Below are 130783 nucleotides of genomic sequence, written 5' to 3'. Positions count from 1 at the left end.
CCCTTTGCGGGTTCAGCTCAAAATGCAAAGTCCTGCATTGCTACGCCAAAATCCATAGAGTGTGTTCACACTAGAGCTGACACAAGGCTTCCGGACGCGAACAGATAAGAAGGATCGACTAGTGGTCAGGGTCTGAAATCAGCCTGCAGATTCAGCAGGCTAATTTCTGCTCTGTCTGGCCCTAGTCTAACGGCAATGACACAGAGCTACTAGTAATCAGCTACTTGTTGTGGCTACAAAATAGACAATAGCTATAATTGTCTCTTCTAAGACATTACAGGGCAGATTTATTAAGGGTCAAATTAAAAATTTAATTTTTTTTATAGTCAAAACTCTCGAATTGTGAATTATCCAAACTCGATTCGAGACTTAATTTGAATTTGAGATTTCTCATACTCCAGTTCGACCATTTGCCACCTAAAACCTGCCGAGTTTATGTATAAGTCAATGGTCCAGGGACCAATTTGGACATGTTAATAGCCTTCCCGACATTCAAGTTTTTCTTTTTTTGGAGAAAAAAAAACGAATAGAGTTTAGTCGAATTCAGTTGGGAGTTTTCAGTTTGAGCTTTAGATATCTTTTTTTTTTAATTTTATTAAAAAAAAAAACCCCCCAATGTGTTCATGTTTAAAGAACTTAAAAAAAACTTGCATGAATTTGAAATTCGACTGTTGATAAATGTGCCTCTACGTCTACAGTTCAGTATTGCCTAGGGCAGGATATTTTCTGGCGTTTTGTAATCACAATAAGTAGCCGCTACTAGTAGCTTCTTGTGTCATTGCCCTAAGGGTGACGGCACACGAGGAGGTCTAATCATTTTATGGATGGAGATTTATCCGCAAAGTCTGTGTGTGGGTAGCTAGGCAGCTAGCTTCAAATAGAATATTGCTTGAAATGGGCTTTTTGGTTGATGGACAAATCATACATTTAAACGATCATTTCAAGATCATCTTGCTCTTAAGATTTTGTAAAAATCTTTTTGTTATCGTAACTTTACGTCTGTGGCCACCTTAACTGTAAAATTGCTGCAATAACAACTTATTAGGGTTGGGCAGATTCGGGAAGATTGTCGCCTGGCGACTAATCGTCTCTTCTGTGGGTCGACAACCTCCCCGAACTGCCTTCCCCCTGCTTGAGTGATGAATTGCCTACACTAATGCACTCGCGGCACTTCGATTTTCCGAAGTTGCCTCATGAGGAAACTTCGGGCGACTTCAGAAATCGAAGCGACGCGAGTGGATTAGCGCAGGCGATTCTTCATTTAAGCAGACAGAAGGCAGTTCGGGGAGATTGTTGCTCCGCAGAAGAGGCGATTAGTCTCCAGGCGACTTAATCTCCCAGAATCTGCCCCTCTGCCCCAACCCTTACTCATGGTCATGTGGCTTAAACCACAGGAAAATGCCTCCCTTCAGTTTCTCTCACAGTTAAACCAGATCGATGTGAGAAATCTGTTTTACTTTCAGCAATCTTAGTTACTCAGTGGAAAGTCTTTTTTTGGACGATCAGTCGCCTGCAGTACCAAAGATTAACTGCGGGTGACAAATCTCCTTGTGTGCCATCACACTAAAGCTAGTTGTACCATCATCCATTAACACATTCAGCACCTACCTAATCCATTTGCCCAGTCAACCCTTAGTGCAGTTGAAAGTTGACGGTCAAAAAGCAAAAACTGTCTGACCGATGATGCACGGTTGGTACATGTATATTGTCATATGAACTCCTTGTAATTCACAAAAGCCACTTTCTTTGAGTTAAATGCCCTGTACCAATTGGTTGATTTGATGCTTTCTGGCTATCTATAAACCAGCATTAGGGATAGCAAAATAATGTTTTGAGTGCATAACAAAGAACCTATATAACTCAAACAGGCAGACGGCACTTCTGGAATATGGTTTATTGGAGTTGCTGCTGTTACCTTTAGGTGTCTAACAACAGCAACTCCAATAAACCATATTCCAGAAGTGCCGTCTGCCTGTTTGAGTTATATATGTTTACAGTTGGACACTGTTGACTGAGCACCTGGAGGAGGTTCGGTTCGGTGAGCTGAAGCGGTCTTTACTTTCATAACAAAGAACCCACAGATCACTAGCAGGACGTTAGGTCCAGCATTCCATGTGACAATAAGGAAATGATTTTACATCAGGAGACAAAGCTGTTATCACATACAGCTATTTTATTTAAAGGAGAAGACCAGTATTATCATATATAACATATTCATGTGGAAGCCATTTTGTAGGACATTAGCATGACTGCCTACCAGCATGGGTCCTAGATTCTTTTCCAACCAGAACAGTGGAGGGAATTTGTATATTCCACTAGGATGGGGCTGAGGTGAATGATGCATAAGCTCTGCTTTGTGGAATTATCCAAACATTCAAGTGCTTATACAGGTATGGGACCTGAGGCTTGCAGGATAAATGCTCATTCCGTAATTTGGATGTTCATACCTTACGTCTACTGGAAAATCATGTAAACATGAAATAAACCCAATAGGCTGATTTTGCTTCCAACCCCAATAAAAAAAAAATTATATCTTTGTTTGGCTCATGTACAAGGGTACTGTTTTATTACTTCTACAGAGAAAAATTAAATCTTTAAAAAAATTTTTTAAAAAATTTGGATTTTCTTTATTATAATGATGGCTATGAAAGACGGCCTTTCTGTAATTTAGAGCCTACTGAATAACAGGATAATGGATACCATACCTGTAGTACAGTATATTTGGAAGCATGTATATATTCTAGCCTTTTCAACATATATCGATCACTTATTCTGTCCATAGTCGGGTGGCTTACATTTTATTTTTTTCTCCCTGCTTCATGGAATCAACCCAAATGCCCAGTTTTGGTGATTGGCTGTTTCATGTCCCATAATAACTTATGTGTGGCGCCATGCAAGTGCACAATGGGTAGGGCTGCCCCTCCTGGTATTTTAAAATACCTTAAGCTTTGAATCAAGTGATTGCTTTAGAGCTGTTTAAGATTCAACATGTTTGCACATGGGACTGCTGTGTCTTGAACATGTGGAAAAAAGTAAGGCCTATTTAAAGAAGGCTAACCCCCAATTGTAATAAAAGGCACTACATTTGCCCAGGAGTACTAACCCATAGCAACCAATAAGATGTTTAAATAGGTGACCAGTAAATGCTACCTGCTGATTGGTTGTTATGGGTTACTGCTCCTGGGCAAACTTGGTGCCTTTTATTAGATAACCGCCTAAGGATCTTTTAGCCCAACACCAATTCTGTACTTGTATCTGGCACGCTACCATCTTGAATAACGACCGGAACGGCATTCTCACGCGTTTGATGCATTTATCCCATTCCAGTCACTGGCTTGTTGATGCAGCAGCCATCTCCAGTTCCATATTCTGTGAGAGACAGTTATATTTGTCGTAGTAAAATTTCTTCTCATTGGCCCTATCCACATCCATATAATCCTATCTATATGCACTTTTTATCCCATGAATATTTGACCCATTTTAAACAACATTTAAAGACCTACAAGACGAAATTTGCTCAGTTATAGTGACGTCCTTTGCATATTGCAACATGTTTGCAGTAAGCTTGGCAGTGTAGAGTCACCTGTTCTCTTAAAGCCCAATCTGTGGGAGAGTATCACTTGATATATTGCAGATTCATTACCGTGCAAAAAAAAAACGTAAACTATCATGCCTTTTAAATGAATGTAGAATTTTGACATGTGAAGATAGTTTGTAAATGTATATAGGGTATGTGCATCATGGTGTTAATGAAAGATTTATCCATTATCTATGCAAATCTGGAGTGTATCTCAAATAATGCACATTAGTGTAGAGAGTACCCCCCATGAGCCTACAGAACCCTAATATGGCATCCTCGGCTGCAACAAAGCAACTTATTTACATACACGAATGTCAAGCAAAAACACAATTTTTTAAAGTATAAATGAGATGAAAATAATTTAAATGTATGTCAGCAGATTGCTTCTGCCTGATTTTGATGTTTCACAGCTGATGAATATCTTGACTTTATAAAATGACATCAGGGCTTTTCAAGGTCCAAGTAAGCCTATATCATCCTATATCCCTCTTCTTTTCTATATTTATGTTTTTATGCTTGTTTGTTAAATGCCTGGCAGTTTTCTATTTCTAAAGAAATCTAGTTAAAATTAAATTATGTATTTTCAAACTACAATGGAATGGTTTCCTCTGTTCATTTATTCTGATAGTGACATCCGGAAGGGGAAAGCACCATTTTTTTAGAAGAAAGAAAAGAGTATTTTTCGAGATTTATTAAACCCCCAAGGCTGCTAAAAGGGTGAAAGTTCATCCTTTGCTAAATATGCCTTTCAAAATCCTATAGAAATGAATAGAGTGGCAGAATTTCACTCTAGAGGACTGTGGCGATCTTGAACTTCACTCTTTGATAAATCTACCCCATTGACTTTCATAAATATACCCCAATGGCAGATGTCCAGTTTAAAATTGGAAGATATCATGATCTGCGCTGGGCTTTGCACAATAATCCGAAGAATTTTTGGTTTTCGGGCATTAATCTGAAAATATCTTCAGTTTTTGGGCGACAAATCCAAAAACAATTCGAACTTTTTTCACAATTTTATCGAGTCTTTTCCCCGCACAAGATTTTTTCGAGTAAATGGTTTGGAAAACTTTCTATCTATGTCAATGGAAGGACCTTTTCTGCCAATAGCGTATGTCCTTGTAGGCAGCTCGGTCTTTTTCATTCTGCTTCCTTTTTAAATGTTTGAGCCCTCACAAATTCATTTGGTCTGCCAAAAATCCGGTTTCATGGCCACATCTCCTTGGGTACATTTTGTTGTGGATGGCTTTCCTTGGAGCTGTTCAACAGTTTGGTTCCTTGGGACTTGCCTCTGTACTGACCACATGCTCGGTGATGTCAAAACTGAAGACCAGCAGATGATGAGCCCAAGGGCAAACCAATTTGTTATAGAGGGGATGCAAATAAGTAAAAAAAAAATTGGTTTAATTTTGATACTGATTGGCGTTGGGTTTCTGAACTGTTTAGGTTTAAGGTTAATCCAATCGCTTTATATACAGAAGACTGTTACTAAGTAACACGTTTTTATCTGTTTCATGGGTATACTGACCATGAGGGCATATTTTCTTTTCTTCAAATACCTGGAAAAAATCATATTACTAGTGTCAACAGTAGTAGCTCTTAAAAGTCTCCGCAAATGATAGCGACAGAAGCACATTTTTGTGCTAAGTCTGCATGTGCGAACAGAGAGACAATGACTCATTCCTAAGTCTTTATTTCAGTTTTGCTGCAAATACTAACAGAAAAACACAGCAATGGATAATTCTATCCATGGTGACATGATTGCAGTGATGGGTGGAATGTGTCCATGTAGCAATCTGTGCAGAGGCAATGCTCTTTATCTTCTAGTTTAATGCCTGTTTAGGAGTCACTGAGGAAGTGTGTCTGCACGAAATGAGCCTGATTCAAAATGCTTTTTGTGAATAAAGATTTTAAGCTGTTTTAATCTTGGCTGAAGTATATATATATATATATAAAAATTAAGAGATGTTTATTAGAACATGCATAGCCTAACATGTTTTGTAATGAAAAGCTCTTCTCGCACTCCCTGGCCTTCGTGTTGATTGCACGGTGACGGGGGGTTGGCACCCTCCAACTTCAAATAGGTAAAAAATCACTGGCACTCAAAAGGGCAGGGACAAGCCCTTGCGTTTATTCACAGAAAAAGCATTTTCTGTGAATAAACGCAAGGGCTTGTCCCTGCTTGCACCTTTTGAGTGCCAGTGATTTTTTACCTAACATGTTTTGTGCCAAATGGCACTCATAGAGCCTCACTAACTTTGTGAACTTTTCCCATTATTGGTAACACCCTTGGACTGGGGTTTTTATAGTTAGACTTCACTACACTGAATTTTGTATTATTGTGTTTATTTATATGTTTCAAGTGGATATACACACCTCCCTCTCTCCCTCCCTGTTTTCCTTAAAATGGGTAATTCCAGACATTGTTCAGAAGAACAACGTACTTTGATTAAAAACATATTAAGAAGTGCAGAAAAGAATAGGCCGCTCAGGTGAAATGAACTCAAATGCTTTAAAATGGCAACCAACACCTGAAAGACGTGGACGAAATGGATAGAAAATTAAGCAAAATGGTAAAGACCACTGAATAGCTCCAGGAAGATCAAAATAGGTCTAAAGTTACTTTTGTGAAGTCATGCTATCAGCAAGAAGTCCCTGCAAAGTCCCATTGTTGGGAAAAAAAGACATGCTGAAGAGGTTACAATTTGCCACACAAGAACACATTGACTGGCCTGAAGAGACAACATTTTGTGGACTGATGAAAGCAAGATTGTTCTTTTTGGGTCTAGGGGCCGCGGTTTGTCTGATGACCCCCAAAAACTGAATTCAAGCCACAGTACACTGTGAAGCATGGTGATATGGGGATGTTTCTCATACTATGGTGTTGGGCCTATTTATCACATACCAGGGATCATGGATCTGTTTCAATACAAAATACTTGAAGAGGTCATGTTGCCTTATGCCAAAGAGGAAATGTCCTTGAAATGGGTGTTTCAACAACCACCCCAAACACACCAGTAAATGATAAGGATTTATTCACTTTTTTAAACACACGGCTATTATTCTGAACACAACTGTATTTATCTGACCAAGATCGTTCAGGCTAAGTGATTACAGGTGTATAATGCCTGTCTAGGGAAAAATACATTGGAAATAAATAAAGAGGGAATAGTTACTCCTTAAAAATCTGAGCTCACACACCTCCTGGTTTGGAAAGTACCTAACAGCACATAACTGGTTGCAATGTTCTTGGGTGCTTTCCAGTGCTTCATTTATTTAGCTCTGTACTATTTGCTTTTTCTGCATGTTTGTCAGAGTCTGTTTATAAGTACAGGCAAATATTGGGTCCAGGATTCAAACACAGCTTTCTTTTTTTCCTTTTGCTACCCATTGGTATTGCTATTTAGTTGACTGTGTTGACTTAAAATGATCAAGTTAATGTCAGTGTTCATAACCACAATCAAGCCAATAGAGTGGAAGGTTTGGTAGGAGTCCCATGATTTTATTCTTTACCTCCTTGCTTATAAGACAAATATTCAAATGAATGGATGTTGGGGCTAAAGTTCTGGAGAACCTTCCACGTGTATTCTTTTTTAGCAAAAGTGCTTGCATTTCTTCAGCAGTGGTGGGGCCCAAAACAAATACATTTTGTGAGGTTACATGTTTTTATATAAAGTAGGAGTTCTCTCCATCAGCTTTCATTGAACTACTCTAGGGCTGCAGGTTGGGCAGCACTCATATAAGGTGCTATTTTTGCCATTTTGCCCCTAGCTATTCTCAACTGAATGACAGCACTGGTAGACCTATTCAATGAGTGGTACCCTGGGTGGTCACCCTATTCAGACCCCCTAAAGTCTGTACTGCATGGTAGAGTCCTGCAGCGGGTTGGGTATCGGTGGGTTACACGCAAAAACCTGCGGTTTGCAGGTAGAAGTTTTGGGAGCAGGTATAGACGGGGTTCTCCAGGTTTGCGGGTCACGGGTTGGGTTTTGGGTCTTCTCAATAGCGGGTTTTACTCCTTTTTTTCTGATCACACCTACTTCCAATGATGTCACTTCCAGTTTACAATGACAGCACTTCCTGTTTCTTGATGGTCAGCGGATCGGGTTGCGGATAAGGTACTTGCGTGTCGGATCGGGTAGTGGGTCCGGGTTGGGTTCGGGTTTAACAAATTGGATAGAATGATAGTAACTTGATTGTTCTATTGAGGTCCTGTTTTCTCCTACCCCAGACCTGGTAGAGCAGTATCAAAGTTTAAAACACTTTTGGTGGACAGATTTTATTAGGATTATATACTGAATTTATTGCAGAAGAAATTGTCACAGGGGGTCACCGTTTTGGAAAGTGTCTGTGACACTCACATGCTCAGTGGGCTCTGAGCAGCTGTTGAGAAGCTAAGCTTAGGGGTTTTCGCAAAGTACCAAGCAGAAAATGAGGTTGGCCTGTAATATAAGTTGATGCTACAAGGTTAATTATTATATTTCGATGCTTGATGTATTGGTTTCTGTGCTGCCATGTAGTACTTATCTGTATTAATTACTAATCAGCCTTATATTGTGACATTTATATTCTATGTGTACTGTATATGTTGAGTGGGTCCCTAAGCTCAGTAAGTGACAGAAGCACAGAGCATGTGCAGTGAATCAGCAGAAAAGAAGATTGGGAGCTACTGTGGGCATCTTTGGAGGCACAGATCATCACTGCTAAAAGGCTGTAGTTGCTTTGGTACAGAAGCCCAAATATAATGTACAACATTTCTACCCTACTTCTTTAGTTAAGCTTTAGTTCTCCTTTAATTATCATACAAAGTTAACATTGTTTTATCAGTCTGAGCCACCAGGGCAGAGATTAGAAAGGAACAGGCAAACACTGCTTTCTATAGCAATACAAATACAAACCATAGAAAATTTGTAATAAACATATAATACAAAGTTGCTTAGAATTATGTTTTCTTTTATTAGGCAAACACTTATTTTTGGGGTTGACATGTTGGCATTGACAAGTACCTAAAATATTACTTTGCTGAAACCCACAAAAACTTATTCTCAATACTTCAATATATTAAGGTAGCAAATCAAGGAAAAACAGCAAAAAGCAGAATAACTGCTATTCAATCTTTATTGTGCCTTTCACACAACATGTTTCGGGCAGCAAGTACCCTTTATCAAGTGTGTACGAAACAAAGTGAAAAAGTGCTTTATAGTGCCATGCAGGAAGTCCCACCCCTTCATCAAAAAACTTTTTTCCACAGTTAACCCTTACCACTGGGAGGTACAATAATCAATTGCATAAGAACACAATTCGTGTATAATATAATATAATATGATATAAAGATAAAATGGAAGTAGGAAATTTAAAATACTTAAAAGTCCAGGGTGTCATAAAAGTATTGTGTAGCTGTGCAGGTTCACGATTCAATCCGTTGTATCATAACTCCATAACCATTAAAATGAGGTCGTCTGTAGCGATTTCCTCGTGTAATAGTAGAGACAAACTACACATAGATATAAAAACAATAACCAAATTACTTGAAGGAACTGCTCATAAAAAGAGCCTACCAAAAGGTACTTTGTTTCAACTGAATATACATTAATAACTATTGATACAAAAGGTCTTACCCTTTGCTGAAACTTGCAACAAAGTATTCTAATCACAAGCTGTACTCAATATCTGTGAAGAAAGAGATACATGAACAGTTTAACTATAAGAAAGGAGATAAGCTCCAATGATCATTCAAACCTGCAGGGGCCATTGTATTCATTCTTTTTATCCAATACGCTTCCCGTTGTCCAAGGGATTTTCGTATGTCACCTCCCCTTTTAGGCTGTATTATTTTTTCTAAGACCAGCCATCTTAGCTGGCTAACATTATGGCCCTGATTATGAAAATGTCTCGAGACAGGTGTATCAGTTGCTGTACTAATTTTATAATTCCTTATGTTGTTCCTGTGTTCTTTAATTCGCTCCTTGACCATTCTAATGGTCTGTCCTATATATGCCATGCCACAAGGACATTTCAGCATATATACTACAACTTTTGTCTCGCAGGTAAAAAAGTTTTTTATCCTTATGGAAGTACCCTTCGTTGGGTGGTTAACCGTACTGTTTTTTATAACTGAAGAGCAGCAAACACAACTGAGGCATGGAAAGGTACCTTTTCTTGAGGTTTTAGCAAAATTAGTATCCTTTTTGTAAACGTCAGAAGGGCACAGCATATCTCTCAAAGATTTGCCCCTTTTATAACAAAATAACGGTGGTTTTTTAAAAAGACCTCCATACTGTTTATCTTGTCCCAAAATAGGCCAATATTGTTTTATAATTTTCTCAATGCAGTTACTCTGTTTACCATATTTTGTGACAAAAGGTACTCTCTCCACATCCTTATCCACTTTTCTTTTTGTTCGTAATAGCTCCTCCCGATCTAATTGGTTCACCTCTTCCACAAGGGGTGCCAATTTTTTCTTTTTGTAACCTCTATTAAGAAATTTATTGGTGATATTCCGCATTGAGGACTGGAATTGTTCAGGATTAGACGATATACGCCTTGCTCTTATATATTGTCCCTTCGGAATAGCATCAATAATACGTGGGTTATGAAAACTACCACAGGAGAGGAGAGTGTTTCGATCTGTCGGTTTAGAAAACATTTGTGTCAGAATTTGTTGATCACATAATTTTATATTAACATCCAAAAAATTAATGGAAGAAGCAGAGATCTCACAGGTGAATTTAATAGTAGAATGCTTTTTGTTTGCTTCCTCAATCATCTGATGGAACAACCTTTCCGGTCCGTTCCATAAGATAAGAACGTCGTCCACATATCTCCAATATTTAATAATATGACTGCTGTATGGGCCTTTCGTGAACAGTTTCTGTTCCAAGCAGTGAACAAAAATATTTGCAAACGAGGGGGCAACCGCTGCCCCCATCGACGTCCCCTGGCGTTGCCAGAAGTATTGCTCATTAAATCTAAAATAGTTTTTTTGTAAGACCAAATACAGACAGTCAATTAAGAAATATATCAGGTGATGTGAGAGATTGGTTTCTAACAAAGCTTCTTCAATACAATCAATCCCCTCTTTCTGTGGTATTGACGTATAAAGGCTCTGGATATCAATACTACATAAATAAATGTCACCTTGTGGTAATACGGTATCCTTGAGCCTTCTCAATAGATCCGTTGTGTCCCTCAAACAAGTGGGGATACTTGACACAATTTTTTGTAAGTGTTGATCAACAAATTTTGATAACGGTTCAAGTATTGAGCCAATGCCAGATATTATTGGGCGTCCTGGGGGGTTCCTAAGTGATTTGTGTACCTTTGGGAGAAGATATAGGACTGGGGTACGTGGGTGTTCCGTACTTAAAAATTCATGTTCTTGCTTAGTTATTATCCCATTTTGTCTAGCCTCATTTATTAGTAAATCTATCTCCTTTTTGATTTCAAATACTGGGTCATATCCTATTTGTTCATAGTGTTCCATTACATTTAATTGTCTATAGGCTTCCTCCATATATTCATTTTTATTCATAATCACAATTGCCCCACCTTTGTCTGCTTGTTTTATAATAATCTTATCATTATTTTGAAGAGAATGTAAGGCTTGTTTTTCAGATATTGAAAGGTTGTATTTACCTAGTCTGTGATGGGTATCCCAGTTTCGTGACACTTCATTATTCTCAATACTGTCACCCTCCAAAGAGTATTTCCAAAAGTCTCTCCTATTAATATCTGTCAGGGATTAAAAAAAAAATTGACAGTAAATTCCATGGAAGTGGGTGTGCCCAAACATCAGCCCATTCTAGGAAGAGCTCTTATCACTTATTTACATATCAGCCTAGTTATTCTCCACATCTCCCAACAGTGCTGCTCTTAAAATAGTTAGTAAGAAAAGAAAAGGTATTTTTAATCCTATCAACATACATTTAGGGGTTATTTATCAAGCTACAAACCTGGAATAATTTGTAATTTTCAGGAAAAAAAAAACAAACTAAGAATTATTTGAGTTAAAGTACTATGGTCTAAAAACTCCAAAACCGAAACCCCGGAATCTAAAAGCTCTCGAGGTCCTGTATAAGTCAATGTGGAAGGTCCCAGCATCTTCTCTGATGTCCGTTCCGATATCCGATGATTTCGGGGATTCGGAGCCAAAAACTCCGAAAAAAAATCGTAGTTTTTGTGGAAAATTCCGAACAATTCGGGGAAAGCTCCGAAGTTTTCTGAGTTTTGTCCAACCCTATTTTTTCTGACTTTTTTCTTCATAAATAAGGTCCATTTGGGAATTCTGAGTTGCTCAGAGTTGGATATTAGTGTCACGGCCGGCACCCGATACCAGAACAAATGCCAAGCACCCTGGGCTCGGCTTCACCAGTAGTGTGACCACCGTTGGGCTTCGGGAGGAGCCCTCAGCTTACTTAGGTGCCACCTGGACTTAAAGAGGGGTGCAAGGCGAGATGTTCTGGCTGGCGAAGGGGCACGGCTGTTAGCAGAGTCTTTAGGCCGAAGGTCACGGTACAAAGGTCAAGGCAAGCGGATGGTCAGACAGGCTGGATCGAGGCAGGTGGATATCAGAACGTTAGGCAGGCAAGGGTCAAAACCGGGTATCAATCAGACAGATGGGATCAGGCAAGAGAGTGGTCAAAGTTCAGAGTTCAGAAAAGTCAGTATACAAGCAGGGTCAAACACGGGTAATCAAACAAGGTCAGGATCAGCAAGCACAAGCAAAGGAAGTACCACGATATCAATCCTATCACGGGCAGTAAAAAAAAGCAGGAAGGTCCCTTTTAAATTTTCAAATTTCGCACCATTGCGCGCTGACGTCATCACGCCAGTGCGCATGCGCCTACTAGACCCGGAAGTGCGCGCCACGTGCTCACTAGACAGAACCCGGCTCATGAGAAGAGGAGCGGCGTGGCGGGCGTCCCTGCAGATGGCGGGGCGGGCGTCCCCGCCGCACCACTAGACCATTAGGGTTAGTAATATTCCTTACAATTAGAAATACTGACATAATTTAGGACCTGGATAAATAACCCCCTATGGGGTTGTTTATCAAGCTCCAAATATCCGAACCTCGAATAATTTGTCGTTTTGGAAAAAAATAAACTGTGAATTATTCGAGATTTATTAAAGTAAGATGGTCTAAAAACTCCAAATCCGAAATAAGGTCCATTTGGGAATTCGGAGTTGCTCAGAGTTGGATATTAGAAATACTGAGGTAAATTCGGACCTTGATAAATAACCCCCACTTTTGGTAATGTATAGAAAATATGTTAATACTAATAATGTAGAACTATCTCGAGTTCTTTTTGTACTCTTAGTCAGTTTTTGTCCATTTACTAGGAACAGATTGGGCATGTAGGCCTTACTTAGGCAGTACTAGATTTATCCCATTGGTTTAATTGTTCTCAATTATTTGTTTCTTAAAAATCTTTTCCAGTACAGCGTGACACCAGTATTCCATTTCCACAGAGCGAAAGAACCACAGACTCGTATTTTACGTGTTTGAAAAACGAACTTTATTGGAGTTAAACTGGACTCCCTCTGCAAAATGATTGCTGTGTTATTCATGTTTAAAACATTTTTTTGCCTTCTTTTGGGTTGGAGGGGTGTGTACTTATCTTCATGAGGTAATTTCCTGTCTGTGACTAATTTATATGGCTTTCCTACACATTGTTGTACACTTGACAAAGAGTCACACTGGACTCGAAACATGTTTTGTTAAAACAATAAACACTGAAGTTTGAGCAATTAAGCTTGTGTCCTTGTGAATCATAACCTTTTGAACCCCATAAATGTTTATTTAGACTCCCACATTTACTGAGGTAGAAACACAGTATGAATTCCAATAGTCTTTATAAGGGTTTGATGCTCAGCAGGCATAGAATTACAATAGTATGTGGCAGGTTTTTAATTTAATTTTAATGGCTGAAACTTCAGCTGTATCATTTATAGGCAAATTATTGCCATTGTTTTCATTTTGAAGATAATTTCAGCAGGAGACCAACATAATTTAGGCTCCTATTTGGTGAGAGCACTAATGGGTTTTTTTGTGAGAAACCTTTATAAATCATCTGTAAAATCCAAGGAAATGCTAAACAGCATCAAGGCCCATAGAAGTCGTTCATCCAGGATTGCTGCGACTGTATTCATTTGGAAGCCTGAAAAGGCCGAGCTACAGCCGGGGGGCTGCAAAAGTCCCACGCATTCTAAACACCGTAAATGACACCATGACTGGTCCGATCGACCAAACGACCGATCTCCGACGGACGAAAAATGTCGGGACTCTCCACACATGGTCCGAAAATCGTACGTATCCACGATTCGTACGATCGGATCTTTGCGTCTATGGCCAGCTTTACAGTCAGGCACACACATACACTAACATCTATTTATATTGCTAGAACATAACCACTTCCTGTATAAACAATGGTTCATAAAATTTAGTTATCACGACAGCGAATAATTCATCTATGCAAAGTCCAAAGTGTAAAGTTCTTTCAACCAGTATTTGAATTATTTAATACTCCAACTGCCTGCCAGTTGCAATTGGTACTATTTAAAATGGTGAAAATATTTATTTGGAAAAACAGATTGTCCACCAGGGAATATTTGGGCATAATTAAAGGAAAAGGTCATCTTACAATTAACTTTTAGCAAAAGGTAGGCCAGTTTTGTAAACTTGCAGAGGGCACATTAAGTTAAAAAAATATTTGGAGCAAAATGGCCATGAAAAAATGCTGTGCCTTAACAAGTGGGCTGCTGTACTACTACAGATAGATATAGCAGCCTATAAAAATGTAGAGTTCTTCCCCATATTTAGTAAACATACTGTAGTTCAATAAACTCTGGCATTTTTGGGGGGCCCCGTCTTGTTCAATGGTCACTTGCGAACATGCACAATGTAGCCTAAGCGGTAGCACCTTTACGTTAACCTTTAGGGGCAAATTTACTAACCCCCGAGAATTCGCCAGCGACGGCTTCGCTCACATCGCAACACTTCACCAGTCGTAGATTCGCCAGGACAACACTAATTTACTAAAATCCGAAGTTGCATCCAGGGCACCAAAAACTGGCGAAGTTGCGCTAGCATTACTGCGGCAAGCAAAGCGAAGTTGCGCTAGCATTGCCTCATTTGCATACAAGTTAAAGTTGTATGGAGGTATATGTTGCAGCCAATACATTACATTACACAAGCCCAGGGAACCTAAGTAAAATAAAATAAAGTTGTTATAATGCCCTACACATGAGCCCAGTGTATAGTTTATGTACCATATGTTAGAAAGAAATTTACGATCTTTTGCAGCCTATTACCCTGAAAAATTAAAAGTCGCCAGCGTTTTTTTGAGAAAAATGTTCAAGTATTTTTTGAGGAATCCCTATCAACTCTATTGCACTTCTCTTGGTCTAAGGTGGTGAAGGCAAGTCTGGCGCAAGAGGTAACGTTCAGTAAAATCGGCATCTTAGTGAATTTGCGGAGTTATGTCCATACGCCAGAGCATAAATTCCCCAGGCATTAGTGAGTGAAGTACCGTTAGAGTCTATTTCCTTTGCTAGCGAAGTTACGCCAGCGACCGTAAATCAGCGAAGTACCAAAATGACATCACGCTGGCCTTTTCTTATGACTCTTTCCAGCTTTCAAATGGGGAGTCACTGACCCCATCCGAAGAACAAATGCTCTGTAAGGCTACAAATGTATTGTCCTTGCTAATTTTTGTTATTTATCTTCGTATTCAGGCCTCTCCTATTTATACTCCAGTCTCTTATTCAAATAAGTGCATGGTTGCTAGGGTAATCTGGACTCTAGCAATCCAGTTGCTAGAGTCCAGATTACCCTAGCAACCATGCACTTATTTGAAAATGCAAACTAGAAAGCTGCAAATGAAAACCAATTGCAAATTGTCTCAGAATATCACTCTCTGCATCATACTAAAAGTTAATGAAAAGGCAAACAACCCCTTTACGGTATGACAATCCAAATTATGGAAAGGTCCATTATCTGGAAAACCCCAGGTCCAGAGCATTCTGGATAACAGGTACCATACCTGTGCAAAATCTGTAAAAATGCTGCGTGACTTTTATTAGTGCTATATATGTGTTTCCAGCTGGATAGCACTGATATACACAATATAATATTAGCACAGTTTGTATCAGTTTTTTTATATTATTATTCATTTTATTTTTTAAGTATTGTGAATACAATTTCTGCAGCTCTCCAGCTAGTGACTGCATTCTAGTTTGGCATTTAGAATGCCATGGGTTCAATAGACAGAGGGCTGCTGTTGCATGGATAATGATCTGCCAGGTTTTTAAATTTGCATTTGATACAGATAGTTAAGTAAACAGGCAAAGCGTCTTTTTGTGTTTTCATCTGTTTCCTGCCTGGAAGAGTAGAAAGATTTCTTGTTTTATTAGCTAAGGAAACTTTGGGCGACTTCTGAAAACGCAGCGCCACGTGTACTATAGGTCTCTATAAAAATATATTGCATAAACGGCTCATATGTGAAACCCTGCTTCATGTAAATAAACTATTTTCATAATAATACACTTTTTTAGTAGTATGTGCCATTGGGTAATCATAAATAGAAAATTGCCATTTTAAAAAACAAGGGCACAGAAACAAACCATACATGTTAGGTCACATGAGCCAATTAACAGACAGAGTTCTGTCTTTTGCTTCCGCACTTCTTCCTGTTACAGTAGCACACAGACTATCACAAAATGGTTGTTCAAGGCAAGAGATGTAAAAAGGGCAATATTTACTTAAGTATATATTCCAGTTTGGAAAGATTCTTTAATATGCAACTTAATATGATATAAACTATCTGTTGCTTAAATATTCGTTTTGGGGTATAGTTTTCCTTTTATGTCTACTAGAAAATAATTTAAACATTAAATAAACCCAATAGGCTGGGTTTGCTTCCAATAAGGATTAATTATATCTTAGTTGGGATCAAGTACAACTTACTGTTTTAATATTACAGAGAAAAAAGCTAATAATTTTTTTAAATTTGGATTACTTGAATAAAATGTAGTCTGTAGGAGTCCATCACGTAATTCGGAGCTTTCTGGGTAATGCATTTCTGGATAACATCCAATACTTGTACCTTCATGAAAGCAAAGAATATCTGATATGCAGGGGCGATCCTGGCACCTCCGCCGCCCGAGGCAGCATCAGTTGCTGCCGCCCCCCTCCCCCGTGCACTTACCTTTCTGCACCTGAGGGGGTCCAGGGGGGGGTCGACGAGGGAGGCAGAGAGAGGCCAGTGAACTAGCGCAGAGAGCCTAACTGCTCTCTCTGCGCTAGAAGAGCCGAATTTCCTATTAAAAAGTGGAAATTCAGCTCTTAAAGTACCAGGAGCAGCATTTTTGCCGCCCCTGGTACCTAGTGTGGCACTGCCGCCTGAGGCGACAGCCTCAAGTTGCCTCATTAGTGAAGCGCCCCTGCTGATATGGGTTAGTTTGAATGTAAGCATGACTATTTGCAGTTTGTTTTATTCAGTATGTCACATTCCTCTGTATGGCAGAGTTGTCTTCGCATAACTCCAAACATTCTTTATTTATTTTAAAAATGTGGAACAATTTAGATGATACCCTTGAACCACCCTGACTATACTTGTGTCCCCAATAGACACAACCCCCATATTTGAGTGTGCTTTGCCCTCTTTCGTGTCAGATTGGACAGTCCTGCTTCATTTTAGATCATTAGGAGGAAAATGGATTTTATGGTTTTTGAATATTGCTTGGTAAAACACAGTGGAAAATAACAGATCATTTATGTACTGGTTAACGCACCAGATAAAGTGTCCCTCAGATTACAGTGATGATGTTCTACATTTCTATAGTTAATTATCTAATTTACTTTATTCTGGTGTGATATGCTTATACCTTTCCCTCAACCCCCAACATCTTTTATTGCTTTGTTTGAAGGCAGCAGGGCAGCACTGAAATATAAACTGAAGGGTTACATGTAAGAGGCTGTAGTCCAGCTCCTTGTTTCTCAATGGCCTACAAGTTATATGACACCAGTGTGTGCACTATACAAACAGGAAGGCTTCTATAAGGTGTGGCAATCAAGCATAATTCAGTGTTTTTATTATCTATGGTAAGACTAGTTTTCTGTGAAGTTGATATATTACTTTCCTTTGATATACAGAGATACAAGTGTACAGGCCCAGCTATGATTATTGTAAAATAAAAATTAATATACAATATTTCAAGCGTCTGCAGGGAAAGTTTGAAGCTACTGGAATCTATCAAATCTATTAGGGAATACATAACTGTTTGATTTGCATGTCTCCATCCATAATGCCTCAATTGAGAGTTAACCTCTTGTTTGTGCTATAAAAGCAGTGCTATGTATAAGGCAAGTAAATATCTTCTGTTTTCAGAGGCTTTACACTGCATGTCTTGCATGTCATGGGCTTTTTGGCTCCTTTTAGCCTGTCTCACCCTAACCAGTCTCCATAATTTTTTCATGCTACACATGAAACACATTATTATTTAATACTGTTGAGGCACAGATAACCAGTGTCGGACTGGCCCACCGGGATATCAGGAAAACTCCTGGTGGGCCCAAGTGTCAGTGGGCCCTATTGATTCATTCCCTATTTCTTAAGGGGCTTAATAATGGAAGAATAGAGTATAGTATGTAGAGAAAAGAGACTAGGAGAATAAAGAGGTTGAGTGAGGAGAAAAGGATTAATAGTTTGGAAAGTGGGCCCATGGTCATAGCGTTTTCAGGTGGGCCCCTGGCATCCCAGTCCGACACTGGGTGTGGGGGGCCCCCTGGGGCCCCGATGAGCCCTGCACACACCAGTCCGACCCTGCAGATAACCCCCAAACCAGACTTGAATCAGACTACAGGTAGGTCATCAGATGAGATTTAATTTGATGTACATGTATCTATAGTCAGATGAGCCAAACATATAGTTAGTAGTGTAATGCCAACTCTATATTTTGTTGCTGTTATCAGACCCCTTGGTGTATATCACATACTGCAGTTATTTACCCTCCTGCTTAGTTTAGCCAGTCTTAAAGGGGTGGTTCACCTTTGAGATAACTTTTAGTATGGTGTAGAGTGTGATATTACTGAGACATTTTGCAATTGGTTTTAATTTTTATTATTTGTGGTTTTTGAGTTATTTAGCTTTGTATTCAGCAGCTCTTCAATTTGCATTTTAAGCAATCTGGTTGCTAGGGTGCAAATTCCCCTAGCAACCATGCACTGATTTGAATAAGAGACTCTGAATATGAATAGGAGAGGAGCTGAATATAAAGATCAGCTGAATATAAAGTAGCAATAGCAAAACATTTGTAGCCTTACAGAGCATTTGCTTTTTAGAAGGGAGTCAGCAACGTCCATTTGAAAGCTGCAGTCAGAAGAAAAAGACTATAAAACTATAAAAAATAAATAATGAACACCAATTGAAAAGTTGCTTAGCATTTGGTAATTCTATAACATACTAAAAGTTGCCTTAAAGGTGAACCACCCCTTTAAATAGAATTTTATAATATATGACCTCCCCTATTAGAAAAAACCCTGTATAAAAACAATACAGTTAATTCATTCACCTGCTATAAGAATAAATTAATTAATAGACTAATGAATGAATTATTATAATAATGTATCACAATGTAAGAGAAAAATCCCATTGTGTTCCATAGACTGGTTAAAATAAACATTTTTACTTCATTATTTGCCTTTGTGATAATATAAATCAATTTCCTCCAAGGTTACATTACACTGCATCTACTCCAGTCTTTTTTTCCTTGTTTCTGTTTCCTTCTTCATTTGAATCTTACTATTGGTTTCACTTTCCACTGAACAATTTGCACTGTCCTTTGACGGAGACTTATGGCAGGCTTGGGAGACATTTGCTTTCATTTCTAGAATTTCGACTCATTTTGTTTACGCAGACCTTGCTAAGGAAAGCTTTTTATTTATTTTTTTAGTTGGTTGTATGTAGTTACTCATATGATATGGGAAGATAGGCTGACATTTGGGCAGCAGTTCCTTAATGATCTTTAGGAAAGAGATTTTATACTTTCTCTAGCTGTAGCTGGACTTTATTTTAGGCTTTGCCAAGACAGTTAAGAATTTGTTTGGATATGTCGGGAAATGGAAACACTCAATCATCCTATGGGAATGAGGTAAGTCCCTGTTTATGTTCTATGCTTGTTGGAGCACTTGTCCTCTGTTAAAATTTGCTGGTAAAGTTTCAGTTTCTCCTATGACATGACATTTTTAAATGTACATTGTTAGTTTATACTGTACAGTGTTTGAAGTGCCTCCAAGTGTATGCTGAGCCTCTCTGCAATTAATATATTATACAGGAGTGTGCTTGTGCAGGTATGCAAGAATCTACTGCTGAGTTTAGATTTCACGGTGGACTTGATAGCGAAATGATGCAGTACTGATAAAAGCATTACATAAGTGAACAAACAGAAGCATGCAAATAATATTTTAAATGACACAGGGGCACATTTACTTAGGGTTAATTAATACTCGATATTCGACTGTCGAAGTTAAATCCTTCGACTTCAAACATCGAAGTCGAAGGATTTACCGCAATTCGTTCTATCGAACGAAAAATTAAGATTCAAAGGATTTTAATCCATCGATCAAACGATTTTTCTTCGACCAGAAAATTGTTAGAAAGCCTAGGCTAACATTGCACCTCGGTAGGTTTTACTTGCCGAAGTAGGGGGTCGAAGTTTTTTTTAAAGAGACAGTACTTCGACTATCGAATGGTCGAATAGTCAAACAATTTTTAGTTTGAATTGTTCGATTCAAAGTCGTAGTCGAAGGTCGAAGTAGCCAACTCGATGGTCGAAGTAGACAAAAAAATCACACGAAATTCGAAGTTTTTTTTTATTCTATTCCTTCACTCGAGCTAAGTAAATGTGCCTCGCAGTGTTGGAGGAATCATCTAACGATTAGTTTCACAGGGGGGTTTTGTAGATAAAAAAAATGTACAACATTCTGCATCACTAGTCAGTGGCTGGGAAAGCAAGCATTGTATTCCAGGAATAAAAAAAAAACATTGACTCAATAGACAAAACAGTGACTGCTTCTTTAGAAATCATTATTAAGATGACGCATTAAGGGGGGTATTTATTAAAACTCAAATTTTTCTCATTATTTTAAAATAAAAATGTGTGCTAACACCCATCTACGATTTGGCTTAATTTACTAGAAAAACAGAAAGAAAATTGTACCTGTGGGAAAAGTATTGACAAAATTATGCAACAATTCAAAGCGTGTAACTTTTTTCTAATTGTCAAACAACTGTTTATTCAATATATATATAGTCACATTCCTCTCTATAGCAGAGTTGTCTTGGAATACCTCCAAACATTCTTTATTAAATTTAAAGATGTGGAACAATTTAGATGATGCCCTCGAACCACCCTAGCTATACCCACTTGTGTCCCCAATAGACACAAACCCACATTTGAGTGTGCTTTGCCCCTTTTCCTGTCTTCAGATTGGACAGTCCTGCTTCATATTAGATCATTAGGAGGAAAATGGATTTTATGATCCTTGAATATTGCTTGGTAAGTCACAGTGGATCATATCGGATTATTTATTTACTGGTTAACGCACCAGATAAAGTGGCCCGCAGATTACAGTGATGATGTTGTACATTTCCATAGTTAATTATCTAATTTACTTTATACTGGTGTGATATGCTTATACCTTTCCCTCAACCCCCAACATCTTTTATTGCTTTGTTTGAAGGCAGCAGGGCAGCACTGGAATATAAACTGAAGGTTTACAGTGAACATGTAAGAGGGTACAATCCACTGTGAAATTTTTTAAAACCACTTAAAGGGATACTGTCATGGGAAAAATTTTTTTTCCCAAAACGCATCAGTTAATAATGCTACTCCAGAAGACTTCTGCACTGAAATCCAATTCTCAAAAGAGCAAGATTTTTTTATTTATTTTTTTTAAATTCAATTTTGAAATCTGACATGGGGCTAGACATTTTGTCCATTTCCCAGGTGCCCCAGACATGTGACTTGAGCCTGCACTTTAGGATGGAACTACTTTCTGGCAGGCTGTTATTTCTCCTACTTAATGTAACTGAATCAGTCTCAGTGGGACTTGGCTTTTACTATTGAGTGTTGTTTTTAGATCCACCAGAGAGCTGTTATCTTGTGTTAGGGAGCTGCTATCTGGTTACCTTCCCATTGTTCTGTTGTTAGGCAGCTGGGGGGGGGGAGGGGTTGATATCACTCCAACTTGCAGTACAGCAGAGTGACTGAAGTTTATCAGAGCAAAAGTCACATGACTGGGGGCAGCTGGGAAACTGACAATATGTCTAGCCCCATGTCAGATTTAAAAATTGAATATAAAAAAATCTGTTTGCTCTTTTGAAAAATGGATTTCAGTGCAGAAGTCTGCTGGAGCAGCACTATTAACTGATGCGTTTTGAAAAAAACATATTTTCCCATGACAGTATCCCTTTAAAAAATCTTATCTACCATATATTGTTGGGTTATATAACTTAGAAAACATATACAACTATGGGACTTGCTATCCAGAATGCTCAGACCTGGGCTTTTTTCTTCATACTTTTAGGGGCATATTTATCAAGTGTCGAATTTAGTGTTTATTTGAGTTTCTAAAAACTCCCATCAACTCCCATCAACTCCCATCAACTCCCATAAACTATATATTCGTGTGAATAGGATCAACCTGCAAACTCTAATCTAATTCAAATTGAATTTCCAAAAAAAATTTAGATTTTTAAAAGTTCACCAAATGACTCCAGGTTGTAGGAGGTCCCCCATAGGCTAAAACATCAATTCAGCAGGTTTCAGATGGTGAATAATCGAATTTGAATTCTTAAAGGGACAGTTAATTCGAATTTAGAATTTTTTTTTAACTGGAATTGAATTCCCTAGTCGAATTACATTAAAATAAACTCTAAATTTGAATTTTAAAATTCAAATTTTCAATTTGATCCATGATAAATCTGCCCCTTAGTCTAATAGAAAATAATTTAAACATTAAATAAACCCAATAGGCTGGTTTTGCTTCCAATTAGGATACATTATATCTCTGTTTGGATCAAGTACAATATACTGTTTTATTATTACAGACAAAAAGTAAATCATTTTTAAATATTTGGATGAAATGAAGTCTATGGGAGATGGCCATTCCATAATTTGGAGCTTTCTGGATAACAGATTTCAGGATAATGGATCCCATACCTGTGTGTATTATATAATATTCCCACCTAGCTCTTACATCTGACCAACCAACCCTCTAACAATATAATTGAATCTGATAAAGGGTAAAAGGATAAAGATTTTGCCTCCATTTTGCCCTCACGGGCACTTAACTCTGCAAATGAATTTTTCTAAAATCAGCGAATGGAGATTAGATACCGCGAGGAGTTTGTTGAGAGGTGGTGAAGATAACAAAAGTAGAAATAATATTCTGAAGTTACATGGTGAGCGCACAGCGGCTAGTGAATTTAATTGATGGTAATGATGATGTGTTCAATCCGCTTTAATCCTACTATTATTCAGTACATTGGTGGGGTCAAATTAATTAAACCCTGATATACTGTAGAACACAGTGATAGGGATTATGCCACAATCATTTTATGTGCCCCTGAGAGGACAAAGTTTCATGGAAAGATTTAGGCACATCACAACAAGCCTGTTAGATGCCTTTTAGGGTAAGGCCACACGAGGAGATTCGGGGAGATTTCGTCGACTTTTGAGCGCCAGGCGACAAAATCTCCCCGAATCTCCTCGTGTGGACTAGCCCTTGCAGTGATCCCCAACCAGTAGCTCGTGAGCAACATGTTGCTCTCCAACCCCTTGGATGTTGCTCTCAGTGTCCTCAAAGCAGGTGCTTATTTTTGAATTCCAGGCTTGGAAGCAAGTTTTAATTGCATAAAAACGAAGTATAGTGCCAAGTAAAGTCTCTGGTAGGCTGCCAGTCCACATAGGGCCTACCAAATAGCCAATCACAGCCCTTATTTGGCACCCTAAGGGACCTTTTCCTGCTTGTGTTGCTCCCCAACTATTTTTACATTTGAATGTGGCTCACGGGTAAAAAAAAGGTTGGGGATCCCTGCCTTAGAGGCATACCTGTGGTCAATAGAACAATGACACCATACAAAAGAGACTATAATTAGGTATTGGCGGAATACAACAATCATCACCACCTATACATGAATGTCTACTCCAATCACTGGGCTACTTCAATTAAAACTCTACCACCTATTTCTCTTCCTTTTTTCTTTTGCCTCCTTTATCAGATACAATTATATTGTTGGTCAGATGTAAGATCTAGGTGGGAATACTATACATTAGATCAACAAAGCACATATATGTGATCTAAGTAATATATCCCAACAATATATCACCAGATGATGGTGCATCAGTTTTTAAAGTGGTTTTAAAATAATCTTTTTCTTTCCCTCTATTGAGCTATTAGTGGGGGTTTTTATGGATTTGTTTTTTTTTTTACAAATCAGAGCTACCGTAATAAATGTTAGGCTTTAAAGGGTAAATCAAAATGTTCACGTGGACTAAGAATGACTTAATTGTTGGTCAATATAGCATTTTATTCCCTATATACAATTTAATGATCTATGCAGACTCACATATAAATTAGCAATTAATTATAATTAGTTATGGGCAAATCTGGCCTGTTTCGCTTCACTGAAAATTCGCCAAAATGCATGGAAGTTTATGGGCAACAAAAATGTTTTTGCTTTTGGCGTACAACAAATTTTTTCACCCATCAGAGTCTATGGGCATCATTGTCATGGCGAAATTTAGCGAAAAAAACGTCGCTCATCACTAAACAAGATTAATTAATTGTGTGTTTTGGTCACTACTGATTGGTTAAAAATTTTACTTTTGAATGAAATTCCCTTTTTGTATACATTATTCTCACATAATGCGTTGTACTCACTCTTTCATCCTTTTCACACAAACTATTTTCTATGTGGATTGTGTGACACTAATAACTCTTCTTGGGGTTCTTCTCTTAAAGACAAATCATTTTCTAACTTAAAAGTGGCCCATCCCTTTAAAGACCAGCAACATAATTAACTAGAATGGAACAAATTAATGGAATGGACTGTTCTGCATAATCACATAAACTGTGATAATCATGTATCTGCTGGTTCATGTTATATGGCAAAGGGCAGCAAAATAAAACAAACAAATAAATAGACAAATAAAGGATCTTCAGCATCAGCCAGGACCATCACTCTCCCTAACAATTTAAATTTTGAAGGTTGCCAGATTTTTATTTTTACTTCTTGGTCCCCTTTTACAAAAAAAAAAATTCAGATTTACTACTTCAAAATTATGTCAATACTACTGTCAAAATTATATCAATACTAAGCAGTTGGCAATGTGACAAGAACAACAATTCCTATCTCTTGGTAAGAAGATAACCAACTTGAACTATCAATTAAAACTAAAAATGTTTAATACCCTTGGTAAGCCTCCCTCCACCTAAATTGCACCATTGTGCATTCCCAATACTGTCCCATTAGCTCTATCTGTTGTAAGGACTTAGGTAGCTGAGATCAGCTTTCTTGGGGTAAAGCAGCACACGGCACAATCAGAATTCATAAGGGAGTTGTTTCTTTCTGGCAGTTTATTTTCTCTTGCAGCAAAACCACATAAACAATTCAAAATAAAATCCTTGCCACTTAATGGGCTTCTAACTAATACAGGTCAGTTTTCCTAACTACCAGGAGAAGGCCTACCGCCTGTCTCCCCAAAACAAAGAACATACAGGAATATACAAAATCCCAAACCTTTTGGTGATTTCAATCCCTCTCACACAGGCAGCTTTCCTGTGTATTTTTCCCAGCCAGGAGCTCTCCACTCTGGCTTGAGCTACCTCTTTAATTAAACCACGTGAAATACCTCAGTACAACTCAAAACACCCGAGCTGGACTAGCAGTCCCGGAACCACTCTGTTAGGAACCTGGGGCATAAATAAGATCCGTCCTGGACTTTCCCAGGTATCCTAGTAGTGACCTCACCACAATGTACATATAAAAAAGATGAGTGCAAAAGATGAGCAATGTTTATATACTCTACTCACAGACTGATGACTACTAGCATGTGCAGGTGAAGTCAGGTCCAGATCATTTTCAACTGCACATGCTCCTGGCGCAAGATTGCTTTGAAGAGGACATCAAGATGGTACTCACCAACTTTGCTGTTACACTCCTTATTTTATTTACATATATTTGTTTCTTGGTTTCTATCCCATACTGTACTTATCTGAGTTGGTTTAAGTTGGCACATTCCATGGCTCTGGGTGTGATTAGCAAACAAGTTGTAACGGCTACAAAACCATTTATCTACTGGGTACAACCCATTCATACAGGTTTTATGTTTCAGAGTTTCATAAAGCATAGATTTATGTGTCACAAAGTAGATCATAAATCACTTATGCAAATAAGTAATCAGTTGTTAGGGCCAGTGTGCCTGTAAAATCCCTTAAACCCAAAAAAATGTTTCTCTGGTCACCATACCTGATTGCCATCTGAGTCAGCAGATCATTTCATAGTTGATCATTGCTAGCATCAGACATTGTGCTCCTGGGTGATTTGACCAATCTGAGTCAGAGGACAACAAAGTTCTATTGTATCATCTACTTTACAAAAGAGGAGAAGCTAGTCCTCGATCTAATGAAGGGTTGCCTTTTTTCCTTCGATTTATAGCTTAAAAAATAGTCCATTAAAGAGCTAAAAAGTGCCATTAGTTATCATAAAGATTCAGATTGCCCTTGTATGTGTCACCGGGGCAACTAATCTCCCCGAATCTGCCCGTGTGCCCTTACCCTTATGCTGTGGTAAGCATTATGGCTTCTTCCACATGTATAACTGCAGATAATATAATAGACAGACTTTCTGTGCTATGCCCCAGGAAAGTAAATATATAATAAACATATCAGTAGTGATGGGCGAATCTGTGGTGTTTCGCCAGGAAAATTTGTAAAACTGTGAAAAATTCGCAAAGCACATTGAAGTCAATGGGTGTCAAAACAAGTTTGATGTGCAACAATTTTGATACGAGCAACAATTTTTATATTTCCGTGGTTTTACAAATTTATTTGCTGGTGGCGAAATGAGGAAATTCGCAGAGAATCCATAGCTGCCGAATTTATTCACCCATCACTATATATCACTGCAAGCTGTCCCAGGAATGATTTATTTTTGAATGTCTAGATTTATACTGTATGTACAGTTTTGTATATAGGATATAGACCTACTGTATTCAAACGTGTTCACTGTCATGGTGAAAATGTTTAGAGACCGTTCTTATAAAGGCAGCAGGCAACTGTGTATAGTGAAAGAAGACAAGGCTTGTGAATGAAGAAATTGAACTACCAGGTGCAATAAAACAAGAGGCTCCAAGGAAAGGAAAAAACATGTTTATTTTATTACAATATATCTCTATATATAAAGTTTTTAAGCAATGATGGCAATTCTAAGTAAAAACATGCAACAATGAATACATCATATGGCTATATTTCCAATGATTATTGTTATTCTATATTGAGCATTCTCTTGTTGCTATTCACAGGCAAGACTGGAAGCCAGTTTGTCAGGTAATGTCCCTCTACTAGAAGGGTCGACTTACAGCTTGACAGAGGCAGAGCTTTCTTTAATTGAAGACGTGGTTTCTAGGGTGCCGGGAAGTCTCAGTAAGTAATAAGTATGTAAAATAAATCGGGAATCTCTATCAACTTGACCACATCATAATATGTGCAGATTAGATTCAATAATACATACCGTGAAAAAACAAATTACATGTAACCTAGAATAAGAAACAAGCCACTTTCTATATTAAATTTGCTCTAAAAGAAATTTCAGCACAAGAAATATTTATTAGAAGCTTAACAGCAAAGGTTTACATGGATGAGCAGTAACAGAAGCCTTGGCACTGCACAATGCACAATGCCAAGATGCATCTGAAGCGCCACTGTCATTGGACTCTAGAGCAGCAGAAATATGTCCCTTGGAATTATGAACCAAACTTTACCATCTGGCAGTCTGATATAGTATGGGCTTTTCAAATACCATGAAAACACTACCTGCCTGAATGTGTAATGTCACATTTGGTGGAGGAAAATTCATGGTCTGGTAGTCTTTGGCATGGCTTGGGGCAAGTGCCCCTGGGTTTAGTCAAAGCAAATAACATTCTGTTCACATCACTGCTTCCTATGAGAAAAGACCCTTCCTATTCACAATAGTACCACCATGCACAAAGCAAAGTAGAACCAGTGAGGGTAGAAGAACTTGACTGCCTAAACTGAGCCTCAACCTTGTCGTTTAGCCAAAGAAATAAACATTAGTGATTTTGGGCACTGATGTTGGACATAGGACTCTAATAGTTTGTGTATTTTGTCTTACAGGTACTCAGTTGTCAGTCAGTACTTTTTACAACAAAATAGTAAACCACCTAATTGAATCCCATGTCCAACATCACCAATGTTATTTTGGCTAAATGACAGAAAAATGAAAACAACAAATTATAACATTTCATGGGAAGTCTTCCCAAGAATATGTGAGGACCAACATACTAGTAATGTTCTTTGTATATTTGTATATTTTGTATATATGTATATTTTGGCATGTCACCTTAAAGTTTTGGCCATAGAGTGTTTTTAAACAGGATTAGTGGTAATGAATTCATTAGAAAATTTAAGCAGGATGTATACCTTCCCTAAAAGTGAATCTTGTTAAAGTATGTATCCTAAGCTTAATTACAGCTACAAGAGATTTATCCAATAAGAATCACCCTTATCACACATTCTGGCATCATTTAGCAAAGCCTGCTAGCCAATACTAAAAGGGCAAATATAGTTCTGTTTAGGTGTTTAGAGCTAAGACATTTTTATATAATGCTCTTTTTAATCATCACATAGAGAAAAAAATGCAGGGTCAATTGTAAAGCGAAAAGAGAGGATTCTCATAGGTGCATACTATGCATACTCTTATTTTTTAAAATGGCAATTTTCTATTTATGATTACCCAATGGCACATACTACTAGAAAAGTATATTATTATGAAAATTGTTTATTTACATGAAGCAGGATTTTACATATGAGCTGTTTTATGCAATATCTTTTTATAGAGACCTACATTGTTTGGGGGGTATAGTTTTCCTTTAATAATATGCTGGAAAATACTGGGAGCTGTAGGCCAACAATATTTTAGAAGAACAATACTATTATGAATCGTGTATGTTCCCTTAATGAGGATAAAAATAGTTGAATGTATGGTTTATCTTCATTGTTGCCATATAATAGTGTTTCTTTAAAGGGATACTGTCATGGGCAAAAACATATTTTCAAAATGAATCAGTTAATAGTGCTGCTCCAGCAGAATTCTGCACTGAAATCCATTTCTCAAAAGAGCAAACAGATTTTTTATATTAAATTTTGAAATATGACATGGGGCTAGACATATTGTCAATTTCCCAGCTGCCCCAAGTCATGTGACTTGTGCTCTGATAAACTTCGGTCACTCTTTACTGCTGTACTGCAAGTTGGAGTGAAATCACCCCCTCCCTTTTCCCCCCCAGCAGCCAAACAACAGAACAATGGGAAGGTAACCAGATAACAGCTCCCTAACACAAGATAACAGCTCCCTGGTAGATCTAAGAACAACACTCCATGTCTCTCCATGTAAAAACCCATGTCTCACTGAGACACATTCAGTTACATTGAGAAGGAAAAACAGCAGCCTGCCAGAAAGCATTTCTCTCCTAAAGTGCAGGCACAGGTCACATGACAAGGGGCAGCTGGGAAATTGACAAAATGTCTAGCCCCATGTCAGATTTCAAAATTGAATATAAAAAAAACTGTTTGCTCTTTTGAGAAATGGATTTCAGTGCAGAAAATGTGAAAATGTGTTTTGAAAAAAAACATGTTTTCCGATCCCTTTAACTGTTTTTCCCCAAACACATCAGTTACTGTTTGGTACACCAAATTTATGGTGAATAGAGCTTATATTGATTGTGGTATCTAAAAAGCCCTCAAGTGAAGGAAGGTGAGGCAGAGCATGCTTGATAAAGGGTTCGCCATGAAACGTTGCACGCTCGCACCTAATAAACCAGCAAGGGGTAACCCTGCATTGAAGTTGCCTTGAGTGCCAGTGTATTTCTTTTCTAAGCTAAAAAGCCCTTCCATTTTGCTTTATTTTGTTTACTGTGTGGATTTCAGGAATACACCCATCCCTGTGGAGCAAAGATGATGTTATTGAGTGGCTTAGATGGGCAGAGAAGGAATGCTCACTGAGGAGGACTGATGATAACAAGTTTATAATGAATGGAAAAGCTTTATGCATTCTTACTAAGGAGGATTTTAAGAAGCGCTCTCCTAGTTCAGGTCAAACATCAATTTATTATTCATTATTTATTAGGGATGCACCGAATCCTCTATTTAAGGATTTGGGCGAATGCTGAATCCTTTGTGAAAGATCTGGCCAAATACTAAACCGAATCCGATTCCTAATTTGCATTAACAGATCTTTCATTGGCTCTTCATACCTTAAATCTACTAGAAGATCATGTAACATTATCTAAACAAAATAGGCTGGTTCTGCTCCCAATAAGGATTAATTAAATCTAAGTTTGGATCAAGTACAAGCTACTGTTTTATTATTACAGAGAAAAAGGAAATTATTTTTACAAATCTGGATTATTTTATCATAGTTGCATCTATGGGAGACGGCCATTCTGTAATTTGGCACTTTTTTGGATAATTGGTTTCCAGGTAATGGATCTCATTCCTGTATGTTGAAAAATCACAATTTTTTTTTTCATTTGGATTCGGTTTGCCAAGGAACTTGGATTCGGCTGAATCCTTTTTTTAAGAAGGTAGAATACCAAACTGAATCCTGGATTCTGTGCATCCCTGTTATGTATTATTATTATTATTATTCAAGTTTGGGCTGATTTACAAATCATCAGATTTTTGTTCCACGCTGTATTGATAAGTGAGAGTGTGAGTATAGTTAAAAACAAAACAAAAAAACCCCACCAGTTGTTTCATATTTATTTGCTTTGCTAAATGTGTCAATTTAGTTAAGAGACCTGTCACACAAATAATTGCAAAACCTTTGCTGTCATTTAGTCCAGCAAAATACATTTTACTTATATATTTATTTACTAAAATATTTATCAATTTTATTTTATACATTTTTGAAATTTCTTTAACCTTATTTTTTGAATAATTTTCTCATTTTAATTAATACAGAAAAGCTTCCATCATACTTATCACATAGTATATTGGGGAAGGGCGGGGGCAAGGGCGTAACTACAGAAGATGCAGGCCCTGTGGCTGCAGGGGGACCCAGAAGGTATAGTGGGCCCCATGAAGCCCTAATTAATAAGCCATTTCAATATATATATATTGGTAAAACAGGACCCCTGAATACCCCTGAATATTTGGGGGACCCAAAAATTTATTTACTGTGGGGCCCAATAACATCTAGTTATGACATTGGGTGGGGGTACAAAACTAAGGCAAAGGATTGTGTTTTCTTCCTTCAATCTTCACAGCAAGCAAGCAGGTGCCATTTTGTAAAGGCTGTTGTCCACCTTTAAATTTAATATATCAGTGATATTTTGAAACTTTGCAAAAAGAGAATGTAATATGAATAGAAAGATGAGTAATAAAGCAATAACAATACATTTGTAGCTTTACAGATCATATGTATTTAGATGAGGTCAGTGGCCCCAATCTGAAAGCTGAAAGATTTAGAAGTCAAATAATTCAAAACCTATAAAAAAATCAACTTAACCCCTTTAAGGCAAGCTTTGCGTGATCCTAAAGTCAGCCTAACACTAACCTTTATAACAGGAATAAATGTTTTAATAAAAAAAACCTTTTATTATAGAGCTTTTTATGTCTGGGTGCCAGGTCCCCTTTAAATTTCTGTCAGCACTATGGAAACCCTAGTCTTTTGTATAGTGCTGAAAATTGGTGCAGGATCCCTCTAACTTAACTTAACCTTATCTTTTTTTTAGGTGATGTTCTATATGAATTATTAAGACACATTAAGACTCATAGAAAAGCACTAATGAATCATCCTTTCGTTAGCAAATCATTAATAAAAATGGATTATCTACAATTACATAACTGCGCCAAAAGAGGTGAGTTGATGCCTTCTGTATGTTGAGAAGCTAGAGGCAAACACATATTGAAGATCTCTCTTAGGTTGTCTTTATGCACCACCAATGTTCTAATTTTTGCACTGATCTATGGAATACAAGCATTAGAACCCCAGTGTGTCACAAATATCCTAAGCATTGAACTGTCTATAACTATCTAATAATATAAACTATAACTTGCAGTGCCATTTTCTATAGTGTAATTAGTCTGTTCAATAACGCTATAATATGTTTCCATTAGTAAAGTAACAGAATTAAATATACTTTTTGGTGCAAACGTCATAATTATAATAACTTTCAAATGAAAAAAGAATGAAATTAGTTCCGCTAACATGAAGATAAAATGTACAAACAGAAGTGTCACAGGAACAAAGTTCAGTAGTCCCTGCTACTAAAAAATCATTTTAAACTGCTTTTACAGTTTAGAAATGTTGCTCAATATCAGGGTAAGGATACCTGGGATACCTGTCTTCTTCCGGTTCCTGTATTTGACTTGCGCATCAAAATGTGTTTGAGCATCCTTTTGTTTTCGACTTGACATGTGACATCATTGCGCTTGACCCGAATTTCAAAAATTTAAAGGCACAGTGTCCTAATTCCCATCACCCAATGTAGATGTACTGTGAGATAGTTCCTGGGTGTGCTTATAGTCTGGCTTCTTGTTCAAGACTCTTGCTTGTCCCTGACCTTACTGATTTGCCGCCTGTACCAATCGTTGCCTGTTACTGACTATTCTGGCTCATTACTATCCTCCGTCTGGGAAGTAAATATACTTAATTCATCTGGAGTCCAAGCTTAATCAAACAGGAGGAACCTCTACTTGCAGCTGAAGGCTTCCAACTCGTGTATTTAGAAGTAAATACCACATGTCAAGTTAAAGTCCTTGTTAATAGTTACTCATGCATGTTCCTTTATCCCTAATGCAAACAAGCAATAGACATCTGAGCAAATACTCTGAGAAGCAATTAACATTATTTAAAATTCAGTGTTTCCTACTTTGTAAGTATTGGGCGGATGTCTATGAACGTGCTATGGCAGAAGCCTTTTAACACAAAATTATCCTCTCTTACTAAATCTATATCCATTTAATACAAAACAATATTGGCATGCCTTTGCTGCTGCTAACAGGGCCAGAACTAGGTTTAGGAAGAAGAGACACTTGCCTAGGGTGCAAAGATTGGGGTGCTAGGTACATACCTCATCTGCCTACCCCTAGCAGAACCTCCAAATTTCCCCCTGTAAAATCAGAACATCAGAGGTTTCAGGGAACCCTATCACAATTATAGAACAATATAGTAAATACTGTAAATCCCTCTTCTCTTCTGACTGATCCCTGTCTAAAGAAAAGTCAGACAAATTTTTGCAACCAGCAGACCTCCCCCCACTTAATTCCCAAGTGTATTTACTAGAAGATTCAATTACTCAAGAAGATGTCCATGAAGTTGTTTTTTTCAAACAGCTAAAAACATCGAAAACATATACAGGGTATATGCCAATATCAGTTAAACGTAGATATTAATATCTCTGCAAACATATTGGCTGAATGACAATGCATTTTTACCAGCCATAATAAATATGGACCAAGTCGGCTTCATTCCCAAATTCCAGGCATCAGATAACGTTAGGAGAGCTTTAAACTTTATACATATAATCTAGAGCCACCCCCAGACTACTGTTGCAAATAAACTTGACCAAAGCCTTAGATTATGTGTCCAGGACATACCTACAATATATATTGGGAAAATGGGGCTTCAAACAAAAGTTTTGCCACTTAATTTAATTATACATCAGCCCTCGAGCATATGTAAGATGGCCTGTTCTGTTAAGATCCCTTCCCTCTGTCAGGAGGTATGAGACAAGAATGCCCATTGTCCCCTTTACTGTTTATTCATGCCCTTGAGCCTTTGGCAGCATAATCCAGTGAAATGCCAATATTATGATTTTAAAGGAAGGGCCGGAACACCATAAATTATGCCAGTTTGCAGACAATATTTTGTTGTTAATAGCACAGCACTACTCTGCTTAATCTAAACCATACATTCCACTTTGCAGACCTATCAGTTCTTTCGATCTCCAACAGTTGTTTAAATTAAATTGGATGTTCAGTGGCAACCCATCCATCTTAAACACTTGGGAGTTAGAATAACTCTACAACTATAAGACCTTTATAAAACTACCCTCCTCTCTGGAAAGTAATCTCAGAAACATTAGAAACATGGTCAAAATATGAAATTTCATGGATAGGCCACATCCATGTGGTTAGAATGACAATATTGCCCAAAGTCTTACACTATTTTAAAACCCTGCCTATTCCCAACTTTAAACCCCCTAGAGCAGTGATCCCCAACCAGTAGCTCGTGAGCACTGGTTGGGGATCACTGCTCTAGGGGGTTTAACTGCTTGGATGTTGCTCCCAGTGTCCTCAAAGCAGGTGCTTATTTTTGAATTCCAGGCTTGGAAGCAGGTTTTAGTTGCATAAAAACTAAGTATACTGCCAAGCAGAGCCTCCTGTAGGCTGCCAATCCACATAGGGCTACCAAATAGCCAATCACAGCCCTTATTTGGCACCTGAGGGACTTTTTCATGCTTGTGTTGCTCCCCAACTCTTTTTACATTTGAATGTGGCTTAGGGCCGGACTCCACAGACAATTCTGACACGATCCGACGCGCTGGGCAAAAACGCAGGTGTAACGTCGGATGGGACGGAAATAAGGTAAGTAATTATATTGTCTGATCGTGTCGGATGCAAACTGCATCCGGCAGTCATGTCGCGTCGCATCAAAGCTGCGACACGATCCGACAATAGAATTACTTACCTTATTTCCGACCCATCCGACGTGACGTGCCTGCCCTAACGGATAAAAAAGGTTCAGTTCTTAGCTCAGATCGACAATTTTTATACTTGAGACTATTTTGTCCAAATGCATTAAAGTCAATGGGCGTCAATGTGGACGATCGACAAATTTTTTTGTTGCAGCGGACTTTTCTGTTATGTTACACATCCAGTCACTCCACCCTTTATACATTACATTTTTGCCTAACTAACTATATTAGAAACATTTTTTTATTTTGCACAGCCTATTTATCCAGTTTTTATTTTTACACTAAACTGTTCCTTTAAAAAAAGCGACCCATTGGAGGCAATCAAAATAATGATAATGTATTGGAAATTATTATAGACCCTGAGACTCAGAGAGTAACTCCAGGAGACACCACCCTGATCTTGACCCTTTAGTTAATACAGATTATTGAGATTGTTTGGACTTTTCAGTTTTGTTTTATAAAAACGTACTCTTATTTTGAAATTTTTGGACCTCTTTTACTCTACAGTTACTGGGCCTTACTATATTCTCATATCCTTAAATACCTTGTTTAAAAATGGACCATATAAATGAAGTTAGAAACATGTAAAAACAGATCCTGACCCACACCTCCTATCCCTTTATTCCATTCCCCCTCTAATCCTCCCCCAGGATTAAGAATTAAGTACTCTGTTGGACAAAAGTGCTATTTTCTTTATGAATAAAGAAAGCAGGTGTTATTCTGCTACTGGTGAGTTTGGGCAACATGTTTGTGCTTCCCTCTAATGTCAAATCATTAGTGTGTATAACATTTGACCTGAACCCTTTAGTAAGAGCAGTAAGGGCCCTATGGCACCATGTCCAGTAGACGGTTAGTGCTATGAATTGCTCTCTTTTCTTATTCAAAATTCAGCATGGATGAAGCCCCCCTTTGCCTTGCAGACTTAATATTAAAGCAGACCTGCATAGCCTCCTTTATTTATACCATAGGGCATGGTCTGCACTGAACCGGTTATCATCTAATATGGAAAGTGGCACAGTCACAAATTGCCTGGGTTCAAATATGGGGAGGTCTATGTGAATGTTTAAAATTAAATATTTGAAATATTCCTGAGTTTACTGACCAATCTATTAAAGCTTTTTCAGTTAATTGAATAAGCCATCCTATAGGGGAAATGCCATTCTACAATCCATAAACTAAAATGTCACTAACTGTAATACTATGTCCAAAAAGGAGAAAATAATGTGCATTAAAATGATACAAAAATGTTCAGCCAGCTGCTAACCAGCTCTGTTTAAATTGTTTACATTCTGCTCTGTTACTGTATATTTTAATATTAATTCTAGTGTGAGCCTTAGTAATACTGTTCTTAATATTTGTTTGTTGATTTTTTATACCAATGACATAAAGAAGTAATTATTTTTGTGTGTGCAGCTACAAACTTTATAAGTCAAACAAGTGAATCCCCAGCCTTTTCTGTAGAGAAGACTTACACTCAGGAGGGACCACTGAACCTGTCTCATAGATTGCAGAGACTCCCTGATTCAGAGAAAATAACTGATTACTCTGCAGCACATGTGAAGAAACCGAGAACAGGTAAATGTTAATAACACACACTCTACTATCCTATATGTTTATCAGGTTATTACATTTCTTAGTAAAACTCATAATGTTCAGGCCCTCTCCAATACTTAGTCCATTCTGACTTCATGCTGTGTGTGATTGCTAGGGTAAATGTCTGGACTAGATAATTATTATTAAGGTACTTTATATGTTTTTATTTTGTATCATGAAATAAGGCATATTTAGATTAGGATCATCTCCCCTTCAGCTGAATGGCAAAATTGTTCCAGCATACTAGTAATAAAAAAGGGCATAAACTCAAGAGATGAAAACATAATTATGCCTCTTTATAGGTCCCTGGTAAGGCCTCACCTTGAGTATGCAGTGCAGTTTTGGACTCCAGTCCTTAAGAGGGATATAAATGAGCTGGAAAGAGTGCAGAGACGTGCAACTAAACTGGTTAGAGGGTTGGAAGACTTAAATGATGAGGGTAGACTGTCAAGGTTGGGGTTGTTTTCTCTGGAAAAAAGACCATTGTGAGGGGACATGATTACACTTACAAGTACATTAGAGGACATTATAGACAAATAGCAGGGAACCTTTTTACCCATAAAGAGAATTACTGCAGCAGAGGTCTTCATACTAGAAGAAAATAACTTTCATTTGCAGCAACGTGGGTGGTTATTCAGTTTAACAGTGAGGTTGTGGAATGCACTGCCGGGTGATGTTGTGATGGCTGATTCTGTTAATGCTTTTAAGAGGGGTTTGGAAGATTTCTTGGACAAGTATAATATCCAAGGCTATTGTGATACTAAATCTACAATGAATTCAGATATTGGTATATATATATATATATATAATTTGTGAGTGTATGGAGGGGTGTGTGTATGTATGGATGCTGGGTTTCATTTAGAGGGGTTGAACTTGATGGACTTTCAACCCAATTTAACTCTGTAACTATATATATTAATACAAATTCAAGGCAAACCTCAATGCTTTGGGGGTAAAGCCCTACTTCAGACGAAGAGACTGTAGCCCTGTTTTCATTTGCCTATACTTGTTATTGTGTAGCTTTGGTAACATGGTGCACCAATGAGTAGCGTGAAGGCCTGCACTAAACAAGTGCTAGTTCCAGTACCAACCAATCAGGACTATGCTTTTACTTTGCACGCTGTAGTAGAATATTCAAAAATTTTTTGTTATAGTTGTCATTGGAAACAATACATCCCATGATGGGGATAAATGATGTCAGCAATGTACCGTATATACTCGTGTATAAGCCGACCCGTGTATAAGCCGAGGTACCTAATTTACCTAAGAAAACTGGAAAAATTTATTGACTCGTGTATAAGCCTAGGGGCTGATTGAAAATCAATCTGTACTTTGTACAGGAACGCTCCTCTAGTCATATAGACAGCCCTGCTGAGAATAAGGATTGCACTTCCCCAAGCAAACCAAAGGCGTCCATTGTATATGCTCTGAAAAGTGTAAGGCTAGATTATTACACCTTTAAAATAAATGAGAATGCCAGTCTGAAGCAATTTAATAAAGAAACAGATAATAAAAGATACTGCCCAGTATGAACTTCAAATATGATGCAGATCCATTTCTGATGAGACCCATAAAATATTAATGCAGGATTCTCCAGTACACCCAAGAAGCACACTGTGAGTTTGACAGTGATTAAATGTACTACATATATATTGAGAGTTTGAAATGCTTTGAGATTAATAACATGGTGAATCCAAACAGTTTGTCTCCTATGTGGAAGCAGCAGCTCACATCAATCGCGTAATATCGGATCCCTCACCTCCCTCTCCCATAGCGCCGGCGCCGCTACCCACGTGGCGGCCATGGGCGCCGCCATTTTGGAAGGACGCCGGCAGGGAAGGACGCGCCGCCCGGAGCTCCTGGACCTGCTCCGGGCGGCGATCGTCAGTCACAGAGTCCTGATGCGCTATGGGAGAGGGAGGTGAGGGATCCGGTGAGGGATTGGCGTATGACCCGCGTATAAGCCGAGGTCGAGTTTTTCAGCACATTTTGGGTGCTGAAAAACTCGGCTTATACGCGAGTATATACGGTATCTATGTTGCCAGTGGCGTAACTTCAGATGCCAGGGCCCCCCTGCAAAAAAATCTTCAGGGCCCCCTCTGCACAAAATAGTGGGTGAATTTCATGTATAATATCCCCAGAACTCATAGAAGTATGTTACATACATTAGTTTTGGGCAGGTATAATGAGGCTTCTTTCAGTGACCCCCCCTGCTAATATGCGGTGCCACGGGTCACAGTCCAGCCCAGACACAATGTATAAATGTATAAACCAATTGAGGTTTGTCTGCGGAGCTGCCCGGCCGCCACAGAGACCTTTTTACAGCTGTGTCTTCATTTGCTCCTGAATAAAGCTCGAGGTCCCCACTTAGCGCTGGGAAGAACTGTGTCCTGCTACCCACCTGACCTGTATGTGACTATCTCTGTACTACCCACCTGCCCTGTGTGTATATGTATATATATATATATATATATATATATATACAGTATATACAGTATATACAGTATATACACACACACACACACACACACAGTGGGAGATGTCCGAACCTGTACTTACCTTTCCTTCCTCCTCTTGTCCTCGCGCCGTGTAGCTCCACCCCTTTTATGACGCGACTCCGCCCCTTTTACGGCGCGGCCCGCCCCCCGCTGGCCGGTAAAAAAAAAATTCAAAGGTGGCAACCCTATTGGACAAAATTAGCCGAAGGCCGGCACTGTTTGCAGAGGTCTGGATTGGCCGCACAATGCTCTAAAATGCTCCCTGACGGTTGTGCATACTACTGAGGAAGCAGGCCCCGCCGGGCCCCCTGAACCTCGGGCCCCCCGCGACTGCGGGGTCTGCTTCCTCGGTAGTTACGCCACTGTATGTTGCCCTTCCTTCAGTAACATATTCTGATTTCTGATCTTTACTTTCTGGTGGCTGGCACACTAATTCTGAAAACCCCATTAAGGGAAGATCAATCATATATGTGTCCCAACGATTAACACCTACACTGTGCTTATTTTTTCAGGGAATTGAAGATTTCACACACTGTATAGCTCTCATGGATCAGTGCTCCTGGTGTGGCAGAAGTCTTTTCTAATGAACTGTTGGAAACACATGCAATTCATGCAGCCTGAACTTTCCAGAAAGCAGCAGTTTCTAGCAAATCCTAGAACACACTGGAAAAATAATTTTTTGTTACTGGCAATTTAAAACTGCAGAACTCTAAGCATAACAATGGATCTCTAAGCTACAATAAGCACTATCTACTTGTTTAATGCAGAGCTTTCAGATATGGTCTCTTTACATGCTTATGGACAATCAAGGATTGGAAATATTTCCTGAGGAATTTGTGAGTTAGTGTTTTTTAAAGGATAAGTAAACCTTTAAATGAAGCGAATGTAAAATTGATGAGAGTGCTATTCTAAGCACTTTTGTAATTTACACTCTTTATTTCTAGTGATTGTAAAAATTGTAAAAACTGCCGTGAAAATTTGCAGCCAAATTTTTGCTGGCGTCAATTCAGACGCATGTGACACTTAAAGATGCCCATTGACTAATGAGCATCAGCATTGTCGCCGGCGTCAAAAAAGTTTTAGAACTTTTTCGCTGTTTCGCAAATTTCGCAGGAAATTCACAAATTTTAAATGTATTTCCAAGATATTAAAGGATACATGTACTGTACCTGCTGATGAGCTTCTGACACATTCTGACCACCAAGTGAAAGGAGAAAGGAAGGGGGCTGGTCCATGGGTGTCCGCAGAAAATTTTCCAGGGGGGGCAAGGAAACGAATATCACATAGGGTAGCATTCCACTGAAGATGAACCTATTAATGACCATGCAGAAGATAACCTTATTAAGGCTTTCCTTGGGGTGGGAAGTATAAAAATATTTTGTATTGTTGGAAATAAAATTACAATCAATTTCTTGGAACAAGCTGGAGAAGTCAACTGCCACTTTTGCCTCCTTGTGCTTAGGTCAGAATTAATACAAAATGTATTTTCACACATAATTTTGTTTGTTCACAACAATTTGTGCGCTGCCCTCAAAATTTGTGTGTGCACGTGTAAGCGCACACCTTAGAGGAAAGATTACTGTTCTAATGTTCTTCTAGTTGGGAAAGATGTAAGGACGGTTTCTAATTTTTCTTATAACCGGAAGAACAGACCAGCCATTTTTCTTTCTCCTGACAACTTCCTTGACTACCTGGTGGCCAAAATGGTCAGAAACTGACCAGCAAGTGGTGCTGTTGTAACAAAATTCATATATATATATATATATATATATATATATATATATATATATATATATATATATATATATATATATATATATATATATATATATATATATATATATATATATATATATATATATATAGTTAAAAAATAATGACTGTAACTTACAAAAGTGCTTAGAACAGCACTCGTATTGATATTTTCCTTAAAGCATGAGAACCCGTTTACCATTACATGGCATGAGAGTTAACTATATGAATTTCTAATGCAATGTGAATATATATGATAAAATATTAGCATACATAAATATACAGTATATTAAAAGCTCAGTACGGTAATACATCAGTTTTCCTTAATTTGTGACAGATTTACTTTTGACTGTAATAATGAAACAGTACCTTGAAATTGTTGGTAACTAAGCTGCATAAACTCATTTTGGTGGCAAAACAATTCTATTTATTTAATGTTTAAATATTTTTTATAAAACCCAAATTACCCCTAATTTGCAAAATCTCAAATGCCTGTATAATAAAAATATAAAAATTGCAGATGTTTCAATAAAGTTTATACTGAAGAGATGTGTAACTATGCAATAGATATTAAAAATAATGTTACAACTAAAATATTAGCACTTATATAAAGCTGTAACATATACTGCAATGCTGTACAATAAACGGGGTGTATACACTGACATGCAAGATTACATACAAATACAAATAATAACTGATACAAAAACCTGAAAACAATTAAGATGAAAAAGTGTTTGGAAGGTAAACAACCTGTTTTGGGCATTGTCATTTCTGGTACCTGACGACTGCTTCTGGTTATTTATGCACACGTTTGCAGCTTTAGTTGACACAGACCACTGTAGGCACCTTGGGCTTCAACCACCTTTGAAGGGTGGCAGTAGCTTTAGGGTTCCCATGCATCAATAGGTAACTTGCATATGATTCATACAGATTGGCTGCAAGTATTTTTTTTATATGGCTTTACCATACTTTCTTTGTCCACAAGATGACAGTAGTGTTATGTGATTTTTTTTCAACTGCAACAGCAGAAAAAGTAAAAGAAAAAGTCGGGCTCAAAGATACATTCAGTGAACATGTGTAAATTATACAGGGCAGGGAGTGATATGAATGAGAGTGAGTCGCTGCACAGTGCAGTGGAATATATTGAAATATATTGGTGCTTATGTAAACAATAACAGCGCAGAAAAAAAGTTTGGTCTTTGCAGCTCCTGAGCAGTTGAAGTATATCTCCATGAATACCCTGACAACTAAAGTTTGCAACAGTAAACTGCAGCTGCAACTACTGTCTAAGACAGGGCTGTTCCCCTTCTTTGGCCCCCCAGATGCTGTTTCTGCTTACCATATGTAAGATTTAAAAGGTATCACTGTAGAGATAAACTGCACCCTGCATTGTTTAAACCTCAAATTCAGACTCGAATCCCCTGTATCACACCTGTGATCCCCCTGTATTGTTCACACTTGTGACACCTATACTGTTTATATCCTAAAGGCCTGTACTGTTCACACCTGAGACCCAGACTGAAACTGCCCACATTGTTCACCTGTTCACACCATATTCAAAATACTAATGGGGCACCAGCACTGTGTCACTGTATGTAGTACATTTTAGGATGATATCTTAAACTTGTCTCCTGCTCTGTTCTGCCTTCCCTCCCTGCAGGGCTGGAACTAGGGGCAGGCAGAGTAGGCGCCCACCTAGGGCGCAATCATGAGCGGGGCACACTTTTAAGGGGAATTTCCTTTCATTCTTTTTTAAACCCTGATTTGCTTGGCCTTTAATAGTTTTTCAACTGTATAAACCCCCTGTTCCAGACAGAATCACTCCCCAGCTCCCTTTTGGCAGCTGCTGGCACAGGTATATATTTGTGGGCAATATCTTGGCTGCTACTTGCACAGGTAAACAGATGATATGATGGATATTTGGCTGCTGCTGGCACAAGTACATATATGGCAATAGTGTGTATTTTCTGGCTGATGCTGGCACAGGTACAGATTGGGGGCAATATAAGGGATTGGCTGCTGCTGGCTCAGGTACATGGGGCAATATGGTGGCTGCTGGCACAGGTACACAGATGTTTGAGGGCAATATGATGGATTTGTGGCTACTGCTGGAACAGATGCAAATTGGGGCAATATGATGGATTCTTTTGGTTGCCGCTGGCATAGGTACAGATTGGGGGTAAAAATATGATGGATGTTTTGGCTTATGCTGGCACAGGTACAGATTGGGGCCTGGGGGCAATCTGAGGGATTGACTGCCATTGGTATATGTACAAATGGAGGCAATATGATAGGTGCTGGCACAGGTACAGGGGGCTATATGACTGGTAAGGTGGGAAATTGTAATGCAGGAATGGGTAGGGGGGCACTGATTGAAGCCTTTGCCTAGGGTGCAAAAATACCTTGCCTCCCTGTGTGTCCCATTCTCTGCTTGCCTAGTGCTGCTTGTCCTACCCTACCTGTGGGATGTAAGCCTCTTTAGGGGTTTGTTAGCTTTTGGAAATTGTTGTTAAGGGCCCCTAAGGTGTTTAATCATGTGTTGAGGGGTTGTTGTATTATCCACAGGGGAGGATGAGGCATATGGATTTAAGGGTATGTTTTTAACATGACTTCAATTTTTCACATATGAGTGATGAGGGATTTCCTTGCAGTGAGCACCAACCATTTGGTTTTTTGGTGTGCTACCACCGCTAATGTGGATAAGATCTTAAAAGTTCTTGTGGTAATATGGGTGTGGTTTACAGTGGGTGTGGTTTAAAAGGGGGAGTGGCCAACACTGACTTCCATTATCGGCCCTCCTCCACATAGGCCAGTAAAATTTTGGCCCTCGGTAACACAGAACTTGGACAGCACTGGTCTAAGCAGATAGAGGACAGATTAAAAAGGAACATCTGCCCAGAATGCAGAATTCATCATAACATTACATGCCTGCAAGAAACAAATGGAACCAAAACCCCCTAACTCAAGTATTCACAGAACGATTTACCTAAATTTTTACTCCCAAAAAGAAACACAGAAGGTGCAGCTATACTGCTGAATAGTAAAAACAATGATTACAAGTTTTAAATTAAGGAGAAATACAAATCTAACCATCTAACAATAAAGTAGCTGCCTTATGTAATTCCAGTCTTTCCCTATTGTGCCTAAATATAGAGTCTATTCACCTCTCTGCAGCCCATTTCTTAATACACCATCACAGGCATTCAACAACACAGAGTATGGAACACACAGGCAGAGTATGACACACCCAAGGACCATAGGACAGACAGAGTATGGCACACCCAGGGAGCACAGGGCAGGCAGAGGGTGACACATGTAGCATAGAGCAGGCAGAGTATGGCACACACAGACAGCATATAGGGCAGGCAGAGTATGGCACACACAGGCAGCATAAAGCGGGTAGAGTATGGCACACACAGGTAGCATAGGGCAGGCAGAGTATGGTACACACAGGAAACAGAGGGCAGGCAGAGTATGGCCCACACAGGTAGCATAGGGCAGGCAGAGTATGGCACACACAGGCAGGCAGAGTATGGCACACACAGGTAGCATGGGACAGACAGATTGTGGCAAACAGGCAGATTAGGACATGCAAAGTTTATGGCCTACACGGGGAGCATATGGAAGGCAGAACAGAGCAGGAGACAGGGAGACCTATCAGGACCACTCTAAAATGTTTTACATACAGTGACACAGTGCTGGTGCCCCATCAGCAGTTTGTATGAGTGTGAACAGGAGAACAATGTGGGCAGTTTCAGTCTGGGTCTCAAGTGTGAACAGTACAGGGCTGTAGGGTGTGAACAATAGAGGTGTTACAAATGTGAACACTGTAGGGGGCATTACATGTGTGAACAATACAGGAGATTACAGTGGGAATTTGATTAAACAATGCAAGGGCCAGTTAATCTCTGTAGTGATATCTTTTAAAGGTTACACATGGTAAGAAGACAAAGTAGGCAGACATTTTAATGTGGTTGGCCAGTTGGACAGCCCTGATGTAAATAGTTTAACTATTCTGTGGTGCAGCCAGCAGGTGGGACTAAATACACATGTGAGCATATATAAGACAGTGACTTGCTGAGGCAATTCCTCTTTTTGGCCTGTGCAAGAGCATACTGCTGCATAGGCCTTATACTGATAAACAATACAGGCAGCAGATGTGCTGGGGGGGGGGTTTAAAGTTAATATAGAGGAAGCTTCCTCTATAGCATACCTCCCATCTGTCACTTTTTCGGAGTGACAGTCCCTCTTTTGACAGCTCAACCTACAGTCCATCATTTGTACTGGAAAGTCCCTATTTTCTCTGCACTGAACAGCCAGAAAAAGAAACAATGTTCCTCACTTAATTGGCTTTTAGCAGAGAGCACAGAACAGCTAACAGGTGCAAATAAGGTACTTTGTAACAATTTTCAGACACAAAAAAAACAGTTTAGATGAGGAGAAATATTTTCAAACTTTCATAACCTGCCAAATTTTGTAAAATGAACATGGTAATTAGGGGGTGTGGTGACAGAAAGGGGCGTGGTCCAAAAAAATTAGATGTGCAAAAAAATTGTCCCTCTTTTTACTTCCAAAATGTTGGGAGGTATGCTATAGTTACACCACCGCTCAGACGAGGGACCCATACAATGGTCAATAAGCTGCTGGTTTGTGTATGGCCACCTTAGGATTGTGGCATAGTAGGTGCTTATCAGTGTTTACCCAGAGCAAAATTTGGCTGAAAATGCAAGACTGCTGTTTCAGGTTGGCAGCTACCCCAGGTGAGCACTAACATGCAGATGCCATAGCTGCCAGCATTTTCTGGGTGTTGATTGTTGTTTTCACCACCACTGTTTTTTACGCCAACAGAAAAAACACCATGTGTGACAATGGACATATGCTAGTGTGCTTGTTTTTCCGAAAAACACTTAGGGGGAAAAATGTAAAAACAAAACAATTGAACATTGCCCATAACCTTTTATGGAATTCAGCATTTGAGTGCTCATTGTTTTTTACAGTTTAACTCTGCTCGTGTTTCAGTGTTGCACCTTACAAGAATAACAGGATTTACCAGAAATAATAATATGGTTAACAGTCGATGTTGCCTTTCAGTTGCCCAAGATATCGCTGTACACAGGAAGTTATTTATTTCAACAACTGCCACATAACAAGGAAGTGCACTTGTATTATGTCGCTACGCAAGGTGGAATCCTGCTCTCGGTGTTTGTGTGAGGAGGAGGCAGTGCGTAAAGATCAGAATGGGAGTCAATTGGCAGACTAATAATAGGCCATGAGCTCATCACCTGCACTCTGATACTTAACCTGTTGTACTTCCCACAATATAGTAAAGTTGATGTTCCAGCAGCCGAGCAACTCTGCAATGGAAGAAACATTAAGGTAACTATACAACAAGTGCCATTGCATTAACCGCTGAACTAACTATTGTTTCTCAGGTTATAAAGATGCACAAATCTGGCACCCTAAACCTTAATTCCTGTATCTAATATTACATAAAAACCTTGAAAACAAATCAATGGGATCTCTGGAACTTCCTGATGAATTTGTGGTTCTTTAACGGATCCCATACTTGTATCTATTTATTCTACATAGCAATGTTTGTTGGTCTTTTCACATATTTTACAAATTTAAAGGCGTTGTTCACCTTATTGTTAAAGTGATACTGACACTAAAAAATGAATTTTAGCATATGAATGTACATTAAATGTTACCTATAGGTCATGTTGATCATTTTTTGCTGAGAGGTTTGTTTTTGTATATAATTGTTAGTTGAAGTTCCTAAGCCTGACTCTCTGACACTCTGACTTTGCCAACCTGACTGTCCCATCTCAGCCTGTTAGTTACAGTTTCTAATGCTAACGGACTCCTGCTGCTCAAATATGGCAGCCCCCTCATACAGGAACATGGGGGATCAGACAGGTAATGTAAAAGCATCATGCAAATACTTTATGGCAAAGTTAGAAGTAGCTTGCAAAGCCAATATTATAATAGATGTAAAAAAAAGTTTAATTTCAGGTGTCAGTATCTCTTTAACTTAGTATGATATAGACAACTGTTTTTTATTTTTGTGTGTGGGCAGCTGCAATTTTAGCAGTTATCTGGTTGCTAGGACTTAATTTCCCCAGCAACCAGGCAGCAGCAAAAATCACAAGGAAAGATGAATAGTAGAGGAACTTGTTACAACAATAAAATGACTTCCTCACAATCATTGTTTTTTGTTTTGTTTTTTTTTGTTTTTATAAGGTCAGGAAAATAAGTAATTTTGCAAATATTTAAAAAAATATATATTTTTTAAAATGTCAAAATGCTTGTTTTGTTTTCTTCTCCAATATAGATCACCATAAGTGTCAGTCAGTGTCAGTTACACTCCCCTGTGTAGCAAGATATTATTTTTGCTATTGTTACTAAATTGCAGATTGTGATATCATATATATGTGTGTTTAAGTGCCATACACAGGACAACATGTAAATTGGATGGCCATGCCATCAAATTCCATGTGATCACATCACACATAGGGTGATTTAGGGTCAGATTCAGTTAGATGAGAAAAGTTTACCTCCTAATTCAATTCCAGATTTTCCCATAGAACCAGATGCAATTCAACAAGAAAGAAGTCTCACTGTTTATCAGAAAAATTCTATTGAAGTCTATTGTTAAAACTGGAAATGAGTTTAGAGAATTAAATCTCGTCCATAAGATTACATGTGATAAACCATAAACAAATGTTTCTCATTGATTTGAATCTGTTCCATAATGTAGCTCAAAACAGAAAACCTACATAGCATACATATATATATATATATATATATATATATATATATGTGTATATATATATATATATATATATATATATATATATATATATATATATATATATATATATATATACATATACATATACATAGATGAAAGTGCATAGCCAAGGCACTTCTGCTTTTACCTGAAAGTTTGGCCTGGATGTTTAACATGACTTCCAATTGTGTATGTGCCTCTATTTGTTGCCTGTGAGTAGATAATACCCACTTGAAAGTGTACAGTTTGCAAGCCTATTTGTAATCAGACTAACCGGAAGTGAGGCACCAGGCAGGTTCTGGTTGGCCTATGTTTCCATTCACAAACTGACAGAGGTGGTTCACTGCCCTGCTTTGCTGATAGCTCTAGAGCAAACCTGCTAGTGAGTAGATTGGATGACTGCATGTCATGCAGGAATGCATTGTCTTTGGACATGTGCTCTGCATATGCATTGCCCCTAATGCGCTGCACCCACTATATATCAGACAATCAAGGACTGGACTTAATCTCCAGGCATGGAGAATTCTCTTCTCCATTGCAATTTCCCTGTATGGCATAGCAATAAATAAGTGACTAGCACAAACTAAGAGTTATACAACATGGAAATTTGGCATACAAACTATGGACCGATTTGGTATACAAAACATGGGGTGTATGGAACATATTTTATTCATTTACATAACTATGCAAAAATGAATGATAAATACTCTGGGTAACAAAAGGCTAGTGTTAAAACCTGATAACTGTTCATGGGAAAAGCAAAACAGCAGGAGGAGGCATAAGATATGATTGAGAGGAACATGTAGGAAACTGCGCTGTGCACACAAAACCTGATATGGGCAACAGAAACTGCATTTTGCACACATAGGTTATGAAGTAAGGGTGAGACTGTTTGTCCTGGTCCAGTTTTCTATGGCAACAATGATCAGTTAGCTTTACTAGCATAGTGCAATTATAGTAATGATTAAACATCTGACTTTGGTTAGGTAAAAATATATACAGGTATGGGACCTGTAAATACATAGGGGCACATTTACTAAGCTCAAGTGAAGGATTAGAATGAAAAATACTTCGAATTTCGAAGGTTTTTTTTGGCTACTTCGACCATCGAATTGGCTACTTCGACCATCGACTACGACTTCGAATCGAACGATTCGAACTAAAAATCGTTCGACTATTCGACCATTCGATAGTCGAAGTACTGTCTCTTTAAGAAAAACTTTGACTACCTACTTCGCCACCTAAAACCTACCGAGCACCAATGTTAGCCTATGGGGAAGGTCCTCAGAAGCTTTCTAAGCTTTTTTGGATCGAAGGAAAATCCTTCGATTGATGGATTAAAATCGATTCTAAGGATTTAACTATTTTTCCTTCGATCATTCGATCGAAGTATTTGCGGTAAATCCTTAGTAGAAGGATTTTACTTCGAGGGTCGAATATCGAGGGTTAATTAACCCTCGATATTCAACCAATAGTAAATGTGCCCCATAATGTTTGGGGCCTGGGGTTTTCCGGATAACGTCTCTCTCTCTGTAATTTTGTTCTTCATACCTTAAGTCTACTAGAGAATCATGTAAACATTAAATAAACCAGATAGGCTGGTTTTGCTTCCAGTAAGGATTAATTATATCTTAGTTGGGAGTAAGTACAAGGTACTGTTTTTTTAGGAGTTACTGGAGTGCGTGCCCAAGGCGGATTTGCAAAGTGAAGTGTTCTCCCCAGGCTACTGGTTCGGGGCACAGCGCCCGGACCTCCAACGAAGAGCGTTGAGTGCACCTGAATTTTAAAACCGTGTTTAAGTTAGTGTTGGGTTTGGGCCAGTGGCACCCGAATCACAATCATTACTTGGTGAGCGCGTGTAAAAATCAAAATGTGTAAAAATATACGCGACTAAGCATTTAACTAATCAATTCAGCTAGCAGCACCTGTATGAATTTGGTACTGTTTTATTATTACAGAGAAAAAGGAAATCCTTTTTAAAAATTTGGATTATTTCATTATAACTGAGTCTATAGGAGGCAGTCATTCCGTAATTCGGATGGTTTCTGGATAACGGGTTTATGGATAACACATCCCATACCTGTAGTAGGTAATTTTAGTACATTTTTTTTACCCAAGGGGGGACCAATAATACTGGGATACAGTCAAATGTAATCTTCCCTAATATGGACCCTGTATTTATATATCCCGTAACATGAGGGAATGCTGGCCACACATACACCTCAATTTTACCTGCAGTAACATCAAAACTATTTGGGCCAAACAGAAAACCAACAGAATAATCAGCAGTATAACCATCTACTCTGCCTATTTGTAAAACCAACTATACACATTGAAACTTAAATTTTACATCCCCTGATTCTAAGTTTTCCTGCACTGATTTTCTGTATTCCCACCAATTCCCACCAGTTAACCATTACATCTTCCTTGATTTTACACAATTTTTTTCTGACCCACTGAAAAATCTTTAATTAAATGAATCGTGTCCAATTAAATCTTAAAATAAATGAATCGTGTCCAATTAAATGTGCCAACTGATTTCAGATGTAAATAGTCAATGAGACCACTGAAAGATCTATTGTGACATATGGGAAAAAGTTCGAAATCCACATTATGTTATGCAGGAGATACTGATTGCATGGGTTACACAAGAAACCTTGTCGTTTATGGGAAATCCAGAGAGAGTGTCAGGCTGCAAATAGATGAATGCAGGGAAATAACACACCAGTCTGTTATATTGATGAGAGCTATTATCTGAAAGTGAGTCCACCTGGCAGGCTAATAAACACTAATATAAGTATCAGGTTACAGTTCGGTGCAGAGAGTTCAAATACCAACAAACAGGTTTCCAGTAATTCACAGGTCAGGAACTAAATTAAACAAACGTCATTGGAAGAAACCAGCCAGGTCACTTCCAGACCTTCAGTATCGTCTCATCTTCTAATCTTAAATGATAGAACTATGTTTTTATAACTAGGAAATTAGAGAAACAGGCATATGGGCGCATGCAAGAGTCGAAAGAAGAGTTTGTTTTTTTGTTGATATTTTTAAACTGTAAAAGGTAATTTATTTCATGGAAGCAAAGGATTTGGTTGTCTGTAACACTGAATGATCAGCAGGGATAATTATACAACAAGAAACTCTCAAAACATACTAAAGTTGTCATATTTTTAGTCAAATTCTGTCAATGTAGTTAAGAAGAATAGCTTTACTTTGTCCCAAATATATAAATATCTTACAATGTTCTTTGTCTATGTTGGGAAACTGGGCAGCAATTTGAAAAATGAGATTAAATTTTGATAAATGGAAGGTTATAAAATATAATATAAATGCAAATTATACACTAAATGGCAGTGTGTTGAGCGTTTCCTTAAATGAGAAGGATCTTGGGTTTTTTTGTAGAAAACAAGTTGTTTAATTCTGGGCAGTGTCATTCTGTGGCTACTAAAGCAAATAAAGTTCTGTCTTGCATAAAAAAGGCCAGTAACTGGCCAGTGAAAACATAATTATGCCTCTTTATAGGTCCCTGGTGAGGCCTCATCTGGAGTATGCAGTGCAGTTTTGGACTCCAGTCCTTAAGAGGGATATAAATGAGCTGGAGAGAGAGTGCAGAGACGTGCAAATAAACTGGTTAGAGATGTGGAAGACTTAAATTATGAGGGTAGACTGTCAAGGTTGGGGTTGTTTTCTCTGGAAAAAAAGGCACTTGCGAGGGGACATAATTACACTTTACAAGTACATTAGAGGACATTATAGACAAATAGCAGGAGACCTTTTTACCCATAAAGAGGATCAGAGTACCAGAGGCCACCCCTTTAGACTAGAAGAAAAGAAATTTCATTTGAAGCAACGTAGGTGCTCACAGTGAGGACAGTGAAGTTGTGGAATGCACTGCCGGGTGATGTTGTAATGGCTGATTCAGTTAATGCCTTTAAGAGTGGCTTGGATGATTTCTTGGACAGACATAATATCGAAGACTATTGTGATACTAAACTCTATAGTTAGTATAGATATGGACATATATAATTTATGTGAAAGTATGGAGGGGTGTGTGTATGGATGCTGGGTTTTCATTTGGAGGGGTTTAACTTGATGGACTTTGTCTTTTTTCAACCCAATTTAACTATGTAACTATATAATAACTACCATTGCTAATGGACATGGCTGCTACTGTTATGATAATGACATTATTCTAATTAGTGACCAGAGCTCACTAATGGCTAATCTTGTGGGATTTTGGTGAAACTCCCCACCCAGGTAAGGCCCTTTTAAATAAACAGCACATTTAGGCAGCACATTTACCATATACAGGAATGGGGAGCAGCTGTCAGAAAGATATTTTGACAAATATGCCAAGCCAATACTGGCTGCTCAGTCAACCACTCGTGAATAAATTGACAGTCCATTGTCAATCACTTTTCCAGTTGCTAGCTGCCAAACAAATCAGGACAATGCCCCGCTCTTGATTTTTAGTAGCTCAGTGGGGGCAGTGGCCTGAAAGTGGTAATGCAATTGCAGCAGTCTCCATTTCTCCAGTCTCCACTTCCAAGAATCATATGATAAGCATTTGACCAAGCATTTATAGCTTTTGGGAAGGCTTTTTTTTTTACTAACAATTGCTGCCAAACAGTCTTAAACTTTATTGTGTGTTCTTTCCTATAAGATAATGCACATTTTTGGTTGTTTGCAGGCTGGAGGGTAAATTTATACCTAATCCATGCTATATTTAGATTTTTATTAGAATTAGCAGGGTATATTTTCATATAGACATGCTAAGCAGTTACAAAGGAAACTTTTTGAAGGCTGTTGTTGGTAACCCTAATTGCATAGCAAACACTGAGGGAGGGACAGTTAGATTAGTACTCACTTGAAATTATATCCTTTGGTTAACATTCCTTGCTGTGACTGGATAGGAATTAGGAGAAGGAGTGTCTTACTGCTGTCTCCAACACATGATCAGACTTGTCTTGCTAGTGTCTTACTGGAAAAGCTATTCATCAGGGCAGGAACCTTAGTACATTCTGAATTTTTGTAGGCTGTTCACTTTACTTGTTAGAGCTTCCACTCTAGAAAAGTAAGTCTGTTTTTCTTACTTCTGTTGACTCTATTTTCTTTAAATCTAAAGCAAAGTTGCATTAGTCTTTTTCACACCCACAATGTTTCTTCTAGCAGCAGGTCTGGTCTAGCTAGGATAAGCCCTAGTTACTAAAGCACGAGAGCACTTGTCACTCTGGCTGCTCAGATAATGCTGCATTTCAACTCAGTGGTTTGGTTTCTGCAAACAGATATTCAGCCGTGGATGGAGACATAGCTGTATTTAACTCAGCCTTTTGTGTTTGTGAGGGTGTATCTAGAGTTTACCTTTTCAAACAAAATATTTTTGGGCTTTAAAACATTTTTATTTATTTTTTGACACTGTTGAATTTTTTTTGATTTTGTATGACTTATTATGAAGAAAAGCTGTGGCCGTACACTCATTTTTTCCTGTGCCTAATAGTGGCCATCTGTGAGTATAAAGGCATTATGATGAAATTATTACAAGTTACACAGGGCAGCGGGTGCTAGACGGGCCCCTGGACGTTAAAAGTCAACGTCACTTTATAAATCTTTTCTGTAGTAGTATTTTTGCAGTATTAATGTGTATACCCTTCTCTCTGTTCTTCATCCTGGTCAGACGTGGAGTCATAAGTTGTAACAGGGAAAATTGTTGAATAATCACAACAAACAAAACATTAATACCTTAGAACCAAAAGCAAAGACTGAAAAACAGCAAAGGTAATAAAAAGGGCAATGTTTGCTACTGCTTTAGGAACCCATAGTAACAATTAGCAGGTAGGATTTATTTCACAGCTGTTTAAACAACAAGCATGTGCCTATGTGTCCTATTTAGGTTTTGTGTAAGCCTTAAAGGAACAGTAAGTAATAAAAATATAATGCAGTGTTGCCCTTTACTGGTAAAACTGTTGTGTTTGCTTTAGAAACACTACTTTTGTTTATAAAAATAAGCTGCTGTTTACCAATGGGGGCAGCCATTCATAGGATAAAAGGCTTCGATAGCAGATAAGCTCTGTAGAACATAATGATGTTATCTGTTATCCACTATTTAACCTGTGCCATATAGCCTTTTTCAATTTGTGCCATTTAAAACACTTTCATTTTTTGTTGTTACTGTTCCTTTAACATTCACTTGTGTGTGTTCTTTTGGGAGTTTCAGTTTGAATACTACAACTTGAATATAATTTTTAAAACAAGATCATTAAATGCTCTCAAAATCTCTAGAAAGATTCGATTATATTGTCCAATGAGCCAACCAGAATACAGTCCGTTTACTGGATACGGTTTGCATCATCTCTGTTACTAATTAAACACAGATTGCTTTTTGTGTGCCTAAGTGTTAAGACAAGTTTGTTTTCACTAGTAGTGTTTGGGGGAAGGCTGGAATGAGTGAACAGAAGTCATATATAGTCATATATAGTTATACAACTAGGATTATAATTCTCTCTGCCTTGCTTAATTAACCCTTGCTTTATTCGTTAATATTTAAAAAGGAAATATCCTCCCAAATTAGAATTAAGTATCAGGTCACATTTTTTAGAAATCAGTGGGTGAGTTTGGACCTCAAATCAATTTTTTACAACTACATGTAATTTCCCCTCTAGCTGCCTATGTATTATTTTCAATTTCAAGGATTATTATTAATTATTATTTGAATTATATATTTTTTTGTGTGCTACACTGACCCTAGGAATGATTCTGGCACACATATAATATAAACTCCATGTTTTTGAACCAATGCATAATTATTCAAATCTCTTACAGATAGAGATTAATAAAAACAAAATGTGCTTGTTATTACTTGACAAAGCTATAAATTGCAGTTCCCCGTTGGGTTGCAAAGCCAATGGGGTCGTAATTATCAAGTTAAACTATTATATATGTTGGACAAAATTTACTATTCATTTTCTTTTTAGTTAAAGGTTGATCATATAAAACTAAAGAACGGTTGTTTAAAGCCTATGTAATATATTTACTTGAGAGTTGCTGATGTCAGACCTTGACCATTTATAATGCTGGTCCACTGTCTGGGTGTGAGTCAAGGAAAGGTTCATTGACAAGACTTTTATTAAACACGCAGATTTATGCTTTTACATCTGTTTAGTAGTTAAGAAATAAATAAATGTGAAGCAAAACCCTAGCCCTAAAACCACTTGTAGGTGTTTTGGTCTGTGTTCTTTGTATGGGATAAAGGAAATATATATTTCTTATTATTTAAGACTGACTTGGTTATTAATAAATATTTTGTCTTCTTCATATAGGCACCAACATATGAAAAGAACAAACGGCGTTAAGATGGAGACCAAACAAAGAGGAAAGTTCTCCTCTTTAGACAAACGAGAAGCCAAGAAGGTGCTTGAGAGGTACGTGAAACGAAGCTTAAGCAACTCTTCTGAAAAGACTGGATACAAAGGAACTGTAAAAAGGCAGAAAGAAGTTCAGAGATCTGCTAGTGATTTATCCAGACCTGGCACACTGAGTGTCATAATGAAGGAAAGCAAACTTGCACAACGAATGCCTGAACGTAAAGAAGCACAGACTGAAGAAAGTTTAAAAATAATAAGCACGACTGATGAAGAAGTAAATCCAGACCTGGTCAAAAGCACAGACAATGCAGACGCTTCACAAAATGTCAAAAAGCAGTCTTGGTTTAAGAACTTTTTTGGTTCATTATTTAAAAAGAAAGACGATAAAAAAGAAGAGAGGACTACGAGCTGTGTGCCTGAAGATAATGCAACTATTTCCTCTGAGCCTGTCCATCCTCAGCCACCCAAAAAAACCATTGGAAGGAAAAATAGCATCAGAAAAGCATTTTCTTTTAAAAAGAAAGCTGCTGAAGAAGTTAATGTAAGCCAGGCAGAAGCAGATTGTGAGTCCAACAGTAAACCAAAGAAACCCACAGTCCTTCAATTGCAGCACATCTGCAGGCCATCTTCTTTCAGAGGAAGTAGGTATTAATTTACTATTAAGTAACTGTGTCGGATTTTTCTTACAATATAACAAAATACACTTTAATTATGAATAATTTACCAAACAATGCAAGATTCTTCAATATAAATGGCCCTTTAGAAGCAGAACTGGCCCAGCCCATGTCTCACCAAACCATGGAATCTTTCCAGTATAATACTACTTACATGTGATATGAAATAGAGAATCAACACCACTACTTCAGTCTAGTTACTCACATGATGCCGCAGCCATATTTGAAACTGGGCAAAGTGGCCCCCTTGCAAACAGAAAATAGGTAGTATTGAGATCATGATGGGGTGTTTGCCTGAAATCAAATGAATGCAACAAGTTATGTTGTGGACTCACAAATATTCATGTGGTACTAAAAAAAATAAAATAAAAAAATTGTAGTTTTGGATAAATAAAACAGTGGAATAAATGTGAAACCTCGTAATGGCCAACTATATAGAAATATTACAAAACATGTTTTCAGTACTCTACAGATATTTTACCAAATGAAATAGAAAATAATTGATATATACACCCACATCAGATATATACACACACAGCCAAAGAACTCAACACTCACAGGACTCACTATGAATTAAAGGTGTATTTATTGAAGAGGGACTAACATTTTAACTGGGCCTGAACTATTAACTGCTGTTGATGTACATATGATATCACTGTAGTGAGAAATATCACCAACCACAGCAAAACTATATGTAGAAGCAGTGATGGAGTGCATAACACCACAGGTACAAAACACTTACAGTATAAATCACCCCAGCCAATGTGTTCACTAATATGATAATCATATGATAGAAATGCATTTTTTTTATATACCACAACAAACACCCCCCCCCCCCCAACACACACACATAATTCTGTAATGGTTCAACTAAATTGCAATATACAGATATCACATGGATGTTGATAATGTACTTCTGTAAGCTCATTCTGCAATGGTATCACTAATATGATCAGACATTAGTATCATTACAAGCTTGTAAGGGATTAAGTACAAATGTAACATGCATATGTGCATCCTTAGAGCTCAGATACAAGGTATACAATGCAGAGCTGCATATGCAGTGAAGAGCTGAATTTAACACCTACCATACATCATGTGGTAAGCATAAGGCCCCTTCTGATGGCATTCCCTAGTTTGCATGCCAGAATGATGCACGAACTAGGGGTTACACTCATGTACTGCAGCCAGTCTGTACCTCATAAATCAGCACTGTTCAAAGTAGGCATTACTGTATTTACGTTATTGATATATGTATTTTCACTTCATTCTGAAGGGCAAATATCTTTGTGTATGGACGTTGGGGCAGAGTACAATGTGAGAAATCATGATGGTGTGTACCTGTTTCTTGCACTTTGCACCCTGGCCCATGCTACCAAAATGAGCCCAAGTTTGTCACCAATAAATACTTTTGACTCACTTTAAGCCCTGCTAGTGTAAAGTCTTTCAACTCTGTGGATGTTCTTGATGTATATAGACTGCGCTGAAGTTATGATGAGCTCATGGAGTCATAAATTCTTAACTAGCTCCAAGTATAAGACAAAAGTGTTCTAAATTGGGTAACTTCTGTTTACATCACAGTTTCCTGTCATATAGTTTTCTAAAGGAAAATTCTCTGGAACTGGACAGTTTTTCGTGCTATAGGGGATTACAAAACTATAAACCATTTCTGTAAGTGTAAATTAACATAGTTTTTAGAAAGCACATTAAACGGTTTAGGGCCATGTGCTTATTCCAAGGATATTGTTGTAAAACAATTAAAGCACAATATTCTCAAAGAAAGCAAATGTGTCGTGTAATATAGTATAATACCAAAGTCATATTTTTCCTATAAAACCCTAATTATTTGTGTTTTGTTTGTTAAGGTAAAAAGAAGAAAGATCACTTTTATGATAAAGTGACGAATGAGATTGAACAAATTGTTAAAGAAAGCGACAACCTGGCTGCACATACAAGAAAGGAGAGTTTGGGGGATGAATTAACTAGCGAGGAAGCAGAGGATCCTGGTGAGTCAAAAGACCAGGAAGGTTTCTGACTATTATGATTTAAGCCCACAGTTTGTAGAGCAACCTTGGCCCACCCTAGACAAAATTACAGATACATGAATTTATATGGTCACTGGCTATATGATGGGCAACTGGTATAGGCTATTGAAATGGATTTAGGAGTAAATTAAACAGCAATAAACCACACACAATTTGTGACTAAGGATTTTAACATGTAACAAGAAAGTTTGGGTTATATTACTTCTCACAGTTCAGTGATGTCATTTATGGTAAATTGTGTGGGTGTTGGCTGAAATCTGACTAAAGATATGCAAATAACTTCTTCTTTTAGAGGGTAATTTCCAGTACATATAGCTCCAAGCAATTCTGTTTACAAAGGACTGAGCATTTGAACTTTAACACACCCCTCCTTCACGGGTGCTTTGGTACCTAGGGGTATATCAGTTAAAAATCCTTTGTAGTTTATACTTTATAAGCCTTATTAGTCAAGAAGTTTTTTTTTCTGTACAAGTAAATGAGTACTGTTATTGTGTGTGTTTTACAGATGTCCTAATTAAAAAGATAGTCTCCATTTTAAGGAAAGAAGGAGATAAACTGAATAAGAAGGTAAGGAATGCAATGATTAATTTCGGATGTTTAAAAATGCCAGTGATGACAATAATAGTATAGGTATTTTAAAATAAAGGTATGGGATCTGTTATCCGGAAATAGGAAGGCCATCTCCCATAGACTCTATTTTAGTTCACATTTTTTAATTCATTATAACTAAACATAACTAAAATCTAATTAATCCTTATTGGAGACAAGAACATCCTGTTGGGTTAATTTAATGTTTAAATGAGTTTCTAGTAGACTTAAGGTAGATCTAAATAAAAAGATCTAATAAAAATAAGACCCTTTATCCGGAAAAACTCAGGTCCCAAGCATTCCAGATAACAGGTCCCTTACCTGTATTAGGGAATCAAAGCAAACTTACTAAATGCAGGTTTCATCTCATTTTGAGCACACAGATTTAACTTGCCACTTCAACTGGCCACAGACTAATTTAAATGTTAGTGGTTAGTGGTCATTATGCAGTTCAGTTAGAACAAAATGTATCTTCAAATTTCCCCATTGACTACAATGGAGTTTTCAGGAGCAAAGCAAACTAGGAGAAGATACAGTAGGGCTGCATCTGAACAGTCAAATAAAGCATCTACATTAATAACTGTACTTCATATCCCCAAATTCTGAATTCTTAAGAATTAAATTAAGGTTTTAAGATTTCAGTCCTTTTTTTTTTACTTAGATCAAACAAAAATCTACTGAAATAGCAAGGAATTGTCTTAAATTTATTACCATTATAGACAATCAGAATTAAGATGCCTATGGCTCACATGATTGATAACATCCTAGAGTTTTGCAACAATGCCAGAGAAAACAAAGGTCATAGCAAAGACCCTTCTCTCTCTAGAGTCTCTAGACCATTCTAATTGTACATTGATTGCTATGTGTTTGCCATTAATACAGCAAACTTTTCTATGGTCCACTGGTGCTTTTGGATAGGATGATTCTAGAACTTTGCCTCAGGTGGCAAATTAACAGAGGAGGCAAACATCTACCCCTGGCAACTTTAATTTTTCCCAGAAATGTGGACCTTTTAGTGTAGACAGAGCAATTGCACTCTCTTCACTAATGATCCTGCAGCCCCCCCCCACCTCAATGTTAGGGCAGAGGTCTTAAGCACAGGAGAAAGCATGGTGTTTGCTGCCCCAGACTGCAGGGCAGAAGTACCCCTGAACCAAAGCGAAAGGATGACCATATTCTATCACCCCACAGCTCCAGGAAATTATAGAAGGTGTTCATTCACAGCTGGAAATGCGACTAACTGTTTTCTAATCCAGACAATACAATGTATAGTAATTCTGGTGTACAAAGCTCAGTTTAACTGATCTAAATCTTTAAACAAACAGGTTAAAGAAGATCCCACGCTCTCTTCCTTCTTTAGAGAAATTTCCTATAACTCTTTCAAGAACCTCGCAGACGTTTACGTTGACAAGGAAGTGAAAAACAAAGTCTCCGATGTGATGCCAGAAGACATACAATTTGCATATTCTGTTGACTTCACAGCTAAGGTGGCCTGTATTTCCAGTCATCCTGTAAATCGAATCATGGGCTTTGGGAGCCGGTATCTTCAAGATACGTTTCCATGTCCTTCATACAAAAGAAGACCATGGGTAAGGATAATACAACTGGGGCAAAATGTACTGTGCCTTTAAAGGAACAGTTCAGTGTGAAAATAAAAACTGTGTAAATAGATAGGCTGTGCAAAATAAAAAATGTTTCTAATATAGTTAGTTAGCCAAAAATGTAATATATAAAGGCTGGAGTGAACAGATAGGCTGTGCAAAATAAAAAATGTTTCTAATATAGTTAGTTAGCCAAAAATGTAATATATAAAGGCTGGAGTGAACAGATGTCTAGTAAATCCAACTTCCTGCTTTTCTGCTATAACTCTGAGTTAGTCAGAGACTTGAAGGGGGGCCACATAGTACATTTCTGTTCAGTGTGTTTGTAATTGATCCTCAGCATTCAGCTCAGATTCAAAAGCAACAGATATGACCCATGTGGCCCCCCTTCAAGTCTCTGATTGGTTACTGCCTGGTAGCCAGGGTAACCAGTCAGTGTAAACCAAGCGAGCTGAAAAGCAGGAAGTAGTGTTCTGACTGACTTGTTATACATCAAATCACTCCAGCATTTATACATTACATTTTTGGCTAACTAACTATATTAGAAACATTTTTTATTTTGCACAGCCTATCTATTTACCCAGTTTTTATTTTTACACTGAACAATTCCTTTAACATATCTGATAATATACATTAAAGGGATGGTTCACCTTTAAGTTAACTTTTAGTAAGTTATGGAATGGTCAATTTTAAGCAACTTTGCAATTGTTTATTTATTTATTTATTTTTAATTATTTGCCTTCTTCTTCTGACTTTCTCCAGCTTTCAAATGGGGGTCATTGACCCCACCTACAAAACAAATGCTCTGTTAGGCTACAAACGTATGGTTATTGGTAGTTTTTATTACTTATTGTTCTATTCATGTCCTCTGCTATTCATATTCCAGTCTCTCATTCAAGTCAATGCAACCAAATTGCTGAAATCACATACTGGAGAGCTGCTGCGGGAAAAAAAGCCAACTAACTCAAAACCACTAATAATAAAAAATGAAAATCCATTGCAAATTGTCTGGGAATATCACTCTCTACATGATATACCTGTATTTAGAACCTAGCTGCTTTTATTAGAAAGACAAAGAGATAGAGGGCCACATAAGATCTCCAGCTACACAGTATCATTAATGGCATCATGACTTACCTATTACTGATACTGTATAAAAATGCACCAAGATTTTAAACATTTTTTTAAAGATTTTGTTTTAGAAAATCATTTTTAAAGTTTTTCTTAGGTCATCATAGAGGAGGCACTTTTTCATGAGTGTGCTTTCTTCCTAGTAGTGCGTCAGAGAAGGAGGGACATCCTTTCTTGCTCAGGCTATTTGCTGCAAATTATAGTGGGGGTTCACCTTTAAGTTAACTTTTAACATGTTATAGAATGGCTACTTCTAAGCAACTTTTCAATTGGTCTTCATTATATATTTTTTTATAGCTATTTAATATTTGCCTCCTTCTTCTAACTCTTTCCAGCTTTCAAATAGGGGTAACTGACCCCATCTGAGAAAACAAATGCTCTGTAAAGCTACAAATGTATTGTTATTGCAATTTTTTATCACTTGTCTTTCTATTCAGTCCCTTTCCTATTCATGTTCCAGTATCTTATTCAAATGCAAGGCATGGGTGCTAGGGTAATTTGGACCCTAGCAACCAGATTGCTGAATTTACAAACTGGAGAGCTTCCGAATAAAAAGCTGAATAACTCAAAAACCACAAATAATAAAAAATGAAAACCAATTGCACATTGTATCAGAATATCACTCTGTGCATCATATGAAAAGTTATTTTAAAGGTGAACAACCCTTTAAGGAGTAGAGCTGGCCATACATGTACCAATAGAATCATGTGTTAATGTTGGGCCAAACACCCTGGCCAGTAATGTGTTGATGCTCCTTGAAAATATGTGGCACAGTATAAACAGAAACATTTGTTATAAATTGTATCTTCTGCATGTGAAACCCAATGATCTATGTTTTATCTGGAAGTCGATGATAAATCTGTAATATTTCCACTGTCTTTGCAACCTAAGAGCAAATTAAAACAGTTAGGAATGGCACAATTCCTTTTGCAGTAAGTCATGATTAATTACTTTATACAGTTAGTATAATTAGCAGTAGAATGTAGTCTGGCAACAAAAGAGCCCTTATTTCGGGTTGTAAACAAGGTGTAACCAACTAAACTCATTCATGATTATATATTGGAAGAATGACAGCACATTTTCAAATTGGAGCTACGTAAGGCATAAGTCATGTGGAGCAAATTATTTGTTACCTGTAGCTCTAAAAATAGGTTTTATTAGGTATTCCCCTGTGACATAAGCATGATGCAAGCACATTTTTTTATTGGGAAGCCAAAATAGAATAAGGTCACATTTATAGAAATGTGATCGCTTTAAAAGCAAATGGGTCATCTTACAGCTGTGATGCTTATTGGCGAGTCCAGGATGCTGTAACTAATCCTTGTCACTTGTAATCACAGTCACTGCTCCTTAACTTCTTCTACTGATGAACCGGCTGAGGTATGCTGGGAGGTGCATTTCTGTGGTTGCAAATGTTTTGGTAGTGTCAAAAGTTGCTTTTCTCAATGTTAGAAGGCTTTTAGAGGTCTGAAGTGGGGGTCATTTATAAACACTTGGAAAATTTGCCCCTGGGCAGTAATCCTTGGCAATCAAATGCTTACATTCATTGTTTAGCAGCTGGCTAAAAAAAAAACACATCAATGATAGGTTGTTAGGGGTTACTGCCCATGGGCAAATTAGCCCAGTGTTTATAAATGAGGCCTTAATGTTTTTTTATTATTATTATAATTATTATTACTACTACAGGTATGGCACCTTTTATCTAGAATGCTCAGGACATGTGGTTTTCTGGATAAGCGATCTTGCTGTAATCTGGATCTCCATACCTTAAATCTACTAAAAAATTATTTCAACATTAAATAAACGCAATTACCTCCATAAAAGATTAATTATATCTTAGTTAGGGTGAAATAAGTACAAGGTACTGCTTCTTTATTACTAAGAAAAGCAAAATCGTTTTTACGAGATTAAATTTATTGATTAAAATGGAGTCTATGGGAGATAGTCTTCCAGTAATTCAGAGCTTTCTGGATAATGGGTCTCCAGATAACTGATCCCATTCTTGTAAAAACAGGGTCGGACTGGAGGGCCTGGGGCCCACCAGGGCTATTGTCACAGGCAGTCCCTGGGGCCCCCTCCTGAACTCCAGCCCCCTGCCCACCTCGACGACCGCGAGAAAAAGAAGTGCAGCGTAGAAGACGCGCACCGCCGCTGCGTTAACTCTCTTTTCTGGGCTGCCTCCACAAACGCGACATCATCTTACTTTTCTGTGGCAGCTGGGGGAGCAGGTCTGGGCCCGGCGGGGGCCCATGAGGGACGGGGCCCACTGGGTTTTTTCCCAGTGTCCCGCTGGCCCTGTCCGACCCTATGTAAAAACCTTTATTTATAAATTGCCAACATATTCCACAGCATTGTACAATAAAATGGGTGTGTTCATTAAACATGAAAGAAGACATACAAAACAACCAATACAAGGTCCCTGTCCAAAAGAGCTTATGTGAGTAATGTGTATGAGTATTCAACTTAAAAAAAGGAACTCAATGTTTTGAAAGCTTACTGTGATTATCTTAGTTAGCCAATAATGGTATCACCTTTATTTTATTTTTTGCTGAGTAATTCCTGTAAATCCATTCACATCACAGCCGTATTGTTTGTATATTTCATTTGCATTTTAAAAGCAGTTTCTGCAAATAAAGGCATCCTTTGTTTTTCCTATAGAGTAACAGTGTGGATCAAGATGACGTCATCAGTCCAGACTAAAAAGACTGACATCACATTTTACACATCAAAAGAACTACACCAAGTTGTAACACTACACTTCAATCTGTAGCACAAGATGCTTGGACTGACTTCTCTTTACACCAACTGTGACTCCAGTTTGCACCAAACGCATGAAAAATGTGGAATACTCTGCAGATCAATTATATCTTAGTTAGGATGAAGTACTTTTGTGCTGTTAAATGTTTAAATGCTCATGAGCCAATGTGCGGCCTATAACCCAGGAGCCCTAATTGTGAAACATAAGAACTTCTTCATTTCTGCTCAACCAAATGTGAAAGGCTTATCCTGTCTGTTCATGGCCGGTGGAAATGGCAATTTGCAGTGGACAATATGTTAGCAATAATGTTGTTGGTTCTGTAATGTTTTATATTTTGTTGTGTGTTGCACGAATGCTAACTTTTCATTAGTTACATTTCGGCAATTATACAAAACGTGACTTTTCCAGCTGGCTACACTGGAATTTCAACTGTGTAAGGAGCCACTACAGGATCATCCGGAATGATCACATGTGGTGCAGATACATTCAATTTGTAAAATTAACATGGAAAATGTTGTTTATTAATGTATTGGAATAACCTGGAAATATATATATAGTAATTCATATGTTTGCCCTATGGGCCATTTCATTAGATGACAACAATTGAGCATGTGAGATGTCTGGTTTACATAACAATTAGAGGGACAGTGGCACAATTTTGGAATTTAAATGTCTCAGCTGCATAGTTGCTTTTATTTTTGTTCTCGCTGGTGTTTGTGAAAAACACCTGCAAATAAGGATCAATTTCTACTACTTTCTTCAAATGGCAGTGTGTCCCATGTGTCTTTGCACTTTAAACATTTCACTGCATTTCTTCATTTATTATTCTGAAAAATTATTTTGATTGATAACTCATACCCAGGGTCCAGATTGTGGGGTCTGCTGTACAGAAATCCCTCCTCCCCAGTCACTTTCCACCCCGAAACTTTGCGTACATGCTGCAGCGAGTAGTCAGGCATGAGCAGGGGAGAGTCAGGGGTTGCTGTGGGTGCCAGACTCCTCCAAATATTATGTGGCAGTCCCAGGGATGGATAGTTACACCATTGCTCAAACTGCTATATTACATGGACTTTGTTTTCTTAATATACCTCTGATTTTAAAAATAAAAAAAAATACTACATGCTGTGACTTTATATGCTGTTCAAATTTCTATGGAAAATAACATACAATCCAGGAATATTAAGTATAGAAAAAAGTTTTTTTCACTTTTTGTGGGTAAAAAAAAATCAGATTTAACATTATTTTTGTGATTTTTCCATGAGCTATACAGTAAAATGTGACTGAATTGTGAGTTTCTCATTTATTGCGTGAGATTTTACCACATCTTGAAAAACTTTTCAAACATCTACCTAAAAATAGAAAAGCTATTTGTAGCCAAGAAGGAATCAGAGGGAACATTGCTGGAAGGGAATGTAAATGCAGGTATAGCTGTATGGTATCGCACTAACACAATTCAGTAGATATTGAGTGTATCAGTACAATGCAGTAGCCCGCAGTTTTGTTATTGCAGAGATAAAAAAACGAATGTAATTAATAGGAAAAAACTGCAAGAATATAGGAAGTTTGGTACTTTTTTCAAGAAAGGGTGGCAACCCTAGCTGGATCCCATACCTTTAATAAAAAAAGACAGCCACTAAGGTAAAGGTGGCCATAGATGCAAAGATCCGCTCGTTTGGCGATGTTGCACCGATATGCCATTAACAGGCATGGCCATTAACAGGCATGGCTATATCGGGGGTAATCTGATCGTTCGGCCGTACGATCAGATTACGATGGGCTCCGGCAGGATCGGTCGGGTCAAAATCAAACCTTAACGATCGACCAAACGACCGATCTCCGCCGGACAAAAGATGTCGGCACACGCCACACACGATCTGAAAATCATACGAATCCTCGATTCGTACGATCGGATCTGTGTGTCTATGGTCACCATAGAGATTTTTTTGACTGAGGAAGGGCCATGCGGTCCCGAAACGTTTGAACATTGAAGTGTTGTGAGCACCATGGAATAAAGTTTGGGATTCACCCGTTTGTAGCAGACAAGGTATTGGCTTTCCATTTATTTTTGGTAATTTAATAAGAGGACATTTGAAAACAAGCAACATTCTCACAAGGATTTCAAAAAAAGCTCCACAACCATAAGCCACAGGATGTCTCCTGCTCTGCTATTATGTCATGTTAAATTCAGATTAGGTCCAATTAATATTAATGAATTAATACAAAATGTACAGATATTCTTATTTCTGGGTGTTCCTTTGCTTCAATAGTAGTTTTTAACTTCCTTCCACAATATGGTCTTGCAATTCAGTGTGAAATTGATTGACACAATCCCAGGGTGTAACAAGAGGAAGCAAAACAAGTGACTTCTTGGGGGGGGGGGGTAGACAGAAGGTATAGAGGGCTCAATGAACAGTTTAAGAAACGTCTATGAAAATGGTCTTGTTGCTAAAGTTTAGGTGGTCCTTAAAGGAACAGTAGCGTCAAAAAATAAAAGTGTTTTAAAGTAATGAAAATACAATGCAATGTTGCCCTGCACTGGTAAAACTGCTGTGTTTGCTTAAGAAACACTGCTATTGTTTATATAAATAAGCTGCTGTGTAGCAATGGGGGCAGCCATTCAAAGGAGAAAAAGCTCAAGTTACACAGCAGATAGCAGATAAGCTCTGTCTGTCTAATGGTCTTATCTGTTATCCATTATTTAACCTGTGCCATATAGCCGTTTTTCAACTTCTGCCATTGCTCCACAGCAGCTTGTTTACATTTAGTAGTGTTTCTGAAGCAAACAGATCAGTTTTACCAGTGCAGGGTAACACTACATGATATTTTCATTACTTTAAAACACTTAAATTTTTTGGTGTTACTGTTCCTTTAAGGCTACGGTCACATAGGGGCTGAAGGCTCCGACTGTTGTCAGCCTGTTTATTTTTGCAGGCTGAGAGAAACAGATCTACTCAGTTCCCCTGCTCCATTGATTTGAATCAGATCAGCCAGTTTACGCTCACACGCAGTGGAGCTGAAGCTAAGGTCAGCCCAAACAAACGAAAGGAGGATTCTCCTGGATGACACAAAACTATCCAGCCCAATTAATTTCATCCAGGATGCAGCATCCTTGCAACAGGATCTTGACAAACTGGCAATCTGGGCAGTTAAGTGGCAACTGAGTTTCAATATTGATAAATGTAAAGTCATGCACCTGGGATGTAAAAATATCCAAGCCACTTATACCCTAATGGGACTGCACTGGGCAAATCCATAATGGAAAAGCACTTTGGAATCCTTGTAGATAATAAACATGGCTGTAGCAAGCAATGCCAATCAGCAGCATCAGGGGCAAATAAGGTCTTGAGCTGTATTAAAAGGGGCATAGAGTCACAGGAGGAGGGGGTCATTCTTCCACTTTATAGATCACTGGTAATGCCCCATCTAGAATATGCTGTACAGTTTTGGTCTCCATCACTCAAACATGGCATTGTTGAATTAGAGAGGGTCCAGAGAAGGGAAAATAAGCTGGTAAAAGGTATGGAAAATCTTAGCTATGAGGAAATGGGGGATGTTCGCGCTGGAGAAGAGGCGCTTAAGGGGTGATATAATAACTATGTAGAAATATATAATAATCTCTCTAATGCTTTATTTACCAGTAGGTCTTTCCAGTTGACACAAGGTCACCCATTCCGATCGGAAGAACAGAGGTTCTGCCTAAATATTCGGAAGGGGTTTTTTACATTGAGAACCATGAAGATATGGAATTCTCCCCCTGAATCAGTTGTACAGGTTGATACATTAGATAGCTTTAAGAAGGGGTTGGATGGCTTTTTAGCAAGGGATGGAATACAGCGTTATGGGAGATAGCTCATTGTACAAGTTCATCCAGGGACTAGTCCGATTGCCATCAGGAAGGAATTTTTCCCCCTCTGAGGCAAATTGGTGAGGCTTCAGATTGTTTTGCCTTCCTCTGGATCAACTAGCAGTTAGGCAGGTTAAAAAAATTTAAAAGGTTGAACTTGATGGACGTGCGTCTTTTTTCAACCTTACTTACTGTGTTACTATGTTACTTTAGGTTCAGCTCCGCTTTTGCGCATGCAGGTTGATCAGATTCAAATCAATGGAGCAGGGGCACTGATCAGATCTGCTTCTCTCTGCCTGCAAAAATATATACAACTGCCAGAGCCTTCAGCCTGTGTGCCCATAGCCTTTATGCTTTTGTTGTAAGGACTTCCACTAGTTATACCAGTGAATCAATTATCAATTATGCAGCAAGTCTAAATGTTGTTCGACAATCCTATGCTAAACAATCGATATGGAGTATTGAATGCACAGCAGGCTGAAATCATCGGGTCACAACCTTCAGAATTGTTTATGACAGAGAGAAATTAGAGGAAAGGTACACTAACACAGTCAGTAATAAGAGAGGACGTATATTTAGGTACATTGTTATTCAGGAGTTCTGTTAATAATCTATCTGTACACTGTGTTTCCAGTCTTATTAACATAATAAACAAACAACAATACTCCATTGCTACTAGCATAACCAATTTTGTGTCTCCTTTTCTCAACTACTGATAGCTAAGCTCAGTGTCATTTTGGGGCGTTTCATTCTCTTTCACATAACTTCACCTGTTGTATCAAGAAATAGTAAAGGAAACCTCCCAAGCACAGTGACTTCCTCCAACATAAAGCTTTTATATATCTTTTAGCTGCCTTTGACTTAGAAAGACGGCTCTGTGCATCATAACAATTACTAGTCCAATTTTCATTAACGTTGCAGTCCATGATTGTCCCTCTTTCATAATCCTTCCCTCTTGCTATTTCATAATCTCTGTTCATATTTTTTCTGACTACTGAAACATAAATGTTGTGCCAGTTCACAAACAGGTATAAGCAGGATACCCATTCCTCCTCTGGAATCCGAGCTCCTCTTGTTTAATCTTTCAACTCTTTGTGAGTCAGATGTCTCTACACTCATTTTCTTTCTCTAAGTGCCTACTTGTGCTCTTGACCCCATTCTTTTTAGTTTGCTCAATTCAATTTCCCAAGACCAGGAGAATTATTTCCTTTCAGCATTGATAAGACCTACTAGTCCTACAAATAAAACACATCATCCATCTTGTCTGTCCAGTTTCTTCATCCTTCTCTATGATTTTAACTTTTGGACTGCGCTGTGTTTCTCAACTGCAGGAATGCAGCCCTATCATTGGGTCTGTAATGTGCTAATGTCCCCATGTCCCCACAAGTGACTAAAAATTGCATGTAGTGCCTACATATCAGTATTTATCAATTGCAGTAACTCCAGGGTTCCTGCTGCAGGCTGCACAATAAAGCAGAAAGACACATAGTGATTTCTGTTAGGGCAGAGACACACGCTCAGGTTCGGGGAGATTAGTCAGGGGAGGGCAGTAAGGGGAGATTAATCGCCCAAAGAAATGGAGATTTGTGTGTGTCTCTGCCATTGATCTTCCCGAATCTAAGCCTGTGTCTCTGCCCTTAAACTGCTGACCAGTAACAAAGGAGAAGCAAGACATCTAGAGGCATTCCTCAGGCTCTGAACCTGTTGTTATTTTACTGCTGGCAGAAACAAATTTATAGTGTCCTTTATATATGAACATTAACATTTGAATGTTTTGCCACACAGTGTGGGGTTCAGGACAATAAAGAAGTTGTAAGCACATGGTAAATGTCTGTTAGGTCATAAAAAGAAAAATATGAACTAGTGTCATAGTTTTATAGAAAGAAACTACACTACAAATGAGTCATAAAGGGGACATTCATTTTTATTGGATCCCACAGCAATATTTTTGCATGCTTTGCCTTTTTTGGTCTAATTTCTGCTCCGTGTAGCTGCACTCAGACCAATGCTGTGCTGTGCCTGTAAGTGCAGTCACACAAAGGAGTGTATAGGAGCTACAAAAAGCAGATGAAGAGAAGCAGGCTGTATGCACAGTTTGTTTTCACCCTAATAGTAGACCACAGCCCTGTAACCTAAACCTATATATATAGCTGTTTAAATTAGTTTATACTTAAAATATATTGTAATCCTAAATTAGTAAGTGTATTTACAAAGCTCTGTTGTGGTTCCTACACATGAATTATTATCATGCAGGAAAATGCAGCAATAATCTATTACAAACAGTATAACTAGGTTTATAAAGGTATGTAAATTCCATTGGAAATTCCAATGTTACACCACTTCAGATATTGTGTAATGTTCTGATTGCAATGGGACAAATTCAGTTGGCCAAAAATTGGGGCATGAAACACAGTATAAAACACATTAAAAAATGCTGTTTTTCATTTACACCAAATTTTACACTCGTTTTTACATTCACATGTAATTATTAAACAGCTAGCTGTAAAACTAATGTTGATTTTAAGTGGGTGTTTAACATCATTTTTCCAAAGCCTTTATTAAAACGTGCCATAGTCTGAGATCCAGTAATGGGGATGACTATTCTATGGGTTACTAGCAGAAACCAAAAAAAGACAAATAATGGGAGTTACCACCCACCCGGTATTTTATCAGCCTGGCCTGATGCCCATTCAGAAAAAATAAAAAGTACAGGTAATGTAGTGTTGTATTAGTCATCATGACCCAGTTGTGTCCTTGATACTCCTGAGCCACCATCAGGACTTCACTGGACTACTGGCTGGTAGGTATCTGATACTGAATACTACGTACTATATCAAATATTAATTTTCCTATAAAATATATACTTGGGAGCATTATGTGCAGGCCACCATTAGAAATAATTGTGCCCCATATCACTTAGTTAACAAAGCCCTACCCCCAAGGGGCCCAAACCTATTATCCCAATTACTGCCTGAGAAGTGTGGTGACGCCTGTAAACTAAGCAGAAAGCCCATCCATTTTGCCAGGGTGCCCTTCTGCCACAGGGTTCTACATAAATGTAGAAACGGATCCGCACACACATGAGGTTGAAGTCGGGGAGTATACCCCTTTTATTATGCCACCAAACAAATCAATGTTCCTGATGAAGGGAGGGTCTTCCCCCCCAAAATGTTGATTTGTTTGGTGGCATAATAAAAGGGGTATACTCCCCGACTGCATAACCTTGTGTGTGCGGATCCATTTCTACACTTGTACGTTGCTAAGGGACCCGGCCGGGCCAACGGAGGAACGAACCACCATTGCAGTATTGGTGAACTAAAGGTGTGCGGTAGGAAAATTACATTGCACCTGCCACAGGGACCTTGTTAGGACTCTCACCTGGTTCGGGTTGGGGCTTCATTGGGGCTATATTCCATTGCATCAAAAATAAAATCATATTATTGTTTATTTTCTTTTTTTTCTTTTCAAATTCTTTTTATTGAAATTTTACAATAAAACAAGTTAACAAGTTTCATATTCGAAATAAATAACATTGACTTTTACATGAACAGTAAACCAATATTGTTAACCATTTTGACCTGTTTCTCAATTATTTATTGTTTCTCGAACATATGAATTTTAAAATCCAGATACAGTTAATTAGTGGTTTATTTTCTACACAGTTTAAGTGCAATTTGCATTGGAATACTCTGTTGTATTCATTGGACCACGGGTCTTGGAGAGCTGGAGAAAAGATTTGTTGAGTGATGCTGCTCTAGAAAAACAACTCTGGTGGTGCAGGACTATACTTCTCTGCATGTTCAACCCTTGATAAAATGTTGGAGTATTCTGGAATTTGTAGTCCAGCAGAATGTAAGTATAGTTCAGCTGTAGGGAGCAGATCCTCTTTTATAGAGTTTTCACATGACTTTAACATGAATTTGACATTCAGTGACATTTTCAACATCAATTGGTTTTCTTTCAGGAAACGGAATGTGTCCATGTTTTCGCAGTGAATTTCAGTGTAATGATATTGCTACACTGTATCCAACAGTTGATCACCATCTTCACGAACCTTTCAAAGGAAGAAATGTAACACAACACCCGAAAAACTAGGCAAAAGACAGTAAAGCACTAGTTTATATAAAGTCTCTAGCATTAATTCCATATGTAAAAGCCTCCATTCCTCTATTCATAAAAGTTACAACACTTTCCACTTTGTGAAGCCCACTAAAAGCAATGGTTATCCTTGGTCTGTGAGCTTACACCGTTTCTTCATAATAAAAGCTAAGAATATTTGAAATGGATAGTATCACATGCCCCACCAAGACTGAATTATCTGCCTGCAATTTATAATCCTAGTTTAGTTTATGGTAGAGAAATAACTGAAGATTTAAATCTTGCTTGTGTTTAGCAAGCTCAAAGATAATGTTGTTATGGAAAATGTTGCTAGACCCACCCAGACATCACTGACGTAATATCATCACCCAGAAAAAAGTGATGCAGATTTAGAAAAAAAAGGCTCTTTAGTAGCGACTTCCTCTTCAGCAAAGCAGAGACCTCTCTCTGTCGCCTGAACTGCAAACGCCTGAAAGCCTTCTCTAGGATTAAAAGTATTCAACCAGGTATGATCATAGTTATATATATCATTTAGTCTGCACTATAATGGTAAATATACAGTACTAGCCAAAAAGTAGTATAACATTTTTTATTTAATATAGATATAACTTTTGTTCCGCTCCACTGCTTAGATTCTCAAGAAAATAACAAAAGTTTAATATTGCTGCATTAGTTTTAAACCTGAGATTCAACTTTAAATAATAATATATTTCAGCATATTTCAGCAGACGCCTTTGTCAGTAGCCAGCTGTACAGTACACCAATCACTATAGAACTGCCTAATAAGTGCTTGCACATTCAGGTGGTTGACATTATTTTTAGTGGGGCCTATTTTGGACACCCCTTGATTTTGGGTATTCGAGTACAATGTTTTTAAGCATTCCTAAAACACAGCAACGAAGCTAAGAAAGTTGATTTGATGGGAAGTGCTTGTCAGGCAATCATTAGCTTAAAATATCCAATTTATTGCCATGCAGGTTGAAGAGGAGGAGAATTGCTTTGGCTCCACGTTTTTGGGATACTTAACAATGCCTCATTTAATGAACCCAAATGTGCTCAATGTACCATTACCCGCCATGCCGCTGTCAGTAATATATTGCTATAGAATGCCGGACATTTAATATTTATATCTAATATATATTATATTATATATCTAAAATATATTCTGCAGTAAATGCTCATTGTTAGTCAATTCATTGTTGCCACGCCAGTATTCCCGTATTGACAGAGGTGATAATATTGAATTTAAATGAGAAGCAGTGGCTTAGTGGTTGCCACTAAACTTTACCCAGGGGGCTTGTGAGTTTGTATCTTGTTACACATCAGCCTCAACACTCTGTGCCCCATGCCTATAAGGTATTGGAAAACCCATAGGTAGCCAATTGCTTTGCATGAAAAATTTATTGTAATAGCACTGACTGTAAGTGGAAAGCAAAATGCTGGCTGAACATATTAACAGCTGCCCTTCTTGGCAGTTTCATCCTTTTGCAACTAGTAACACGCTTCATGGAAGGAAGCAACAGTGCAAACACTTTCGCAATAACAAGCATACACAATTTTTAAAAAAAGCTAAGGCCACTGTTTTACTGGAACAAATGAAAGATGTCTTTTGTATGGGGTATGGCAGCTCCCACACACACATATTAACAAATAACAATAAACAGCAAAACAAGTAATTTTGATGCAGACAATATATTATTATTAGCCTATACACCGCATGTGCTTTAAGTGCTTCCTATTTTCATTCTAAGTAATTTCCCTTTTCCTGCACAGTACAATAGAAATAATGAAAATTCCCCAGAAATGTCAATTGATTTATTTTTTTAGTAGAAATTGGAAATTACGTTAAAAAGAGAATAACATTTGAGAAAAATTGGAAATTTCTTTAATGTCTGCAACTCCAAGGGGATTTTTAATCATTTTGAAGGATTTCACCCTTTTTGTATTGATTGATTTTCCTTGAGGTCTGACTGATGCTTTTTCAAAGGTTGTCTAGTGGTGTAATGAAGAGAAGTAGCTCTGTTACACTGAATGCTTTAATATTACACATTTATTGCAGTATGAATACTGGATAAATGACTAATGGCAGGCACATTCCCAGGGTATAGAGATAATGAATTAAAGTAATCCTGTTGCCACAGGGCAGTGTTGGAACCCTGGAGCTACCACCTTGATGGATGTTGTATTAACTTACTTAGTTGGCAGAATCAGCTCCTCTACTCCTTATATCAGAAAACCCTGGTGCACATAACGTTAATGGCCACTGTCCTCTCTTATAATGTAGAATTCTTGAAGTACAGCACCACAAATGTTGTAGAATAAAAATGCCTTTATTTGGAACACTTGGCAGGACCAGGATAAGTGAAGTTTCAGGCTACAAACAGCCTTTTATCATTTAGAATTCAATGGTAAGCTGGCACAAAGACCGGACTTCACTCCAAAATAGATGCAAATTAAAAGTTTTATTACGCAAAAAGGAACATCTCAGAGGGTGGCCTTAGGCATTTTGTGCCTCAGGGGCACTTAGTCATATGCTAGGGAAATTCTGTACAACCAGTGATATTTAAATGAAAATGCACCATCAGAGAAGTGTTTGGGATAGCAAATCAGAATGCTTAGTAAATAAGTGATTGGTTTATCCAAGGAAGAAAAGTAAATATCAAATATACAGGTAAAAAACTATATATATAAGAGAATTTTTACACATTACAGAAAGAAGACGTGTATTAATTCCATGGGATTAAACTTTTTGCAATAAGTTAATACATTATACATTATCATAATAAAGTTTATACATTATACAGTATTATAGCTAAGATGACAATTTCAAATCGTATTACTTTAGAAGTAGAATGTTGAAAAAGAATTTGACAATATTTGAAAAAACTTCCGGACAGATGAAATTACATTAAAGTCCAAACATATTCACAGTAAGAGATTAGAAATGTATTGAAGAACTATGCTGAAGAAGACTAGAGACATTTCAAGAACAAGTTTCTTTGAGCACTCAGAAGATTGTTAGACAAAGCAAGATACATTATAGTCGAAATTCATTCCTGTAGCTTGTCTTGTTCCTAGATAAAAAAAATCAATTTTGCTTCTTGTTTAAGAAGTCTGTGTGTAGTATTTCCACCTCTAATATGTGCTGAAATTTGTTCTATTCCAATCACTGAAAAACAATCAAGGGACTTATTTGCACATCTAGCAAAATGTCGTGCCACTCTAGTGGCTGTATACCTCATAATCTCGGTCTTACTGCGATTAGATATCATCTTTGTCGCTATAGCTCCTATGACAATAATACTATAACATTTATTCTTGAATCTATTTCTTTTCTGTTGACACATAACTATTTTCTCTTTAATCGACAATACTACCTCCAATGCTGTGGCACAGAAATGGGGGCAAAAGTTGTCCCCTCCTTTGCCAATTTATATCTTAGCTGGTGGGAGGACATGATTATCTTCAATGATTTAAACATAAAACATATATTGTCTATTTTGGTCGCTATATTGACGATATGCTCTTAGTTTGGCTCTTAGTGCTGTAATATCTACCCAAGGTTTAATGTGCAAGTGAATGAATTTCAAACATACTTTGACACCATCAAATAAGTGCACTGTGTTTATGAAAGGGAAAACTTGAATGCACAGGAGATACCCACACGCCAGCTGGCAGTGTGTCTGGTGGTTGAATATACTCACAAACGTTAAATTAGAATTTTGGCTTGTAAATTTGTAGTTGATCCCAAGATTCCTCCTTTGGACAATAAAGAATAGCATATGTGGAAACATTTTATTGTTCTTTAATGGTAAAAATGATTGCACTGATGCACTCCAGACGAAATTTCTTTTTGCAGGATTCATACCGGAATGAGCATCTGGCGAGATTGTTCTCTCTTTTTGGTGCCTGCTAGGTATTGTTCCTCCAACCAGTAAGGTTATGAGTGTACTGTGCATGCTCAGAGGAACTAGAATCTGCAACTGCCAAACACAAGTAGTCAGAAAGGAAGTAGAAAAACCTATATCTGTAGGACAAGACACATAACAACACTGTCACTCCCTTAAAAAATGAAAATAGACTAGGGGGTAGAGAAAGTTGTAATAACAGTCAAAAGCGATTCTCATCATTTGAATCTTTGTTTTGAATTTGTATGGGTGGCCTAAAGATCTCTGTAGAAAACTTTTAGATATCAACACAGAAGGGAGAGATATCCTAGCCATAAAATATGGTCAGATATAATTTAGCTGAATAGAATCAGATTTGGGTATATAAACTCAAGTGTGCTGCTATATATTAAGAGCATAATCAGAAGAGCAGATCTGCACAGTTTGGCTTGACCTGTCTTGCAGATAAGAGATATGGGTAAATACAATAAAACTTGTTATATCTGCAGTTAAGTCCAATAAATCAACTGATCAGCAGGCAGAATTTGCTGGTCACATATCTTGGTTGGTTTGGATTGCTAGACTTTTACTTGGCCCCATATTTATAAAACATACTATAGAAGTAGTAACAGTTCAAAATTGCTGACTTTGCTGTTTCTGGTTTATACTTTTTGGGGCAATATGAGACAAAGTAAGATAATAATTTTGCACCACAAGTAATAACATTTGCAGTTTAACATGAAACAATATACAGACACAGATTTACCAGTATAGTACTGGGAACTGTCTGTCAGGACTTACCCTGGTGGTCTAGTGGGCAGCAGGGTCCACCGCCGCTCCTTCGACGCGGACGCCCGCTGCGCAGCTTCTCTCTCTTTAGTGTTCTGTCCCCCTATGGCGCGTGCGCCAGCGCGCTTCCTGGTTAATGCGCCGGCGTGATGACGTCACGCGCAATGGTGCGAAATTCAAAAGGTTTAAAAGGGGAATTCAGTGTATTTGAGATTGCCTGTTGTTAGGTTCAATTTGTTGTTCCTGGTGCTTTAGTATATTGAATCCTGTCTGTTTGATCTTCAGTGTATTGACCCTTGCTTTGCCTGACTATCCTGATCTCTCCAATCATGACCTTTGCCTGCTTGATTACTCCGACTTCTGTAATCCTGATCCTGCCTGTTTGTTACTACTCTGAACTCTCTAATCCTGACCATTTGCATGTCCACTGACTATTCTACGCTCTCCAACCCTGAATCTGGCCTGTCTGGCGATTCTCTGCTTGTGCTGGCCCGGCCTGCCTGTTCCTGGTGGTTTCTTCCTTCCAGTATCCTGGTGAGACGATCGTGCCCCTTAGCTCGCCCAGTACTGTTAGCTTAGCTCCTCTCTCAATTAAGACCTGGCGGCATCCGATTAGTCAAGGGCTCCTCCCGAGGTGAAAGGCGGCAGTTATAGGCAGAAGTGAGAGCCGAGACCAGGGAGCTTAGCTTGGGTTCTGGATATAGGGTGCCGAACGTGACACTTTCAGTTGTTTGCCTTCTAAGGCTTCACTCTAGCAAAACCTTAGCAGGAAGTAAAGAAAAGAAAATTGCTTAAATCTTACATTCAGCATACAGGCACTTATATTAACCATGTCTCATATTATGCATAATGCCATTCACAGAATATAAAAAATGTAATGTAAAAATATAATGCAAATTCAGAATCTGGGTACAATTTAGATTCAATCGAACATTTGCAGTTGAAAAACTTGATTATACATATAAATACATTTCTGGAGAGGAAAAACACTCATGGGATAGTATAATAATAATAAAGTTTAAATACATAGAAACAAATTAGATGTTTCCTTTTAATAGGTACTCAGTAAATAATGCCTGCTGATGATATGTTATGGGTCATTGGGAGTAAAGTAATCTTCTTGTCTGTTATTTCATTGCCTCTAGATTAAAAATTCGCGAAAAATTTCAGACGAATTTTCGTGAGCGTTTCGCGAATTTATTAGCATATAGCTAAGGAAACAAGGAGGTATCTAGAAAAACAGCGATACTCTATACCGTTTACATTAGCTTAAAATTATAGCAGTGTCATTGCCGAGTGGGCAGTGAGAAAATTACTTGCTTACTTTGTTTTTTAATTGTGTTCCAGGAAGCTGACGTTTCCAGCAGACAACAACTATGGTGCATTATTTTTAAATATCTAGGTACAGGTATGGGACCTGTTATCCAGAATGCTCGGAACCTGGGGTTTCCAGATAAGGGGGTCTTTCTGTAATTTGGATCTCTATACCTTAAGTCTACTAAAAAAGTAATTTAAACATTAATAAACCCAACAGGATTGTTCTGCCTTCAATAAGGAATAATTATATCTTAGCTGAGGTCAAGCACAAGGTACTGTTCATTATTACAGAAAAAAAAGGAAATCATTTAAAAAACATAATTTATCTTATTAAAATGGGCTCTGTGGGAAATGGCCTTCCCATAATTTGGAACTTTCTATTGGGTTTCCGGATAATAGATCCTAAACCTGTAAATATTTTTTTATTTATATTGCACTGCTAGTGCACAGTGGAACAACGGTTAAAGGTTAATACAATAATACATCCATGGTTACATTGAAGATTATGTGCTATGTTTTATAAAAAAAACAAGAAGGAGGTCCCTGCCACACAGAGCTTACAGAAATGGATGGGTACTTTATAGGCACTGTAAGTGCTGCCGTTTGCAACAGTTGTCCCTGCATCATAAGTGTCAGGTACTTTTGTTTTTAGGAGTGTTTCAGCAAAGTGGGTACAAGTGTTGAGACATGTCCCTTGTTTTATATGCGGTCTAGCAACTACCTTATTATAAAAGTCATGGTAAACCAAAGGATTAGTCTGTACTAACGTGCTCATGCCAGATAATCTATGTTTTACGTAAACAAACAATGAATGAAAACCTCAAAGCCAAGTGAAGCAAAGGCAAGGGCATCTATCAAACATCTATCAAAACAATCTATCAAAAAAGGTTTTAGTGTTCTTAGTGGATTTTAGTTTATTGTTGTTTAGTTCTGCTTAATCACATTTATAGGCCAGCCCCAGCATTGTGGCTTGACCCTGAGATCATTTTATTTTAAACTGACCACTGGATATGTATATATAGGTCATGTACTTTGTTCTTATTGGTGGAAAGTTTCTGTTGGGGCAGCCTTGTACTATGTACTCTATGAGTCAGGCAGCTGAAGTCTTGCAGGAAATTCCCACAGTCAAAAGGAGAAAATGGTTAAACTGAGGGGCAGAGATGTGATAGTAGAAGATAGTAGTAGATATCTTTCATTTTTCAAAATGATTTCCTTTTCCTCTGTAACAATAAAACTAAATCTTGTACTTAAAGGGGTAGTAATGCAATTTTTAGCATGATGTAGATATTCATAGTCTAAGGCTATTTGCAACTGGTTTTCATTTTATTTGTTTTTTAAAAATTTAGCTTTTATTTAAGCAGCTATCTGAGTGCTAGGGTCCTGTTTACCAGTGATTTGAATGAGAGACTGGTAGATGAATAGGCTAGAGCCTGGATAGAAAGATGAGTAATAACAACCAAATAATTAAGGGGCAGATTTATCAAGGGTCGAAGTGAATTCGATACTTCGACCATCGAATAGGATACTACGACTTCGATTCGAAGTAAAATAGTTTGAATATGCGACCATTCGATAATCGAAGTACTGGCTCTTTGAAAAAACTTTGAATTCAATACTTTGCCAAATTAAACCTGCCGAAGTGCTATGTTAGCCTATGGGGACCTTCTAGAGCAGTTTTCTAAGCTTTTTTCGAAGAAAAATCGTTCGGTTGATCGATGAAATCCTTCGGATCATTCGATTCAAAGGATTTATTGGTTCCATCAAACAATTTTACTTTGACCGCAGGATACCCAAATTTGCTGAAAAAACGTCGAATTCGATATTTGAAGTCGAAGTATTTTAATTCGATGGTCAAATTTCAAAGTATTTTTATCTTTGAAATTTGACCCTTGATAAATCTGCCCCAAACTGCAGTCTTGGTGACCCCATCTGACAACTTCAAAGAAGAAAAAGACAAATTATTCAAAAACTATAAACAACAATTGAGACCAACTGAAAAGTTGCTAAATATAAGACATTATATAACATACTAAAAGTTAATAACCCATTTAATAGTAACTAAGCTGCATGAAGCCATATTGATGGCAAAGCAGTCCTATTGGGTTTAAATGATTTTAGCAGACAAGGTACAGTAAGCAAAATTACAGAAAAAAACTAATTTCTGGAAAGCCCCAGGTCCCAAGCATTTCAGATAATAGATCCTACACTTGTACTGTAATACTGTACAAAATGGCATGTGCTTAGTCAGTGGTATTTGGAGGCAAAGCACAAAGCAAGATAATGAAATGAGTTGAGAATAAAAGGCACAGCCGCTCCATCGACCCCTTTTCTACAAAGTGGGAGAGCGGGGGGGGGAATACACACAAAATACCAGATTCAATTCAGTAAGAAAAAATGATCTCATGGTTTATCACGTGAAAACTCATGGATGAGATTCAATTCGAGGAGCAAAAACGGTTATCCTAATTCAGTTTTTCCCCATACAGTTTTCATCTGGGGAGATGCATTACTCTCAATTGAATTGCATCTCAAACTGAATCATATACATGAGTTTTCATGTGATAAACCTTTTTGTCACGGAACTGAATCTTGCCCAAAGTGTGTCTTTGGACTCAAGTACCTTTAATGGATGGCCCCCTATTTGTGCTATAATTAGGCCAATTTTAGCTATCCACAACGTGATCCGAAAGTGATTCTCATTATGGGTATTCTTATGTTGGAGGGATGCCATATTGATGTAGCATTATCATCCTGAGACTTTGGAAAGCATATGTCATTTGAGTCTGTGAATGAGGTTACCCGATAGAAGCAATCATGGCAGCTTGCATGGATATGAACAGACACAAATGTAGAGACCCCCACTGCAATGATAGCTATTTCAATATGTTTTACATTGATACAAACATAAATTAAATGTAAAGCCATTTCTAAACCAATTTTAATGTTGATGTTTTCCAGGAATTGAAAATCATCCACAATGGGCAGTAATTTTGTGAGCATTCTCAAATATTCAATGTTTGCCTTCAATTTTTTATTCTGGGTAAGTGATTCATACATTTGCTGAATGAGAAATTATGGGAAAATGTTTACTTTTTTCTGTGGTGACGTGTCTTTTCTGTTGCACTCTATGTACAAGAACAGAAAGCAGAACTACAAGCTCTCTGACTATAGCTACTGAAACGAATCATCCAGTTGCGTGCAATAAGGGGCCTAACAGGGGGTGCATCTCAACCATTGCGCAAGGGCACCTGATTTCAGTTCAGGTTCCTAAACAGAATATAAGGTCTGCTGATGCCTTTTCAGACTTCTACATTTACAAGCCCAGGTTAGCAGCATGGAGACCACTGCCATGACCTAGGGGTTCTGCTATGACTTGATGCCAATGTTATTTTTAGGATTAAATTAACATATAAATATCAGAAGGCTGGTATTTTTTCCAGAAAAGGACCAGAACTAAGGGTAGGCAGAAGAGGCACCTTTTGGCAGGTACCTATTAAGTGTCTACTGCCAACCCCTAGTCCATGTTCCCGACCCTCTCCTTCACCCTCCTCTCCTTCACTCCACTCTACTTGGTGGGGCTTGTTGCTAGTTCCAAGAAATGGCGAGGATACCCACGCTGCACCCACTGGTCTCTACTTAGGGAGGCTTATATTCTTGAAGCTAAATATGGCTCCATCTTACACCATTTCAGGATCTTCCCCTCAGCTAGAACCTTCTAGGCCAGGGGGTCCTCAACCTATTTTACCTGTGAGCCACATTCAAATGTACAAGGAGTTAGGGAGCAACTCAAGCATGAAAAAAGCCAATGTTGGTATCAAATAAGTGCTGTGATTGGCTGTTTGGTAGTCTCTATGTGGACTGGCAGCCTACGGAAGGCTCTATTCAGCAGTACACCTGGTGTTTATGAAACCAAAACTTCATTTCAATATATCAAAACTTTTTATGGGTTATTTTCAAGAAGTAAAAAATTTATTTTTATAATTTACAGGTGACCGGATGCTCCATAATAGCCATCGGCATATACTTTGTGGTAAACAACATCTACAGAGACCTACTTCCAAATAATCCCTCGCTTACTGTTGGCAATGTCTTAATCGCAATTGGCATCATCATTATGGTGTTTGGGTTTCTAGGATGCATGGGAGCAATTAAAGAAAATAAATGTCTTCTTCTTACTGTAAGTAATGTTTATTGTGGTGTGCTATTTTACAGAGATTGTACCCTACTTTACAAAATGGGCTCTTTTGTGTCACCTTAATTTAATCATGATACTAGTATGCCTTTTAATATTTTGTACACCTTGGCAAACATATTGTTCATTCTAAACCTGCTGCCTTCATCACTGGTCCCCATAGCTACACAAACATACAAACAAACATACACAAACAGGGATCATTTAATAGTCACATGAAAGATGCAAAGCACCATGTAGTCTGCCAGGACTGCCAGAGTAACTTTGGCGTGTGAAAAAAAGATCCCCTTCTGTGATTTTGTGTGTATGTGGGTAGGGGTGTGACTTGGCCGGTACTGGGTCAGTCTGCCAGTAATTGGGTCACACACACACACACAGAAATTGCATTAAAGGAAAACAAAAGCCCAACGAAAGAAGTAGGCTAGAAATGTTGTGCATTATGTTTTGGGCTTCTGTACCAGCCCAAGGCAACCCTTTTACCACGGAAGATCTGTGCCTCCAAAGATGCCCCGGTAGCTCCCATCTTCTTTTCTGCTGATTCACTGCACATGCTCTGTGCTACTGTCACTTACTGTGCTTATGAACCGACTCACAATATACAGTACACATAGAATATAAACGTCACAATAGTAGGCTAATTAGTAATTAATACAGATAATTACTACATGGTAGCACTGAAACCAATGCAACTACCATCAGAATGTAATAATCAGCCCTGTAGCATCAGCTTTTATTACAGGCCAACCTTATTTTCTGCTTGATAATTTGCGACGGACGACCTCTAAACTTAGCTTCTCAACAACTGCTCAGAGCCCACTGAGCATGTGAGTGACGCAGACACTTTCCAAGATGGTGACCCCCTGTGACAAGTTTGAAGTCCTGGATCATTGCTGCTATTGAGAAACTGAAACTTTAGGCTGGTACATTAAGTTCAGTATATAAAATATGGCATTTTTAGCCATATTCATTTTTACTTCTCCTTTCCTTCCGTGGGACCCAGTTCTGTTGCACTGGTCCATTCACCTGCTTGCGGGGTTTTTGCCACACGATACCACAACCCCCATCTGCATGAAATTGAAGGCAACTACCAAGCAAGCAGACACCTGCTAGGATTCCTGTACCCCAGGCCCGGCCGAGGAGTCTGCTTCCTCTACTGAATCCTGCAGTTTGCACTCTGCCCCAAACTGCCTAAACTACAAGGACCTGCATTTCTGCATTTATATATTGTCTGCATAAAGGGCAGGCAGGGGGAGGTATGAAGGCAGCCCTTCTCCCATCCACTACCTATCCCATACCTACCCCACTGGGGGAGATTAGTCACCCAGAGACAAATCGCCTCTTCTTCAGGCGACTAATCTACCCTAAATGCCTTCCCGCCGTCTAGAATGTAAATTGCCGGAGGGGGGGGTGGCACTCGGAATGATTAGTTTTCCAAAGTCGCTCAAAGTTGTCTAGCCAGCAGGAAGGCATTTAGGGGAGATTAGTTGCCTGAAGAAGAGGCGATTTGTTGCTAGGTGACTAATCTCCCCCCAGTAGCTTCGTCTGCCACCACCCTAAAACAGAAGGACAGATTTAGAACAAGAGGTCTACTGAGTTGTCTGCATCTGGACTACAGTCTTGTAACCTTTGGCAAATCTCACTAAGCAACATTTGGGTGAGCCTTCTCTCTTCTTATGTTATCTCCTTCCTGTTTAATGGATTGGTACAAGCTCAGCATATCACAAAGGAGCAAGAAAGGTGACTTGTAAACCTATAGACTTTCCAGCTGAATAAGTGATACCTTAGCTACACTAGAGACCTGTCATAAACTTGAGCAGAACTGAATGAAGACTTGACCATGACTGGAAGGAAGAATGGAGCACATTGGCAATAGGCTAGGGTAACCCTCTAATTTAGAAATGAAATAATCATAGTTACAAACAGCTGCTGTGAATGCTAGGAAGACGAAAGTGCATACTATATGCTATGTATGAGATCTAGCAGGTAACAGGAACTTCTGTATGCTGAATGTTATTGTGTGACATGTCAGAATCTATAAATAATGTAAATTTCCTGTACAAATGGGTGGGGAAGTTGCATATGAAGAGTGTAGGAGAAAGAAAAGCATCAAATTGACTTTGGAAATGAAATGGACAGTACCAAGGCCTGGCTCACTCCTCCCAAGATCCAGGACCACCGATTTATCTTGAGAGCTTAGGATACAATGTTTTTGTTTTCCTTGTAATTCCCTTTAATTCAGGAATTTCCCTATATATAATATACTCAGGGCTATTTCTATTATATAGGCATCCCTGGCCTTGTGCAGCAGCTTTATGGTGGCAGGCTGGCAGCACACATATTGCCTATATGGTAAATTAAAAAAAAAATTAAAAAAAATGGCCCCAACCAGCCACCAGATACTGGCTGCTAAATCCAGCACAGAACCTGCTTCTCTTGCAATTGGTACATGCACAGGACACACGGGGTCACAAAATGTCATTTCTAAAGCTATACAGTAAAACATCAGTGTACAGGTACAATTTTTGCACAGAGGAACCATTGTAAAAATGTTCCCTTAATTTATTTTATTACATTTCCTTATATGAGTTGTGCTTTTAAACCAGGTGAGACCCAAGGGGACTCCTTGCTCCTCTTTCATTATATTAACTGCTGCTGCATATTCATGAAGCCTTTAAGCACTTTCATTGCTTATGACTTCATTTCATTTAATAAGCAATGAACAGTATATACAATCAATAAAGCAACAATGCATGCAAGCATCTCTAGACTAATTTGTAATATAGGAAGAGTTTTTTTTTAATGGGTAAATTCCAGGGGCTGACTCATATTAAATAAAAGTGTTTTTGTTGGATGAAGGAATTGCACTAAACTAGCAATATGTTTATATCAGTAGCATGAGCAGGCGTGGGATGTTTCAGTCTTTTAAACTACCATTTGACAATACTGCATATCTGGAAATAATACTCAGTATAACTTTTTGGTTTGGAGGTTTGTAGGACCAAGTAGGGGTATATATACAGCATAGTACAGGTATGGGATCCGTTATCTGGAAACTCATTATCCACAAAGTTCCAAATTACGGAAAGGCCATCTCCCAAAGACTCCATCATAATCAAACAATCCAGATTTTTCAAAATGGTTTCCTTTTACTCTGTAGTAATAAAACAGTACCTTGTATTTGATCCAAAATTAAGATAGAATTAATCCTTATTGGAAGCAAAACCAGTTTATTGGGTTTATTTAATGATGACGTGATTTTATAGTAGACTTAAGGTATGAAGATTCAAATTATGTAAAGATCCATTATCTGGAAAACCACAGGTCCCAAGCATTCTGGATAACAGGTCCCATATCTGTAATTGTGTCCTGTATTTCATCGTGGACATCTGAAAATCAATTTGAGGATTTTATTTTCTCTTTGATTAATATCTCACCCTCTTTTTCTGATCAGGGAGTATTAATATTACTGCTGTGGGTTAATAAAATGGTGGTGGAGGTCAGATACAGAACCTACACAAGAAACAAGAAGTTAAGACTGTCGTCTCGGAGGATGACTAGTGCAGATACCTGCATAAAACATACACAAACTTTTACACTTCCGATTTGCATCCAATCAGCGTCCAAATCCAGTGAAACATTTCAATGGGGAGTTTGCTCACTTTCAAATATTCCGTGCCACTTGACTCTTTTATATCATATAATTTAGCTTTGGTGTCAATCCTGTAGTTTAGTTATACAACAAAGTGTTTAATATACATGTATGCCTTTGTTTTCTAGTTTTTCATTTTGCTACTGCTGATCCTCTTGGCTGAAGTCATAATGGCAATCTTTCTGTATGTTTATGAAAAGCAGGTAAGTTTGTACTACTGATTAACATATTTATAAGTAAAATGTCCTGTAATGTATTGTACACAAAAATAGAAGCCTTGAAAAATTGGAAGTTATAACTTTGTAGAGGTTTAATTGTTGAAGATGGCTATATAGATTTATCAGACTGTCACTTGACATTTTCTTTGTAAATGGGCTTCTCATAATTTATATATAAATAGTTATTTGCATGTATAAATGTTTTCATTTCATTTTGCAATGTTTTCTAACAGTGATTTTAATATATTCATTAGCAATATAGTTTGTGATCACTTATCCGGAAACCCGTCGTTCCAGAAAGTTCAGATCTTGCGGAAACGCTGTCTCACTTAGACTTCTTTTTAAACAAATCATTAGAATTGTATTCATAACATTAAAAACGATTTCCTTTTCTCTGTAGTAATACATTTACAGTCATATGAAAAAGACTGAGAACCCCTCCATGCTTGCATAATAATTATTCCCCTTTTAACAAAAAAAGATAAAAGTGGTATGTCTTTCATTTCCCAGGAACATCTGAGTACTGGGGTGTTTTCTGAACAAAGATTTTTTAGTGAAGCAGTATTCAGTTGTATGAAATTAAATCAAATGTGAAAAACTGGCTGTGCAAACATTTGGGTACCCTTGTCATTTTGCTAATTTGAATGCATGTAATTGCTCAATACTGATTACTGGCAACACCAAATTAGTTGGATTAGCTTGTGAAACCTTGAACTTCATAGGCAGGTGTGTCCAATCATGAGAAAAGGTACTTAAGGTGGCCAATTGCAAGTTGTGCTTCTGTTTGACACTCCTCTGAAGAGTGACTGCATAGGATCCTCAAAGCAACTCTCAAAAGATCTGAAAACAAATATTGTTCAGTATCATGGTTTAGGGGAAGGCTACAAAAAGCTATCTCAGAGGTTTAAACTGTCAGTTCCATCTGTAAGGAATGTAATCAGGAAATGGAAGGCCACAGGCACAGTTGCTGTAAACCCCAGGTCTGGCAGGCCAAGAAAAATACAGAAGCACCATCAGTGTTGGACTGGCCCACCGGGATACCAGGAAAACTCCCGGTGGGCCCAGGTATCAGTGGGCCTCTTGCTTCTAACCATTTGGCCTATTTCAAGTACATTCCCCATTTCTTTATGGGAACAAAGAGGCTTTATATTAGAAGAATAGAGTATAGTATGTAGAGAAAAGACACTAGGAGAATAAAGAGGTTTAGTGAGGAGAGTAGGTATAATAGTTTGGAAAGTGGGCCCCCCTCAGCCTAAGATTTTCTGAAGGGCCCCTGGCATCTCAGTCCGACACTGAGCGGCATATGTGGCAGATTGTGAGAATGGTTACAGACAACCCAAAGATCACCTCCAAAGACCTGCAAAAACATCTGCAGATGGTGTATCTGTACATCGTTCTACAATTCAGCGCAATTTGCACAGAGAACATCTGTATGGCAGGGTGATGAGAAAGAAGCCCTTTCTGCACTCACACCACGAACAGAGTCGCTTGTTGTATGCAAAAGCTCATTTAGACAAGCCACAATCATTTTGGAACAAAGTGCTTTGGACTGATGAGACAAAAATGTAGTTATTTGGTCTGAGCATGGTGGAAGAAGAAAAACCTGCCACCTAGTGTCAAATTTGGTGGAGGTTAGATCATGCTGTGGGGCTGTGTGGTTAGTTCAGGGACTGGGGCCCTTGTTAAAGTCGAGGGTCGGGTGAATTCAACCCACTATCAACAAATTCTTCAGGATAATTCAAGATTTATTATGCGCCAAAGCTGTTTAAGATCCGAATACAAAAATACTACAGCTATAACCTGTCAAAGTCATGTAAACGTCAGTGGCTGATGGTCGCTTTTAAAATTGGAAAATGTTTTTTTGCATTCATTGTCTTCGAGGCTGTTTGGCACTAGTTTTGTAAATTAAGCCACAATGTGGATGGGAGATAGATCAAATTTTTATTTTCAAAACAATGAGAAAAATTTGAATTTTAAAATACCCCCTTAATGTATGGAGATCCAAATTACAAAAAAGCCCCCCTATCCAGAAAACCCCAGATCCCGAACATTCTAGATTACAAGTCCCGTACCTGTAAATGGTTTTCAGGGACCATAGTATTAAAACAAAAATGTGTATCATGAAGCTGAGGAAGTGTTTGTAGGTGAGTGCTAGTTTCCATCGACTGGCTTGTGTGCAGGGGCATAATGTGTGGAAAATCAGATTAAATGGAAACACCATTTTTAAAAATCATTTTACCATTTGGTGTTTTCTTTCCAGCTAGATAATTATGTGAAGGAAACGTTAACAAACAGTTTTGAACAGAATGTAAAACGCAATTCAAGTGAAGCATGGGATATGATACAGCAAAACGTGAGTAAACTCAGCAAATGTACCTGCAAGTGCTTCAACACATGTAACCATATATGGTTTTAAGGTGGGTCTTTATTGAAGAAATATTATAACAAGACATGCCCACAAGGAAAAATCACTGCCATGGAAATATCACAGTTTAGTCCAGGCAGAAGTTACTGGGATACTTCCTACTAAAGCAATGGTGCATGTGGTGGTGCAGTAGTGCATGTGATGGGACAGTGGTGCATGTTGTGGTGTGTATGATGGTTATGCGTGTGATGTTGCAGTGGTTTGTGAGGTGATGCAGTGGTGGCACATGAAGTGGGCCAGTGGCGTGTGTGGCAGTAATGCCTGTGGTGTGGAGGTGGCGGGTGGTGGAGCAGGGGTGTGTGTTTGACAATGAATCATGTGTGTGGTGGCACAGTGGTGTGTCTGGTGGGGCAATGGTGTGTGTGGTGGCACAGTGGTGGTTCTTGTGATGGGGCAGGGTTCATGTGGTGGCACAGTTGTGCGTGAGGTGGGGTAGTAGTGTGTAGGATAGGGGCATTGGTCGAACAATGGTGCATGTGGTGGGACAATTGTCTGTGGTGCTGCAGTGGCTTTGCATTAATATGTTTATAATACAATATCATTGTATTTTACTAATTCTATATCATTCATATACTTTTACAGTTTATTAGAACCAAGGAAAAAAATGTTTTTTTCTGCCAGGACATAATGCTGGCCGTTCAAGAGATCCCTTTAAGTAACTGTGCTATTACATTACACACATATAAATCTAACAAGGCTGTGTTAAGTAAAACAACAATACTCTTGTAAATATGTTGATTACAATTCTCCTAGTTGCAATGCTGTGGAATCAATGGAACACATGATTGGGGGAAGGACATTCCTAATTCTTGTTGCCCAAACTCAAATTGTAGTTCAAGAAATGTTTTCACAGTGGTAAGAATATTATTATTATTATTATTATTATATGATTTAGGTTCTTTTGAGTCAGAAAATGGTTAAAGGCTGCATGGCATGCTGGGAAACACTGGGTAACCAATAAAACTCCTCACCTAATAATTTTAGTTTGAAAGAGAGTGTTTGGAGGTAAAGATGGCTTTTGGCAGAAACCCCAATCTACTGCCTATCATTTCTCTAGCAATAATTGTCTGGCAACAAACACAGCTACAGCCAGAGGAGGAGCAGCATCACCAGCAGCAACAGGAGCAACTTGCTTGATTTAACTTGATTACTACTAGGATCCGGCAGCCTCGTCACTTCGCCTGATGATGAGTTTGAAGATGAGTTGCGCAGAGTAGCGGAGCTCAGGGGCGCCATGTTCGGTCAGTTTGGTATCTTCCAGATCCTCTTCTTTCTTTTCTGTAAATTTCTGAGCTCTCCGACTTTCTGAAGTGTCAGAACTTGGTACCCCTGAGCTCCGCTGCACTACTCTGGAATTTTAGGTCAGTGTTGCGGGATGGGGGATGTAGTCTTTTTGAACACTATGCAGGAAGGAAGCAGGGAGGGGGGCAGTGGAAAGGTGAATGGGGGCTTTTAGCTAAAGGGGGTTTAGTTCCCCTTTATTTGAGGCTTGTTCAAAATAATAGCCGTGTGGAATTTAATTAGTGAGGTAATTCATTTTGTGAAAAGGAAGCCGCAAATGTTGTGCATGCTGGTTATAGTGGGGACTGTTTCACAACTGAGGATGTTTGGATTATTTCTAAGTAACTAATTAACTCAAGCTTTTATGCCCTAAAGCTGCCTGGTGCTCCGTGAATCAGTTTCAACATGCTGGTTATAGTGCATTTCACTCTAAAAATCAAAATCAAAAAATGATCAGCTCCAGGAAGATCAAAGAAGGTCTAAAGTTACCTGTTAATACTGTTACAATTAGAAGACGTCTATGTGAAGCCAAACTATCAGCAAGAAGCCACCGTAAAGTCCCGTTGTTGAGAAAAAGACATGCTGAAGAGGTTACAATTTGCCAGAACACACTAACTGGCCTGAAGAGAAATGGTGCAACATTTTGTGGACTGATAAAAATAAGATTATTATTTATGGGTCTAGGGGTCTCAAACTGTTCAACCCCCCCCCCCCCCAACGCTGAATTCAAGCCACAGTACAGTGTGAAGCCAGTGAAGCAAACCAGTGAAGCATGGTGACGCAAGAATCATGATATGGGGATGTTTCTCATACTATGGTGTTATTTAGAGATCCTCCAGCCTATACACTGTCTATAAACAGAATTTAGTCAGTCAAACAAAAGAAAAAATTAAAATGCAGAAAAGCAAATGAAGGTGATGCCTGGAAGAACCTATCTTCTAGCATTCATCCAATAAAGCATAAAAATGTCAAACTGAGAAGCTGCTCCATAGTGGAGGCTCAGTATCAATTTGTTAACAGACCATGGTTATTTTTCATAAATTTTATCGACCATTAAGCTTTATTATACAGCATGTTTCCATATGTATTCCAGAAAGAGTACTTAGACATTTTTTTTTTTTCTAGGGTTGTTCAGAAGCACTTAAAAAGTGGTTTGACAACAATTTCTTGTATGTTGGAGTGGGAACCATATGTATTTCAGTTATTGAGGTAAGGGATTTTTTTTAAATTTTTACACTTAGCCTTAGCAGTATAGGAAGTCAGTGCATGTTTTTAGTTTGTAAGCTCTTTTGGATGGATCCTTCTTTACCTCTTTTTTTGCATGTAAATTTGTATGTTTACATATAGATTTATCCTGTGGGTTAGAATTTTAATTTATATAATGCTGATTGTGCACACAGTGATTTACATGCGACCAACACAATAATAGAAAAGACAGGAATCAATACAATGATAAAATACAAATATATACAAAATACAGTATTCATAGAGAAGCTGAAGGTCATTGACCCACAGAGCTTACAATCTAATTTATAGTGTATATTCATTTTTATGCAATGCAATGTTTGTCTTTTATTTGTACTATTACTAGAACATACAACAGAAGGTATTCCTATGCCTCATGCTATGCGCATAGAATTCCCTTATATGGGTGGTTCACCTTTAACTTAACTTTCAGGGAATTATTTACTAAAACTTGATTTTTTCTCACTTTATGGAAAAAAACCTCCCAAACCCGAATCCCCTTAGAAAGACAGAAAGTCGCACCAAAATCAAGTGTCAATTCGATTTTTTGTAATTATCGCTCAGAAAACTCAAAGTTTTTTTTGCTCTAAAATTTTGAGTTTCTCCCCTTTAAAAACGTGACCAGAAAAATTCAAGGTTTAATAAATAGGCCCCTAAGAATAATATAGAATGTTTTTCCTAGAGCTTTGCATTTGGTCTGCATTATTTATTTGTTTACAGTTGCTATATTTGCCTTCCTCTTCTGCCTCTTTCCAGCTTTCATTTGGGGATAACTGACTCCGGCAGTCAAAACACAAAAATCTTTGAGGCTACAGTTTTATTTTTCTTATTTTTACTTCTTGTTCCTTATCTTTCTATGCAGTCCCCTTTCTGTTTATATTCCAGTCTCTCATTGAATCCACTGCCTGGTTGCTAAGGTAAACAAGACCCTAGCTACCAGATAGTTAGTGAAATTTCAAACTGGAGAGCTGCTGAACAAAAAGCTAAATACTTGAAAAAAACACAAACAAAAATAAATAAAAAATGAAAACCAAATGCAAGTTTTCTTAATAAATATCTATATCATACTAAAAGTTGATTGAAAGGTAAACAATCCTTTTAAAACCAAAAATGAGGTCTCAACTCTCAAGCAAGGCTGTTTGGAAGGGCTGCCCAGGTAAAACCTACCTGTCCAGATTTCCCCCACCCCCCTGATGTCACCGGTCCCACCCCCACCCCATCTGCCCTGCCTTCCTACCCATTTTCTGGCCCCAGCTGATATGTGCATACTATGGATCTGCCTTCACATGCAGCATAGCCATAGCTAAAAGTAGGGATGCACCAAATCCAGGATTCGGTTCGGGATTTGGCAGGATTCAGCCTTTTTCAGCAGGATTCTGCCGAATCCTTCTGCCTGGCCGAGCCGAATCCGAATTTGCAATTAGGGGTGGGGAGGGAAATTGCCTGATTTTTTGTCACAAAACAAGGAAGTAAAAAATGTTTTCCCCTTCGGTTCGGTATGCGGCCGAATCTTTCGCCAAGGATTCGGGGGTTCGGCCAAATCCAAAATAGTGGATTCGGTGCATCCCTAGCTAAAAGGGCAAATGATACACTGTATTTGGTTCATTAAGGGGTTGTTCACACTTAGTATGATGTGTAGGCAGTAATATTCTGAGGCAGTTTGCAATTGGTCTTTATTTTTTATTTGTTTTTTAATTATTTAGCTTATTTTTCAGCAGTTATCTGTTTGACAGGCTCTAGCAACCATAAAGTGGTTTGAAGGAAGGAACTGGGGTATGAGCAGAGAGGGCCTGTAAAGAAGGATAAGTAATACAAAGTAACAATACAATTGTAGTCTCACAGAGCAATCATTTTTTGCTGGCCTGGGATCACTGACTCCCTTTTAAAAACTGGAAAGAGAAGAAGACCAATAATTCAAAAATTATAGAAACAGTGGATATTAGCGGGCCCCACAGCAAATTGTTTTTCAGGCCCAAATCTGTCTAGGGGTTTGACCGGTATCAACCAATATTTATTGAATTCATATATGAATTAGGGTCTGCTGGGGCACCTATACCACCTGGGCCTCCTGCAGCTGCAGGGTCTGCTTCCTCTGTAGTTACATCCCTGTATAGAAAATAAAAAATGAAGACCAACTGAAAAGTTACTGAAAATTGGTCATTCTATAACATACTAAAAGGGAACTAATTCACATTATACTTTTGTGCAGTTGTGAAATACATGACTGCTTCATGTAACCTCTCTTTGAATAAGTTAATACACACTAACACCATTTTCTTTTGTCACTGCAGGTGCTGGCTATGTCCTTTGCGTTGACCCTTTACTGCCACATATCAAAAAGCAGTGGCACACTAAGTACATAGTGCTGAGGCTCAGAATAAGGAGCATTTTAGTGTTCTGGTCACTCTAGTCCAAAATGTAACATTGTATACTGAAGCATATCGCTCCAGCAAGGAATTTGTATAGTTTGTGCATTAATTCATGACCAATTCATCTTGCTTAGGCTTTTTGCTATTGAAAACATTGTGCTTGGGGGGGGGGGGTGTTATATGAAATTGAATGGGTGGTTTGTAAACGAATGCTTATATATACTGTAGATATATATGTCTGTATCTGTTTACTGATTTAAGGTTAGTACTGCAACTGGTGTGTTTATTATATCGTATTTAATACAGGGATCCTTTCAAGAGAAGTTGAAGAAACAATGTAAAAAAAAGTATTTCTCTAGCAACCTTTGTTTAATTAAAGGGAAAATATGTTAAGCTGTTCTGTTTATTTTCTCTAAGTCCAGGACAGATATGCAATGTTTGTGGCACCTAAGGGCAGAGACACACGCTGCTATTATGGGAGATTAGTCGCCCAGCAACAAATCGATTCTTCTTCGGGCTACTAATCTCCCCGAACTGCCTTCCCACCGGCTAGAATGTAAATCACCAGCGGCATGGCACTTGGATCGCTTCGGCTTTCCGAAGTCGCCCGAAGTTTACTCGTGAGGCTGAGTTTCCTTGCATGGCCTTGACCTTTGCTGTCCATTGTGTGAACCAATCTTTGCTTGATTACTGACTACCCTACCGGATTTTGTTTCTTTACTGCACTAGCTGGTATTGCCCCCGGCCTGTTCCACGACTACTCTTTCTCTGTTCCTTCAACCACACTTTCCTCTCCCTTGCCTGCCTAGAACCCTCACTTGGTTCTTTCACTTTAAAACTTGGCTGCATCCGAGTAGGGAAGGGCTCCCTCCAAAGTGAAAGGCGGCTGTTATAGGCAGAAGTGTGAGCCGTGATGGAAACAATGGCATTTGTTCTAGGTTTTGGTATACCGAACGTGACATTTTGAAGATATTAGAAATCGCCTTGGAACTCCATGACCTGTAATATCCTTATTTTACAATATGGGATATTATAATTATATTTTAAAATAGGGGGTCCATTATTCACTATATATTTGGCCTACACATTTAAGATCTAGAAGAATTATAAGTGGAGTAGTCTAGGGGCATATTTATCATGGGGTGACCAAATAATCATAAAAATTTTACAAAACACAACAGCTCTTTCCACTTATGTATGAGGCCAACACTAGCTCTCTCTATCTAAGCATGTTTATGGTCAGATATTGGTCAATAGCCTCACTGCCCACAAATGTAGTTATCTCTCAAATAGCCTGCAGTTGGACCCATATGCCAAATGTTCACATACAGTAGTCCTGGGCAGCAGCCAATTAAACAAGCCTAATTTGGGCCACCACCTTGAGGCAAATATCGTCTCATTTTTCTAGCACACCAGTCAAGCTTTCTGTTCTTTAAGTACCTGCACTCTTCCTTCCACAATTCGAAGTGGGTGCTGTGGTCAATAGTAGTATGTATCCTTCAGTATGGACCAGCACTCCAGTAAAATTTTAAATCAAAAGCATTTATTAAATCAGAACTAAAATAAAGGTTAATTAATGTTTATATATTGCAAAGCTGTGCGTAAAAGCATGAAGTCACGGAAAACCTTTATTTTCCTTATAAGTCCCATCTTAAAAGATATCATAAAAGGTGCATTTCCGATGTGTTAAACCACAGTCACAAACCTTATGTGGGCTGCTTAATATGTATATACACTGATATGAAATGGTCTTGCTGATCGGGATAGTTTATGGACATTGCAGAATTGAACCTTGTATGTCTAAGGATGCTGAAAAGAATTACCAACCTAGATCAATGTCAGGATGCTGAGATCCATAACTGTGCAGCATCTGGAAAGCTGTGTGTCTAATCCTTGTTATAAAGTGCTTATCTGCTACAGAGATGAATAATCTTTGCCAATTCATGAAGACTGAAGCAGTGACGTAACTATAGAGGAAGCAGACCCCGGTCACCTTCCTCTATAGTATTAAAATTCCCCATAGTTCTTCTTCTTTAAATTGATGCATGTCTACCTTTGCAAGCATGTGGCTGGGGAGGGGTGACCAGCAGAGCTGCATGAGGCCCTTCCAAATTTTTTTCCAGTGGGGGTGGCAGCATGTTCTTTTTTCGCCACTGGGCTGAAGTAAACTTTTTTTATGTGGATCTCATATTGAAAGGGGACACTTACATCTATTCAGCTAGCAGATTGCAAACGCAAGTGTATCGGCACTAAAATTCACTTTGTGTGTCTGCACACAGGCTGCTGCAGACACTGGAGTGGATTGAGGTGAACAGTTTCTCAGCCTACATGTGCCCATAGCCTTAGGCATGATACACTTTGGTCCTGCACCACAGTTCAGAGTGGAGAGACACATCCATATTCTACAGGGAGTAGACTGCTCTGAATTGCTATGAAAAATTCATCTAAATTAAATGAAAAAAACAGAAGAGAGGCCGCTCAAGCTCACCACTATTCCCCAGGCCAGGTGCTCAGTCCTCAGTGTCCCCTCTGTGACCATATAACAAACTCCACAAATGGACGGCACATCTGGACAGAGATTTATTGGCAGGCTGCAAAACAATGCCTAACGCGTTTCCTATGATTAAGGGATCTACTCCCAAAACGCGTTGTTTAGCAGCCTGCCAATAAATCTCTGTCCAGATGTGCCGCCCATTTGTGGAGTTTGTTAAATTAAATGAATACAAAATGCATTGAAGCCATTTAGTAGTACATTGCAAGGCACCAATAATGTGTGACTGTTACTTATTAAATCCCCTTTCACAGATAGTAGTATTGCATTTGTGTGCATAAACAAGGACCTGGAAAAAGCATATAATAATGAGAAAAGTTGGCCAAATGAGCAGATCTTTCCCCAATATGCTCACCAACGGATGCTCACCAACGGCAAGGCAATATTGGGTTACATAGTTAAATAGTTACATAGTCAAATTGGGTTGAAAAAAGACAAAGTCCATCAAGTTCAACCCCTCCAAATGAAAACCCAGCATCCATACACACACCCCTCCCTACTTTTAATTAAAATCCTATATACCCATATCTATATTAACTATAGAGTTTAGTATCACAATAGCCTTTGATATTATGTCTGTCCAAAAAATCATCCAAGCCATTCTTAAAGGCATTAACTGAATCAGCCATCACAACATCACCCGGCAGTGCATTCCACAACCTCACTGTCCTGACTGTGAAGAACCCCCTACGTTGCTTCAAATTAAAGTTCTTTTCTAGTCTAAAGGGGTGGCCTCTGGTATGGTGATCCACTTTATGGGTAAAAAGGTCCCCTGCCATTTGTCTATAATGTCCTCTAATGTACTTGTAAAGTGTAATCATGTCCCCTCGCAAGCGCCTTTTTTCCAGAGAAAACAACCCCAACCTTGACAGTCTACCCTCATAATTTAAGTCTTCCGTCCCTCTAACCAATTTAGTTGCACGTCTCTGCACTCTCTCCAGCTCATTTATATCCCTCTTAAGGACTGGAGTCCAAAACTGAACTGCATACTCCAGATGAGGCCTTACCAGGGACCTACAAAGAGGCATAATTATGTTTTCATCCCTTGAGTTAATGCCCTTTTTTATGCAAGACAGAACTTTATTTGCTTTAGTAGTCACAGAATGACACTGCCCAGAATTAGACAACGTGTTATCTACAAAGACCCCTAGATCCTTCTCATTTAAGGAAACTCCCAACACACTGCCATTTAGTGTATAACTTGCATTTATATTATTTTTGCCAAAGTGCATAACCTTGCATTTATCAACATTGAACCTCATTTTCCAGTTTGCTGCCCAGTTTTCCAGTTTAGACAGATCACTTTGCAAAGTGGCAGCATCCTGCATGGAACCTATAGTTCTGCACAATTTAGTATCATCTGCAAAAATAGAAACAGTACTTTCAATGCCCACCTCCAGGTCATTAATAAACAAGTTGAAAAGCAAGGGACCTAGTACAGAGCCCTGCGGTACTCCACTAACAACACTGGTCCAATTAGAAAATGTTCCATTTACCACCACTCTTTGTAGTCTATCTTTTAGCCAGTTCTCTATCCAGGTACAAATACTATGTTCCAGGCCAACGTTCCTTAATTTAACCAGTAACCTTTTGTGTGGCACTGTATCAAATGCTTTAGCAAAGTCTAAGTAAATCACATCCACTGCCATCCCAGAATCGAGGTCTCTACTTACATTCTCGTAAAAAGAAATTAAGTTAGTCTGGCAAGATCTATTATGCATAAAACCATGCTGGCACAAACTCATAGTATTATGATTTGCTATGAAGTCCAGTATCTTATCCTTTATTAACCCTTCGAAAAGCTTTCCTAATACTGACGTCAGACTAACTGGCCTATAGTTTTGAGGCTGAGGACGGGATCCTTTTTTGAATAGAGGCACCACATTAGCAATTCGCCAGTCTCTCTGCACTATGCCAGATCTCAATGAATCCTGAAAAATTAAGTAAAGAGGTTTGGCAATCACAGAGCTAAACTCGCTAATTACCCTGGGATGAATACCATCTGGCCCTGGACCTTTGTTAATCTTAACAAAGGTTAAACCAAGCTTTTAGCCCTAGGGCCAAACAATCAGATTATCCAAAGGAAATGGCCGCCAACGGGTTGTAGGACCTCATCAACTATTCAATGCAGTCTTCGATCGCAGAAATAATCACACCAGCCCTATTGATAGGCTGAATTTTGGCCAGATATCTTTTGGGAAGACCCGTCAAACGCCCCCACATGGGCAGACAAACATTAATCTGCCTGTGTATGACCTTAACTAGAGTATTAGCAGGCCCAGATTTGTTGAAAGGCCACCAAGTAGGGTTGCCACCTTTTGAAATGGTGGAGACTGGGCAGGGGGTGGGGGCGTGATGTCAGGGGGCGGGGCTCTGATGTAAATGGCCTTGTCCGTAATGTCAGGGGGTGGGGCTATCCGATCACGGTGTCAATCAAGGGAGTCCTGCCCGGTTTTCCTTATTTGGAAAACTTGGCAGGAAGTTTTGACCCGGGCTGCCCTTCAAAATACCGGATTGTCAAAACCCGACAGGTGCCAACCCTACAACCAAGGCACAGGCCTAGGATGGCAGGATTTTAGGGGGCGGCATGCTGCCCAAACCCACCCACATTGGTTGAGAAACACAGGGGATGCACAGGAGATAAAATCATTTATTACATTTCCCGTGCGTCAATCTCCACTGCTACGGTCCTGACTCCGGATAATAAAAACTTGCACGAATAAATTGGAGGGGACAGGGGTGACGAATGGCAGTGGGCACCCTCTATGTAAATTCAGCCCTGTGTATTAGATACAATGACGTGCAGCTCATAAAGATGCCATCCAGCTGGAAGGGACACTAATGGGGCATACAGTATAGCGGAATCCCTGTTCACCGCTGCTGTAAGATGTGTCGCTATTGTATTGACATGGATTGCAGTAATACTTTCAACTACAACGACCTTTCCGTAATTCGGAGCTTTCTGGATAACGGGTTTCTGGATATTGGATCCTACACCTGTCAAAACCCTGAAAGGGTTAACTGTATTTGGGGTTTTCTAAGCCAGACAGGCACTACTAGAAGCTGCAGTATGACAGTTAGTAACAGACTGAATGGCTCGCACACCAGAAAGGGATAACCACAAATACAGACAAACGAGTAGGAAAAAGAAAGGCAGACTGCCACGTGCAGCGCCGAACTTGGATGTGCCTGAAGTCTTGGAGCTTGACTACCCTACGTGTCTCCTACAATGGGGCCTTGGAGCTTGTTTGGAGGTTCTAGCAGGGGAGCGCAGCTACTCGTATACCCTTGACCGAAGATCGGTGCTTCTCTACCGGGGACAGCCATCCTCTTCGACCGAGCGCGCAGCTTCGGGAGGGACGCACATGGAGCGGTGAGGGAGGAAGGGGACACCCGCCTAGCCAGCCAGATCAGCCGAATCAACCCTAGCGATCAATGGGGTGACAGATGTCGCAGCCAGATCGCCCTCACATCCAAACACATTATTATACCGCATCGCTATTTATATCCCCGAAAAAAGCTTCAAAAACAACTTTGGGAGACAATATATTACTTCATATGTAACAAGACTACTGCGCATGTAACATGTCCTGCAGAAAACCTCATCTACGTAACTTCTCTCATGCTTCTAATATTTGCGCTTAAATCCTCTCTCTTCACCAAAAATTAAAAATGCATCATGGGTATGCAAACTTGTCCCCTCCTACTCACACAATCACGCCCACCACTTCCCTCATTACCTCAATGCGCAAAGCGTCTCATGCTCAGCCCCGACTCGTCCCCCTGTAAGAGCTTCTTTCTTGTGATTGGTGCCTGAGAGATACACGCATCACGTGTATTGTGCGTGACGCGCTGCTGCGTAATGAAGCCAACCAGGAAGTACCGTACACAATGTTACGGCACAGTCCCAGCAGCTTTAGTTACTCAGTGCTTGCTTCATGACGGCTCATAAACAAGTGGCCAAATAGAACCAAATGCCGGGCTACAATCATAAAACGTGTGATTAAATCTTTTCCGGAAAGCGTCTTGCTGTGGTTATTGTTAAAAGGACATGTCAGGAAGGATTATGTAGTCTGCCTACTATTACAATACATAAGGGAAAACTTCTGACATTACAATAGTTAAGGCTAGTGGCACACATAGAACTTCCAAAATCATAAACTCTCCTGTTATACATTCCCACATCCTTTTGTCTGCAGGATAAGGCTATAACAGCTACAGCAGCTCATCCAGGGGCCCTCCAGCTGTGGGAAAACTACAATTCCAGCTCAGCAGCTGCTGGGCCACAGAATGCATGGATTTGTTATTCCTTCCTTTGTCTGCAAAGGGATTGAGAAAGCTATAGTTTATAGCAGGAGTGTCCAAACTTTTGGCTCGCGGGGCCACATTGGAAAAAGAAAAATTGTCTGGGGCCACACATGAAATACACAAACACGTTTGATTTGTAAAAGTAAAGGAAATACACAGAAAAGAACAACAATGCCAATTGGATAACCAGATGGAGCTATACACTGGAATATGGGGCACCTGGATATTAAATAGACGTATTATTATATTATTATTACTAACTGGGCAATGGGCAGAGTCCCCCCTCCTACTATTTCCTCGGGATCCAAGCATTTCAAGCTGGACCACATTCATATGCATCCTGGGCCGCATGTGGCCCTCGGGCCGCAGTTTGGACACCCCTGGTTTATAGGGTGGATGTGATTTCCATAAAGCATCTATATGCTGCAATCTGTAAAACTATGTAGAGGTTTATGAAAAGCTAGGACCCAGCATCAGCTAGCAGTTGTAGTTCTGCAGCACCTTAACACCAGATGCACTGTTATTAGGGTTGCCACATGGCCGGTAAAAATGATGGTTGATCCCAATTTTATTAATAGGGAACAAAGTTAAATATATAGGAAGGCTGGTATTTTTTTCCGGAATAGGTGGCGACCCTAACTGTTAAATAAGACAACATGCCCATTATCACTTGCAGTGTAGACCATTTAAGCCAACATTGCTGCTGTTGTGATCTGTGGCTGCAACAAGATGCATGAATATCAGTTTAGACACCTGCTGGGGCACACACTGCTGCTGGGCTGCGAATATCTATTGCTGGCAGGCAAACTACAACTGGAGACTGGCCAAAATAAACAATAGGCGACACCATTATAACTTGAAGCGATATCACTATACCAACAGTCGCTTGTGATGTTGATGTGTCTCATGTTCCTGTCCCCAGCCATTGAAAATAATGTGATCCATATACACCAGCCTTCATATGTTCTACCATGTTGCCAGTCCTTCTGTATATTCTTCCTTCAGAAGAGCCTTGGAATTTGTATTTATGATGGTATCTTTGTAGGTACAGGTATGGGACCTTTTATCGAGAAAGCTCAGAACCTGGGGTTTTCCAGATAACATATATTTCCGTAATTTGGATCTTCATACCTTAAGTCTACTAGACAATCATATAAACATTTAATTAAAGGATTCATTATATCCCCTGGCATTCAGATTTAAATTATAAGTCTTGTCCAAGTTTTTATAAAACCTCTAATTTTAACAAAACTTTGCAGTTTGGAGTAGAACATCATGTTTTAAATTTGCCAGAACTTGTAACAGAATGTGTATGCTTATTTATGGAATTGTGCAATGATATCTTAAAAATATGAGGTATTTCACGCTGTGAATTTGTGATCTGTAGTCAAAAATCTCTGTATAAAACTAAACATGTCTGATATTCATGTGCTTGACAACTCGGGGATCCCCAAATCAGTTATATTTTTGCTTGTATATTGATATATACTTCTGGTATGTTTCATTTTTCTGGTATTTAGAGTCACCGATAGTCACATCGGTTGTGGAATTACACAAATATTTTTAGCAGTTTTAGCAAAGTATGCCAGCAAGATCAAACAGCACAAAATGTAAAAAATTTTTAGCCATTTGTTAACTCAAATGAAATACGAAATTTTGCTAACAGTGAAATGGATAAAGAAACAATCACTTGAGTTCCAAGTTCCAGATTTCCATTGGGGATGTCAGTACCACTAATATGTTGAAATACATATTTTTTCTTCTGTCTTTCCCCTTCTCATATGTCATGTTTTAACAGGTTCAGCCATGGGTGCTATTAAAGGAGAAGGAAAGTCATCTTGCACTTGGGGGTGCCAAATGTTAGGCACCCCCAAGTGATTGTATTTACTTACCTGAAACCCCGGGCCGGTGCTCCTATCAGCAGAAAACTGCAGCGGCCTGGGGTTATACCAGTGAACAGCACGGAGCGATCCTCTTCCATCTTCTTTATTCAAATTTCCGCGGGGCAGACGCATGCGCAGTTAAACGAAATAGCTGACTCTTTAGTTAAAGTTCGACTTTTCATTCTACTGCGCATGCACAGCCACGTGATGAAAAAGGAAGACGGAATAGGATTGCTCCTGGCTGGTGCAGTTTTCTGCTGATAGGAGGACCGGCCTGGGGTTTCAGGTAAGTCAATACAATCACTCGAGGGTGCCTAACATTTGGCACCTCCAACTGCAAGAACATTTTCCTTCTCCTTTAACAGCAGTGCTCCTCCCAGTCGAGTCTTTACCCTGTACCTGAGCTAGACAGCATGGTTGAAGTAGTCATGGTTAGTGCAGTGATGGCTGCAGAGCTGCTATCATTAATCATGGGGCCTTATACTACTTATTTAACAGGGCCCTCCCCCTAGGCCATTGTTCAGCAAGAACCCCTGCTGACCTATGCCATCAAGTAAAATGGCCCTGGCAACAAGTAAAATGGCACTCAAATACAAAAAAATAATATGCTGGGCCAAATCACTGATTTGCCCTGACCACACCACATTATGCCACATTATAACACCGCCCATGATCTGCCCAGACACAACAACTTCAATGAAAAAACAGCTCTTTTTTCACAACCTTGGAATTTCACTTTCCCATTGCTTGGGGCCCCTCTCTGCCATAGGGCCCCTGACTGGAGTACCCCCTGATGACAGCCCTGCAAGGCTAGAAAGTTGCTTGAGCTTAAATCAGATAAGTGACAGGAGGAATTGGGAGAGGGAAAATAATAGTTTTAACATGATAGTTTAGAGCTAGAAAGCGTTTTAGTGATACTGATATATTCTTATAAAAACCTAGAATATGTCCCTATCTCTTCTGACATAAGCATGCAATGCTTTACTTTTGCCATTCTGCTTAAGAGATGGGATAACCGGTAACTCAATCTCACGTGAGCCTGCAGCTTTCTTTTAGACAGAGGAGAAACTGCACACAGACACCATGCTTCTCTTGCTTCAAGAAGATATAACTTTATTAACACTTCTGCATTAGCAGACAAAGACCATGTTGCATGACACTGTATCAGTATCAGATCAGTATGGGATCTGTATGAGAGCACACACATTAATACATATCTTAACATTTACTTTATGGCTCGTAGGAGTTCACAAGTTCAGTCTCAGAAAAAGTATTACAAGCAAACTCTTTTTAGATTCATTAGTATGGCCTGCTCCCAACAGATACTGCCCCACAGGAATTATAAAACAAATACTGTAGCTCTTTAATTCTGATGCACAAGTTAGAGGGCAGAAGAGAAGAAAGGTCTACCTGATAATGTGTGATGTGTTTGGCAAGACACCCTTTCTGTACTTCTTTGCACAGGACTAGGATCTCTGCAAGTGTATAAATTAGATTCAGAACTTTGGAAAAGTGATATAATTTAGTCATAGAACTTTTCAGGTGTAATACAGCTTTGCAGGGAAGACCACTTCTTTAGAGCTATGGTCCCCCAACAGGGGACCCTCTTTACAATCCCACAAATCTGATTACATTCCTCACTCTAAAGAAAATCTTGTCGTTGTCACTGTCAACTTTATTGTTACAGTCGTCTATTATATTATTTTTATTCCTTAAATTAGACCTACTGGCCTTATCATAGGGCCTCCAAATTAAATCCTCCTATACAGTCTGTAACCCAGTTCCTTGGATTGTTCCAGAAATGACTTCTCCTGACTGCAATTTCAACGATACCTAACAAATTGGCCATACAGAATACCTTGTAATGTGTGTTTCGGATGTTTTCGGATCAGTATGGTATTGCCTGCTGTCGGTTTCTGAAATATTCCAGATTCAGTCCTCAATGTTGTCATGTTCTAAAGAAAAACTAAGATATAAATTATCATTTAAATATTCATAAAATTCTTAATTAAACCCATTGAACCCCCCCAAATAAATAGGAGTATAATAACCATACATATAATGTGCTCTCAAAAGGAGTTATCACATCCATAGATGCGGGACTGCTCCCACCTACCCATGTATAGGTTGGCATAGGAAGGGGCAAAGGATGCCCCCATGGCAGTCCCACGTCTCTGGAGGTAAAAGCCCCAGAAAAAAATTGTGTGTTAATAAAAATTCTACAACCAATAAAGCAAACTGAACAAAATCATCAGTGCACTGTCATGAATTCTTAAGTGTCTTAGTGATAGCCTTTAAAACCAAATTCTGTGGTATTGAGGATTATAAGGACTTTAACATCCATAGAAATCCAACTATAAGTATCCAACCACTTCAGACAATTTGTAAAGTAAGTAGCCAAAATCTCTAATATACGAACCTAATTGTAAAACCAAAGGTTTTAGGCTAAGGTCCACCCAATCTGAAAGACCTTCAGTAGCCAAGCCTATATTGGCCACAATAGGTCTCCCTTCCGGTGAGGACAAAGAATTGTGTATTTTAGGGACATGGTTGAAAATCGGGACAATTGGCGTCCGTCTCAGGTGATAATCCTTATCCTGAGAATCTACCACCCCCAAAAAAAACTCCATAAGAAACCAAATTGTCAATAACAGTCACAATTTTACTCTGTGGATTAGATGGATGGCCCACATATGTTTTTGTATCATTCAACTGCCGCTTAGCCTCAGTTATATTATATGTAATAATGTATAGTACTTCTTTCTATTCTCTTTAAATCAATCTCAACTAAATCCTAAAACATATCCATTGAAGAACGTCATAACTATATAGGGTAAAAATCTGAAGTAATTATTTTTGACAAAAGTGACCTTCCCCACTATTTCACCGTGGGAAGAATTATCAACTACATTCTCAATGTCAGGGAGCCGGGAGCTCCCTCCAGGGAGGTTGTCAGGATCAAGGAGGAAGCCCTCTTGAGGGAACAAGGTCGCGGTGTCCAAAGGGTTAAACGAAGAATAGTCAGGATCAGGCAAGAGTTCACAGGCAGGCAGAATACAAACAAAGTCCAAAGTCCAGGCAAAGGGTCAGGAAACAGATCAGGAACACGATTTAGGCAATAAGGCAGACAGGAAACCCAGGATACTCTTTAGGGAAGAAATCCTATTCTTGGGCGCCATTCTGGCGTCTAGTTGGCGCTTTTATTTCCAAATTTGGCGCCATTCTGACGTCATTGACGCTCTTGCGCCGACGTCGGCGCGCTGACGTCATCGCGCCGGCGCCGCTACCCACGTGGCGGCCATGGGCGCCGCCATTTTGGGAGCGACGCCGGCAAGGAGGGACGCGCCGCCCGGAGCTCCGGGCGGCGATCGTGACAGTACCCCCCCCTCACGGGGGGCCTCCGGACCACCAGGACTTGGCTTCTGGGGAAATTTGGAGTGGAACTCCCTCACCAGACGAGGAGCGTGAACATCACGGTGTCCTTCCCAGGAGCATTCTTCAGGGCCAAAGCCCCTCCACTGAATGAGGTACTGAAGGGACCCTCTGGAGATCCTGGAGTCTAGGATTTTCTCCACCTCGTACTCGAGTTGACCCTCCACAGAGATGGCAGGAGGAGGAGATTGACCGCCAGAGAACCGTATGGTGATGGCGGGTTTCACCAGAGACACGTGGAACACGTTGGGGATTCTCATCTCTGGTGGAAGCTGGAGTCTGACAGCCACAGGGTTGATTATCTCCAAGATGGACCCACGAATTTTGGACCCAACTTGGGAGATGGTATCTTCAACCGGATATTTCTGGAAGAGAGCCAGACATTATCACCCACCTTGTAGGGAGGAGAGGATCTTCGACGACGATCCGCGAAAGTCTTATGAACAAGAGCGCTCTTCTCTAGGTTCAACTTGGTAGCAACCCAAATAGCAGACATATGGGCTGCGGAATCGTCAGCAGCCGGGACGTCAGATAGCACAAAGTCTTGGGGAAAAGCTTGAGGATGCTGACCATACACCGACATGAACGGAGACCTCCCTGTAGAGGAATGACAAGCATTATTATGAGCGAATTCCGCCCATGGGAGGAGATCAGACCAGTCATCCTGGCAGAGGGATACGTGGTTCCTCAGGAACTGTTCCAGGGCTTGGTTGACACGTTCGGCTGCCCCATTCGTCTGCGGATGGTATGCAGATGAAAACTGAAGAACAATTCCCAGGTCTTTGCATAGGGAACGCCAGAATTTGGCAGTAAACTGGGTGCCTCTATCGGAGACGATCTCCACCGGGAAACCATGCAGGCAGAAGATGTACTGGATAAATAGCTGGGACAACTCCACCGTAGAGGGCAACTTCTTCAGAGGGATGAAATGGGCCATTTTGGAGAATCGATCAATGACAACCCAGATCACAGTGTTCCCACAAGAGGGAGGAAGTTCGACAATGAAGTCCATGGACAGGTGGGTCCAGGGACGGGAAGGAACCGGCAAAGGCTGTAGTAACCCACTGGGGCGGGAGTGGCTTGACTTAGATGTGGCGCAAACATTACAAGCAGCAACAAAGTCCTTCACATCTTTGCGGATATCAGGCCACCAAACCAGGCGTCGTAAGAGTTCAAGAGTCTTAGCTGGGCCAGGGTGTCCGGCTTGCCTGGAGCAATGGGTCTGTTGCAGGATAGGCAGACGCAGCTCAGGAGGAACAAATGCCATTCCAATGGGAGTATCTGAGGGAGCAGAAGACTGACCAGCCAGGATTTGGTCGGCAAACTGTGGATACAGGGAGGCAATAATCTTGACTGGAGGGATGATTGGCTCTTGTCTCTCAGGAGAGCGGTCCACCGGAGTGAAGCTACGAGACAAAGCATCGGCCTTCCGATTCTTGGAGCCTGGGCGATAAGTCAAGATAAAATTAAATCGAGAGAAGAAGAGAGCCCACCTTGCTTGTCTGGGGTTTAGCCTCTTGAGGGACTGGATGAACTCGAGATTCTTATGATCGGTGTAAATCTGAACAGGAATCAGAGAACCCTCCAGGAGGTGACGCCACTCTTCAAGGGCAAGTTTAACAGCCAAGAGTTCTCGGTTCCCGACATCGTAGTTCTGCTCTGCGGACGAGAATTTCTTGGAGAAATAAGCACAGGGATGCAACTTCCCATCAGCGGGGTGTCTCTGAGACAGGATGGCTCCGGCTCCGACTTCAGAAGCATCAACTTCGATGCAGAAGGGTAGTTCGGGATTGGGGTGTCGGAGGACAGAAGCGGACGTGAAGGCCTCTTTCAAGGACTGAAAAGCTTCAATGGCAGATGGAGGCCACAAGCTGGGTTTACCCCCTTTCCGGATGAGGGCCAGGATAGGTGCAATGCGGGAAGAGAACCCCCGGATGAACTGTCGATAGTAGTTAGCAAATCCGATAAATCTCTGGATTGCCTTGGTACTCAGCGGGAGAGGCCACTCCTGGATGGCAGACACCTTCACGGGGTCCATCTCAAAACCCTCAGGAGAGATAATGTATCCTAGGAAGGGGATCTTGGAAACCTCGAAGACGCACTTCTCCAACTTGGCGAAGAGAGAGTTCTTCCTCAAACGAGAGAGTACCTCCTTCACCTGGGAGCGATGGCTTTCTAGGTCTTTACAAAAGATCAGGATGGTACACGACTACGAACCTTCCTAGGAGATCCCGGAACACATCATTAACAAACTCCTGGAAGACGGCAGGGGCATTGCAAAGGCCGAAGGGCATAACGAGATATTCATAGTGCCCGTCACGAGTGTTGAAAGCCGTATTCCATTCATCACCCGCACGGATGCGAATGAGGTTGTACGCCCCACGGAGATCCAACTTAGTGAAGATTTTAGCCCCCTTCAGTTGGTCAAAGAGTTCGGCAATCAAGGGCAAGGGATACCGGTTCTTAACCGTAATCTTATTAAGACCCCGGTAGTCGATGCAAGGACGAAGGCCTCCATCCTTCTTTTCCACGAAGAAGAATCCAGCCCCGGCAGGAGAGGTAGAAGGGCGAATAAACCCCCGCTGAAGATTTTCTTGGATATACTGCTTCATAGCAGTGGTCTCCGCTGGAGAGAGAGGATAAGTACGACCTCTAGGGGGCATGGATCCAGGTAGGAGATCGACAGGACAATCGTATTGTCGATGTGGAGGAAGGAATTCTGCAGACTTCTTACAGAACACATCAGCGAATTCCTTGTAAAAGGGGGGTAGAGTCTTCAGATCAGACAAAGAGATATTCACCCTCCGGAGGGGTTCAGCAGGAAGACAGTGCTGCTGGCAAAATGGGCTCCTACGGGAAATCTGTCCTGCGGACCAATCAATGGAAGGATTATGCAGGCGCAGCCAAGGAAGACCTAACACAACTGGAAGGGATGGGCAGGAAATAATTAGGAACGAAAGTCTTTCTTTATGCAGCGTCCCAACCTGCACAGGCAATTCCCCAGTCGTCATGGAGATAAATTCAGCCTCCAGGGGTCTGTCGTCAATGGCTGTGACTTGGAGAGGAGTAGACAATGGGAATAAGGGAACTTCCAAGTGTTTGGCGAACAGAGCGTCCATGAAGTTCCCAGCAGACCCAGAGTCAATGAAAGCAGAGCCAACAATAGTCTTAGTGGCTAGGCGAATCTGTAAAGGAAGGAGAAACCTGTGAGTGTTCTCTTGAGACTTTGGAGTAGTGCCCCCTACATGAGTTACCCTAGATATACCTCGGGGAACAGAACTCGTGGGCTTCACCGGACAAGAATTCGCAAAATGAGACTGCCCGCCACAATACAGACATAAGCCAGCCATTCGTCTACGGAGTCTTTCTTGTTCGGAGAGACGAGCCCTTCCAACCTGCATCGGTTCCTCCGGAGGAGAAGGAGAAGCTTGAGCAGCTGGAGTTTGCAAGAGAGGTCTCTGGAAGCGAGGTGCCAACACGGGTTGAAATCGTTTACAATGCTCCCTCTCTACTTGATGCTCTCTGAGACGAGTGTCCACCTTAATGGATAGTGCAATCAGATCTTCCAGCAGATCAGGGAACTCCCTGGAGACAAGATCATCTTTAATGCGAATAGACAGACCTTGATAGAATACGGCCTTATAGGCATCGTCATTCCAGGAAATTTCAGCCATCAAAGTTCTAAAGTCAATAGCATAGTCACTGACGCTGCGGTTTCCCTGTCGGAGTTGCAGGAGACGAGAAGGAGCATTAGTGACCCGACCCGGGGCATCAAACACAGTACGGAATGCTTGAAGAAAAGCCTTGGCATCAAAAGTCAGTGGAGAATTCTTCTCCCAAATAGATGTTGCCCACTCAAGCGGTTTGCCCACCAAACGAGACATCACATACCCCACCTTGGAACGTTCATTGGGGAAGTGCGAGGGTTGAAACTCGAACTGGATCTGGCACTGTGTAGCAAAACCTCTGCAGGCCTGTGGGTCCCCACTGAAGCGAGGAGGAGGCGGAATACGAGGCTCACCAGACGAGAAACCTGTGTTAGATGAGACGTCCGCCATGGGAGGATTTGCAACCGCTTGGGAAGCAGGAGGCGCTGGAGGCACACGGGAGAGAAGGGTATCGAGTGCCTGTGCAATGTGGTACTGCTGGGCTTCATATTCCTCCATGCGGGATGCCAGTCCGCGGAGCGCTCGTCCGACATCAGGCGTAGCTTCCTCAGTAGGATCCATGGCCCAAGAATAATGTCAGGGAGCCGGGAGCTCCCTCCAGGGAGGTTGTCAGGATCAAGGAGGAAGCCCTCTTGAGGGAACAAGGTCGCGGTGTCCAAAGGGTTAAACGAAGAATAGTCAGGATCAGGCAAGAGTTCGCAGGCAGGCAGAATACAAACAAAGTCCAAAGTCCAGGCAAAGGGTCAGGAAACAGATCAGGAACACGATTTAGGCAATAAGGCAGACAGGAAACCCAGGATACTCTTTAGGGAAAAAATCCTATTCTTGGGCGCCATTCTGGCGTCTAGTTGGCGCTTTTATTTTCAGATTTGGCGCCATTCTGACGTCATTGACGCTCTTGCGCCGACGTCGGCACGCTGACGTCATCGCGCCGGCGCCGCTACCCACGTGGCGGCCATGGGCGCCGCCATTTTGGGAGCGACGCCGGCAAGGAGGGACGCGCCGCCCGGAGCTCCGGGCGGCGATCGTGACACTCATCTTGCAATGACTTCAAATCAGACAGACAACAAAATTCCTGGAAGGAAACAAGAGACGTCTTCTTCCCTTTCCCTGTCAACATTCATATGAACCTGACCATTATATTCAGAATATTTATTAACATGTTCAATGCCTGTCCCACAATTCCTGAAAAGCCTTCGAAGAGTTAGGTAATGCACATGCTGCAATAAATCATTCATTTATTATCCGGAGTACCACCTATTTTGATTGCAGTTGCTTGCATTTGAGAAAGGACCCATGCTGCCAGGAGCATGCCGTGTGAAAGGAGTTATTCTGCATTTATTCTTGATTCCCACTTTCAAATATTTTCTGAGGAGACCTCAGGGAACATCCAGAGATCTGTAAACTATAGGACATTCGATTATTTATGCTAAAATCTGTTCCCTTCCAAATTGCATCACCAATGGGGAGGGCTTGCTGGAAGATGAGAGATCTTACATCAAAGGGAATTCACAAAGGCTGAAGGTGCCATCTGAACCTGCAACAGCAACCATTTGTGACCTACACTCAGTTGACAGGCGGGTATCAGATGCACCCACATATCACTACTGTGCAGGTCAGTCAAGTTGTTACACTCACATCTCTGCAAACCAATTCTTTATGGATCCTACTTTGTGGACGGAGCATTATCCTGTTGAAAAACTACAGCACCTTCCCCAGAGCTGTCAACTCCCCTAATTTTCTCTGGAGTTACGTGAATTTCCGCTCTGTCCCCGACTCCCCGGTATCCTGTCACACTGATGCATTCTCCTGATTTATGATGATTTGCATGCAAAAAAAATGGCAGGCGCAGGTGATGTCAGCAAAGCATAGCATGGTTTCGGTGGCTTCAGTCGAGTTTCTATACATGCGTCTGACAACTTTCGCTGATGTCATGTCTGATGACGTCAAAAACCCAAAATGTTTTTGCCGGTGCCAGGGCAAAAAACCTCCTCTGGTAACTTTAAGAGCCGAATTTCAGTTTTTTTCAAACTAAAATTTGACTCTGCTGGTGCAGCGAGTGCAATAGTGATCACTGCATCAGAGATGCAGCCCTCCACCTGACCTGCTCTGGCACTAGAAGTTTGAATTGCAGAGCAGAAGGGGGGGGGGGTGGCAGCAGCCCCTGAAACACCCCTGGCCAGTGCCCCCTGACAACCACTTAGAAAAGGTGACAGCTGCTTCCCAAAACTGTTGCCACAATGTAGAAGGTACAGAATTGTCAACAAAGTCACTATATGATGTAGTGACACCTGTTTCAACAATGATGGGTGATTAAAATACCCATATAATAATTAGCAGGGTGGTGCAAGCAGTCATTATGTGAAGTGCTTCTGCACATAATAAGTGCCTGCAGTCATTATACGCATGTGTGTACCCCAACATGGCCGCTTGAGCTGCCTCCTGGTGCGGGTGTGCTAGCACTGGCGGGGCAATTTAGGGGAGAATATATATGGGTAACAAATGCCCTTTAAAAGTACAGATTCTGCTTCCATGCAGCTACATGGAGTGGTTTGGGTATCGACAGAAAATGCCTGCTTTTGTAGCCACACACAGGAGGAAGCTGTACTTTTAAGTAAAGTTAAGAAGGAAGGGTAGTGGTACTGTGGTACACAGGCAGATTTGTCATCCGTGTCTAAAACTCAGCGCAGATTGAGTTAAAGGACCAGTGACATTATCGAAAATTATGTACAGGCACAGGGTCGGACCGGGAAAAAACCCAGTGAGCCCTGGCTCTTTTGTGCCCCTCCGGCCCAGACCCACTCCCTGGACTCCTTCTCCTCACCTCCCTCCCTGAACCCAGTCACGTCCGTAAAGCAACGGAGAAAGGTACCCACGTGGGAAGGGAGGGGCCAGAGGAGAGGCTGGACACTGTACAGGCAGACTGTACAAGTGGGTCTGTAGGTTTGTTCTTAAGTTGAATTTGTATGTAAGTTGAAAACATATACATTTACTTATTAAATGCAACTTAGACAGATGTTTGTCTAAGACATAGTATTTATTTTTACCTTTCTGTGCTCTGCAGTAGACAACACATGCCAGAGGGGATTGGGGCAGGTGGTTTATTAAAGCTAAATGCTAATAAAGGTCAAGCAAACCACACTATGTTACTGTAATAGCATCTATTTGTAAGTGTAAGTTGTATGTAAGTCGGATGTATGTATACAGTATATTTAACCTTTGTATCTAGCACCTACAAATTATTGTAAAATGTCTCATTGTATATGAATTCTTAACACCTTATCTGTTATGCAAATGTACCTTTGTTCCCCTAATTAAACGTAAATGGCTGCCCCATCATGGCTACACAGCAACTTATTTATACACTATAGTATTGTCTATGCAGCAAACACACAATCATGTTACACAACATGTTACTGTTCAGGTTAGCAGTATGCCATATTTAAATTCACATAACAAAAACTAACTAAACATTACATTATACTAGTACAGGTATGGGATCCATTGCCTGGAAACCTGTTATCCAGAAGCTCAGAATTACAGAAAGCCTGAAGTCTGGAATTGTCAGTTGTTGGTGTAAATGATAATTGCTGGTGGAGATCCTACTGTAAGTCACTCCACCTTAACCATACCTCCCAACATTGGAAATAGAAAGAGGGACAAAAGGATTTTGACCACACCCATTTGTGTGGCCAAACCCCCTAATTGCCATGCTCATTTAACAAAATTTGTCAGGTTTATGATTTTTATGTTATTACAGTTTTGCTAATGAAGTTAAATTGCCCTTAAAGGCAGAGACACATGCTCAGATTCAGGGAGATTTAGTCGCCTGGCGATAAATCGCCTCTTCTTCAGGGCGATTAATCTCCCCGAACTGCCTCCCGCCGGCTAGAATGAAATTCGCCAGTGGGATGGCACTCTGAGCACTTTGTTTTCCGAAGTTTACCTGTGAGGTAACTTCAGCCGACTTTGGAAAACGAATCGCACCGATTGCCACCCACATTCTAGCCGTTGGGAGGTTCGGAGAGATTAGTCGTCCCTGACTCTTTTGTTGCCCCTTAAGTTTCAGAATTTAGATGTCTGGGTAGACTGTATTTCTGTCTCCATTATAATAAAGTGCTGCTTCCAGACTGTGTCATTCTATTATCTTCCTCATAGACGGGAATACTTGATTAGCTTTCCCTTTCCCAGAGACTGTACCACTGCACTCCTGTTGTAACTAATCTAAACATGGCTTGCATACATTTCTTAATGGAACTTTATTCTAGTGTAGTCTCCTGAGGCGTAGGAGACCTAATGCCCCAGATTTTATGATCCTCAAAAGTTCTGCTGTCTAAACTATAATAGAAATTACAACACAATTGAATGTGTTCTGCAAATTTTATTTCATAAAATGTATTGTTTTACACAGTAAAAATCAATGTATAATAAGCAACTTATACACATTCACATGTTTAGGAACAAGAACTGCTTTTGTATCTCCAAAACACTAATACAAGAATTTTGATCAAACAGCACATCATGTGGCTCACATACAACAGCTCCATCTACAAAACAATATTAAGTATTTCAACTTACACTACTGAAAGTGGTTGTGCCATGTTAAATGCTTTATATTTCTATACAAAGATTATTGCGAAATTCTTATTCTCTTGCAATCTTTCAATTATTCCTTGGAGTAAGGTGCTAGAAGCTACAGTTGTGTTGAGAATAATAGCAGTGCGATATCTCTAACCTTCAATCACTGTTATTGGTAATAATTATATTTCTACATGGCAAATAATTTACTAGTAGGTGAAGTAGAGAAAACCAACAGACCCAACAGTCATGACATGCATGCTACTGATTCTGTGTAATTGAATCATTAATTGAGGCTTATTCAAAATAATAATAGCTTGTTCCAAATAATAGCAGTGTGGAGTTCAATTAGTGAAGTCATTCATTCTGTGAAAAAATACGACATCTATCCAACATCAATTACGGAAGGATTGCAGCAAATGCTGTGCATGCTGGTTATGGTGCATTTCTCTCTGAGTAAAATGGGTTGTTCCAGACATTGTTCAGAAGAACAGCCTACTTTGATTAAAAAGTTGATTGGAAAGGGGAAAACATTTAAAGAAGTGCAGAAAATATAGGCTGCTCAGCTGAAATTATTTCAAATTCTTTAAAATGGCAACCAAAACCTGAAAGAAGAAAATGGAAAACTACCATTCGAATAGATAAAAACAATAGCCAAAATGGCCATTGATCAGCTCCAGGAAGATCAAAAAGGTCTAAAGTTACCTGTGAGTACTGTTACAATTAAAAGACACCTATCTATGGTGTTGGGCTGATTTATCACAAACCAAGGATCATGAATCAGTTTAGTACATCAACATACTTGAAGAGGTCATGTCGCTTATGCCGAAGAGGAACTGCCCTTGAAATGGGTGTATCAACAAAACAAACACACCAGTAAACAAGCAACATCTTAGTTCCACACCAACAAGATTGATGTTATGGAGTGGCCAGCCCAATTCCCAGACCTTAATCCCATAGAAAACTTGTGGGGCATATATAAAAATGCTATTTATGAGGCAAAACCAAGAAATACAGAAGAATTGTGGAATTTAACCAGTGCCAGAAGTTGGTTGATTCCATGCAACACAGATGTGCAGCAGTTTTCAGAAAGTGATTATACTAATATAAATATTAGTTCAGTGATTCAAAGGAAAGCAAAATCTTGAAACTTTTTTCAGTTTTTTCAGTGAATATTTAAGTTTGTAAAGAAGAATGCAGACATTACTATTAGTTGGAACAGCCTCATATTCCATTTTCTTCACTTTCTGTAAAGGAATAACACAAATTTGATACATTTTCCCTTCATGTTTTGATTTGGAATAGAGCTATTATAAGGATTTGGAGCTTTATTCACTTTTTTAAAGACACTGCTATTATTCTGAACACAACTGTTGGTATTCTATTGCTTACACTGATGCACATAAGCACTAGGTATCTCATTTTATTAATGCAGTAGAAATAACAGAACACTGGATTACAGTTTAAAAATTCATTATTGCCAACCACTATATAATATTGTCAATTGCTCTTTATAAACAGGAACATGTTCAGTGCATGTGCAAAAGTATTAGTAGCGTGCCTAATGTAGAGTCCTGCGCTGGTCCATATTTTGACATACAATTGTTTCAGCATGTGTTTGTGCCAAAATAAAAGTATTATTTCATATTGTTTTAGAAGACTGCTGTAATATACAATTTATCAGGAGAAACTAGTAGAGTTGTAAGGCACACTTGCATCTCCCTGAGAGCAGAAAGAAAAGGTTTATTACTAGTATTGAATATGCAAAAATGCTCTTGTAATCACTAGAGCTTCTCACAGCTGACTGAGTGAACTAAAACATTCTTTCATTTGACCAAAAAGTAGTGATAAATGATTATTCACTATAAACAGCAATGAGATTGCTGACATGGAATTGTCAGGACTAGCAACACAAGGTTTGTTTACTTTAAAAGAAACATTTGGTTGGCAAGAGCTAAGGCCATGTTTGTGAGGATTGCTGTTCTCTATTGTCACAAGCTCTTGTCCAGAGATAGGAAACCAGCTCTTCTACATTTGTGGCTTTGTGCTACAGATACAGTAGAGATATAACATATTGTCTATATAAGGCAACCTAAATATAAACCGATATTAAATTATAGTAGAGCAGCACAAAACTAAGAATAACAGCAAATACACAGAAAATTACAATTCTTACATTCAACATAGTTCTACACAATAAGAAAAGTATTTCTTATATTTTAGGACTATTAAAGGAGAAGGAAAGTCACCAATAACTGAGCGGTTCGCTTACCTGATACCCTAAGCCGACAGAAGCGTAACTAGAGGGGGGCGGGCCCTGGTGCAGGACGCGCAGCTGGGCCCCCGCACCCCTCCGTACACCCGGAAACTGTCTGGGAATATGCGCCGTGCATCGGTGCGCGGACTTCGCGGACTGCCGGGGGGCCCTGAGGGGGTGCGGGCCCTGGGCCTCGCACCCCCGATGCTCCTATCAGCAGAAAATTGCACCAGCCTTGGGTTCTTCCAGCGAACACCACAGAGCGATCATCTGTTTCCTCTTCATGCCAGTGCGCATGTTCAATATTGTGAAAAGCCAAACTTTAACAGAAAAACCAACCTTTTCACTTTACCGCACATGCGTCAGCCGCAGGATTTTGAAGAAACAAGAGAATCTTGTGGTACTCGCTGAGAAGAACCCTGGGCCAATGTAGTTTTCTGCTAACAGGAACTAGGGGGTGCCTAACTTTTGGTATTTACAAGTGATTATGACTTTTCTTCCCCTTTAAAGCAAAAAGAAACAGAAAATAAACTGTTCTAATAAACATTGTAAAATATCAGGAAAAGGCCCCAGTTCCTTTAACTTTACACAGATACCATGCTTTTCATTTCAGCAGACTTTAACTTCACAAGGATCCAGAGACTGTACAAGGTCACTTTGCCTATTCCCATCTCCTGATGTCGTTTCCTCCAGGCATCTTCTCTTAACTTTCCTTTCTAATGCACTTTCTTTGTCAGCTTTAAAGGCGTGTTTTAGGTTTAATTCCATGGGATCATCTGTAATATCTAAAACAAAGTACAGCACAAGATTAACATTTCCAGGAGAAAGCTTTTGTATTCTTATGTTTAATTAGCTGCATTTTTACTTCACTTGGGACTGTGAATATAAATACATAGACTGGGGTTCCCAGGGCAGCCATCAGGGGGGACAGGAGAGTTGTAGGGGGCCCCGAGGGTAAGGGGGGCCCCGGCCACACCGCACTTTCTTGATAAGCCGGGCCCCCCTGCTTTCTTTCTTGGTCACTGAGTTTAAGTCCCGGTTGAGATGCTCAGGGATTGGATAGTTGAGGTTTGAACTTCTCCTCCAGCTCATCCAATCACCATGCAGCTTTACCAGGACTTGAAATTCTGTGACGAATAAGGGAAGAAAATGCTGCCAAGGGAAGAATATGCAGCCACCTGTGCTCACTGACAGCAAATGGGCCACACTAATGAAGTAAGTGTAACATGGCAGGGCCCCCCTAAAGGTAACCCTTGTGGTCCCTGTTGTGTGTTGGTGCCCTGGGCCCCAATTTTTTTTTAAACTTCTGGGGGGGGGGGCAAGTTTTTTTACATGGACATTTAAGGGGGGGCCCTGGCCACCAATTTTCTTATATTGTGGGGGGGCCCTGGCCACCAATTTTTTTCACCATGTGGGGTCCTAGCCAATATTTTTTAATGGGGGGCCCTGACCCAAATGTTTTTTTAATGGTGGGCCCTGACCACAAATGTTTCTTTCAATGGAGGGGCCCCGACCACCAAATTTCTTTTTCTTTTTTAATTAACATGTGGGAACCATAGCCACCAATGTTTTTTTTTAGTGTGTGGTGGAAAGTGGACCTGTGGAGTGGGGAGTGCAGACCTGAAGTTGGGGCTCGTGGTGGGCACAGCCCAGGGGGCCCAGGAAATTTTTCGTATGGGGCCCTGAGGTTTCTGATGGCGGCCCTGGGGGTTCCATCATGTTGGCATGCTCGGGTTATCCACACGCTAACTATCTATTTTACTGGATGGAAATAATAAATTATAATTTGTAGGATTTTATCCACAGACCTGTTTCTCAAATGCATGGAATCCATTTGAAAATAATATAATTTGGCCAGATCAGTAGCACTTTCATTGTATTTTAGTATGTAGCCATGGAGTGCTCCCACAACCTTTCCTTTTTGTATGTATTGTAGCAGATCTATTCTGTTCAGAAGTTTAGCAGCTATGCTGCAGGCCAGGCTTCCATGTGGTTGTAGCACCCCCACACCCAGTCCCTTTAAATGATGGCCCCATGCCTTTGGAAATGGTTTTTGGTCTGGGCAGGCTCTCTCTCTTAAAAGCCACAAGCGGGGGAGGATTAATCTCATGGAACCAATGCTGAGGTCTAGGTTATCTCTCCCCTTTGAAAGCTAATGGCGGGGGAGGACTAAGCCCTATGATTGAAACCAATGCCCAGGTTGGGAGACCTTTTATTTCAGGTAATGTTTTTAGCATTTTATATTATGACCAGAGGTATGGGTTTTACCTTGGCATGGTATGGTGGCTTATCAATTTTATGATCATAATTTTGTAACTAAAAAACCCCTCTCTTTATAAATACATGCATCTGCATAGATTACTGATATGACAGGGGACCAGGGAATGTGCATTGATGTGCATATTTTTGGCCCTGTGGATTCCTCTGTGGATAGTCCTGTTCCGACAACAACACCCTTTATGCAATAACTGCTTCCCTTTAAATGAATTAGAGATAGGGTTGCCATCTTTTCTGGGAAAACATACCGGCCTTCCTATATATTTATCTTTTTTCCCTATTAATAACATTGGGATCAACCATCATTTTTACCAGCCAGGCCGGTAAAATACAGGCCAGGTGGCAACCCTAATTGGAGATGCTCTGCGTACAACATATAAAGGCATTGCCACTGGATCATTTAAGATAGGCAAAGTGAAAATTTCCTTGGCTTGCAGTATCCAAGCATTTTCTATCTGTTTGAAAAGGAGCAACTGAGTTTTCTAATCGTACTGAGAGCAGTGTGGTTATGTGGTCAAAATACTTTAGTGCTAATTTACCAACACTGAGCTAGTCTGGAACTGGGCAGTGAACCATGACAACCAATCAAATCTTTGCTTTTGTCTGCCACAGTCTGATAAAAGATAATCACTCACTGGCTGCTATGTTTTTACGGGCAGCTGCACATTTTCCCACTGTTAGTAAACGAGTTCCCATGAGTACCACGGGCTTACATGTATTATGTTCTTTTAAGCCAACATAAATAAAGATGGCTTTCCTCAGCACCTGCCTCATATCATAGCAGAAACACCCCTGCATACTGTATGTAATCTTCAGAGACCTTTCAGTTCTGATAATGTTTTAACCATGTAATTAAATTGTTTCTTGTATGAAGATATACAAAATGTTTCTCAAGTGTGATTTTCCACACAAATCCCATAGGAAAGTTTACAATACAATATAATGTTTTTATAACAGTTATGTCAATAGATAAAAATAGATTAAAAAAAAGTATGTGAGGCACAAACACAGAAAAACATTTTCAACTTTTTAAAGTGGTGGTTCGCCTTTAAGGTAACTTTTAGTATGTTATAGAATGGCAACTTTTCAATTGGTTTTCATTATTTTTTTTTTTATAGTTATTTGCCTTTTTCTTCGAACTTTTTGCAGCTTTCAAATGGGCATAGCTGACCCCTTCTAAAAAACAAACAAGCTGTAAGGCTACAAATGTAATTGCTACTTTTTATTACTCATCTTTCGATTCAGGCCTCTCCTATTCATATGCCAGTCTCTTATTCAAATGAATGCATGAGCTACCAGATTGCTTAAAATGCAATTTCAAGAGCCGCTGAATAAAAAGCTAAATAACTCAAAAACCTTAAATAATAAAAAACTAAAACCAATTGCAAACGGTCTCAGAGTATCAATCTCTACATCATACTAAAAGTTATCTCAAAGGTGAACAACCCCTTTACGAAAAAAAACACCCACAGGAATAACTATTCCACTGCATTCTACTGCAGGCTTTGTGTAGCCATTGAACATTAGATCTTCTGAATTCATCATTAATTGACCTTGCAGACATTTGATGATAAAAAAAAATATTGAAAAGTTTATATTTTTAGGGATTTTCTTTAGGAGCAAAAAAAATATATATATTTTACCTGTGCGTATAGGTTGGACAATCTATGAAAAAACACTTTGGCAGATAAACATCCCAAACTGAAGTAAGGACTTAAACCAGTTGTGCTAGGCAGAAGAGAATTAAGAATGGCTTGTGGCTTTTTAAAGTTAGCAACCCAACCCTTAATAAAAGAAAAGAGAACAATTCAGGGACATGAGAATGAACAATGTTTAGTAACACAATATAACTATATAGTGAATTTTACCATATAGTTAAGTTAGTTCGATAAAATGCAAATATTAAAATCCCATAAATATTCCAAATGCCCACGGTTATGACACTAACATCCCCTTCAAATGTTTTTTCAATCAATTCATCTATTCAGTATTCATGAGTGAAAACATTTCAACTAGTTTCACAGCAGTTATCCAGCACTCTGTATGCTAAATAGTCTTTTGACTTTTTTGGGTGCACGCAACAAGTATGTTCACCTTCACATACCTCCTCTCAATATATATACGAATTGCAGCACTACAATCTTGGTATTAAAACCGCTTTTATACCAACAATAGCATAGTGACGATTCGGATACAACAGATCCTTTTTCAAGCTAAACACAAAGTATCATTATCACTTCCTTTATACCCACGACAACTAGTGGCAATCACATAGTATTACATGCATTATAAAATTATGTATTGTACCATCCATATTACAGTTTTTTTTATATTACATGTATATCCAATAGACTTAATACATTTATCTGTATTCCCTCATAGATTTTAATATAGATCATATCCAGTGGCGTAACTAGATATTACTGGACCCCACAGCAAATTATTTTTCAGGCCCCCAAAATGTTTAGAGGTTGACTCGTTTCTCCAATATTTATTGAAATTGTATATGAATTAGGGCCTCATGGGGCCCCTATACCTCCTGGGCCCCCCTTCAGCCGCAGGGTCTGCTTCCTCTATAGTTACGCCCCTGATCATATCAACTATGATGTTGTATCTTATCTTGATATCAATAATTCAATCAGCAGTCTATTCTGTATCACCAATCGATATATCTTGTTGAAGTTCTATAAAGAATGAAGAGTATAAAGAATTAAAAACAGTAGTTAAAACAGAATAAATACTTAAAAACAAGTGTCTCATCTATATTATTGCACTCAAATCATATCCTTTGTTCATACCCTTAGGGCTAAGAGTCTCAAGTTTACGAATCCAACCTGCTTCACACTTTAATAGTTGTTTTATCCGATCACCCCCTCTCCTGGGTTTCAAAACCTGCTGTAGTGATGACCCATGCTGGGATGGTGCACAAAGAAGATTTATAATTAATTTGCTATGTTTCATACTAGAGAAAAATTATTTCATATTCCAAGACATTTTTTAAGATCAACAATGTGGAACGGCGATGGGATCGAATGTGGCCCAGACATATGCTAATATATTTGTTAATCTATTTTAAAACCCAGGAGAGGGGGTGATCGTCTCTGTGCTACTGTTAGAATAAAAGGGTTTTTTTTCATACCAAGGTTGGAGTGCTGCAATTCGTATAAACATTTCAACTAGTATTAGACCTTTAAATATAATTGAATTAGTAAAATTGCTTATTTCAGCTCAGTTTACAATAGCTAAGTGCACGATAAAATGAAGTCGACTCCACTGTGCATAACTACTGTATACGTATATTATATTGCAGTAAATATGACTTACTTAGGCTGAAATGTATTATTATATCTGGCTGTCAATATTAATACCAGTAAGAGTCGATTCACTTAAAAGTGCTTTGCAAATAGTTCAAGGAAACCTAATTAAAATTAAAAAGTGTCAATTAGTGAAACAGTTACATTTTTACAATGTAAAACAGTTCACAATGCCCATGCCCACAAAGGAACGAAACCAGGAGTTAGTAACTCCACAGGGATGCACTATAATGCATAAAGTGTAACAATATACCTAGCTAAAATTATAAATACTAGAAAATGATCAGATATTTTGCTTAATGGCAGCTCATAATGCCCATGTGCATGCTAGAATGGATTGAAAAGTCTGGTAACTTAAAAATTAAAATACTTTTTTTGAGAGATGTATTGGTAAGAACAGATTTTGTTGGGCTACCCAGCAAAGAGACAGAATGGTTATCCAGGCAAAAAAGATTGGGTTGTTTTAAATGTCATGACTGTGTGACATGTAGATGCCTTCTTACAGGTCCGGACTTCCCTCTTCCCCACTTGGGGAAGAGGTACAAAATTCTACACAGACTTGGTTGCTGCTCCACCTTTGTTGTATATATTATCACGTGCCCGTGTGGTAAATACTATGTGGGCAAAACGTGTACCAAACTCAAAGAAAGAATAGGCAATCACCGCTCTGCAATCAGCAAAGCATTCTAGGAGGGCAAAGCTCTTCAACCCGTGGCCAAACATTTTCTCCAATATGGACATACACTGCCCACCTTCAGGTGCATGACAATTGATCACCAACCTCCCTTAGCAAGAGGGGGGAACAGAGATCAGGCCCTGCTTAGTAGAGAAGCCAGGTGGATTCACAGACTTGATACTTTGGTACCACGTGGTCTCAATGAAACATTGCCACTGGGTTGCTTCCTATAATGCTTTTTCTGTAATACTGGTTCTGTACTGTTCTATATTTGCTTGTATTTTACTTGTCTGACTGACGTTAACATGTTGTGGTTAATATATACCATTTTGTCTCTAGCTTTCCAAGCTGTCCACCTTCCCTGGACCTCCACTTTGCTACAGTATACTGTAACTTTGTTTTTAACCCTGACCCGTGACTCATTGCAACTCCTTAATAACAGGTTGTTTCTGCTACTTAGCCCGACATGCCCCTGGAAAGCCCTATGTCTGGTGTCAGTCTCTGTATGTGGGTTTGGGAGTAAGGTGGCCTGGATGCACATAGTCACACAATGCCAGAGGGTCTGTAGCCTTTTCTGAGCTAGGTGTGCCAGACTGTGTGAAGACACGTTATGACCACCAGGCTGCGAGGTTAGCTCTATTTCTTTATTGAATACGCCGCGTGGCGTTGCTATGACCATGGCTATATGGATCCGCGTGGGCGTGCCTGGGTGTGTACACTCTGCTCCATTCCACTGCCCCTCCCTGCTATCTCGGCAACTCCCATCTCTACAGGACCTTGGACAGGGAGCTGGACACGCCCCCTGAAGTCCAGCACTGTTGGATCAGAAGGACTTGTGGCTGCTTGTGCGCTATCTGGCTGAAGGACTAGAGTGCAGTTGAGGAGGTCAGTACACTAGCTACCCTAGTAGTGTAATTGCGCATCACTTGTCCCTTTCTTTGTTGCTTCACAGACCCACAATTCCCTACTTCCTGTTTCGGGTTGCTTAGCATCCATAGCTGGCGCCAAAACTTGGTTTTAAGTGTGCACTGTATGTTGGTGGTCTGTTTTTTTCCCTGATGAAAGTTCCATAAAGGAACTGAAACGTTGGATACGAATAAACATTTTTGATGTAACTTCCTTGATCTGTTCAATTCCTTGGAGTGCTGTTGCTATTGCATTTTCTATTTGATTTTTCTTTTGACTAGCACCCAGGTTATATATCTAGCATAAGATGTGCGTTCCGATTGCATTTTATACACACACACACACTCTAAGTTGCACTTTCTGAGACTACTTTGGCACCTTAATTTTATGCACTGCAGCTTTACTTCTAGACTATACTGGACTGCCATATTACGGTATATATTCTGCTTAGTAAAGCTCACATCAGAAAACACAACAGGGATTTTGTTATACTTGACTCACTTAGAGAATAGGTCCCTGATTATGCTTAAAATAGTGGTCCCCACCTTTTTTATTATACCTGTGACACACATTCAAATGTAAAAAAGCTTGTTCAAGAACCTACTAGTAATGCCTCTGTTTTGAACCTGGTAATAATTAATAATACTGAACTCATCTCTAGCATTTGTGTGGGTGAGCATTTAGGGAATAGTGATAATAACATGGTCTTCTTTGAGATTATGTAAATTTAGTAACTATAACACAAAATTTAGACGGCTGACAAAAATATCTCTGCATGTATTGCCGATCTGACGATTTTCAGTGGGAGACTGACACCAGCTTTTGCTGGACATAAACTTTCGTACGATTGCTGCCAGGGTCAGAACATTGGCTGATCTGTTCTTTTACTACTTGATTTAAACTAAAGGTTAGTGGCAAGTCGGGTGATGGGGACGTCCATTCGTTCATCTGATATTGCAGGTAAATCTGTACGTCTACGGCCAGCTTAAAGGAGAAATCAACCTGTGGGGGAAAAAAACCCTAGCCCCACCCCAGGTAGCCCTCCCTCCTCCCCCCAGGCTAACTACCCCCCCGGGGAGATGCCCCATACTCCATACTTACCCCTCGGCGCATATTCTTCCAGCGAAGTTCCACACGTCCATCTTCCAGCTCCTCGGTAAGCTGACTGAGACATCGGCAATTTCTGTGTAATTCCGCGCATGCGCAGTTGTCGCAAACCGGCAAGCTGCTCCCACTGTGCATGCGCATAAATACTGATCTCTCAGTCAGCTTACAGAGGAGCCGGAAGATGGCCGCATGGAACTTCGCTGGAAGAATCTGCGCTGAGGGGTAAGTATGGAGTATGGGGCATCTCCCCGGGGGGGGTAGTTAGCCTGGGGGGAGGAGGGAGGGCTACCTGGGGTGGGGGTAAGGGTTTTTTCCCCACAGGTTGATTTCTCCTTTAAGGGTTTTTTTTATATGAAACTGGCCACAGATGAAATTCCGTACCTGCTTTTCCATATGCTGTTCCAGTCTACTTAGTGCTTCAGATTCCCCACCTTTCCAGTTAGTTGAACAGTCACTACATATACCCAGATCTTCGGGTTTAGGAATTCTGTAGCATTCCTTGGTTGTAAGCTCAGTAGGGGTTGTGCACTTTCTGCATGATAAAATGAAAAGCAATAATAATTATACACATAAAAACCCCTAAAACCCCTACAACTTGCAGATTTAAAAGAAAACTTTACCCCACACAATGAAGTTCTCTATTAAAATATGTAAAAACCCTGCTTCAAGTAAATAATCAGTTTTTATAATAATAGACCTCTTTAGTAGTATGTGCCATTTGGTAATCCTAAATATAAAATTGCCGTTTTAAGAAACAAGGGAACCTACAATTCACAGTGCACAAAAACCAACCTTACATGTTAAGTCACATGTTTCCCACCTTTACTACATTTGGAATTCTGCTTTGGATGGGAGCAAGGGACAAAATACCAAATGATCTACTTTTGAAGTAAGGGTTTATACCAGCATCTACTCTGTTTGATTAGGGCAAGGGGTTGAGACCTTGGCATAATTAAGAGGAGTGGAGAGGTGGAACCCTGACATTGGATAGCCAGTTGCACTATAGAAAAAAATACAGAAAGAGAAAGAGCTATTGTCAGGGAAGGGGGAGGTAGAACACTATGGGCTGCCTTGGGAGCAGAGAGGAATCACACTGGATTTGGTATATTTTGGAGGAGAAGGTGGAGTGCTTGGGGAAAGGTTGTGCTGTACCACTGTGCTTATAAATTATCATTCTTAGTGCCTGGTAATGGTCCTATACTGACAAAGTATTTTAGTTGCTACATAATTAAGAATATATGCATCAATTATTTATTTTTATTTTTTTTGCTGCAACTTGTTTAGATGCTGCACAATAGCAAGCTGTCATTGTTTATAGATTCTGGCTTCCGTGGCGTATTCAGGTGCTTCTCTGACTGGGCTAAAAACTGCCGGGGAAGAATATATTTTGTGTGCCATAGGGCATAGTCTGCATCTCCCTACCTCATCCACCTCACCTCACCCATACTATCCCTGCATCTCCCTCTCCCTCAGCGGTTACAAGACTTTACCTTCACCATTTTTTAGATACCTTCAGCTTAGACATGCCTTCCGCTCTCAATTTACACCGACTTTCCTCCCTCATTATAGAAGAAACTCTCTACGACCCCAATCCATCTAAGATGGTATCCCAACTGTGCCAAAACCTACTTATGCTGGGCCCCAAACCCTTTCGATAAGCGCAAGAGTAGTGGGCTAGTAAGATTCCAGGCCTTGAACAAGATGACTGGATGAGGCAATATATATTACTCAAACCAAAACACAAAACAAAACAGTGGCAATGCACTGGATGGATAACTATACACCTTCCCACAGAACGTGGAAGCAGTTAGTTAACAATGCTGTCCCACTTTTCAAACTCACATATGAAATCACCCACCAAATTTGACAAGGTCTGGGGGCCATGGTGTGATATTGACCTGGTTGCAGCACTCTGACGAGGCCTGAAGTTGGGTAGCCTTTGTACACCCCTGCATTTGCCTATTCTGCGATCCAGCCTGGAGCAAACGGTAACTTAAATTTTAAAGCACAAGGACTACCTCCAATTACCCCCCCCATGGCTTGTAGTGTTACACTACTCTATGTGTTGACTTGTATTTCATGCTTGGCTCCATGTAATGCATATGGGTTGTTTTGTAGTGTTTTGTTTGTTTTTACATGTTTAATAGAAATAGCTATTTTGTATAGTTTTTATTTGTTGTGACAAAAAAAGTTTATCCCAGTAGGAAATGTGTGTATGATGGCAGATATATATAGAACCTAAGCTGATGTACTGGCTCCTTTAAATCTCCAGGGTAAGAAGGGCTAAGATGCTGGAGCATGGTTGTAAAGTACTCTGGCTGAGTAGTCTGCAGACGGGACTGTTTAAGGGAGAACTTAAGCTTAACTAAAGAAGTAGGCTAGAAATGTTGTGCATTATGTTTTGGCTTCTGTACCAGCCCAAGGCAACCACAGCCCTTTATAAGGGAAGATCTGTGCCTCCAAAGACACCCCTGTAGCTCCTCTTCTTCTTTTCTGCTGATTGAATGCACATGCTCTGTGCTGCTGTCACTTACTGAGCCTAGGGCAGACTCACAATATACAGTACACATAGGGGCACATTTACTATTGGTCGAATATTGGGGAAGGTCCCCATAGGCTAACATTGGTGATCGGTAGGTTTTAGGTGGCGAAGTATGTAGTCAAAGTTTTTTTAAAGAGACAGTACTTTGACTATCGAATGGTCGAATAGTCGAATGATTTTTAGTTTGATTCGAAGTCGTAGTCGAAGGTCGAAGTAGCCAATTCGATGGTCGAAGTAGCCAAAAAACCTTCGAAATTCGAAGTATTTTTCATTCTAATCCTTCACTTAAGCTAAGTAAATGTGCCCCATAGTGTAGGTGTGATGAGGGAGTTGAGTAAGGTAGGAGAAGCTGGGGAAAAGGCTGCCTATGTAACAAACTGCCTCAAATTTTGGGATTCCTGAGAAAGACTGCCTTGTGATGGCAGAAAGGACCTTTGTTTTGACTTTGCTTTATCCTTTTCTTCTCAAGTATGGAAGTTGTGCCTGTTTATGTTTGTATGCTGTGAAAGGAGCGTGAAAACTTTGTGTTGCCAACCTGAGCCTCCTGTCTCGTCTGTCAAACTGTTTTGCCTGACCCCCTACCCTCTGCTACAAGCAATTCCCCACATTGTATATATAGTCACAAATACTTGTACATTGTACATTGAGAGACTTTCATTCTGTGTAGTAGGGCTATTTTTGTATACAGAATGTATTTGGGACAAATGGTACCCCACAGAATTCTTCAAGCAACATTGCTTGATACAACTTTTGTTCAGCTCTCCAGAGCCAGTGGCTCTTTAATGCAACAGGACCACTAATATTACCTCCTAACTTCATGTTTTTTGTTCATGCAAATTTTTGAAGGAGGCATTCAAATATCAGGGTGCTATAATTTTAAGCTGCCACAAAAGACATAAATAACAGCATTTCTAGTCTAATTCTTATAGTATTTCTAGGATCATTAAAGCAAAATCCACGATTATGTTAAGGACCTCTTGGAGCAGTAACTTGTATAACTGCAGTACTCTCAAAGTCATGTACAAATTATTCCTATTTATTATGTACCAGCAAAGACAAATTTGGCATAATTTATACAGACCCTGGGAAGGGCCATATAGTATTTGCGCTTGGGGTAGGCTGTTCTCTGCACCTCATGCTGAATAAAAAAAATCTTGTGCAAGGTGCAGAGCACTACATAAGCAGGCAAAGACAAGCCCTGTCCTTATAGCTAAAGATAGGGTAATGTAAGAATACCTGTGCGGCGGGGTCGTCCGTCGCACCGTTCTTCGCTCTAGCCGCGCCAGCCGGCTCCTCTCTCTGCGGCGCGTCTCCTTGTCATTTAAAGGCGTGAAATTCAAATACTATTTAAAGCCCAATCTGTCTGTTTGAAATTGCCCGTGATCAGACTCTGTTCAACCACCAATTTTACTAACTCACCATTTCCCCTCTCTGATCACAATATGCTCACATTTCAACTCTCACTAACTCCCTCCTCACCCCCTGCTATTCCCCAAACACGTACTTACCGTGACTTGCAAGCTGTAGACGTGTCACATCTCTCTTCTTCCTTTGACTCTCTTCACTCTAATATCTCAGCCATCTCATGTCCTAATGTGGCTACCTCTGTCTACTATAGTACTCTCACCACTGCCCTAAATGAGCTTGCTCCTATAAAAACTAAACGTTCGCGACCCAAACCACTTCAACCTTGGCATACTGCTCATACAAAAGCGCTCCAAAGACACTCACGTGCACTTGAGCGTCGCTGGCGCAAATCCCGTTCAGAATCAGACTTTTGGAGCTACAAATCTGCCCTGCGTTCCCTTAACACCAGCCTCTTCCAAGCCAAACAAACATACTTTACTTCACTCATTAACTCCCTTTCTAAAAAACCAGCACAACTTTTCTCCACCTTTAACACTCTCCTTTCCCCTTCTCCACCCCCTCCATGCACATCTGTCTCTGCTCAAGATATTGCTGAGCACTTCAAAAACAAAATTGACACTATCAGAAGGGACATTACACTACTCAACCCCCCTAGACTTCCACCCCCCTCCCTCCACACTCCCCAGTCTCTCCTGTGCTACTTCACCCCTGTCACTGATGAGGAAGTCTCAAAGCTTCTGGCCTCTTCTCACCTTACCACCTGCCCGCTTGATCCAATTCCCTCAAAACTTCTCCGCAATACCAATCCTTGTCTAATCAAAGCCTTAACTCACCTATTTAATCTTTCGCTCTCAACTGGACTGTTTCCTTCTCAACTAAAACATGCTCTTGTCACCCCCATTCTCTTGATCCCTCCAATCTTGACAACCTCCGACCTATCTCTCTGCTACCTTTCATCTCTAAACTACTTGAGCGCCTAGTCTACAACCAACTTACCTCATTCCTCTCTGACAATAACCTGCTGGACCCCCTACAATCTGGTTTTAAGCCACAACACTCCACGGAAACTGCCCTGACTCGACTAACTAATGACCTTTTAACCGCTAAAGCCAACAATCATTTCTCACTACTAATACTGCTTGATCTCTCAGCCGCATTTGACACTGTAGATCACCCTCTCCTCCTCCAGTCCCTCCAGTCGCTTGGCCTTCGTGACACAGCCCTGTCCTGGTTCTCTTTTTACATCACCAATCGTTCCTTCAGTGTCTCCTACAATGGAGTATCATCTTCTCCCCTACCTCTTTCTGTTGGAGTTCCTCAAGGCTCTGTCCTGGGACCATTACTATTCTCCCTCTATACTTCCTCCCTTGGCAAATTAATAAATTCGTATGGTTTCCACTACCATCTCTATGCTGACGATACTCAGATCTATCTCTCATCTCCTGATCTCAACCCAGAACTCCTAACTCGCGTCTCCTCCTGCCTGTCCGCTATCTCTACCTGGATGTCGCAACGCTACCTTAAATTAAACCTCTCTAAAACTGAAATGGTTCTCTTTCCTCCAACTAACACCAGTAGCATCCCCGAAGTATCCATCATAGTTAACAATTCCACTATCACCCCCTCTCCCCAGGCCCGGTGCCTTGGGGTTATCCTAGATTCTGCCCTGTCATTCACTCCTCATATCCAGTCACTTATTAAATCATGTCACTTCCACCTAAGGAAAATATCCAAAATACGATCATTTATCACCCAAGACACTGCCAAAATTCTTATTCACTCTCTCATCATATCGCGTCTAGACTACTGTAACTCTCTTTTTATTGGCCTCCCCCTCCAGAGACTGTCACCTCTCCAGTCCATAATGAACACTGCTGCGAGGCTCATACACCTCAGCAACCGCTCCTCCTCTGCCTCACCATTCTGTCAATCCCTGCACTGGCTTCCGTTACCTTTCAGAATCAAATTCAAATTAATGACACTGACTTTCAAAGCACTTCACAACTCTGCTCCACCCTACATCTCTGAACTCATCTCCATATACTCACCCACTCGCTTACTACGCTCCTCTACTGACCTGCTACTCAACTCTTCTCTCATTACCTCCTCACATGCTCGCATTCAAGACTTTGCAAGGGCTGCACCCCTCCTCTGGAACGCTCTCCCACGGTCTGTCCGACTTTCTCCCAACCTTTCTGCTTTCAAAAAATCTCTGAAAACGCACTTCTTTCGAGAAGCCTACCCTCATTCTGCTTAACTACCAAACGCAACACCACATACAACACCACATTTCTCACCCACTTACTTCGATCTTGCCCACTCCCACACCTTGTGTATTACTCCCTTCCCTTTAGACTGTATGCCTATGCATAGGGCCTTCCTCACCTCTTTGTACCTGTATTGATTGTGATGTTTGTTACTCCATATATTCTATATATGTAATTCATGTGATGTAGTTGTATAATCACATTTACTTTACAGTGCTACGCAATATGTTGGCGCTATATAAATACATGTTAATAATAAAAATAATAATGGAACCTATTTTCTAGTGGTTTTCTGAGCCTTGTGCATCTGATCCTGAATCTGTTTGTCCTGATTATCCGGTTTTGACTCCTGCCTGTTTCCTGACTATTCTGCATTCTGTATCCTGACCCCTGCCAGCCTACAACAACTCCTCTAGCTTAACCCCTTGATTGACAATCCGGTTTTGACCCTTGCCTGCCTGATGTTTCTGATATCCACCTGCCTCGACCCAGCCTGTCTGACCATCCGCCTGCCTAATCCTTTTGTACCGTGACCTTTGGCCCAAAAGACACTGCTAACAGCCGTGCCCCTTTGCCAGCCAGAACATCTCGCCTTGTACCCCTCGTTAAGTCCAGGTGGCAGCCAAGTAAGCTGAGGGCTCCTCCCGAAGCCCAACGGTGGTCACACTACTGGTGAAGCCGAGCCGAGACCAGGGTACTTGGCACTTGTTCTGGTATTGGGTGCCGGTCGTGACATTATCACGGGCCATGGAGGTCAAAAGTCATGACGATGTTGCTGCTGCTTCTCCTACCACTTCAGTTCCTCCAACTACCACTGAAGCGCTTCTTTCCACCTTGATGCAGTGCTTGGAAGACCATGAGCGGAAGCAGAACTACCTTCTGCAGGGTTATCATGATCAGCTGGAGACTCCGAAAACTCCGCAGCAGCTGCCAGTCCTTGATCCTTCTCCTCCTGTGGG

General features: G+C 39.6%; 3 protein-coding genes and 1 long non-coding RNA gene across 11 annotated transcripts; 3 read left to right on the top strand and 1 right to left on the bottom strand.

Moving 5' to 3' along the window:
* Nucleotides 1-8890: 8890 nt before the first annotated feature.
* On the bottom strand, nucleotides 8891-11300 carry LOC121400513. The gene is made up of 3 exons (XR_005965782.1): nucleotides 11216-11300; nucleotides 9199-9250; nucleotides 8891-9074 (listed from the first exon to the last, which is right to left on the bottom strand). It is a non-coding gene; the product is annotated as an uncharacterized LOC121400513 (long non-coding RNA).
* Nucleotides 11301-19394: 8094 nt separating this feature from the next.
* On the top strand, nucleotides 19395-40411 carry LOC121400511 (transcription factor ETV7-like). 2 transcript variants are annotated; one of them, XM_041583722.1, is made up of 6 exons: nucleotides 19400-19729; nucleotides 27167-27287; nucleotides 29811-29975; nucleotides 31619-31744; nucleotides 35999-36160; nucleotides 39189-40411. In XM_041583722.1, exons 1-6 carry the CDS (start codon nucleotides 19688-19690, stop codon nucleotides 39194-39196), a joined length of 624 nt encoding a protein of 207 aa, XP_041439656.1. In that variant the 5' UTR covers nucleotides 19400-19687; the 3' UTR covers nucleotides 39197-40411. The 2 variants fall into 2 exon arrangements, with proteins under 2 accessions (XP_041439657.1, XP_041439656.1); XM_041583723.1 differs by lacking the exon at nucleotides 29811-29975 and having other exon boundaries at nucleotides 19395-19729.
* A 5257-nt stretch (nucleotides 40412-45668) lies between these two features.
* LOC108709393 lies at nucleotides 45669-64509 on the top strand. 5 transcript variants are annotated; one of them, XM_018249175.2, is made up of 7 exons: nucleotides 52107-52292; nucleotides 52893-52993; nucleotides 54535-55220; nucleotides 57119-57259; nucleotides 57804-57865; nucleotides 59212-59475; nucleotides 63277-64509. In XM_018249175.2, the coding sequence occupies exons 3-7, from the start codon at nucleotides 54545-54547 to the stop codon at nucleotides 63316-63318; spliced, it is 1185 nt and encodes a 394-aa protein (XP_018104664.1). In that variant the 5' UTR covers nucleotides 52107-52292; nucleotides 52893-52993; nucleotides 54535-54544; the 3' UTR covers nucleotides 63319-64509. The 5 variants fall into 5 exon arrangements, with proteins under 5 accessions (XP_018104662.1, XP_018104664.1, XP_018104663.1 ...); XM_041583721.1 differs by lacking the exon at nucleotides 52107-52292 and adding an exon at nucleotides 52324-52724; XM_018249173.2 differs by lacking the exons at nucleotides 52107-52292; nucleotides 52893-52993 and adding an exon at nucleotides 45669-45804.
* Nucleotides 64510-70924: 6415 nt separating this feature from the next.
* cd53.S (CD53 molecule S homeolog) lies at nucleotides 70925-93083 on the top strand. Of its 3 annotated transcripts, XM_018248454.2 has the most exons (9): nucleotides 70927-71072; nucleotides 71185-71824; nucleotides 80270-80351; nucleotides 81300-81488; nucleotides 85281-85355; nucleotides 87631-87723; nucleotides 88549-88650; nucleotides 90202-90285; nucleotides 92613-93083. In XM_018248454.2, exons 3-9 carry the CDS (start codon nucleotides 80289-80291, stop codon nucleotides 92682-92684), a joined length of 678 nt encoding a protein of 225 aa, XP_018103943.1. In that variant the 5' UTR covers nucleotides 70927-71072; nucleotides 71185-71824; nucleotides 80270-80288; the 3' UTR covers nucleotides 92685-93083.
* The last annotated feature ends 37700 nt before the right edge of the window (nucleotides 93084-130783 follow it).

This window comes from Xenopus laevis, chromosome 2S, assembly GCF_017654675.1.
Source record: "Xenopus laevis strain J_2021 chromosome 2S, Xenopus_laevis_v10.1, whole genome shotgun sequence".
Classification (NCBI taxonomy): Eukaryota; Metazoa; Chordata; class Amphibia; order Anura; family Pipidae; genus Xenopus; species Xenopus laevis.
This window is presented reverse-complemented; position numbering and strand designations above follow the sequence as displayed.

Coding starts and splice junctions, on each gene's coding strand:
- LOC108709393 (XM_018249173.2), top strand. CDS start 45,761: ATGTTCCAGCAGCCGAGCAACTCTGCAATGGAAGAAACATTAAG. Junction 57,260..57,803: donor CGAGGAAGCAGAGGATCCTG/GTGAGTCAAAAG, acceptor TGTGTTTTACAG/ATGTCCTAATTAAAAAGATA. Junction 57,866..59,211: donor GAGATAAACTGAATAAGAAG/GTAAGGAATGCA, acceptor TTAAACAAACAG/GTTAAAGAAGATCCCACGCT.
- LOC121400511 (XM_041583722.1), top strand. CDS start 19,688: ATGTCGGGAAATGGAAACACTCAATCATCCTATGGGAATGAG. Junction 29,976..31,618: donor GAAGCGCTCTCCTAGTTCAG/GTCAAACATCAA, acceptor TCTTTTTTTTAG/GTGATGTTCTATATGAATTA. Junction 31,745..35,998: donor ACATAACTGCGCCAAAAGAG/GTGAGTTGATGC, acceptor TTGTGTGTGCAG/CTACAAACTTTATAAGTCAA.
- cd53.S (XM_018248454.2), top strand. CDS start 80,289: ATGGGCAGTAATTTTGTGAGCATTCTCAAATATTCAATGTTTGCCTTC. Junction 80,352..81,299: donor CCTTCAATTTTTTATTCTGG/GTAAGTGATTCA, acceptor TATAATTTACAG/GTGACCGGATGCTCCATAAT. Junction 85,356..87,630: donor TGTATGTTTATGAAAAGCAG/GTAAGTTTGTAC, acceptor TTTTCTTTCCAG/CTAGATAATTATGTGAAGGA.